Source organism: Pongo abelii, chromosome 3, assembly GCF_028885655.2.
Source record: "Pongo abelii isolate AG06213 chromosome 3, NHGRI_mPonAbe1-v2.0_pri, whole genome shotgun sequence".
In the NCBI taxonomy this organism is placed as follows: Eukaryota; Metazoa; Chordata; class Mammalia; order Primates; family Hominidae; genus Pongo; species Pongo abelii.
The window spans coordinates 64,288,652-64,432,830 of NC_071988.2; the positions used below are offsets into that span (position 1 = coordinate 64,288,652).

The 144,179-nt window shown below is 41.0% G+C and overlaps 1 protein-coding gene across 8 annotated transcripts; it reads right to left on the minus strand.

Moving 5' to 3' along the window:
- Window positions 1-24,170: 24,170 nt before the first annotated feature.
- KIT (KIT proto-oncogene, receptor tyrosine kinase) lies at window positions 24,171-106,625 on the minus strand. Of its 8 annotated transcripts, none has more exons than XM_054554009.2 (21): window positions 106,446-106,625; window positions 69,036-69,305; window positions 66,243-66,524; window positions 65,042-65,178; window positions 60,894-61,065; window positions 57,497-57,686; window positions 55,231-55,346; window positions 41,153-41,267; window positions 38,809-38,990; window positions 37,555-37,661; window positions 37,337-37,463; window positions 36,952-37,056; window positions 36,758-36,868; window positions 35,396-35,546; window positions 33,457-33,545; window positions 32,879-33,006; window positions 31,691-31,813; window positions 28,281-28,392; window positions 28,070-28,169; window positions 27,610-27,715; window positions 24,171-26,450 (listed from the first exon to the last, which is right to left on the minus strand). In XM_054554009.2, exons 1-21 carry the CDS (start codon window positions 106,510-106,512, stop codon window positions 26,322-26,324), a joined length of 2,919 nt encoding a protein of 972 aa, XP_054409984.1. In that variant the 5' UTR covers window positions 106,513-106,625; the 3' UTR covers window positions 24,171-26,321. The 8 variants fall into 8 exon arrangements, with proteins under 8 accessions (XP_054409984.1, XP_054409982.1, XP_024102193.1 ...); XM_054554007.2 differs by having other exon boundaries at window positions 38,797-38,990; XM_024246425.3 differs by having other exon boundaries at window positions 33,457-33,548; window positions 38,797-38,990.
- Window positions 106,626-144,179: the final 37,554 nt, after the last annotated feature.

Below are 144,179 nucleotides of genomic sequence, written 5' to 3' on the forward strand. Positions count from 1 at the left end.
AGAAAAGGCCTTTGACAAAATTCAACAACCCTTCATGCTAAAAACTCTCAATAAATTAGGAATTGATGGGACGTATCTCAAAATAATAAGAGCTATTTATGACAAACCCACAGCCAATATCGTACTGAATGGGCAAAAACTGGAAGCATTCCCTTTGAAAACTGGCACAAGACAGGGATGCCCTCTCTCGCCACTCCTATTCAACATAGTGTTGGAAGTTCTGGCCAGGGCAATTAGGCAGGAGAAGGAAATCAAGGGTATTCAATTAGGAAAAGAGGAAGTCAAATTGTCCTTGTTTGCAGATGACATGATAGTATATCTAGAAAACCCCATTGTCTCAGCCCCAAATCTCCTTCAGCTGATAAGCAACTTCAGCAAAGTCTCAGGATACAAAATCAATGTGCAAAAATCACAAGCATTCTTATACATCAATAACAGACAAACAGAGAGCCAAATCATGAGTGAACTCCCATTCACAATTGCTTCAAAGAGAATAAAATACCTAGGAATCCAACTTACAAGGGATGTGAAAGACCTCTTCAAGGAGAACTACAAACCACTGCTCAAGGAAATAAAAGAGGATACAAACAAATGGAAGAACATTCCATGCTCATGGGTAGGAAGAATCAATATCATGAAAATGGCCATCCTTCCCAAGGTAATTTACAGATTCAATGCCATCCCCATCAAGCTACCAATGACTTTCTTCACAGAATTGGAAAAAACTACTTTAAAGTTCATATGGAACCAAAAAAGAGGCCGCATCGCCAAGTCAATCCTAAGCCAAAAGAACAAAGCTGGAGGCATCACACTACCTGACTTCAAACTATACTACAAGGCTACAGTAACCAAAACAGCATGGTACTGGTACCAAAACAGAGATATAGATCAATGGAACAGAACAGAGCCGTCAGAAATAATGCCACATATCTACAACTATCTGATCTTTGACAAACCTGACAAAAACAAGAAATGGGGAAAGGATTCCCTATTTAATAAATGGTGCTGGGAAAACTGGCTAGCCATATGTAGAAAGCTGAAACTGGATCCCTTCCTTACACCTTATACAAAAATCAATTCAAGATGGATTAAAGACTTAAATGTTAGACCTAAAACCATAAAAACCCTAGAAGAAAACCTAGGCATTACCATTCAGGACATAGGCATGGGCAAGGACTTCATGTCTAAAACACCAAAAGCAATGGCAACAAAAGCCAAAATTGACAAATGGGATCTAATTAAACTAAAGAGCTTCTGCACAGCAAAGGAAACTACCATCAGAGTGAACAGGCAACCTACAAAATGGGAGAACATTTTCGCAACCTACTCATCTGACAAAGGACTAATATCCGGAATCTACAATGAACTCCAACAAATTTACAAGAAAAAAACAAACAACCCCATCAAAAAGTGGGCGAAGGACATGAACAGACACGTCTCAAAAGAAGACATTTATGCAGCCAAAAAACACATAAAAAAATGCTCACCATCACTGGCCATCAGAGAAATGCAAATCAAAACCACAATGAGATACCATCTCACACCAGTTAGAATGGCAATCATTCAAAAGTCAGGAAACAACAGGTGCTGGAGAGGATGTGGAGAAATAGGAACACTTTTACACTGTTGGTGGGACTGTAAACTAGTTCAACCCTTGTGGAAGTCAGTGTGGCGATTCCTCAGGGATCTAGAACTAGAAATTCCATTCGACCCAGCCATCCCATTACTGGGTATATACCCAAAGGACTATAAATCATGCTGCTATAAAGACACACGCACACGTATGTTTATTGCCGCATTATTCACAATAGCAAAGACTTGGAACCAACCCAAATGTCCAACAATGATAGACTGGATTAAGAAAATGTGGCACATATACACCATGGAATACTATGCAGCCATAAAAAATGATGAGTTCACGTCCTTTGTAGGGACATGGATGAAACTGGAAATCATCATTCTCAGTAAACTATCGCAAGAACAAAAAACCAAACACCGCATATTCTCACTCATAGGTGGGAATTGAACAATGAGAACACACGGACACAGGAAGGGGAACATCACACTTCGGGGACTGTTGTGGGGCGGGGGGAGGGGGGAGGGATAGCATTGGGAGATATACCTAATGCTAGATGACAAGTTGGTGGGTGCAGCGCACCAGCATGGCACATGTATACATATGTAACTTACCTGCACATTGCGCACATGTACCATAAAACCTAAAGTATAATAATGATAATAATAATAATAATAAAAGAAAAAAAAAAAAGAAAAAAAAAAAATTAAAAAAAAAAAAAAAAAAACAACCAAAACTTCAGGAAACAATGGACACACTAATAGAAATGCAAAATGCTCTGGAAGATCTCAGCAATAGAATTGAATGGTAGAAGAAAGAAATGCACAGCTAGACGATAAAGTCTTCAAATTAACCCAATCTAACAAAGACAAAGAAAAAAAGAATAAGAAGATATGAACAAAGCCTCCAAGAAGTCTGGGGTTATGTTAAATGGCCAAACCTAAGAATAATTGGTATTCCTGAGGAAGAAGAGAAATCTAAAAGTTTAGAAAACGTATCTGGGGGAATAATTGAAGAAAACTTCTCCAGCCTTGCTAGAGACCTAGACATTCAAATACAAGAAGCACAAAGAACATTTGGGAAATTCATTGCCAAAAGATCATCCACTAGGCACATTGTCATCAGGTTATCTAAAGTTAAGACGAAAGAAAGAATCTTCAGAGCTGTGAGACAACAGCACCAGGTAGCCCATATAAAGGAAAACTTATCAGGTTAACAGCAGATTTCTCAGCAGAAACCCTACAAGCTAGAAGGGATTGGGGCCCTATCTTCAGCCTCCTCAAATCAAACAATTATCAGCCAAGAATTTTGTATCCAGCAAAACTAAGCTTCATATGTAAAGGAAAGATACAGTATTTTTCAGACAAACACATGCTGAAAGAAGCCACTACCAAGTAACCACTACAAGAACTGCTAGAAGGAGCTCTAAATCTTGAAACAAATCCTGGAAACACATCAAACATAATCTCATTAAAGCATAAATCTCACAAAACCTATAAAACAAAAATACAATTTAGAAAACAATAACAAAAAACAGAAAACCAAGGTATACAGGCAATAAGTATAATGATGAATGGAATGGTACCTCACATCTCTAACATTGAATGTGAATTGCTTAAATGCTCCACTTAGAAGATACAGAATTGCAGAATGGATAAGAACTCACCACCCAACCATCTGCTGCCTTCAAGAGACTCACCTAACACATAAGGACTCCCACAAACTTAAGGTAAAGGGGTGGAAAAAGACATTTCATGCAAATGGACACCAAAAGTGATCAGGAGTGGCTATTCTTATATCAGACAAAACATACTTTAAAGCAACAGCAGTTAAAAAATACAAAGAGGGACATTATATAATGATAAAAGGCCTTGTGCAACAGGAAAATATCGCAATCCTAAACATATATGCACCTAACACTGGAGCTCCTAAGTTTATAAAGCAATTACTAACAGACCTAAGAAACAGACTTCAATACTCCACTGACAGCACTCGACAGGTCATCAAGACAGAAAGTCAACAAAGAAACAATGGATTTAAACTATACCCTGGAACAAATGGACTTAACAGATATATACAGAACATTCCATCCAACAACTGCAGAATAGATATTCTATTCAATAGCACATGGAACATTCTCCAAGATAGACCATATGATAGGCCACAGAATGAGCCTCAATAAATTTAAGAAAATTGAAATTATAACAAGTACTCTTTCAGACCACAGTGGAATAAAACTGGAAATCAACTCCAAAAGGAACCTCCAAAATTATGCAAATACATGGAAATTAAATAACCTGCTCCTGAATGATCACTGGGTCAACAATGAAATCAAGATAGAAATTTTAGAATTCAACAGTAGTGACACAATGTATCAAAACCTGTGGGACACAGAAAAGGCATGCTAACAGAAAAGCCCACAGCCCTAAATGCCTACATCAAAAAGTCTGAAAGAGCACAAACAGACAATCTAAGGTCACACCTGAAGGAAATAGAGAAACAAGAACAAATCAAATGCAAACACAGCAGAAAAAAGGAAGTAACCAATGTCAGAGCAGAACTAAATGAAATTGAAACAAACAAAAAAATACAAAAGATAAATGAAACAAAAAGTTGATTCTTTGAAAAGATAAATAAAACTGACAGACCATTAGCAAGATTAACCAAGAAAAGAAGAGAGAAAATCCTAATAAGCTCCATAAGAAACAAAACAGGAGATATTACAACTGACACCACTGAAATACAAAAGATCATTCAAGGCTACTATGAACACCTTTACCCACATAAGCTAGAAAACCTAAAAGAAATGGATGGAAAGATATCTAATTCTTCTAATCAGGAAGAATTAGATACCCTGAACAGATCAATAACAAGCAGTGAGATTGAAATGGTAATTTAAAAATTACCAGCAAAAAAAAAGTCCAGGACCAGATGGATTCACAGCAGAATTCTACCAGACATTCAAAGAAGAAATGGTACCAATCCCATTGACACTATTCCACAAGATAGAGAAAGAGGGAAATCTCCCTAAATCATTCTATGAAGCCAGTATCACCCTAATACCCAAACCAGAAAAGGGTATAACCAAAAAAGAAAACTACAGACCAATATCCCTGATGAAAAGAGATGCTAAAATTCTTAACAAAATACTAGCTAACTGAATCCAACAACATATCAAAAAGATAATTCACCATGATGAAGAGGGTTTCATACCAGGGATGCAGGGATGATTTGATATATGCAAGTCAATAAATGTGATAGACCACATAAACAGAATTTAAAACAAAAATCACACAATCATCTCAATAGGTGCAGAAAAGCATTGGACAAAAATCCTGCATCACTTTATGATTAAAACTATCAGCAAAATTGGCATACAAGGGACATACCTCAATATAATAAAAACCATCTAGGACAATCCCAGAGCCAACATAATACTGAATGGGGAAAAGTTGAAAGCATTCTCTCTGAGAACTGAAACAAGACAAGGATGCCCACTCTCACCACTCCTCTTCAGTGTGGTACTGGAAGTCCTAGCCAGAGTAATCAGGAAAGAGAAAGAAATAAAGGGCATCCAAATCAGTAAAGAGGAAGTCAGACTGTTCTTGTTTGCTGATGATTTGATCATTTACCTAGAAAACCCTAAAGACTCCTCCAGAAAGCTCCTAGAGCCTATGATAAAAGAATTCAGCAAAATTTCTGGATACAAAATTAATGTACACAAATCAGTAGCTCTTCTATAGACCAATAGCAACCAAGTGGAGAATCAAATCAAGAACTTAACCCCTTTTACAGTAGCTGCAAAAAAACAAAAACAAAAACATAAAATACTTAGGAATATACCTAACCAAGTAGGTGAAAGACCTCTACAAGGAAAACTACAAAACACTGCTGAAAGAAATCATAGATGACACAAACAAATGGAAACACATACCATGCTCATGGATGGGTAGAATCAATATTGTGAAAATGATCATACTACCTAAAGCAGTCTACAAATTCAACACAATTTCCATCAAAATACCACCATCATTCTTCACACATTGGAAAAAACAGCTCTCAAATTCATATGGAACCAAAATAGAGCCCTTATAGCCAAAGCAACACTAAGAAAACAGAGCAAATCTGGAGGCATCACATTACCTGACTTCAAACTATACTATAAGGCCATAGTCACCAAAACAGCATGGTACTGGTATAAAAATAAGCACATAGACCAATGGAACAGAATAGATAACCCAGAAACAAGCCCAAATACTTACAGCCAACTAATCTTCAACAAAGCAAACAAAAACATAAAGTGGGGAAAGAACACCCTAGTCAACAAATGGTCCTGGGATAATTGGCTAGCCACATGTAGGAGAATGAAACTGGATCCTCATCTCTTGCCTTATACAAAAATAAACTCAAAATGGATTAAGGCCTTAAATCTAAGACCTGAAATTATAAAAATTCTAAAAGATAACATTGGAAAAATCCTTCTAGACATTGGCTTAGGTAAGGATTCATGACCAAGAACCCAAAAGCAAATGAAATAAAAACAAAGATAAATTGCTTGAACTTAATTAAACTTAACAGCTTTTGCATGGCAAAAGGAACAATCAGGAGAGTAAACAGACAACCCACAGAGTGGGAGAAAATCTTCACAATCTATACATCTGACAAAGAACTAATATCCAGAATCTACATGAAATAAAAAAAAAATCCACAAGAAAAAAAACAAACAATCCCATCAAAAAGTGGGCTAAGGGCATGAATAGACAATTCTTAAAAGAAGATATACAAATGGCCAACAAACATATGAAAAAATGCTCAACATCACTAATGATCAGGGAAATGCAAATCAAAACCACAAAGCGATACCACCTTACTCCTGCAAGAATGGCCATAATCAAAAAATAGTAGATGTTTGTGTGGATGTGGTGAAGAGGGAATACTTCTACACTGCTGGTGGGAATGTAAACTAGTACAACTGCTATGGAAAATAGTGTAGAGATTAGTTAAAGAACTAAAAGTAGAACTATCATTTGATCCAGCAATTCCACTACTGGTATCTACCCAGAGGGAAAGAAGTCATTATACGAAAGCAGCAAAATTTATAATTGTGAAAACATGGAACCAACCCAAATGCCCACAGTTATATATATATAACTTCCATCATATATATATATATATATATAACTTCCATCATATATATATATATAACTTCCATCATATATATATATATATATAAAACTTCCATCACATATATATATATTTATATATATATGTGATGGAATACCACTCAGCCATTAAAAGGAACGAATTAATGGCATTTGCAGCGACCTGGATGAGATTGCAGACTATTATTCTAAGTGAAGCAACTCAGAAAAGGAAAACCAAACATTGTATGTTCTCACTCATAAGTGGGAGCTAAGCTATGAGGATGCAAAGGCATAAGAATGGCTTTTGGGGACTCAGAAGAACAGGGTGGGAAGGGGGTGAGAGATAAAAGACTACAAATAGGGTGCAGTGCATACTGGTCTGCTGATGTCTGCTCTAAAATCTCACAAATCACCATGAAGGAACTTACTCATGTAACCAAATACTACCTGTTCCTCAATAACCTATGGAAACAAAAAAAAATTTTTAAAGAATAAGCACACGCATTTATTGAGTAATTACTCGGTAGCAGGCACTTAAAATAGATATCCCTTCTTGTGGGTTGAATTGTGTCCCACCAAAGATATGTTGAAGTCCTGAATGTGACCTTATTTGGAAAATAGGATCTTTGCAGATGTAATCAAGTTAAGGTGAGGTAGGTCATGCTGAATTGGGGTTGCCCCTAACCCAGTGACTAGTATATTTATAAAAGAAAGGAGACTGAACACAGACACACAAAAACAAACCGAAAAGGGAGAAGAGAATGTCCTTTGATGTCAGAGTCAGAGACTGGAGCATCAGGCCAAGAAATGCCAATGATTGCCAGGAAGGAGTTTTTCTCTAGAATCTTCAGAGGGAGGCTGGCCTTGCTGACAACTTGATTTTGGACTTCTAGCCCCCGGATCTGTGAGAACATACATTTCTATTGTTTTAAGCTACCTAATTTGTGGTACTTTGTTACAGTAGCCTGATAAAACTAATATGCTCCTGTTTTACAGTTGAGGACATTGTAACTCAAAGACATTATGCAACTTGCTCCAGTTTATGCAGCTAGTAATTTTCAGAAGCAAAAGTCAAAGAAAAGCTGTCTGTCTCTAAAGCCCATCCTGCCATTTTCTGTCTCTGACCTTGACTTCTCTCCCGAGTCAAGCCTATAACATCTAAATATCTACCTTATATCACTACTTCGATAACTAATAGGAACCTCATCCATGTTGAAATTAACATGTCAATAGTGAACTCTTGATTTTTCCCTTTCTCTTTTACCCCCAGTCTCCCCATCCCATCCCAGTAGCTTGCATCACCATCCAGCAAATCTTTTAACTAGAAAACTAGAGTCACTCTTGATTAGCCCCATTCCCTAATCCCTTGTATTTAAATCATCAGGAAGTCTTGTTCACTTTACCTCCAATAAACCTGAATCTAACCATTTCTTACCCCCTTCACTGCAGACATGCTGGTCAAGTCAACATCATCTCTCAACATTATCTCTTGCAGGAGAGTCCTGACTTCGCTCTTGCCCCCTTATAATTTACTCTCTACCTTGTAGCCAGGGTGATCTTTTAAAAATATAAGTTTGATTATATCACTTCTTGTTTAAAGTCCTCCAATGAATTCCCATTGCACTTAAATAAAAAGATAACTCTTGCTAAGTTAAAGTGGACATTTTTCATTTCCTTGGTTATCCAGAATCCTAATCCACTTTCTACCCTTGAGAAATTCCCCCCCTTTTGAGTTTTGGGTGGTAGACTTTGCTTTTCACTCAAGAATACTTTATATACTCACTTTCCCAGGCTTTCACATTCTGAAGGAATAGGCTCATGACCACTCAGCCAATCAGCTGCACTTTCTTATTGTGATGGTTAATTTCACATGTCAACTTGACAGAGCCATGGGTGCCCAGATATTTGGTTAATCATTATCCTGGTTGTGTCTGCAAAGGTATTTTTGAATGAGATTAACATTTGAATGTTAATCTTCCCACCACTCCATCCAGGTGTTGGGAAGAGGCAACAAGGCTGCTGTCTAGTGATGGCAAGGGTGGTAGTACAACACTGGCGTTGCAAGTGTCCAGCTACTGCCTGTGATCTGATCTCTTTTCCATATCTTTCCCTGGCAATCCTGTGGGACACCTAAGCTCCTTTCAACAAATTACTTTTCTGATATAATCAGCCAATCAGTCTCTGTCACTTACAAAATGGACTTACACACATGACTTAGAAGGGCTTGTATATCCTGGTCACTGCCTCCTTCCCCAGCTTCATCACATACCACCCTCCCCATTCAGTCCCTACTCTCCATCTGTTGGGGTCTCTTTCCTCTAAATTCTTCCCATCCCCAGTCTTTGGCACTTGCTGGTATTCCCTTCCCCAGGTCTTTCTGTGGCTTCTTACTATTATTGAAGAACCAGCTCAAACGGCTCCTCTTCAGGGAGGACTTCACTATGTGATTTGAAGCAAATTCTTTCCTCATAAAAATCCTTGTGTTAATAACTGTCTTAATTTCTTTATAGCACCAGTAATTTAAAAGTAACTATAGCGCTACTATCTAAATGTAACTCATTCATGTTTTGACTTGTTATGGTCTACCTGCCGCCTTAGAAGTCATCCCAGGAGGGCAAGGACCTTGTCTGTCTTGTCAACGTTGCATCCCCTTGAACGCAGTCGATGTGCGGGAATCATTTGTAGAATGAAAAAAAAAAAAGAATGAAAGCCCCTCTCAGGAGATGCCCAGGACAGACTTCTCAAAGGCCTTCTGCCCCAGCTCCAGGCTTACTCTTCATGCCTGAGCATTAATTTCTGAGTGTAGAAAACTCATGAATTTTTCCTTCTGAAGATTCAGGCTTTATCCCCTTCAGGGTGTCAGCAGGGGTGGTTCTGTTCATATCAATGACTGCCATTTAAACCCTGAAAACTGCTAGAATGTTTGACAGTGAGAAGTTAGAAGACCAAAAGCCACGATCACCCCAAGCTACACACGTCGTAAAGAGAGCCCTGGCTGGCTGTGTTGGAACAGAGGGGCAACCACTGGTATCATTCTCTGAGAAGCAACAATAACAAAAAAGATTTACTTATCTGTTCTGGTCTGTCCTAAGCCTATTACTATGCTTCTTGCCAGGGGCAGGGGGGCAGAGAGAAGAAGAAGGTCTGGTTTTGCAGGCCTTGGAGAAGTATCTGTAGAGCCAGCTTGGTTGAGTAGGCAGGGGGAGGAAGAACAGAGATACAGGGAAATTAAAAAGGGGAGGAGGTCGGGCGCGGTGGCTCACGCCTGTAATCCCAGCACTGTGTGAGGCCGAGGCGGACGGATCACCAGGTGAGGAGATCGAGACCATTTTGGCTAACACGGTGAAACCCCGTCTCTACTAAAAATACAAAAAAATTAGCCGGGCATGGTGGCGGGCGCCTGTAGTCCCAGCTACTCTGGAGGGTGAGGCAGGAGAATAGCGTGAACCCGGGAGGCGGAGCTTGCAGTGAGCCGAGATCGCACCACTGCACTCCAGCCTGGGCGACAGAGCAAGACTCCGTCTCAAAAAAAAAAAAAAAAGGAGGAAACAGAGGATGCAAAGAGCAGGTCTCAGGAGGCTGAAGAGAGATAGAGGGAAGGATAGGAGGAAGCAGAGAGTAGAAGAAAGACGGAGGAAGGAAAAGGGAATTGGGGTCAAAAAAAGGAGAAGGAAAGAAAGGAGAACAAAACGTTACAAAAAAATGAGAAATAGAGAAGGAAGACGACAGGAGGCCAGAGGCAGAGAAGAAGGGAGGACAAGTACAGGGAGCTGGGGCTCCCGCATTGCCCCCCAAGCCCCACTCCTTTTCTTTAATTCCACTCAGAGCAAGTTTCCTCACTGAGTTATTGAAAAATTCTGTTTTTAATCTGGATCCCAGGCACTATCTGTCCTTCTTTTCTCTACCCTGCAAACTCCAGTTCAATGCCCACAGTAAGCTGCAAGCCTGTGCAGTGCATTTACCATATGCGAGACACTGTTTTAGTACCTTATCTACATTAACTCTTAATCCTCACAACTGTTGACCCCAGTACAATTTACCCCATTTTTTCAGATAGGAAAACTGAGACACAGAAAACTTAAATATCTTGCCCAAAGTTACACAGCTGATAAAGTGATGAAGCTGGGATCCAATTCCATGCAGTCTAACTTCAAAGTCTATCACCTCAAACATCTTCTCATTGGTAAATATTTATTGAGTAGCTACTATATGACAGGCACCATAAAGTCTCTTCCGACCCCCCAGGCAAAAGTAATTGTTCCCTTCTCTAGGCTTTTAAGGCATTGTGTATACCTACCCCTGATCCCAATGCAATAAATTATATATTTATGATCTGTATCTCCCAGGAGCCCATATATTTCTTAAGGACGCTGTCTATGCCTTCTTTATCAATGTATGTCTGCCACCTACTCTTGTGCCTCACACAGAGCAGGTATGCAGAAAATGTTTTTTTGGATGGAAGACAGTGGTGGTTAAATAATTTATGTTATCTGCTGTGACTTTGGAGCTAGTGGCTTAGATTCTAGAATTGTGGGCTTCATTTGACTAGTATGGAAAATGACAGAGCAGCCATGAAGGCAGCCAAAAGAGAAGTATAAGACTGCCTGCCTGTGTCCTGATTCATTTACCTCAAACATGTGCACCCCAAGGCAAGATTACGGGAAAAAAATTAAAAAAGAAAACAAGGGTGAGGGATTGGCAAAGCCAGGGTAGGATGCATTGCACCATCAACTCCTACCTCCCAAGGAGCTATGCACATCCCAGGAGGGTTAGTCCTGTTAAACATTTTTGGGTTCTGAGCCCATGGCTGGGGCTGCAGCCATCATTTGCTGGCAACTAATAGAGAACCTCGATGGGACAGCATGCACCACCTCTTCTCAGAAGATTCACCTGCATTCACAGAGGCACAGACCCTAGAGATCAATCTGTCTAGTGGTTTTCTAAACCTTTTCTTGCTTTGAGTGCAGAACTCTTTCTTCTAACCCAATCTATAAACCAGATAAATGTCAGACAGCTCTAGTTAAAACAAGGTTAGAGACCTATCCACCCCCATCCTTATGCCCACTGAATATGTTGAAAACCATTGCTATGTCACGGCCATCTCATTTCAAAGATGGCAGATGCAGCTCCCACAAACCTTAAACGACCTGTGCAAAGCCCCCCAGCTGCTTGGCAGCATATTGGGATTAGACAGATCTGAAGAAGGTTTTCTTTCATTTTGACCCTCTGCTGCCTTTCTTTCTAATCTTCTAAAAGTAACAATTAAAATAATGCTGCATATTTTCTAATCTGTACAATTTTCAGGGCATTCCCTGAATCTTGCAGCCAAAATGCTGCTACTTGTTAGGACCGGCCTCGTACTAGATTAGACAAACAGCAAAGCCTTGAGTTATGTTCTATGCATTTATATAACACTTGACACATCTGAGAACTCTTTCAGATGTGGACATATAATTTGTTGGAGATTAATTTGTGTGGCAGGCAGAAGTTGCCAGAAGACAACACCCGTTCCTTTTTGTAGCCTTCATTCATTTTAAGACTGACAGTCTTAAAAGTGCTGTTAGTGAAAATAATACAATGGAAATTCTATGGGTCTAGTAACTCACTGGCTGATTGAAAACAAAAACAAAAGCCCCCCCCCAAAAAAAAACCACTCAGTAATACCTTAAACCTTTTATGTAAATTAATTCTATGAACATACATTCATTCCCCAATCTTTCAATGCCCTTTCTTTGATTAAAAGTCCTCTGATTTGAATTGTGGTGCCATTTTTCTTATATAAATCACATCCACAATACATCATCTATGATTTTGAATTTCAGTTTATTTAAATTGGAGTGTGAAATTACACAATTTCATTTTGATTATATATTTCTTCTAGACTTTTAAATAGTATTTTCCTCATTAAAATTTTTTTATTTGTATATATGCATGGAGTACAGGTGCAATTTGCTACATTGATGTGTTGCATTGCAGTGAAGTTAGGACCTTCAGTACTCTGGTGGGTACAATGCATATTGTACCCACCAGAGCAACCTCCTACTATCCACCCTCTCACACCCCAACCCCTCCAAGTCTTCATTGTCTATCATTTCACACTCTGCTTCCATGTGTATGCATTGTTTAGCTCCCACTTATAGGTGAGAACATGGTGGTATTTGTCTTTCTGTGTCTGAGCTGTTTCACTTAAGATAATGGCCTCCAGTTCCATCCATGTTGCTACAAAACATGTGATTTTATTTTTTTTTAATGGCAGAATAGTATTCCATTGTGTATATATACCACGTTTTCTTTATCCAGTCTTCTATTGATGGACACTTAGATTGATTACTTATCTTTGCTATTGTGAATAGTGATGAGATAAACATATGAGTACAGGTATCTTTTGATGTAATCTATTTTTCTTTTTCTTTTTTTGAAACAGGGTCTCATTCAGCCCAGGTTGAGGTACAGTGGCATGATCTCAGCTCACTGCAACCTCCGTCTCCTGGGCTCAAGTGATCGTCCCACCTCAGCCTCCCAAGTAGCTGGGACCACAGGTGAGAGCCACCATGCGGCTAATTTTTGAATGTTTTGTAGAGACGGGGTCTCACCATGTTGCCCAGGTTGGTCTTGAACTCCTGAACTCAAGCAATTCACATGCCTCAGCATCCCAAAATGCTGGAATTATAGGCATTAGCCACCACGCCTGGCCTGATTTCTTTTTCTTTGATTAGATACCCAGTAGTGGGATTGCTGGATAGAATGAAAGTTCTATTTTTAGTTATTTGAGAAATCTCCATACTGTTTTCCATAGAGGTTGTACTAATTCACATTCCCACCATTAGTGTATGAGTTCCCTTTTCTCCACATCCTCATTGACATCTGTTATTTTTTGTCATTTTTATAATAGTCATTCTGATTAGTGTAAGATGATGTTTCATTGTGGTTTTAATTTGCATTTCTCTGATAACTAGTGATATTGAACATTTTTTCATATTCTTGTCCATTTAATTTGTTTTCTTTTGAAAAATGTCCTTTGCCCATTTGTGAATGGGATTATTTGTTGTTGTTGTTGTTTTTGTTCCTTTTAAATTCTGTATATTAGAGAATTATATGACTCCCTTGAAGTCTTATGGCTAATAGATGGCAGAGGTGGAATGAAAACTCTAACTCTTCTGGACTCCAAACAATAAACATTAATCATAATAATGTTCTTTTTTAACAATTTCTTTAATCTGTGGTGGAAGCTGATGGATTAAACCCAAAGCATAATTTGGCAAAAGCATTTCTGGGGTTATAGTACAATATAACCCAATCCATACACACAGCTTTCTTAAGTTCATGAATAGAACTTGAATTTCAAAACAGAGGGCAGATGAACTGATTATTCTTTAGACAATTGTGCATAAGTATTGTTTCTATCAACCAGGCTTTTGATGGATTCTGAATGCCAGGGAGTTGGAGCTTATACTGCCTGACAAGTACCTGGAGTGCAGCTATTTTCACTGTGGTTAAGAGCAGGCTAATGCTTTACCAATCAGCCCAAACTGGAGTAAGGATTGATTGACATTCTTGGGAGGAGGGGGGTTGCATTCATTGGAGAGCAGTTCAAAATGAAAGTGATAACCTATTGTTATCTGAAGGGTGAATGTCTAATGCAACCCTGGTGTGGTTTGGCTCTATTTTAATCATAGGCAGCCAATCTGTAGAAGTATGTGTGTGATGGGAAAATAACTCCTTTTCTTCCAATTTCCTTTAGACATCTACAAAAAGCGAATAATCTTATTTTTAAAATACATTCAATAAAAATCTGTCCAGGCACACTAATATTCCTTTTACTTTCTCAGTTCATTCTTACTTACCAAAGCATATTATATTTTGAGATTTAACTAACCTTTAATGAGCACATGTGCCTCAACTGGCACTGCACTAGGCCCTCTTATATAAATTATCTTTATTTGCTAAACTGACCAAAATAGTATATCACATACTTCCCTCTGACTTAGCTTTTATTCCAAACAAACAAATATATGCCATCCTCTACATTTGGCAGAAGTGGACCAAAAATGATAAGATCTTAGACTGCCAATAGCCAACGTGACAAGTTCTTACCTGAAAATATCAGGTTTGTGGTAGACCCATACTGTGGAAAATTATAACTTTAATCTATATGTGATGATATGGAGTGATAATCATAATACATTGTAAGTTAAAAATGCTAGTTGCAGAATATATACATGTAATGCATATATATATGCAATGCAATGTTAGTTGCATATATATGTGTGTGCGTATATATATATTTTATATATATATTTTATATATATTATATATATATTTTATATATATTATATATATTTTTTATATATATTATATATATTATATATTATATATATTATATATATTTTATATATATTATATATATTATATATATATAATATATATTTATATATAATATATATAATATATATATAATATATATTTATATATAATATATATTATATATTTATATATATTATATATTATATATATTTATATATTATATATAATATATATATTTTATATATAATATATATATTTTATATATATTATATATATATTTTATATATATAATATATATATTTTATATATATTATATATATATTTTATATATATTCTATATATATATTTTATATATATATTTTATATATATTTTATATATATATATATAATGTTGACATAAAAGGAAGGGAAGGAACTGAGGCAAAATTAATATAAGCAGAGAGTTTATTTGGGCCAAGGTTGAGGACTGCAACTCGGAAGCATAGATTCAAGTTGCCATGAATGTATACTTCAATTAGTGGCAGTTACAAATGGATTTTTAAAGGAAAAAAAAAAAGGGACAGGGAGTTGATAGGACATTCATTGTTTGTCAGGAATTCTCATTGGTTTACAGAAGTAATATTGATTAGTGATTGGCTATACATTGTTAAACTCTAGAGTGTGGGTTATAGTGTTTGATGTGGCATTATTAGATTAATTTATAGGCAATAGCAAGCAGGTTCAATGGATGAATGCATAGCTCACAAAGCAGGGAAGTAGGATGTGATTGTTTTCTCATTTTAATGGCTTTTTAGGCCTAAAAGTTAGAAAGGGCTCACATTCCTCAGATAAAAATTCTTTGCCTTCCTTAATAGAATAATCCCATTTCTTTAAATAATAGATATAAATATATGCACAAGAATAGAAAGGTATGAAAGTTATTATATGAAAGTTAACATTGATTACCTAAAGGAAAATAAGAGCTGAGCAGATCTTTTGAAAATAATAGTATATTACATAAAAATTAAAAAGAAATTTAAAAACAAGAACCTTAGTGCTGGAGAAATCTCGGAAACTTGTAGACAGGGAATGTGTGCTTCCTTCCATATCTTCCTGTTTGAGTCAATAGAAGAGTCTGCATTTAAGAGACTGGGGAATGCCCCCAAGGTGCCCCAGGGACTGGAAGTCTTTCAGTAAGAGGAGACCTAAGCCACAGTCAACCACATCACGACAGGGTGGGATTTTAAGCTGCTGAACTGCAGGGAACTTTCAGTGATTTCCCAAATGTGGTCTGTGAAGGACTAGAGAGTCTGAGGGGTAGCTGTTGAGGAAGAGCTGGGCAGGCAAGTGGACTTCAGGGACCCCTATCGCTATTGTCTATTTTGCTTATTGGGACTTTTAACTTAATTTGGGGTTCAGCAGCAACAACAGTAGAAATTTTCTGTGGAATCCATTAAGAGGGAATTTGGAGTTAAACAAAATTTACTTAAACTCCTTGAGTCTTAGTTTCCTCATCTTTGCAATACAGATAACTCCCTATCTCCTAGGGCTGTTGTGAGGATAGGATGAAATAATGCAAGTTAAGTGTTTAAGGCTTAATAAATGGTTGCTTAAGAAAGGAGGTAAGGTAAGTGGTAAATAGTAGCACAACTAAGGCAACAGGATGGGCTTGGGACTCCTTACAACCTGGGTCCTCAACAGGGACCGGTACCGGTCCATGGCCTGTTAGAAACTAGGCTGCATTGCAAGGGCAAGGGAGCATTACTGCCTGAGCTCAGCTTCCTGTCAGATCAGAGGCAGCTTTAGATTCTCATAGGAGCATGAATCCTATTGTTAACCAGTACATGTGAGGGATCTAAGTTGCCCACTTCTTACAAGAATCTAATGCCTGATGATCTGAGATGGAACAGTTTCATCCCAAAACCATTCTCCCCACCCCTGTCCATGAAAATAGTGTCTTCCTCAAAATCAGTCCCTGGTGCTAAAATGGTTGGGGACTGCTGCCTTACACTGTACCATTGTCTTCAACTTTCCTTGTCATCTTTAGATATCATGCATTTCAAAGACAGTTCAATTGTCACCAACATGTGCTCTGGGTGCCTGTTTATCCTTGGGGCTTCATCACATTGTCTTCCTGAAAAAGCCATCTCATTTTGCAAGGTCAGGAATCTAAATCCTTGTCAGCCTAGGAGAAAAGAAGGACATTCGAGTCCCATGAAACTCATGTGTAGGAGGCATCCATGTGGAGAAGATCCCCTCTTGCATCCTAGGCCAGGGAAAAATATGAGGCCTGTATGGAACCCAGCTGACCTAGGTAGTCTGTCTTGATTAGAATGGCAAAATAAGCACATAGAGAGGCAGTTTGGCATAGTGGTTCAGAACCCAAACTCTGAAGCCAGGCTCCTTGGATTCCAGTCCTGCCTTGGCCACTTACTAGCTTTGTAACATTGGGCAGGCTGTTTGACCTCTCTGTGCCTTATTTTCCTCATCTGTAAAATAATAACTATTACATATGGTTTTTGAGAGGATTAGACTAATGAATGTATGCAAAGCACTGAGAACATATGAGCTATATATGGGTGCTATGTAAGAGTTAGCATACAAAATACAATTCCCCATGCCTATGTCCAAGCAGACAGAACTTAACCACAGCATACTTTCTCACTGAACCTATTGGAAACCTCTGTATCCTTCTCAAAAAAGTCACTTCATGTCTTTGCTAATGAACCAGATCACTCAATAAAAACTATTGTCACATCATGCTATCATGTCAACTGAAGTATCTGAATGTAGCAGTAGAGAAATTCAGTTCACACATACCCGCTTTCTGTACCAAACACTCCATAGGAGTAAAATGCACCGTGATTAGAAGCAAATTATGCCATATAAGAGGGTTTGGCACTCAGGCCACCCAGGTGGCCTGTTGTGTGAACACAAGTGTTTTCAGTTTCCCTAGGATGCCTGTTCATATCCTGAGACAAGCAGCCATGAAGAAAGTCCTTTTGCCTGTCCTCATTCTTCATTTGCTATAGAACAAGATTGGCTGCTAAGCCACAGACCACAAAGAAAAAGGTCAGCCTCATAAAATACACCACAGCCCTGCTGATGTGCTCAAAGAGGCACGCACACTTCAAAGTCAGCCATGGATGGAGACACACAGCTGAGCCACTCAAGAACATTTATTTCAACTAGGAGCGTTTACCCTGAGGACTTAGCCCTTGTGAAGTTAAATCCTTCATAGAAGAACCCACATCACAGAAGCTGCATTCGACCAATGAACATGGAGTCAACAGTGGAGGAGACATATGGGTAAGAGCTTGTTAATTTATAACCAACAATAACAACTGTTGGATCGAGAGAAAGGCAATATTTTCACCCACACTCTCATTGATCTGAAATTCCTGATTGGCTCTATCTAATGCTCCTCTCCACACTTCAGACCCCACACCCCTCTGTAAATCCAGCATTTTGTTTTTCTCACTAGGCTCAAATGAACCAGATTATTCTTTGAAACAGAGGGGGATAAATGTCCCTGAAGGACATGGGGAAGTTCTCATGGCACACCAAGAAGTGGGCAGATCACAAACCTGTGACATCAACAGATAATTCTGGAGCCTATATTAGCTCCATTAGCATTTACTTCAACCACATTCTCACCAGCATTTTAGAGGAATTAGTAATAAGTAGCAAAGTGGCTGATTTGATTTCCTTACCTTCTTGTATTTTTATTTATCTTATTTTTATTTGTTATAGAGATGGGGTCTCACTGTGTTGCCCAGGCTCATCTCAAACTCCTGGGCTGAAGCAGTCCTCCCCCTTGGCCTCCCAAAGTGTTGGGATTATAGGCATGAACCACCATGCTCAGCCTTCTCTTGTATTTTTAAAAGTGAAATGAAATGGCTCAAAGATCATCCAACACTGAGAAACAGACAAAAAAGACTTGCTCATCTTGGTGAAGTTGCTGCTTAAAATCCTATGATTCAGGGGTCAAACTAGAGCTTACCTCTCAATTCCATTGCCCATAGCCATGAAGTTTAGGGCAAGATAGCAAGCCTCTCAGAGGCCAAGTTTTCTCAACTTTAAATGGAGACAAATAATACCTATCTTCCAGGATTGTTGTGAGGTTTAAATAAGGTAATATGTATAACACACCCAATAAAGATACAGGGACATAATAGGCATTACATAAATGGTAGCTCTCATTATCATCAGTATTATCACCACTGATAATTCTCCAACCAAGGCAACCTGTTGATTATCACTGTTATTTATGTGACCAAAACATCTGGAAAGAGTCCAGAGACAATAAATGACTCAATGAGTGAGTAATATAAGAGAAAGTCAAATACGTGGTATTATCTCACCACAAAAATAACTGAAAATTAATCCATTAAAATTATTTGAATACCTTTTAACTGCAAACAGGCATAAGGGAAATTTTGGGGATAACAGCAATGTTCTAAAGCTGGATTGTGGGAATAGTTGCACAATTCTGTAATTTAATAAAATCATTGAATTATATACTTACAATGGCCAGTGGAGTCTATGGTATGTTAATTATGCCTCAGTAAAGGTACTAAAATGGTTCTCCATGGACAGGAGCTGAAGGGGGATTCAGATAACAGGAAGAACAGATATTACCTTGCATGTAGCATAGAAAGACAAAAAGAAGGAAAATATGAAAGCCAGATTAAGAGACATGGAGGATACAGTGAGACTTTCAGATGCATTGAATTGGAGTCCCAGAAGGAGAAGAGAAATAAGATGGAGAAGAAAGATTTTTAAAAGACTGAACAATTTTAAAAGGACTGAGATTTTTCCAGTATTGATGAAAGACACCAATCTATAGATTCAAGAAGTCCAAAGAATTTCAAATAAGATAAGTAAGGAGAAATTCAACCTTAGGCATATCATAGTGAAACTGTAAAGACCAAAGACAAAGAGAAAATGTTAGAGGCAATAATGAAAACAAAAAAATCTCTCTTCAGGAGAATGACAATCTGAGCAGACTTCTCAATAGCAAAAAATGGAAACTCGAAGAGGGTGGAAATGAATGTGCTGAAAAATATAACTGCCATCCTTGAGTTCTATATCTAGTGCAAATATTTTTTTAAGAATGAAGGTGAAATGACAATTTAGACATCAAAAAGTAAAGGGTTTGCCACCTGCAGACCTTCAATAAAATAAAGTTCCTCTTCTATATTTTAGTATCTTTGAAACTGCATTTCTTCCACGTGCTGGACCTAGATATCCAATAATTAATTAAGTGTCATCCTTAACTTCAAGAGTCTCACAATCTAGACAAGGGTTACCAGATTTAGTAAACAAAATACTGGTCATCAAGTTGACTTTGAACTTCAAGTGCACAATAATTTTTTAGGATCCATATGTTCTAAATACTTAAGGGTACATACTTATATTAAATGTTGAAATTCAAATTTAACTGGATGTCCTCTATTTTATCTGACAATTCTAGTCTATACAAAGGGAGAGATGTCAGAGCCAGAGACAGAGTTGGAAATTGTAGGGTGGTAGATGACAGCCACATCTCAGGGATTAGATGAGATTGACTAGAGATTGGAGAACATATCAGCTGAAATAAGACAAGAAAGGACAAAACGCTGGAACTCCCACTTTTAAAGGGGTGCTGGAGGAAGATAAAGAGGAGGACTGGCAAATGCAGGCAAGAAGGCAAGTTTCAAGGAGGAGTCCTTCAATGCATAAAGCTTCATTTATTTGACAATTGAGTGGTTGCTACCGACCAGGCGCTGTTCTAAACACTGCTCTAGGCAATGGAATGATTGAACAGAGTGCTCTGAAACTCGAACTTTGGAGATCACTCAAGAGTGTTTAGAGAGCCCATTTTAGTACTCTAGGGAGAACCAGGTCACCTGCAATCAAGAGGAGTTTGAGATTTTTCTGTTCTGGGTTGAACTGTGTCTCTCCCAAATTCCTATGTTGAAGTCATATCCATAACTCCCAGTACTTGAGAATATGGCCTTACTGGAAATAAGGTCTTGGGAGATGTAATTAGTTAAGATGAAGTTGTACTGGAGTAGGTTGAACCCCGAATCCAATATGACTAGTGTCTTCATCAAAAGGGGGAACTTGGACACAGACACACACACAGGGAGAGCACCATGTGAAGTTGAAGACAGAGATGTACAAAGAATGCCAAAGAATGCCAGCAAACCACCAGAAGCTGGGAGAGACATGGGACAAATTGTCACAGTGCTCAGAAAGAACTGACCCTGCCGACATCCTGATCTCAGACTTCTAGCCTCTAGGACTGAGACAATCGATTTCCATATGGAAGCCAGCCAGTTTCAAGTGCTTTGTTATGGCAGCCCTAGCAAACCAATACACTTTTCTTCATAAAGGTTCACTCAAAGGCTGCCCAGCTGGTGCTTCCTGAAGCCTTGCTCATCCCGAGACCTCTCCCATGGGGCATTTTCTCATGCAGACGCTGGTGCTACTGACCTTCTCCAAGACCAAGTGTGGGGTGGCACGGTCTTCCTGTCTTCAGCCTCTGCACCTTAAGCCCAGAAACTGCTTGTCAGCTGCAGCTCCTCTCCCTACTTCTGAATAAGGAAGAGCACTCCTGCCAACTTTCCCTTCCTCTCCACCCTTCCCTACCTACCAACGCCCTCCTTTTCTTCTCTTCTCCTTGTTCCCACAAAGCCTCTGTATAGGCCTCAGTAAGGCTGTCCGAAGGAATGTTCCTAGTTCCCCTTTCTCTTCTCCCCAAAGCGCCACCCCTTCATGTGAAATTAAGCTAACTTCACTAGCTTCCGTCTTCTTCTATTTCCTCTCTTTCTTGGGCCCATTTCCTCCCAAATGGCTCTCTCTCACTCCAAACACTGATGGGATGTTTAATTATTTGTTCAAAAAGAACCACTCTTGAAGTACTGTGCTAGCAGCTTCGGGGGTGTCTGAGATGAAGAACATCTGTCCCTCAGGAAGATGGAAACTTGGTCATCATTTAAGGGGGACAGGTAAGTCTCTCTGCAGGCTAACACCAGTTGACTCCTATCAGCTTGCTGGAAAAGACTGTGACTTCTAAGGCACCTGGGCTCAGTTGGAGGGTGTAGTGGCAGATGAGTGATGTCTGCATGGCCAGGGTGGTGGGAGACACCAGCATGGGAAGACCAGGTGTTTGCCATCACTGAGGTACAGATCTGGATTCCAAGTCTGGCTTCATGTACTGCTCCGTGAACTTGCGCAAAACGTTAACTCTTGCAACTTCTTGGGCAATTTAACCCCTGAGTGTCCGGACAATTCAATATTTAAACAAGTAAATGATACCACTGACACCAGTAACCCTGGCACATACGGGAATTTTATGTTAACCGATTTTAAGTCTGGATATAGTATGGGTGGGGACAAGAGCCAAAATAATACAAAAATCAATTGTAAGAGCCATAAGAAGTAAAGAGTGTGGTGGGAGTTCAGCGACAGCTTCCCATTGAGATGATTTTGCTGGTCTTGAAAGATGGGGTCTTGCTGGAGAGAAGAGACAGTGTGCAGTCTGAGAATGGAAGCAGAGAAGAGCATGCGGCATACTCATGGGATTTCGATAATAGGAGAGAAGTAGGAAGGAAGGCTGAAGCAAGAATAGAGAGCTTTGAATTCCTGGCCAAACACTGGGATTAAAAAAAAAACCACCACCACCACCCAGAAATCCTTATAGCAATGTCAAGTTTTGCAGCACACTTGTACAATACTGTTTGCACCTAAGAGAAAGAAAATTAGAATCAAGCTTTTGACTGCATAATTTTATATGGGTTATGTCAGTACAGGAACACCGCCCTCCCTGCTTAATAAGGTGAATTGGCCGTGGCAAAACTTATTAGGCATATGAACAAGCTGGTCTCGACAGCCTCACATTAATACATCAAGGTAGACACTACTCCCACGAGCTGAGATTTCAAGAGCTAATCTGCCTAATGTCACACAACGGTTAAGTGGTAGACACAGGGGTGGCACTGAGATTTGAACCAAGTTTGAGCCTGGGCACCAAGACCTGGTATTACTTTCCAATGAAAAGCTAGGCTGGTGAGGAAAATTAGCTAGACTCTTAACACAGGGGACTGCCAACTGCTTCTAACACAAATTTCTCACACATGACAAAGGCTAAATGACAGTGAAAACATTTGGAAAGACTTGTTTTGTGGTCAATTAGCATTCATTCCTGTAATAAAATAATGGGAATTGCCTGACTGAAATGTGGGTCTGTTTTTCACCGATTATTGATGCATTCCTTGCCACACAATTCCCTCTTGATTTTAAAAGGATTCCTTTTCATTACAGGTCACTTTTCACTCCTTCCCTTTCCTTTCAGGAGACATTTCTGCAGGTGTAGATGTCACGTCAATAAAGACAGTCATGACTGAGGGTGTGTGGGTGCCTCATTCTTAACAGGATTATGTGATTCAGGGTGCTTCCTTTGTTTCAAGCTGAAGAACTCTCAGCCTCTGTTTGGGTTCCAGTGGTCTGGATGGTACCACTTGGGCATGCAGAATGTTTCACCCACATGACAGCACCCAGCTCATACATACTAAGCACCTCCCTCCAAGTAGAAGTGGAACCTAACTCTGTTCCAGAAGCAAGTAAGAATAAGGACTTCAGGTGCAGCATGAATATCTCATTTTGAAATAACCTCTCTTCAAAACCCAAGCCAACAAGAATACAAGCCACTTTCTTGGGATTCCTCATGTCAGCTTGGTCTATTATTTTACTGTTCATGTTTTTAGACAGTCTCTTTTGGGAGGAAACATGCCAGTCATATTAGATTAAGCCACATGAAATTGCCGTTATTTGACCATTATTTTGCTGCCAAAAATGGCAGCAAATTCACATGAATACCAAAAATTCACATGAATCAATCTAATAATAATCATAGCTATGTGTAAAATTTTTAGAATGTTCTCTGTATCTATTTTTCAATTTAAATAGAGACCTCAGGTTGTAAGACTAAAATGAGAAAATATCGCATGTATGAAAATTCTTAATATCTGTTGAATTTCGATGCACATAAATCCTAGTGTGATCTGATAGCCCTGCACATATTTTATGAAAACTGAGTACAAAACTTTGTCAGGATGAATGCACTTTAATGCTTTAAAGTTTAATCTCATGCATCTCAACAATCAAATGACTCCACTTGATTTATATATGTACATTTTATTAGAATTCTTCAGAACTGTCAACGATTGGACAACATACAGGAATAAAACACGTGGAACACCAACATCCTTTAAACTTACGCTGCTTATGTATTTACACATAAAGTTACTGTATATATAAAAAATATTTTCAAGGACTCATGGGCTTGGGAATATTCAAAAGACATTATTGCTACATTTCAATATTTACAAAAAAAGCCACAAAATAATTTCAAACATTAAGCCACTGCAAAGAAACATCTGATGTAAGAAAAAATTATAAAAATATAAACTTTCAAGAATATCTAAGACAAAACTCTCAATGAAGTGCCCCTGAAGTACCTAGACATCTATAACTAACAACCACTTTTCTTACTATCATTGAAGTCAATAGAAACACAAAGGAATTTTTCAGACAAAGTATGGCAAACAACAATCTCTTGGGTGACAACACAACTCCAAAATCTGTTAACTTTGGAAAGGTGCGAGAGCATAGAACTCCAGTGCAAATGGTTACTTCCAGATAATGGCCACATTTCTCTAAATGTAGTCTAAGAAACGCAGAAGGGGGAACCATAAAGGCAACATACCTGAATCTTTCAAGACAACACACAAACTCTGCCATGTACACATTTGCCTTTTATATTGGGCAGTGAGGAACGGGAGTTTTTTGTTTTGTTTTGTTTTTAAAGAGGTAAACTACAAGAATAATATCCAGGCTACAGTCTAAAGGGTAAAATTTAAATGTTTCAGTGAGACAGTAGCATTATGGAAGCTCTAAGGAACAGGTACAGTAAGATGAGTCTAAATAACAGAGTGCCTTAAGTGCAGGTGGACTGCAAATACATAGGGACTGATGCCTTCCACTTCCTCTGCACCGCTATGGAAGCTTCTGGTAAGCTACTCTAGATAGCGATGTGAAAAGAAACAAGAGCAGTACTAATAATGAAAGCCAAGTTACTTGAGGGTACTAAAGGACCCTCTTGGACTCAGGGCAAAAATACCCCTCCCAAATATTTGTCTACATACATACAAACGTACACACACATATATAGATACTGGCCCGGCGTCCAGGACATGCCTGTGAAGGAGGCTAAACCTAAACTTTATTTCCTGCTACATAAGAATCCAAACTAAGACGGCAGTGTTTTCTCACTCCTGTGGGAGCCATGCAGTGAATCAGTAACTTTGTCAAACAGCATCAAATCCATTGAGTGCAATGCCATTCTGAAGCTGATAGGCTTGTTCCACAGAATCTATAGAGTAAGTTCATCAGCTAAAAGAGGAGATTTTGTTCAAACTGTGCTTTGTGGTTATATTGTTTCCTTAAAAAATGGTATTAACTGTTTCCTTCAAACTTATATGGCTCTTAATCTACTTCTATACACAGTGGACATAATGCCAGGGTTGTATACAGAAACGAAACCTTATGGTGTTTTCCCCTCAAATGTATGAACACGGACAATTTATAGATGCGTATATACAAGTGCTGGCTAGGGAGGCCTTCTCTCCAATTCAATGCTCTAATAGCAAACTCTATTTAAAAACCAGGTCAATAGTATAAAAGCTCATGCAGTGGTCCACAGAAGAGCATCTTTTGTTCACAGTTGGGGATCATTTTTTTCATGGCCTATGTCTCATTCCCAGCATAAAATACTAGATTTCTTAAGCCCAGGTGTTCATACTCTGTCCTTTGTTCTAATGATGTTCTGTTTTCCACATAAAGGACTTAGGTTTTCAGCTTCTAATCTTGTATCATCATACTACCATGGATGGTTCTGAAGGCCAAATGTGATTACTACCATTTATTCAGGTAAACTACCAACCATATTTTTGGGCAGAATTGGAGGAGCCTTGGAAAGGACTCTGGCCCCCAGCCCATACCTCCCTCTCTTTTTCCAAATCAGAATGTTTTCTGTTCATGGTAGAAGCTACGTTGCTATTGGGAATATATACAGTTCGAACATTTGAAATAGGATGGTGGCTGATGACAAAAATCATCGACCACTAAAGTGTGCTCAGAAAGACAGGATTGCAGTGGGGTGCCCACTATCCTGGAGTTGGATGCAAGTCGAAAGAAAAGAAAATAACCATCATGGAAGCCAAAAGAAGAGGAGATCATTCCTGGAGGGGTGACCCAAACACTCATTCTGCTCAGACGTCATCGTGCACAAGCAGAGGCTGGGAGGAGGAAGCGGTGCTGCCGACAGAATTGATCCGCACAGAATGGTCCACCACGGGCTTCTGTCGGTTGGGGCTGCAGTTTGCTAAGTTGGAGTAAATCTGGGGAAAACAAGCCCATAGTCAATACACCAGTCCCTACAATGAACACAGCAACAAAAGGCATACTTACAGTGTCAAGATCACAACTAACTGATGGAAACTCTTAAGAGAAAAGTAGTTTACAAGAACTTTGAGGCCAAAACCCAAGTCATACTGACAAAACAAATACAAGCTTTGTTTTCCCCTTCATTTTCCCCTTCATTTCAAGGAAATAACTTTATACAAGAAGTGGGGACAAAACATGCACAAGCTTAGCGCTTCTAATAGGGCACACCAGGCAGCAAGCACTATCTAACCTATTTAAAAGGCTTGTAAATCTCTACAGCCAACTACAACCCAACGACCAATGTAATTTGCTGAGAAACCCATGGCCCTTCTAGGGGTCTCTTGTCAACAATCAAAGCAACTGGGTGGAAAATGATGTTTAATTTGAAACGTGCTTTGACACCCAGAAGAACAAGCTTTAACCCAAAAATTATCAGTGGTGTACTATTAGGAAAGAAAAGATAGCTCCAAGCACACAGCCCAGTAAAGAAAGCAGCTTAAAAATATCTGAGTCAAAGTATCACTAATTCTTGCTTAAAAGCAAGGGAGGAAATAATGGATTTGAGTTTTCATTCCCCCACGCTTCCCAAATCACTGGGAGGGATCTCCCAACTTCAAACAGCTCTTCATTCTATATGGCTTGTGGGCATGACAGCTATCTGCCATTTTCTGGCTATGCTTGTTTGATCAGAAGGCTTATTTCACTGCAGTAACAAGCTGTCTTTTCTATGCTTTTATTCTAGTTCACATCACCCCAACCCTCCAAAGGATGCATGGTCCTGACATGTGAGAGGGAGAAATACTGACCCCATGACCAGCATTTGAGATGGGGGAGGAAACATGGCAAATCCTCATGGAAACTTCTACTTCCAGTGAGTACAAAACTCTCCACCCTTCCCCCTCAATCTCACATCCTTCTTTGGCTCAGAACAGGAGGGCTGGGCAGAAAGAACTGGTTTCCATTGCTTTACTTTCCCTACCTGAAGCCCAATTTGCAACCTAAGATGAGGAGAGAAGGGGTTGGGAGGTTAGTCCTCACCCTGAAAGCCTGAGGAGGAGGACACACCTGGAACTGGGAGAAGGGGGATTCTATGCCTGGCCAGGGTATACTCACGTGATTAGTGCTCTCTGAAATCTGCTTCTCAATTAGCTGAACAATTTGCTTGAATGTTGGTCTTTTTAGGGGATCCACATCCCAGCAAGTCTTCATTATGTCATACCTGCAAGACAAGGGCCATTTACTATCCCTCCTCAATGCCCTCAGCTTGTTTTCAAATGTATGGGCATCCAGCAACTTCAGTAATAATTCCAGGGCTATGCAACTGGACATATGGACTGACACACCGATAACATAAAACACTGCATGTATGAAATATTGCTGAAACTTTCTGTATTTTTGGTGACAAGAGATTATGAAAATAAACTACAGAAATGACATTTGACCAGTGTGTCATAAAGAATCCAAGTGACATTTCAAACTGTGTTATGAAAACCCTTAACATCTGGGTTTCTGTCTTTAAAAAGAAAAATAAAAGGGAAAACGTGATCTAAAGAAAAAATTTTTTGGCTCTTACATTTCAGCAGGTGCATGTTCAGGGCTGAGCATCCGGAAGCCTTCCTTGATCATCTTGTAGAACTTAGAATCGACCGGCATTCCAGGATAGGGGCTGCTTCCTGAGACACAGTTTGCAAAGCAGTGTTAATCACAAGGAAGCAGGACACCAATGAAACCTCAAGAAGATGCTCTGAGTCTAATGAAGGTGTCTTTGCCAAGGATCATTTTACCTAAAGAGAACAGCTCCCAAAGAAAAATACCATAGGACCAGACGTCACTTTCAAACGTGTATACACAGTTGAAAATGCTTTCAGGTGCCATCCACTTCACAGGTAGTCGAGCCTGTAATAGAAGCACAACAGAGTCAACAGTGTTAATTCAGAAGCTCAACAAAACTGAACAGAAGACATTCTTATAGATGCTGCTGTTGCTGAAATGTGGGGTGATAACTTGAGTACCATCTCACAAAAACCTTTTACCTATATGATCTCAGATGATCCCAATCACCTCTGAAATACATGGCTCACAAGTACATTATCCCCATGTTAAGATAGGAACACTATGTCAGTACGGCATGGAGATTAAGAGCACAAATGTCAGAGACAGCCAGACATTTTAGCCCTGGCTCCACCATGGGCCTTAGGTAATGCAGAGATTTTGTTAGTTTCCACTGAATATGTCCCTCTCCTTCCTTAAAAACAGAAACATGGCCTCTCACAATTAGGACTACATTTCCCAGCCTCCTTTGCAGCTAGCTAGCTGTAGTCAGGTGACTCGGTTTTGGCCACTAAGTTGTTAAGTGCTGTATGGCAGCTTCAGGAAAACCTCCTTACAATATAGCTGGCACTTGCCCTCTGCCCTCTCTTCTCTAGTGCAAGGGCCCCCTGCCTTCTGGATGTGATGGCTGGCTATCTACCTGGTGGTCATCTTGGACCACGGACATGGGGGTTACACCCAGGAATGGCTAAGCATGGAAAGGAAAGACTTGGCCCGGGTACTCCATTGAACGTTTATACCAATCCTGGCCTGCTACCCCTAGACTTCTTTTATTTTGGGTTTTCTGTCAAAACCCAAAACTTTCTCTAATACACTGGGAAAGTCACTAAAATATTTGTAATTAAGCCTCAGTATCTTCTTCTGTAAAACAAAATGAATACTTTTAATTTTATGAATTGTCCTGTGGGTTAAATAAGATAATGTGGGTAAAAATGCATAGCACTGCCTGACTCAGTGCTATCTGAAAAATTGCCTAGAAGAAAGGCAAGTACTTGATAAACAGTAGTGGCTTGTCATCATGACTCTTTGGAGAACTCTCTCCATTAAAGCTGAGCTGAACTTTCTGTAACTATTCCTTTTAGATGCATTCTGGATTCCCAATCTTAATCTGCCATAAAAAGCTAAATCAATCCTTCTCTTAGTCCACTTAGGATTGAAAACTGGGAAAGCTTTTTTTTTTTTTTTTTGGTGTTAAAGTTATTTTAGTCAGTTTACAAAAACAAAACAAAAAACTTCCAATATCCCTTCCCTTCCCTTCCTAGACGTTGAACTAAAGTTCCTGTTAGGGCTCCTAATCTGAGATCTATGGGTGTCAAATTCAGGGGCCTGTGAACTTGGAAAGGAAAAATGACATCCTTATTTTTGCTAATTTCTAGATGAAATTTAGCATTTCTTTCAATTACTAACAAAAGTGATAAACCACAGTAGTATCAGCTGTACCTGTGACTTTGTCATGAACAGTAATCATAAATATCTTCATATCCTATTAAGTCTTTACAGGTATCTCAAAATCATATTTACATTAATCACTACTCTAAAATTACAGTGGTTTTTAGAAAAAATACAAAACCCACAATTACTTTTATACCAACCTAACAGAGCCTGTTACTCTCCGTAGTAAACACATGTACTGACATATCACAAATTTACTTAGTATCTTGATAGCTATTTCAACTTAACTGTTTTCCTTGGTATTCCTATGTATTTCATCATAGGCATTGAAAAGAGTGTTCTGATAAGGGTTCCATAGGCTTTACCAGACTCTAAATGGGACCATGACGTGAAAAACAATGAAGAACTCATGTGAAAGGAAAGAACTTCAGAGAACCTGACACAACAAGGAGATCTCAAATGATGATGACAAAAATGCGGGGCAGTAACATATGTGAGTTTCCTTGTTCTTATCTTGTTCCAGAAATTCTCCTTACCCACTAGCCTGATGAAAGCGACATCTGTGATTGGTTAGTTCAACTGACTTGAACTGGAGTCTACAATCTGGAAGCCTGATAGAGCCAACCACTCTTTGTCAATTCAAACTAAGGTCACTAACCAATAACAAGACAGTATGTAACCATCGTCATGATTATTTAGATCGTAAATAAGACATCTATAAAGAATAGTAACAATATGTCTGACACTGTCATAAGCACTTTACATACATTAACTCATAACTTTCTGAGTCAGGAATCACTACTATTCCCAAGGGGAGAAAAACAAAGATTCAGAGGTATCGGAAACTCTTGACAAAATTACACAGCCATGAAATAATGGAGACAGATTGCAGAATTCATCAAGACTGGGCCTGGAGGCTGCCACCTTCTTCCTCCTCCCTTTGGTCAATATTCAGAGGACTGGATAATTAACAACTTATCATTCTTCCTTCCAAAATTGCACCAGGATGAAGAGAAGTTGTTTTTATTATCACTCCTGACGATAATATCTAGCTTCAGGGCAGCCTTTTCAGAAATTCATGCTTTGGCCAGGAGATAAACACAGCAACACTCTTACAAAACCAAATCGAGTACAGGCTACCAATAGCGACGCCATAGTGATGGGGGGAAAACATTACATTATCATAAGGGGCACAAAAATCCACCTCCAGGAATAAATCTGGACTGCAGAAATGGGCCCAGGAAGACAGGCAGAGAAGAATATAAAGGGCAATATGGTTTTCCATGGCGATGGGATGCCACTCTGGAAATCACAGGCTCTGGTTTCAGCCTCTACTGCCCTGTGTCACCTCAGATAAAAAGCACTAAAATATGCTATGCCTTAGTTTCTCCAATTTTTAAAACAGGAAGGTGCTGCAATTATAGGACAAGGGTTTGTTCTGAGGATTCGATAAAAATTGGCAAGGAAATACAGCACTTTGAAAAACATTTGCTATGTTCTACAAACCCATTATTACTTATGAACCTATTTAATAGCTCTCCGTGTATTCTAGGATCCAACATTCTATATGGCTAACTCTGAACATGATCTTAGATTTTAATATTTTTCACACGGCATGTCAATCCCCCCAAAATTTTTCCTGCTGTGACCTTCAATGACCTACATTTGTTACATTTGAGCAAAATCAAGTTCATTGCTATTCTCAGGCTATAATGAAAATTAAGGCTATTTCTGTTTCCTTCACATGCCCCATAATTACACAATTAGAATTAGGACTTCTATTATTGAATGTTAGTTGTAGTAATGTTCAGCATACCATGCAAATTTTGCTGAAGTACACTTAATTTGACTGCTAAAATGTGTGATATCCCTAGACAGGATTTACATTATGAAAATCATAGGAAACAATTTTTATTGAAAGTTGAAACTAAAAATCCTTTGCAGGACTGTCAAGCAGAGAATGGGTACTCACGTTTCCTTTAACCACATAATTAGAATCATTCTTGATGTCTCTGGCTAGACCAAAATCACAAATCTTTGTGATCCGACCATGAGTAAGGAGGATATTTCTGGCTGCCAAGTCTCTGTGAATACACTATTAGGTTGGAGGAGAAAAGAAAACCATTTAAATTCATTTTAACTTGTAAAGAGTGAAAACTAACTTTTTAATATTAGAGTGTTGCTTATATTATAAAAAATCTGATACTTTTGTTTTAAAGTATTCAGTACACCAAAAATAAAAATCAAAAGTACGCCTTGAATGATGTTCACATAATCAAGAGTCTAATTACTATAATCTCTTTCAAAAGCAATTCTAATAAATGCTGTTTTCTTCTCAGGACTGCTTTCATTCGTAGGGAAATACATAAGAAATAGTCATATCATATTGTTTAAACTGAAAATTTATTTTGCATGCATCTATCTCTTTGAATGTCCTTTCACAGAGTTCCTAACATGCCTTTGCAACTTCAATCTGACATCTCCCAAGGACATACGAAGGTGGTCTTTATTTCAGCCATCCTATATCCTTTCTTAGTTTGGTAATTGTTGGGAAATGTCACCCATGACATTTAAGGGTAGGACTGGTAACTCATTCTGTTCGGTTAATCTTACTTCCTAAGGAATTCCTCTCACCCTTCCACAGACCATGCTCCTTGTTTTGGTTCCATCATTCTTTCCATTCCTATCCTTCTCCCAAGTGTTTATTACTCTCTCTGACCCCTTATTTCCTGACACTTCATAAGCCACACATATAATATTTGGATCTAACTTCAGTAAAATTCAAGTCTATGCTTCACCCCAAGCCTTGTAACTATGAGGTGCCCTCTGCTTTTACTGATAAAATGATTCTTTCTCTAGGAACATATCCTATATCCTAAAAGCCAAAAGTTTTAAAAGAATTTCACTGTATATAAAAGAATATTCATAGAAAAACTCATTTAGACAGGCTTGTACTTTACAGCTTATAAATTAGAACAGGAATTCCAAAGAGACAGCAGTTGGAACATGAAGAAACTAAATTTCCTCTGCTTTTGGTTACCACATTTCAAAATGACACTCTGCATTCTAACTATGGCTCTAAAATGCTCTGTTCTCAAAAAAAAAAAAAAAAATCAAAAAAACAAAACACAAAACTCTTTTGAGAATCACTCCCACTTACATTCTTGGAGGCGAGGAAGGCCATGCCCTTTGCCACCTGGTAAGAAAAGCTCAGCAAGTCTTCTAAGTCTAGGGCCAACTCATCATCCTCCATGATGGCAGGAGTCACATCTCTTTCTATGTATGAGCCTGTGAGGAAGAGAGGATTTTTCTTAGCAATTAAAACCATAAAGGTTAGTAAAGGAAAAGACAGTGGCAATGACATACCAAAGGCTGGTAATGAATGAACTAATGTGAACTTGCAGGCAGATCACTTCCCTGGTGTCCAGGAAAGGTAGATGCTGAATCACAAAGTTAATATTTAACAATCCTAAGCTGGGTTACAAAATCCGTAGAGGAGAGGGATGGTGAATTAATGCAAAGATCCCATATCTATAGTAAGATGCTCAGGCACAAAAACATATGCTCTGACCCCAAACACCCACTTGCAACCCTAACTGCCATTGACCATTGGCACTGCTACCATAAAGCAGAACTGGTCTGCATCATTGCTACTGGGAATGATGTTATATTCCACATTAGCATGATATATATACTCTCTGTAAAGTTACTCTTGTTGCTTGATAGGTAGGTACTCACCTATTCTCGCAGATCTCCTTTTGTCGGCCTTGGTTGGGACAACATAAGAGACTCCAGGTTTCATGTCCATGTACTCATTGGTACTATCGCTGCTGGGAGAGATGAAACAAGTCATGACTGAATCAAGTGGGACGTGTAGAAGGGCACTCATGGGTCAGGGTCTACCTCCTCATCCCCTTCACTACATAATAGACTGGACCAATTTGAGGAAAGTCATGTAAAGTTTGAATAAAGAGTTTGAAAATCTTGTTCTGTAAGATATGGGTTTTTAATATTCAATATTGGGGTCCATGCCCAGAAACTAGGTGTCCTTTTGTGTTTAATCATATAGAGGACTCAGGTTAGAAATTTCCCATCTCTTGACACAATGAATTTAATGGGAGACAGAGAGCCAAATATGGTATCCCGTATTACCTCAAACTCTCTAAATGAGCCCCAGGAGACAAGATGAAAGAAAGACAAAGAAGAGCTTCCAAGACGTGTTACGCAGGAGGCAGAGATCGTTAACATATAGTGACTGATGGAAGAAGGTTTAAAAAAAAATCAAGTTGGTTCAGATAAACACCAATAATTTGGATGATTTTCTGAACCATCTGGACCTCTTCAATCTGCAACATTTGGCTGGAGACTCTTCAAGATTTCTAGTACTTCCTGCTTCTGATTAGCATAGAAACACCATGACAACAATCTCCTTCAGAGTGTGCTGGTGGTTCCAATCCCATATGGGATCCCAAAGCACAAAGAACATCACACAGGATTGAACAATTTAGGCCATTATATCAGAAAGTTAAAGGATATATATAGGGCCAAGGTTTCAGAAAGAAGCAAAATGGCTCATTTCTTCATATAATGAGCACATGCCCAGGAGAAACTAACAAAAAGTGGTTTTGTACAGTTTTTACTACCACTTTAAACTACTCGAGTTTATAGGATTAAAAAAAATAAAAAGTTTCACCTGGGCTTTTAAACTTTAGCCAGAGGTACAGAAAATGGCTTTAAGAGGTAATTGCCCATCAGTAATATTTACTGAGGTCTCCTTGAGGGCCTGGTGTTAAGAGTTCAGGAGGCAATGTCTTGCCATTGCAAGATGCAGTGGATATAAAGTGCATGAAAAGGATAGGAGAAATCTACCACACAACTGCAGCAATATACAGTATAGGGGATTGGGCAAAATAACCATGACTTCTGTTGGACTGGGTACATCTAGGAAGTCTTCTCAAATGATGGCCCTTAACAGCATTTCCAAAGAAAGAATAGGCAAGATATGAGAAGAATTCTTTTCTGGTTGTAAATCAAACTTGAAGCTCTTTATACATGATTCAAATTCAGAATGGCATCAATGATGAAAGAGATGAGAATAATGTCCAGAATTTTAAGAAATGTGCTGGAGTAGTTGCGTCTTTTAATAGCATGATGAAATAAAAAGGGCAAGAGGCAAGGTATATAGGAATAATCCAGAGATCGATGGCAAAAAGCCTACGTGTAGAGATATGTTCAGAGCTCTTTGTCATTCTGCTAAAGGTTTTAAAGGGACTTTACTGTGGCAACTTGAGAGGCTTTAGCACTTTCCCTATAAACAGTATCTCACTGGAAACAGGCATATAGTACCAAGCTCAATGGTATAAATGGAAATACATGCAGGACAGAACTGTAAGAGAAACAGAAATAGAATTCATTCAGTTGCATGGAACTAAAGTGTAGAAGAAAACTAAAAATGCATTTTTAAAAATCAGCAAAAATCTAGGTTTAACAGTTTGAATCTTTAAAAACACAATTTGAACTTTCTAAACTGTTAATCACATTTAAATGATTTAATAATTTTGATTTCATACCTCAGAGTACCTCAGTTCATTTTTTAAAGAATCAGCCTTGATTGCAAACCCTTATGACCCCATGAACTGCCTGTCAACAGCTAACTATTTATGTAAATCAGTCTTACCAGGAAGACTCCTTTGAATGCAGAAGATTCTTATAAAGTGCAGCTTCTGCATGATCTTCCTGCTTTGAACAAATAAATGAATCACGTTTTCTTCTCAAAAAATTCAAAAGATCACCATAGCAACAATATTCTGTAATGACCAAGGTGGGCCCTAAAAGCACATAAGAAAAGGTTAGAAAGAGGGTGAGATATATAGATTAATTCTGCCTCCCATAAAAATACCCAAGGGTGGTCATGGCCATTAATATTCAGCTTCAGTGGATAAGCCTACTTAGTCCCAATACAATCCTGTATATTAACACTGCTTATCAAAAAAGCAGCATTATGTGGAGTAACATAAAACAAGCAAGCCTCTTTTAACCTGAATTTCTAAGTGACATTAGTATTTGGGGCCAAGCATGACTGCTGGTTTTACAGACAGAAGTTACTGCTTTCAAAGGTTCTACTATTATCAAGCTTCCTACGTGAATCCTTTGATTCACTTCTGTTTACAGCAGGGCTTCACACACTCTCTGTAACGTTATTATGGAAATAATGAAGGCACAAACTGCGGCATAGTGGGAAAATCAGTCACAAGGAGCAGCCAGCTGGGACGAGACTGGAAAGTGAGTGAAAACCTAAAATGACCTGTGTTCTGAGCGCTACTAGTTGAAAAATTTTTTGGTGTTATGAATGTTTAAACTGTACTTTAGAAGTAACAGGCAACTTTAACTTGGTTAAGAAATTTTCTCATGAACAATTCATGATGTGGTGAAGCAACATTTATGGGGATTATTTGAAGACATTATATAAGGCTGTCAACTTTACCGTGGATCTCCAGAAACAGCTCATTTTACACATCTTTGTTTCTTTCAACTGAAATACTTTCTGCAAACATCACAGACATCCTTGATGGGAACCTCAACTAAGGCTTCAAATTGGAAACTTATTTTTAGAGAAGTGAAATGTTTGCCTCATTTGGTGTATATTTGAGAACCAGTAGGCTTAGGGGCCTATTTTAAATTGTAGTATGCAAATTAATATTAACCCTTTCTGTGGCTAAATATGTTCAAGAAATGTATAAAGCTTACAAGATAAGAGAAGCCTTCTGGTCAGGATGAGATATTCAAGAGGCTGATGTTGTTGATGTTACAAACACGACAACAACTAGTGTATGTCCTGGGCTGTTCTACCCCATAATGATAAAATTAAAATCTGCATTTTTAAGAACAATAAGGAAAACAAAATCTAGCAAGAGAGAACAATAGTCTGGGTAAAAAAATCTTCCAAACAGTTTATAATCTAGCATTGTCAAAATCATATTAAAATGTCATGTTTTGATAACCTGACAGACAATAAAAGGCAGTTTGGACATGGCTTTACCTCCAATGGTGCAGGCTCCAAGAAGATTCACAATATTCATATGATTACCAAGGTAACTCAAGACTTTGAGTTCAGACATGAGGGCTTCCCGTTCTGTTAAATGGGCACTTGCTAAAATTGGAAACATGCATTTTAGCAAAAAGCACAATTGGCAAACTGATGTCAAGTGCATGCTGTACCATACAGGAACTTACGTTTGAGCATCTTTACAGCTACAGTCATAGCCGCATCTGACTTAATTAAGCCATAAGCAGTTGCCTCAACAACTTTCCCGAAAGCACCAGCACCCAGGGTTTTCCCTGTAGGAAGGAAGACAACAAGGTAAGTGGTGGTGGTGCTGGTGGTGGAACTGAAGGACCATTTGTGCAGTTTCAAAATCAATAAAGGAATTAAAAACAATTTTGTCTAGAGACATTTTCCTACAATGTTCTCTATGCCAAACCTATCAAAAGGGGTGCAATTTCACAGAAAACTCGTTGTTTCAGGTGGAACAAAACAAAGGAAGCCACTGGAGTTCCTTCAAGTCATTGTTATGTGTACCCAAAAAGGTGACATGGAAAGCCCCTGTTTCATACTGACCAAAACTCAGCCTGTTTCTGGGAAACTCCCATTTGTGATCATAAGGAAGTTGTGTTGGGTCTATGTAAACATAATTGTTTCCATTTATCTCCTCAACAACCTTCCACTGTACTTCATACATGGGTTTCTGTGGGGAGAAAGGGAAAAATAGATCACCTTTTAATAATTATTGTCTCAGTCATTAGAGCACTCTGGAGAGAGAACAAATAAATGGTTACCTGTAAATATTTGTAGGTCAGAATCATCACAATAATGCACATCATGCCAGCTACGATTACGAAACCAATCAGCAAAGGAGTGAACAGGGTGTGGGGATGGATTTGCTCTACAATGAAACAGAAATGTGGAATCACAAACTTAGGCAGGATGGGATCTCTACCACAACCACTCAGTCCCAAACTGACCCACCTCCCAACTCACAGCCCATGGCAGGATGCAAAGCACTCTTGTTATTCAAATGAATCTTTAAAAATATAACTTGAAACCACAATACTGCAGAATAGAAGTTGAGATTTCTGTAGAAAAGGAATAATTTATGCTGTTTTTCAATGAAAAGCAACATCTGAATGCACTTTGTACTTCAATCAAATTCCTGCCTTGTACAACTTTAAAAAAAGAAGCTTCCTTTATGGACGGTTTATATTTTCTTCTTTAAGCTTTCCTGTATTTTCCAAATTTCCTACACTGGCATGAATGCCTTTCACAACCAAAAAAAAAAAAAAAACATTTTTAAGGTATTCTTTTCGTTGCCCTGTCTGAAAAACATGGAAGATTCTTCACTTCACTACTCAAAACCTGAGAAAATACGCCACTTTTTGGCACTAGTCTTTGCTGACTCAAAAAACGAAAACAACAAACAAACAAAACCCCAAGAAGGCCTAAAAAGTAAGTGCCCAGTTTCTTTGTCTTCCCACTTTGTACCAATTCATCAGTTTGCCCAAAAGATCTTTTAACTTGTTAAGAGATTTAGTCACACATGAATCAAATTTTAAATATTTTAAAGAAATAACTTGCTAACATGACTTCATAAAGGTAGTGTTAACTTTTGGATACAGTCTCTGGCAAAATGTTAAAATAATTCATTTTAAATAACTGAAATTTTTCATTGAATTTAAATTTTAGATTGTTCTAATTCTGTTTGGGTGTAAGGTAAATATATTCCCCCCATTTGCTTTCTTAGCCCCTTTTTACTGGAGACAATTGTAAATATACAACTAATTACATAATAAAGACACACATAAATATAAAATACATAAAGTAGCATGGTTAAAATTGCTCTGGTAAAAGCATATACTTAACAAGCTAGTACAAAATGAAACTTAGTGAGTTTGATGACAGTATGGTGTGATGCACATATTACCAGAAATGACATGGTCAACGTTGGAATGAACTTAAAATCATGACTGATATGGTAGACAGAGCCTAAACATCCCCTTAAATTGGATTAAAAAGAAATATACCTTTGTTGTTACCTTTAAATGCAAAGTTAAAATAGGCAGAAGTCTTGCCCACATCGTTGTAAGCCTTACATTCAACCGTGCCATTGTGCTTGAATGCACTAGAATCTACAGAACTCTGAACCACTAGCTTTCCAAACGGTGGCCCAGATGAGTTTAGTGTCTGCACATCCACTGGCAGTACAGAAGCAGAGCATCTAAAGGGAAGAAAACAAAAGCCCCGGCTTACTCCAGGAAAATAAATAAATACATAAAACACTTGGGATGTGGCATACTTTTAAAACAAAGTTAGAGGTTCATAATCAACAGAAAATGTCCTTTTACAAGTGTCTAAGAAGAAGCACTTTGGTGACCTAGTGAGTGAAAAAAGCACTGTGGAAGAGAAGAAAGGGCAGAGGAGGCTTTGGAGTCAGATGGCAGGTTTGAATCCTGATGAGTTACTTTAACCCCCACCAAGACTGAGTTTCTACGACTGTAAAACAGGGATAGTAATACCTATGGCAGAGGGTTACTGAAAGGATTGGAAAGGAATTCAATAAAATGGCAGGCATATATGCTGGTACACAGTAGATCCCTAAAATAAACAAGCTTCAAAAGGGTACATGAATGGTTGAAAAGAAATAGCATAGAGGAGGAAAGCATAAAAAATCTTCAAGGAGCCAGGCGCAGTAGCTCACACCTGTAATCTCAGCACTTTAGGAGGCCGAGGTGGGCAGATCACCTGAGGTCAGTTCAAGACCAGACTGGCCAACATGGTGAAACTTCATCTCTACTAAAAATACAAAAATTAGCTGGGCATGGTGGCAGGCGCCTGTAATCCCAGCTACTCGGGAGGCTGAGGCAGGAGAATCACTTGAACCCAGGAGGCAGAGGTTGCAGTGAGCCAAGATCATTCCATTGTACTCCAGCCTGGGCAACAGAGTGAGACTCTGTCTCAACAACAACAACAAAATCACGGATGTAGACCAGAAAATAGTCAAAGTGAGGACCGAAGTTTGAGTTCTAAGCAGGAAGGCCTAGTTACACTGCAGGTGGCTGAGACCACCACTGCAAGGGATCCTTTTCATGAGCCAGACCCCGACTTCCCTATTCTAAACACCTAGCTATTCCGTTTCCCTTCCTAACACCTATACACATTCATTGTTTATTCCATCTATTATGTGTTTCTACCCACTAGAACAAGCTTGTCCAACCTGCAGCCCACATGTGGCCCAGGATGGCTTTGAATGCGACCCAACACAAATTCATGAAGCTTAAAACATTATGAGATTTTTTTGCAATTTTTTTTTTTTTTTTAGCTCATCAGCTATCGTTAGTGTTACTGTGTTTTATGTAACAACTAAGACAGTTGTCTTCTTCCAATGTGGCCCTGGGAAGCTAAAAGATTGAACACCCCTGCACTAGAACATAAACTCATAAAGGCAAAAAGACTTGGGTGTCTTCTGTCCATTAGAATAGTGTCTGGTACACACTTGCCACTCCCTGTGTATCTACTGAATGAATGCCTGTAACTACGGGGCTCGCTTCTGCTGTGGCCATTCCTCCCAGGGGCCTTGAACTCTACTTAGTATTCTCCAAAAGAAAACAGTCTCCTAAAACCCAGCTGAAAACAGCAATCTGCTGTAACCCTTTCCAACTTGTTGTGATAAAGAGGCTTATTCCATGAAAAATAAAATTTCCGCGATCCTACTAACTATTCAGTTGTGATGTTAACCTGGGCTTTTAAAGCCTGAGCATAAAATAGCAATTGATGGATAAAAACAGCTGTGGTGACTCCATTTTCGTCTTCAGGTAATGCAAAAGGGCAATAATTTAAGGCTTAAGTGTGGATGGTGAGGGGCAAGTAGCACAGTGCCAGATGTTCTCTGTTCAGGGGCTGGGCACCTAATCAAGAAGAAACCCTTTTTAAAAGCAGTCGCTTGCAAATGCCATATGTATGTTGTAATTGTGCGATCATTACTTTTTGGTAACTTGGCAATTAACTACTGAGGTAATTTTTTCATGATAACTACAGTCACATTTCCCACACACATTACCTCCTGTGTATAGAATGGAAATCTAATTACTCTGTCCTGCAAAATTGCTTTATCTACCTGCAGGCTAGAAATTGCATGATAAATCCAGAAAGATAACCACCAAAATAGAGAAGTCATTCAGTAATCATTTTTCAGCAAACAAAATTAATGTCTACCAACAAAAATATAGCAATTATCCCTTCTAAAAAGCCACATGGCTAGAAAAAAACCAATAATCAAAACAAAGGTTTTTTTTAAAAAAAACAGAAAACATATTTGAAATTCAAGTGAATTGCAGTCCTTCCCCTCTGCATTATAAGCGGTGCCAAAAATAATCATCTCACCTCTGCTCAGTTCCTGGACAAAAATACCAATCTATTGTGGGCTCTGGGAATCCTGCTGCCACACATTGGAGCATGCCATTCACGAGCCTGTCGTAAGTCAGGATTTCTGGTTTTGCTGCAGGAAAACAGAAATGGCCATATGTCAGAGTGCTGAAAAACCTCAGCAACATTCACTTCACTCCCTCTCTAATCCCTACAACCTTGCTGAGGCTGCTGAGGAGCCTGAGGGAGCAAGTTCAAAGGGCAGAATCTGAACCAGGGAGTGGAAGGTACAAGGAGGCAGCTGTCAGGGTCCAACCCAGAAAGGCTTTCCCAGCAACAGTGGCCCAGCCCCAGAGGGGATGGCTGAGGCAGAGGTCGCAGGGCCAACTGCAGGGCTTCTGCTTTCAGGGAGTAGGGATCTGAAGACTGCTAATCAAGACTCTAGGACTCCAAAGTGTTCCATAGGTAAAAATCCACTTTAAAGGATTCCTGCCAATGGGATTCCAAGCAACTGTACCTGCCCTAGGAATTTCAAGTTATTGTGGGAACTGGAATGGATGAAATTAGGAGTTGTTAGAGGAAAAGATAAGCCCCACTCTTTTGCTCTTACATGAATTTTCTCCTTTTCGGGGGTGGAACGGTGGTGCTGATTAAAAGCCAAATCACTCTATTTACAGGGAAGCTAGAACATAAAGAGTAAAATACAATATGGGCTTTACTTCAAATCTTTGTTTCAAATGCAAAATATGAACAGAAAACTAGAAGAGAAAACCAGCCCAAGATTTATATATTTACGTATATATGAACGTGAATATATAAATAAATATATATATATATAAAAATCTGAATATATTCACTGTAACAGCAGAAATGCTCTAATTTGGTATTTCTGTGTAACTACAATAACCAGCTAACACTCAAGAATTTCTAATTTTTGAAGTTATTTACAAAGTGAAAGGAAGATGCACTTATACTCTGTGGTTCTGATGGCAATACATCTGAAGGATTCCAACCCTCTAAGAATAAATAAGCTCAACAGAAGCATCAGGATGGCAGGGATGCTGATAGGCTCACCCTGTACTCGGAAGAATAGCATTGATTGTGCCAAGTCTAAGCACAGAATTATGGGAGCCCCATGCATAGTGGACACATTCGAATACCAGCTCTTACATTTCTCAGTTCTTTGAACTTGAGTAAGTTTCTACATCTCTCTAAATTTTTGTTTCCTCATGTGTAAAATGGGAATAATAACTGTGCCCATCTCATAGGGATATTGAGACAATTAAATGAGATGACACATACAGAGAGCTAAGAATGACTTATAGAAATGAAACAATTATTTATTATTATTATTGCTGGGCACGGTGGCTCAAGCCTATAATCCCAGCACTTTGGGAGGCTGAGGCTGAGGCAGTGGATCACCTGAGGTCAGGAGTTTGAGACTAGCCGGGGCAACACGGTGAAACCGCATCTCTACTAAAAACACAAGAATTAGCTGGGCATGGTGGCATGCGCCTGTAGTTCCAGCTACTCGGTAGGCTGAGGCAGGAGGATGGCTTGAACCCAGGAGGCAGAGGTTGCAGTGAGCACCACTGCACTCCAGCCTGGGTGACAGAGTGGGACTCCATCTCAATAAAATATATATTATTACTATTATTACTGAGTTATTATTTTATAATCAGAATATCTACCTTTCTTGGATAACCAATTTCACTACAAATGAAGTGAACTGTATTTGCCACTCTAAATATTCTCCTCAATAATCTAAAAATTCCTTCTTTAAAATAGTCTGATAAGGTGTATATTTCAACCCAATGCGCAGGGAATTCAACATCAATTATGTTGCAACTGATAGGGAAAATATACGCAGTGAGAAGGAAAGACTGACAGATCAGAAACTTAGGAAGTTTATTTCCCCAAAGGAAGGTAACACTGATAAATGACATCTCTGTAGAACAACCTCTCAGCACCTCACCTCCCTGGAGGCACCTCCCTGGAGTTGGCGCAGATCAGAGTATCCACATGCATGACACACCCACCTGTCACTCAACCTGGCCCTGCTGATGAGCAGGCCATTTGGCTAATATACACAAAAGAGAAACTCTCCAAAACAATCTCAAGGTAGGGGCATCCTTGAGAGTTTGGATCCAATGCCAGCTTTCACAAATAGAGCAAGAAGACAAGCCATCGTCTTGCGAAAGCATCCATCTGGCAAGTTTCGTTTAATTATCATGGGCAACTGTGTGATCAGGCTGAAAAGTAGGACACAACACAAGAAATCAGCAGACTCTTAGGAGAATGCTATTTGCTAGGGACTCTAGGTGCCATACTGTGGGTCTCTCTGGATTCAGTTTAAGTGTCACCTCCTTTTCTAAGCAAGCCTAAACTCTCTGATGCCAAGCTGGTCTCTCTCCTTAAATGCTTTGGGAATAAGGAAAGAACACCTGACACTGCTATGCAAGATCTTGGTCTGCCTCCTCCATCAGACTCGATGTTCTCGAGGGCAGAAACGACATCTTACTGATTGAGTATACTTGTAACTCCTAGCTCAGTGCGACCCACAGCCGGCACACAGTAAGCACTGTTGAATGATGAAGATCCCACCCAAAGGAACAAGTCTCTAAGATTCCAAAGGCATTCAATTATAGAGTCACAAGAAGAGATCTGTGAGAACAGCCTAATGGTGACTTTCGTAAATACGGCACTTTTCTATTATTTTTGCAATGGAGGGCCATGAGATAAGAAATCCAAGTGCCTGACAACATGGATTTTTCATAACACTGAGATGAATGATGAGTGGGACCAGTCTACACAAAGATGGTAGAGATAACTGAATAGGACTCAAATAGGAGCTAAGTTCACAACATAGATGTACTCATACCTATATTCCCTTAATACTCATACTTCCTAATGCTCATAACACTACATGGTAAATTCTCAGTGGAATTAAATATTAACTCAATAGGCGGAGGAAAGGCTGAAAGAACACTTTAAGATGATGTTAACAATGGTTATCTCTGGGTAGTATGGCTATGAAAAGTTTCTATTTTATTCTTTTATTTCTAATTTTATTTTGCAATGAATGGGTAGCTGAAAGTGAACCTATAAAACATTGTTTAATTAAAAAATTGGAACAGCTCAAAATTACATAATCAATTCCATTTAGCTTTGGTTACAAGTGTGCTCTAACATCCAAGCCTTCTAGCGTGACACCTGGTAGCAGTTATACAACAGCCATGGCTGGCAACGGTGTGGTCTGGCCGGCCTACTTGTTACCATGTGCCGGTTAATTAAGCAGTTTTGTTAAGTTTCTATCCCAGGTGGGTCATAACCTGAGGCTAATTGAGCAGCTTTTGTCCTGCTGGCCTTAGGTTGGCCAACCAAGCTGACAGGGTCCTAAATCTTCAATATGCCTTAGACTCTCTAAGGGAAGAGAATAAATGCACATTCCTGGGCCGCACCTCCAGAGATCTAGTAAGCTGAGGGTATGACCCAGCAATGTACCTTTTTAAAGGGCCTTTAAGGAATGCTTATAAAAGCCAGGACAAGAGTGAGGCAAGAGAAGCACCCAGGGCATAAAAATAAGAAGGCACTAACCCTAAAGGGCCTATGAGTGGGTATCTGTGAGAGCACCTCCTTACATTTCACACTCTAGGTGCCTTTTTTGCCTCACCACAGTCCAGCCCTTTCCCTAACATTGGTGCTAAGAGACCTCCTTCTGAAAAGGATGAGACACACTAGTACAGCATGAGCTGTACCTGGCAAGTTGCATTATGAAAATGTTTAATGCATAAAGAATGAGCCAGGTAGAAATCTAATTCCTAAAAATGAAAATCTGGGCTCATCTGCATTTTGTAAGTGCCTCAATGCACCGTGTTTGGCATTAAATATACATTTTGCTTTTAAAGATACATAACTGCAGTTCTCCAGGTTAAATCTGAGCTCTGGCTTCTTAGATATTCTGCAATAAGCAGTATAGCAAATGACATATTCTCTAATTCCTCCCAAGTTGGAGGTTTAGATAAGCCTAAGAGGTGTATAAGTTATGCATTTCCTGTGGAGATAAAAAAAATAGCCTTTTTGCCTTTAAAAACATCGTGGACCTGAGTCATTCTGATATCGCCAACAACACTGATCAGCTTGTAGGCAGATTTCAGATGCTTGTAACTCTGCTGAGAATTTATTGCTCATGCAATTAAAAATACTACACACCAGTGATTTACCCCACAGATTTGTGATCTTGGAAAATATTCTTTTCATCACCATCCAGTCCATGTGGAAAGCAAGAACAAAATGAATTTTAAGAACACAGTACAGACAACAAAGCTGAGGGCTGGTGGCTGAAAGGCAATACACAAGCCAGTGGTAGAAGGGGTCTTCCTTTCTTCATCTAAATGCGGGGAGGCATTTTTTGAGTAGAGTTCTCTCACCCAGCCACTTTAACCAACTTCCGCTATAAATGCACATTTGCCCACATTTTATAATCAGCAGGACAAAAAATGCAAACACTTAAGTCTCCAAATAATAAAAGACTAAATGAAGAGGGATCATAAGAATGAATTTCTGTTTTTAAAATTCGAGGTTTGCTGGTGTTTAAAGGCAAATGAAGCAATGCTTTTCCGGAATTTTTCACTATCCCAGTTTTGGTCTGTGTAAAACCTACAGTTGTGCCATAATACCATTATAATAAAGAAATTTAAGTCAGCTAAAATTGGAGTAGAAAAATAACCTTACTTACAAAAGGAATATTATACTTTTCAAAAAATTCCCAGAATAGATATTTTGGACATACACTGTGTCTTATACATTCTTAAAGATATCCAGAAATTGGCATATGGACACTAACAGAAGTTTATTTAACAAACAAAATAAAACTTCAACTACAATCTCCTGTACCTATTTATTTTAACAGTGACTGTCATTTTAAAAAGAAAAAAAATCATTCTCTTAATGAAGTGATGTTCTCAACTTGGGCTCAGCAAATTTTTACTATAAAGGGCGAGATAAATATTTCAGGTAAATATTTTAGATTTGTGGGCCATAAGGTCTTTCCTGCAACTCAACTCTGCAGCTGTAGTACAAATGTGCCCATAGACATTATATAATCAAATAGGCATGGCTGTTTTCAATAAAACTTTCCTTGTGGACACTAACATTTGAGTTGTATTCTCATGTCTCATGAAATCTCCTGATTTTTTAAAACTAATCAGAAATAAATTCAATAACGTTCTTAGTTTGTGAGCCATTCAAAAACAGGTTATAGGCTGGGTGCAGCAGCTCATGCTTGTAATCCCAGCACTTTGGGAGGCCAAGGCAGGAGATCACTTGAGGTCAGGAGTTCAAGACCAGCCTGGCCAACATGGTGAAACCCCATCTCTACTAAAAATACAAAAATAAGCCAGGCATGGTGGCAGGTGCCTGTAATACCAGCTACTCGGGAGGCTGAGGCAGAACTGCTTGAACCTGGGAAGTGGAGGTTGCAGTGAGCCAAGATTGTGCCACTGCACTACAGCTTAGGCGACAGAGCAAGACTCTGTCTCAAAAGCAAAAAAAAAAAACAAAACAAAAACAGGCTACAGGCCAATTTTGGCCAGCAGGCTATAATTCTACCAACCCCTGGTCTAAACAGCAATCAAAAAGATATCCCAATCACGAGATTACGTTGAAAAATGATGAAACTACTTGGAGAGAGACTTCTTCAGCCAGAATCACTGCTCAACTTACAGGAGCACCGTTGCTGTATCACCCAGCCGTGGGGAGGAAGACCTGTACACACATCACAATGCCACTCTGCTAGCTGCCAAGGAGTGCAGGCATGGGACAAAAGCCTCTTTTTTCCTGCTCTGGAAAAGTAGCTAATTCATTTTGCCACATAATTCAGAAGTGGAGGAGAAGGGTATTGACAGAATGCCCATGGAAACATTATGTCCCTATTCTTGGATTAATTTAAATTTCACTACATTACAGGTGACCTTGCATACATCTGTAAATGAAGGAAGCTAATTTGATATAAAAACAAGTGGCTCAACTGAAAAGAAAATCTCCACAGAGTGGAAGTTCCACAATATAAAAGGGACCACTCACTGCTTTTAGCAAAGTCTATGTATCCAAGTTTAGAGTCAATTCCAGCAGAAGTTTACATGGCTACATTCCTAAACCTGTTTCTACTGCTTTTCCACCATCAATATAAAAAAATGGCCAAACCGCTGAAATGGGGACAACCAAGGGCTATGGATCCAGACAGTTTACCTGGTTCTCTTACAGGTTCAGTGTTTACATCAAGGCCCCTAAATTAGCAACACACCCACCAGACCAACTTTCTTATGAGATAGGGAGGAACAGTAATGACGCCAACCTTTGAGGAGGGAAAGATGTTTAGCTTAGTTCAGAGCTACATCTGCTAAATTTTTTCAGAACAGAAGAGAATCAAGTTCTACTTTAAAAGTAGGTTGCCATTATATCTTTTTTTTTCCAATTTAAACATCTATAGCAATTCTTGCCTCCACAGACATTCTCTTTATAAGGAGAAAAAGATATTAGAGTGTCACATCAAAAACAACATTCATAATTCCCAAGCAATTTGAGAACAAAAACTCATTTCAAGCTCAGGAAGAGAAAATACAAACAGAGTTCAAACACTGTCAGATATCTCAAATGAACACATATTATCTATAAAAAGATTAAGTGAAAAGACAAGCTATGTTTTTACATAGATTAGCTACCACACTAAGATCTGAAAATTATTCCTTAATTTAGAACTGTCCTGAAAGCCAGCACAGTATATCTGCCATATCGTATGTTGAAGACACAGAGCATGAAAGATAACAACAGATGATAACCTTATTAACTTCCAGCCACTTAAGCACGGTCACTCATTAGAGATTAAACAAGATAATTATAAACTTTAAATAATCATCTGACAGGTTTCTTTTAAAATTCAGTCACATCATTTCAGAGTCCCGCCTCACTCCTGGATGTCTCAAAATTGCATTAGGCATGGGCTAGAGAAATTATAAAAGATCCATACACTGAGATGCCAAAATGATGTTATAGAAAGATATTCACAATGCTTTTGTTGTGCAGCACCAAAAATCCAGGTTATAAAGCAATATGACCTCATTTTTATTTTAAAAAAATTAATGGTCTGGAGGAATATATAATAAAGAATATTAGTAATGGTAATCTATAAAAAGTAAATAAACTTAAAACTTGATTTTTATTTTTGCTTATTTACATTTTCTAATTGTTCTACCCTTCACATAATGCTTTTGTAATAAGAAAAAATTGTTTTAATTTAAAAACATATGCAGCATACAAATGTTCACACAAACGAAGCTATGTTCCAGTTACTGTTGCAGCCTTAGAGCAAACTCTCAAAAGCAAGTAAATAAATCAAAAAGGAGTTCTATTCAGCACTTTATTTAACGTTTAACATTTCCAATTATTTAATATAAGAGGAAGTCACTCTAATAGTATCCACCTAATGGGGAAAATACTGAAAAGCAAAGACTTCCAAGCAAAAATCAACAGCAAGTCTTCAAATTTGTGGCCTCTAACACAAGTACAGTTTGGACATGCATGTGTTTGAAAGGTCCTACTATTTTTTTAAAAAATGGAAAGAAAAAGCTAATAGGTAAGTGGTGGGAAGACATTTCCATCTTCCAAAAAAGTTGAAGTTCTAGTAACTTTGCTCTGTTTTGTGAGGATCTTCCTGAAGGGCACAGTGGCCTTAAGGACCAAATCTGAGCAGTCCTTGCAGGCAAGACTGCCATTATTATTTTACTCTGGGTAAGGGCAGTTGGAGATTCCAGCCAGGTGGGTGACCCAGAGAGCTGGCAAACAGGTGAAGCCATCTATATGGCTGGCTTCACGGGTCTATGATACAGTTTGAATATTTGTCCCCTTCAAATCTCATGTTTAAAAACTGATCCTGAATACTGGAGGTGGGGCCTGATGGGAGGTGTCTGGGTCATGGGGACAGATCTTTCATGATTAGCTTGGTGCTGTACTAGAGGTAATGAGTGACTCCTCACACTATTAGCTCCCTTGAGATCCAATTTTTAAAAACAACCTGGCACCCTTCTTCTCCTCTCTCTCTCTCCTCCTCTCTTGCCATGTGATGCCTGTTCCCCTTCCGCTTCCACCATGAGTGGAAGCTTCCTGAAGCCCTCACCAGAAGCAGATGTTTCTTACAGCCTGCAAAACTGTGAGCCAAATAAACCTCTTTTCTTTATAATCACCCAGCCCCGGGCATTTTTTTTTTTTTTTTTTTTTTTTAACAGCAACACAAATGCACTGATAGTCTACCTGTGATCATTTCTGGTTGGCTGGCCAAAAGCTAGTTGGCTATGTGCTTTATCTGAAGGAGCTTCTCCCTAGAATTGGTTCCACCATCCATAACTGGATTTAACTGTGACCAAAAATACTAAAAGGTAGCCCAGACTTTGCATACATGGTCAAAGGGGATCTTTCTCATCGAGAAGCCTTATTCTGGGTGATTTATTACTTTGGCTGATTTTGGTATACTGTATGACCTATAAATAATTGCTAACAATAGGTAGGATGTTAATTATATGATGCAGTGATTTGGAAATAATACATTATTTAACATTTCCTTAAATTGTTTCTCAACCCCCTGTTAATACCCTTCCATAAATGGAGTGAAATTGGTGACTTCTGAATTAATTTGGTGCACTTCAGCAGTCACTTGGGCTTCCAATCTAGCTCAACATTAAATGCATCCTATGTAAGGCTAATGATCAAAGGGAGCCCTTCAGTTCTCAATGGCTGCCTCCCCGTCACCACCATGAGGATCACAGTACTCCCACTGCACTGGCTGAAGCTTGTCATTAAAGGATAAGCCTTTAAAATGGGAGAGGGATCTCTTTATGATCCCTAAATACCATTTGCCATGTATTTTAAATGCATAATACCGCCCTGGAAATGCTACCAGATCATGTTTTGAACTATCCACTTTAAGGTTACAGGATCTTCTTAAAATCATTCCAAAGGTTTGAAAAACAACTGGTTTATCAGATCAACCATAATTTATTTCTATAATGATGTAAATTATTTCAGGATTCACATGGGTATTTAAAATTGAAGCCAAAATAAACCTACAAAATATTTACTTTACTGATTATCCTTTAAGTCCACTATAAAGTTTGTTATTTATTCAAGGAATACTAGATGGAGTGGGGAAAAAAGCCAAATGGATATATTAGGATTAAAGTGCATATTTGGCCTTTTATTTGTCCTGGATCTGGCAAAAAAATTCATTGTGTGACATTTAATATAACCAAAGAGGCCATCAGTTCCTAAATAAGTAGCATAAGCTACCCATAGCATCTTGGCAATGTCATTTTTTTCTAATATTTCCAAGAATTTTGGAAAGGGTAATGCCTATTGAGAAAACACTTTGAGGTAAGGTTTCAAAACTCTACTTTTTTCCTGATTTTCATTTCCAAGAAAAACAAATCACCATTTTCACTGAAGGATATCAAACATTTCAGATCTAAGAATTTGATGTCTATACACATCTTAGATAAGCAATTCCAAAAGTAATTAGAGTAATGCAAATTCAATGCAGACATAATCACTAATTTTTGGTTTTGCTTTGTTTTTTAATGAAAATTCCTATCAGTTTCCACTAGAAGTTCTACTCAAAGACGGCAACCATGTTATAATGGCTCTTGGCCACTATAAACCACCTTAAATGTCACTGAGTCAGTTTAACAGGCCCATGTAAATCATGGCTTGATTAGAGAGGTTAGAAACAGTATTAGAACATTTTCAAGCTTAACATGTTATATACGTGTTTTCTTAACACAAATTGTCAGAGCACAATATTTTTTTAAAGTCTACCATATAAGCAATTAAAACATGCTCCTTCCCCACATTCAATATACTGAAATTTACATGTGGAATTTTCAAAACAAATAGATTTTTCAACCGCCAAACATTTAACCATGCCAAATCAAGGATTTTCAATAGCATTTCTTGCAGATGAATCTATTAAGCAATTATGCATTAGTGTCACAGAGTAAAAGTAGGCTGAATTTCTGCACTAACAAACACTATGCATTCATTATTCTGATTTTTAACAATTCTGATTTTTGCAGAACACAATCCCTTTTGTCCTTGAGGCTGAGCTTATTTACAAAATAAACCATACAGTACACCTACATATGTAACTGGCTCAGCTAAAATGATGTCAAAAAGGCCACAACTATTCTAAATTTAAAACTGTAGAATTATTTTAGCTTTTGATTTTAAAATTTAACATAAAAAAATCCTACCTCATGAGCTAAGCAATGAGGATGCAAAATCATGAGAATGACAGAATGAACTTTGGGGACCTGGGAAGAAGGGTGGGAGGGGGGTGAGGGATAAAGACTATACATGGGTACAGTGTACACTGCTTGGGTGACAGGTGCACCAAAATCTCAGAAATCACCATGAAAGAACTTACCTATGTAACTAAAACCCACCTGTTCCCCAAAAACTATTTAAATAAAATTTTAAAAAATACTACTACATAATAATGTTAACTAGAATTTTTTTCAATTAAAAAAATCAACAAACAAATCAGCTAACTATATCTGTAAAGAGCAACTGGGACGTACCTCATAGACAGTTTAAAGCTCAAACATAAATGCTACTACCTCTGTCCAAACGTTTGCAAATCAAGAAATCCAACGTGTTAGGTAAGTGAAATAAACGCCTTTGTCAGTTTGCTATTTGTAACAAACTAACATCAAGGAAAAGACTTTCTGAAGAGCTTAACTTGAGGTCAGGACCAACATGATCCTCATCTGTATATCCAGTGAAATACAGCGGGACCTCAGGAAGTGCTGGGTGGGTATTAGAGACCCACACCCCAGAATGCAGAAAAGGCCTCCTACCTACAGGGAATCCAAGAAGATATCCTTTTGGAAGGTTAACAACATATCCTATCTAGTTTCAAATAAGCATGGATTCCAGCAGCACTGATTAAAACTGAGCCTGCTGGAATGGCAAATTAGCCTGGTAGCAATTTTGCCCCGACCAGAGAAAAGTCAGAAACAACCTCCTGAGGTCAATATCTCATGACCAACTGGCCGACCACACACTGGCAAATGGAAGCATGAAAAAAGAGGAAAAGAGACACATTTAAATGCCCCTTTGGACTTAAAGCCAGGGAAACAGTGATAACACAAAGTACCTCACTTCATAAAATTCCCAACCACTGAGCTCTCAAAGTGAGGTCTGTGGAGTGGGCCCCACCCACGATCTGCTGTTGCTGGTGCACAGGAGATAAATACAGAAACTGAGAAGAAGCACTGAGGAGGAGCAATTTGACAAAGAGTAATTGTTATATCTATTGAATCTAAAAAATAAAAAAACCCGAACTTGTATTTTGTATATTGCTGTTCTTTTTCATTTCACTTTTCCAGTAATTGGTTTTTACTATATTTTACAAGAAGTATTGATCCACAATGAATCAGGAATCTTAGAAAAGAAAGTCTTTTAACATAGAAAGGTTGAGAAGCATCACACAAGAGCAGCCACAATAAAATTCTGTATGAACAATATGCATATAATGCTTGCAAGGATACCGATTTGCCTACGGTCATCTCTCAAATGAGATGAACATTAAGACTTTTCAGAAGCAGGTAATTTTGTCCATGGGTAATATACTAAGCGATATATACTATTACTTTTTTTTTTTTTTTTGAGATGGACTCTCGTTCTGTCGCCCAGGCTGGAGTGCAACGGTGCGATCTCAGCTCACTGCAACCTCTGTCTCCCGGGTTGGAGTTCAAGTGATTCCCCTGCCTCAGCCTCCCAAGTAGCTGGGATTACACGCACTCATCACCGCACCCAGCTGAATTTTTCTATTTTTAGTAGAGAATGGGTTTCACCATGTTGGCCAGGCTGGTCTCGAACTCCCAACCTCAGGTTATCCACCTGCTTCGGCCTCCCAAAGTGCTGGGATTACAGGCGTGAGCCACCACGTCCAGCCTCTATATACTATTACTTTCTGATTCACATTGAAATTAATCTAGAGATACTTGAATTGAGGACCAGTGAAATGCTATGTAATCAAAACTGTTTGCTGGAACTCAGATAATAATGTTTCCCTTGAAAAGGGAGAACTGTGTGATCAAATAAGTTTGGGATATATACATCCTATCCCATGGGCCCCTCTGAAAAAGTCACATCAGCATATTAGGATTCTGGGAAGGCCAGTAATAAAGATATGTGTTTAATTACATGAATGTGACCTTCTTCATCTAAACTCGTATGAATGTCTTATTCAGAAAACACAATTTTTGAAATGCTCATAGTCAAAAGACTCTGGATTAGCAATAAAAAATCTGTCCAGCTATTTCTTTTCATTGGCTTACACCACCCACCCTACCATCTTTCCTGAGCTGTAGCATCAAATAAGACAATTATGTAAAATCACTTCACACAGGTTGAGCGTTGTGGCTCACTCCTGTAATCCCAGTGCTTTAGCAGGACAAGGCAGAAGGATTGCTTTAGTCCAGGAGTTCAAGACCAGTCTAGGCAACAAAGCAAGACCCCCAGCTCTAAAAAACATTTAAAAATTAGCTGTGTATGGTGGTGCATGCCTGTACTCCCAGCTACTTGGTAAGCTGAAGCAGAAGGATCTCTTGAGCCCAGGAGTACAAGGATATAGTGAGCTATGATCACTCCAGCCTGGGTGACAGAGACAGATGCTGGCTCAACATGTTTGTCAACATGTTTTGTCTCAAAATCAAACAAACAAAACATCTAGCTGGGAGCGGTGGCTCATGCCTATAAACCCAGCACTTTGGGAGGCTGAGGTGGGTGATCACTTGTGGTCGGGAGTTCAAGACCATCCTGGCCAACGTGGTGAAACCCCATCTCTACTAAAAATACAGAAATCAGCTGGGTGTAGTGGCATACCTATAGTCTCAGATACTCAAGAGGCTGTGGCAGGAGAATCACTTGAACCTGGGAGATGGAGGTTGCAGTGAATCGAGATCATGTCACTGCACTCCAGCCGGGGAGAGAGAGCGAGAGACTCTGTCTCAAAAACAAACAAAAAAACCCACAACACTTCGTACAGAAAGTAAGCTCCTTCAAGACAAGGAATTGGCCCCAGTCCTTTGTTCCCACAACTCCCTATAGCCCAGCACACATAAAGTGCCCAGCATAACTCCTAAGCTCTTCTCTATGAAATATTCCAGGTGTCTCCACATCCTCCACACGCCCAGGAAAGCCAATTCCAGTAGTCATTTGTTGGGCCACTCCCTTGGAATTCCTAGTCTTTGGGGGCCTCCCTTGCCCTAGCAGGTACGGTGTGGGAGGCACCTTCCTTGGAAATGCACACGGGGCCCAGAGTGGAGCCAGGAAGAAGCCCTGCACTTGGCAAAAGCTCCAGCTCATGATCGGGCACCCTTGGCCTCAACTTCAGAGCAGACGTTTCTCTAAGACATGGTGGGCTGTAGGAGTGGGGTCGGTAGGACCCCAGCAGTGCAGGACTCGGGTGCTCAGGTGCCCATGGTCATGGCCATCTCCCATCCTAAACCATCTGCTACCTTCTCCCACATACCACATGGTATTCAGTAGTGAGCCATGGGCCTGTCAGTATTGCATCTGTCTCAGTGGAAGAACAATCTAAACACAAATAACATCACAGCCTCAAAAGAGACAGCACTGAACAAAGAAATCACGTCAGGGCTCGATAGCATCTCTTTCCTACCTAACGCAGTAATTCAGCTCCTATTCAACCACTAGCCCCCCATTCCAACAATCAATAATAATACATTTTCCCTCAAACAACTGTATGTTCAACTTCTATGGCTCCTCTGTTTACTTCAAAGGCAACATGAAGAATTTGAGCAACTTCTACAAGGTCATGTGATCAGTGAAATGTAGGACAAGGAACTGGTTTTTTGACACACTCTAACCACCAAACCACGAAGTCTCTGTGAAGGTCAAGATTATCATGAAACGTTATTTACATAGTACACAAGTTGAGTCCTTGCAGCTGTTACAAACACGAGCCACAACTTTAAAAGAATAAAAAATTAAAAGATAAGGAGCCCCTTCATGTTACTTACTATTCACATAAACATTAAATGCTATGGAAGCATTGACGTCAGAATTGGACACTAGGAATGTGTAAGTGCCTCCTTCGGTGCCTTTTAATCTGGTTAGATGAAGTTCACTTACGTATCTACAAAGAAAAGACAATTAGTCAATCACCTGTGGATAGCCTGCCTTGGAAGGCATGTCTTTTTCAGTTTCTACCTGGAAATCTATGCCTGTTTGAGGAAAAATAGAACTCATTTAATTCAGTAAGTATCAGCAAAATCCACCTTAACAAATACACACACATGCACACACATATTCCATCTGGGACCAACGCCTGTTGTGAGAGACCACAGAGTGGGGAAAGGTTAAGCACAAAGGCAACCTGACAGAGGCTGCAGCCTCTCCACTGGCCCACCGCCTCCCCTCTCCCCACTTCCCCCACCACCCTGGGCTGTCCCCATACCACTTCCTCCCCTGCCCATGGTGCTGCAGGAGCCTGCTCTCCACAGTGTCCTGAACTCGCCTGCCCTGCACGCACATGCTCACTGCCCTCACACAGACACTCGGCCCTCAGCGAGGTCCACCCTGCTCACCTTCCTTCTTGCAACACCCCCATCTCCTGGTTTTCCTCCACCCTGGAGACTTCTCAGTGCTCCTGGCAGTATTTGCCACTCAAGCTTCTGACTTCTTGCAGGACCGCCATATAGGGCTGTGTACACTGAGCACCCTACAACCCTGTCGGGGTTACTGGCAGGGTCTCCGATGTACATGTGTCATCACCCTGGGCAGCCCACGACCCACACGACCCACATGATCCACATGGGCCACAACACCAACTTGCCATAGGCGGTGTTCCGACTCTCACACTATGCAAGCTCCCTGGGCAGCCCACTCTCTCACACTGAGCTGCTGGCTGCTGGCTCACAACCTTCACGTCTTTACTTCCAGGGCAGGGTTCTCTGTACCATGTCTCCTCTACAGAGCTACTTTCATGCCCCCAAACACTTGCCTGCAGACTTCTCCCAAGGATTGCCCTTGCGTGATCCTTGGAAGAAGTTGACCGTGCAGCCAGGTCTGCAGCCAGTAAGTGACTGATAGCTGGAGAGGTGCAAAAGCCCCGCTCAGCTCCTGCATAAGACTGAGGCTTGGAGTCATCTGAGGCACATCCTTACTTGCCTCCTTTCCCTCCCATACCTCTTCCCCTACTCCCTGGTCAGTCTCTCCCTGCATAAGTCACTTGCCTCAGAATCCCTGTCTCAGGCTCTGCTTCTAGGGTGTTTGACAAAAGATACTTCCTACCTGAACAATCCCACTCAAGATCCCACTATCAATCTCAAATCCAACAAACCCCAAACCAAGGTCACTGTCTTTCCTCAGAAACTTGCCCCTCCCCCTCCTCCTCCTCCTCTCCCTGAATGGTATGGTCTCTCACCACCCAACCTAAAGGCATCTTCAACTCCTCCCTGCCTCTCCTGGCCTCTCAATCACCTGGAGACCTCCCAAATCTATCCTCTTCCTTCCAATCTTTAGTCCTTGGCCCGGGACGCTATCATCTCTCACCCGTATTTTTCCAACAGTCAACAGTCCTGAATGGAAAAATAAAGCAAAACCCTATCCAGGCACTTAGCCCTTATTAGCCATTCGGTCTTGGTCAAATTACTTCACCCCTCTGTACCTCTGTCTCCTCTTCTATAAAAACGGTGGGAAATAAGAATGTCTACTCACAAAGTCTGTGAGGCTTCAGGTCAGTGGGTGAATACATGTAAAGTACTTAGACCCATGCTTCAGAAAAAAGCACTTATGTCTTACCTGAAGTATTACTATTGCTACTATTTTTACTATAATGTTTTGAGGATCAAATGAGAGGTCTAGTGTAAAAGAACATGGGTTCACTGCCTGAAGCGAAGCTATTTGGCTCTTAGGTTTCTTACAGCTTTAAGAAACAATTATAGGTACTAACTTCCCTTTTTCTCTGAAGAGACTTGCTGTATCCCGAGTACATGCCAGTTACTGCTTTGAGCTAAGCTCAGATCTCTAGAAAACTGTCCTCCATTTTACAAGTGAGAAAACTGAGGCACACAGGTGTGTGTGTGTGCATGCGTGTGCAAGAGTGTGCATGCTCTAAACACACAACAAAATGGAATACTAGGATGAGGACATAGGAGGCAGCCCCAGACTTTCTTCTTTACCAGGTATCTTCTCGTGGATTTACGGGTTACAGAAATAAGATCTGATAAGCCCAGTGGAAAAGGGGGTAATGTGTAATCCCCCAGGACAAGGGTCGTTTCTTACCTGATATTACTTTCATTCTCAGACTTGGGATAATCTTCCCATTTATCAGTGAAGGTTCTGTTCATATAGATCCAGTGCTGGTGTTCAGGTCTGGGGAATGCCTCATATTCAACAATCAAATCTACATTTTCTCCATCGTTTACAAATACTGTAGTGTTTATCATGGGGAAGATATTAATGAATCCTTTATCTAATTAGAATGAAATAAGACAGAAAGAAACCATTATCTACAACTACTGGACAAAAAAACAGAACCTCATCTTGGAATTACAAAGATAATTGGTTGATTTCCAGTATTAATTGGCAATAAGAGAATTTTAACTAGCCATTTTTCATTTTATTTTGCTCTTGTAGAATCACTGTCACAAGTGAGAAAGGATACACATTTGAAATACTGATTCTCCCATCTCTGTCTCTTAAGCAATTCTCTTAAAGATCTATCACCATCTTAAAAGTCTTCTAAATCTACTAGTCTTGATGTTTATTAGGTTAAAAGTATTTGGAATAAATAGTGAGTTCATACACAGACCCAATATAATTATATATGTGATAAGGTGTCATAAATTAAGGGAAAAAAAGAGAGCCCTAATGTTTAATAAAAATGTTCAAAGAATGTTCTTTAGTATTTGAAGAAAAATAACCTTAGGTCTTCTTATATATCACAGATAAATCAAAGAGCATTTTAACAATAAAATGTTATTTTTAACTAAATAACAATTGACTCCTATGAAACTTCTACAGAGGGGAAGTTCCTAGGCTTTTTAGAAGTAACAGAAGAAAAACATCATAGAAGACAAATTTAAATCCGTTAATATTTTTAAATGTCTATATAGTAAAATAATTAATGTAACAGGAAAAAGAGGAGAATAAAATGTAGAAAAAATGTTTAGCTAAACTAGTAATTAAAATAAGACATCAATTTTCACTTATTAAAAATAGCAAAACTAATTTTAACTAAACTCAATAATTTTGCAAGTGTGGTAAAAGTAGCATGCTGAATTACACACTGTAAATTGGCACAATTCTTTTAGGAAGCATTTAGCAATATAGACTTTTTTTAAATTATCTATTCCTTGATTAAATCTTGTAATTTCCATTTGAGAACTCTTCTTAAAATGAGATAGATAGCTACAGGCCAAAAACAAAAGTGCTATTTACACTATTATAAGCTATTATAATATAAAATGGCAAGATAGAAAACTGGTTAAATAAATAATGGAGTCCTTAGAAGAGGTTATATAATAATATAAAAAAGATCTTGAAAAAGAGAGCAATAAAGTAATTGCTAACATTATTTTTATGGCCACCATTTATGTGCTTACTATGTGCTAAGAACTGCTTTAAGTACTTTAGCATACCTTTTACTTAATAATTGTGACACTTAATCTTTTGTTTTGTTTTGTTTGAAACAGGGTATCCCTCTGTTGCCCAGGCTGGAGCACAGTGGCACAATCACAGCTCACTAAAGCCTCGACTTCCTGGGCTCAAGTAATCCTCCTGCCTCAGCCTCCCAAGTAGCTGCAACTCAGGCCTGTGGCACCACGCCCGGCTAATTTTTGTATTTTTTGTAAAAATGGGGTTTCGCCATGTTGCTCAGGCTGGTTTCAAACTCCTGGGCTTAAGAGATCTGCCCGCCTCAGCCTCCCAAAGTGCTGGGATTACATTACAGGCAGAGCCTCCAATTCAAAACCAGGTAAAATGTTAACAGCTCTTATCACAAAACCGAAAACAAAGAAAGGGTAACTTTGTGAGATGATGAATACATTAATTTGCTTCACTATAGTAATCTTTTTACTATCTATATGTACCCCATAACATCATGTTGTGTATGTTAAAAATATACAATAAAAAAATTATTTCTTAAAAAAAGAGTGATACCAAAGCCTTGTTCTCTTCATCACTCTATCATGGATCCAAATCCTCCTCCCAGCCACTAAAAAATTACTTTTCTGTTTGTCTCCTCCTGTTCCTGTTCCACCTCAACCCATTCTCAAAACAACACAAAACCAGATTCAGGTTTCACAGCCACAAGTCCTTCCAGTCATACAGTGATAATTCTTGGAAACCGATGAATAGATTTTAAAAATCCGATTACATACAACAATGTTCTCAAAACATCCTTACTAATTGCTTTCTGGAGCTGAAGCTGATATATCAACATGCTCCCTAATCAACTTAGCAAATTAGTGCTTATGGAGTTTAATATTTTAAAAGCATAGCCTTCCATTCAAATTAATAAATGGTTCACGATCATGTTTAGGAACAAAGTAGTACACTTTCTGTGTGCTGACTATAATTGCAAGTAAAGTATCTTTTCCATGTTCAGTCTGGGGAGAAACTTTCCATTATAACATGGGCAGAAACGCCAAAATTTTATGAGATTATTGTGGGGTAATCACAAAGCTTTAATACTGCTACATAAATTATTGAAGAAATTTGGTGAGGCGGGGAAAGAGATGAAAACAAATACCGCATCACTTTATTATTGTTCTTGATAAAGAATTTTGCCACCCTAGAAGTATTTAATGAAAGTCAAGCACTAGGAATATGGTTGTACTAAAAAGACAGAAAAATGTATTAAATTCAAACAATACTCAAAAGAAATTGTAAACAAAGTAATTTTAAAATAATTATTATTCTCAGTAAATCAAAAGCATGAAGAAACTCACTATGCTCTGCTCTCTTTAAATAAAGATGCTTGGAAAATAAATATTTAGTGAAATTTCTAGAGTAGAGAAGGTAAGGCTAAACCAATTGTGCATACCAGATATGATGGGGTCTGGGGACAGATTACCATGTTGTAGTTTATGCTCTGTAGAACCAATGACCTGTGTCCCAATGGCACTCCTTCCTGAAGGTTTATGCTATAATCTTTATGCTTAGAGAACAGGTGAGATAAGGAGGTAGGGCATACTAGGGAGGAAAAGTCCAGTTCAGTCCTTACTACAAGGAACTAGATCTGATGAGTGGCAAAACAATAAACCAAGGGGCAGAGCCCCTACCAAAAGTTTCAGAGAAATACTTCAGGCTCTAAGCATTTGTGCTCTTTGATAAATTCTACATCCATTTCCAAACTCAAGTCATTCAGCGAGCACTAGCATTTTTGAAAAATCTCAACTTATGTTTTGTTTGGTGGGGAAAGGAGGGTGGGGTGCACAGAGAATAACAGGTTTGAACAATTTTAGTAACAGCTTTCCACTTTCCTCCACTAAACTGGTAGAATTTGGTTTTGTGCTTTCATTGCAAGAGGCTACAATGATAATTTTCATTCATTCATTCAGTGATAACAAAATTCTAAGAATCTGTTCAACATTCCATTTACATAAAAAGGAAACTATCTAATAATTTCTTCTTTCACTACTGCCAGTAATTTAAACATTCCCATAGAGGTATTTACCTACTACTTCCAAGGTTGTTGTGACATTTGCTGATCCAAAAGTATTATTGGCATAACACATGAACACTCCAGAATCATTAACTCTCGCTGAACTGATAGTCAACGTTGCCTGACGTTCATAATTGAAGTCACCGTGATGCCAGCTATTATATTTCTCCTGTAGTTTAGTCTGCTGGTTTCAGAAAAGGGGAAAAAAAAATGAAGATTACCATGTAATTTATATTCAGAATCTTTCCTAGATAAATTAAAAATAGCAGCAATTAACTTCTCCATATTAGCTTTCATTATACACTACTTAAGTAAGAATAATAAAGCATCATGACAAGTCTGTCATTGGAACACTTCATATTACAGGATTATGTTGAAAGACAGTCATTATTAACGATTGGGAAAAAAATGAAAATTCATTTCTTAACCCTAGGATGTATAATTCCAAATTCTATGCAATGCTAAATTTTAAAAGTTGCTATCTATGAAATATTATGGGATACTGATATTTTGTAATATGAGTCAGCATATTTTCATCATGTCCTGTTATATCTTTTTCTATTCTATGTCCCAACGACTAAGAGCGAACACATTGCTAATAACAATAATATTCTATTTCATTAAAATTTATTATTTGTAAGAATGAAAACAGAATCACAACGTCAACAACTAGCTTGGAAACTCATCCTGCAGTTCTCACCCAGAAGAATCTTGTGAACTACTGAAGGGAGTTCCAAGGTATAAGAAACATCTAAGAACAAGGCCCAAATTATTTAAGCATGAGCTGAAAAGAAAAGGTTGTGAATTTACCCTTGTGATATCACCATCTCACTCATTTTTTGTCTGCAGACAAGACATGGAGAGATTTCTTGTATTTAAAAAGTCATGGGGAAACCATAACATAAGCTACAGCAGCTTTCTGAAAAGATTAAAGAAAGTCGAATATAGCTTTCTGCATCTTCCAAATCTTCTGTAATGTACACACACTCCTATTACAATGGGGAAAAAAAACAACCAATTAAAGTAAAAGGAGCTAATATTGACATGGAATGAGATCAAGGGTGATTCCTTGGCGAGGCTTTGGTAAACCTAATAGAGTTAAAGTATCTGACAGTATTATAAATCAGAAAAATCCTTCTGGAAAGGAGCTTACCAGGATGTTCATACCCTCTGATCAACTGCAGCAAATTTAACTCAAGGAAATTGCTCAACAGAAAATAAAAGCTCCAACATGTTGGTTGTGGTAAAAACTCAGAAACAACCTAAATGTATATCAAGTATAGCATTATGACTATAAGAGAGGTGTTTACCTACTTAAAAAGCACAAATTGAATGTACCTTAAAATTGCAATCATGTGATAATACATATGTATAGGGGAAAAGAGAAAAAAATATGAAAAAATGCAGACTATATAGCATTTATAAGGACTAGACACTTGGGACTACTAAGCATTTGAAATCTGGTAGTCCAAAGTAAGTTGTGTTGTAAATATAAAATATGTCCTGGATTTTGAAGACTTAGTTTTTAAAAAAATGTAAAACACCTAATTAGTAATTTTTATGTTCATTACCTTATGAAATAACATTTTAGACGCACTGAGTCAAATAAAATACATTATTAAAATCAATTTTACCTTTTTTATTTTTTGTAATGTGCCTACTAGAAAATTTAAAATTATATATAAGGTTCATATATTTCTATTACACAGCATTGCTATCTATGATGGTGGGATTATACCTATTTTTTAATGTTATTATGGTTTTACAAATATTTTTACATTAAAGTAACCACACATAAAAGTTGACTGCTGAAGCTGAATGTTTCAAACTAAAAAGATCAGAAACCTGCTTTGCTGTTAACTAATCGTGAGATCTCAGGTAAGTCAAGAGCGTCACTAGTCTTAACTTTTGTTTCTAAAAGGGTATGTGGGAACAAAACTATCTTTAAAGGCTTTTCTAGTTTGTAACACTATGCAGATTTCCTACTACCTCCTTCTAAGAGAGTCTTCTAATAATTGGCAGAAATCTACCATTTACACAGCATAAGATCAATTGTCAAGAAGATGTAAGAGCAAGGTGAAGCAACACTTTCAAACTGGCTTTTCCCAGTTCATAGTTTCACAGACTTCTCCACAAAGGCAGAGTGACAATGGACAGATAACATATCAAAGTCTCAATTTAAGGTATCTTCCTTCTAGTTCTTTCAAGAGCCCAAGAGTCCACAACAGAACTCAAACAGGAACTCTGAACTTGTCAGCGCCGAAAGGAATAGTGCAGTCATAAGAGATGCAGCATGAACATCCAAACCCAAAGCCCATAATTTAGGATACTATCAAAGATTCTGATTACAAGCAAGTAAAAATGTGAGGGTTTAGAGGAATTAAGAAAGCTAACCAACCAAGATTAACAGTATTGAACAAACTCCAAGACTCCCTTGCGCTTAAACAATGGCAACAATGCTAAAAAGTCATTTTACCCTAAATTACATCGTGAGTTAAACTTATTCCAAAGGGTCAGAATAAAATACTATGGATTTTTAAATAATTTGATAGTGCTAATAGTATTCCAAATTAGGCCAAAAGATATCAATAAAAGATTCATGGGTGAACCTTGGCAGACAGCCATGAGCCCCATCTGCAAGTCACACATTACATATTGTTTGCACGTGATTTGGTTTTCCTTAACCCTTGGAGGTGCACACTGGGATTTCCCCAAAGAGCTTCTAACACTGAAGCCTTATCTACCAGCACCAGTGGATTAATTGGGAATGGCATGCAGGGCTCCTGGGAAAAATGGTTCAGAACAAAACTGCCTGGGGCAATTTAATTTCTCATCTCAAAAAAGGGTAATGTTCAAGTTATACAGAGGCTCAAATGCACACCCAGTCTAAATTGTTCTCTCATCTGAAATCAAGGATTATAGAAAGCCAATTAATATGAGATTGTATTCTGTAAGGTTAGACAAAAATCCATACATAAGCTATTGTTTTTATTACATTATGTGATACAAAAACTAAAATGTTTCTCTGAGTCATTGGTTTGAAAGAATAAGTCTATGGTACAATGCATTCTACCAGTCAATGGCAGGCTTCATTTAGCAAGATATCATCCATCACAGGTCTACATGAATATCATCACAATGTCTCTGCATTACGGCAATCACCATGGTTATTTGTTTAGCAAAGAGTTTTTTAAACAGGCATAAAATTGCCAATGTTGAACATGGGGCAGGAGGAGGAAGAGGAGGAGAAAGAAAATATAGTATTTCTTTTTTCCAATGTAATGCATGCATGTGTAATGAATAAAAACCACTGTGATAGCTAATTAACTAGATGGTCAAGACTACTCAAACAAAAATTACTGAAAACTTGGTCAATGAGAAGTTTAAAGCAAAGTATTTGGAAATTAAGACAGTGTAAAAACTCTGCTCTTTGAGTAGGGAGAAAATTTCAATAACTAGCTAAAATTTATTTAAGATATGCCTAACCCAATATCTGAGGTATAATGGCATTGAATATGCGTTTGTTAAATGAATGGGAACGTAAGCATGCCCAGATGTTTCAGACTAAAGGTAACAATTTTATTAATAGTGACTAAAACAAATAGAAAACCATTAGCAACTTAATCTCAGGTAACCAGCCTCAAAGGAGGAAATCAGATCCTTACAAAAAGAAACCCATCTTCAAATGGATAGGCCAATTTGTGGGCGAGGGAAGGGTTTTCTGGTGAATATCTGAGACTGTCTATTCTTTTTAAGTATGGAAGTGGCAACTCTTTTCAATATTTTAAATAGTCTGGCCTAAACAGTATCAACAATAGCTTTAAATCAAAGTATTCATGCAGTTAACCATGTTTTTTAAGTCCCTAACAGAGTTTTTCAAAGAAACAGCATGAAGTAATAACATGAATCTGAAGTTCTCTCAAGTTTCTCAAAATAAATGTATAAAATGAAATTTATTTGTTACTAATAATAAATGTATATATCTCCATGTGGAGGTATGAAAGGGGGAAATATGCAATCCTAACACTCTCCCAGACAATCCACCTCTGACAGACACACTAGCCGAGGCAGTTTCAGGACAGACTCTTCTGAAAGAGAAAACTTATCATCTCCCACAGAGACAGAACAATATGTTGAGAAGAATGAAGCAATTCACTCACCTGACTGTTTTCTCTTTTCCACGTTGAGTACACAGAACTAGACACATCTTTTATTGTGCACGTCACTGTGAATTCTTCCCCTTCCCTAAGAAGATAGCTTGCTTTGGACACAGACACAACAGGCACAGCTTTGAAGGCTAGAATGAAAAGAAATGTGGCCCCTCAAATAATTTGTATTATAGCATGAAATTCTGATTTACCATTTCTCCTCAAATGTGTACAGCTTACTGTGTCATCTTTTAAATAAAATACAAAGCATGGTGCTAACCTATCTGTACTACTTGCATATCTGAAGGTATCAGCAATTAAATCACGCATCCTTCAAGTAAATTGAGTGAAAAAGGCAGAAATGCCCACTGTGAGATTATAATGCTTCTGGAAAATGCTTTTTCCAAACCAAGTAGAAGCCCTAGCATAGGGAAGCCGCTTTAATCTTTACTTCAGACAACCTTGATGGTGTCATGAGGATGTGACCAACAACTACTTATATTCTTTTAAGCAAACAGGCGTCTTTCTCATGCAAATCCTACCCTGCTCACCTCTGGAAATCCCAGGTTTTAAATAATCAAATTTTCCCTAATTTCAATAAGTATCCTTTTTCAAAAGCCTTAATAAAAACTGTACTCAATAGCTGAATGCCAACTGGTGTTGAATTAGATGATCTCTGAGATTTAAAACCTAGATTATCTTCCAGCTAACGAACTATTCTACATAATGGCACAACCATAACAAGTTCCACAGTCAACTGGAATTTTCCTTCTCAGATCTCAAACAGTTTGAGGATGTATTGCAATTGATCAGCTGAAGGGAAAGCCAATTCATATGTCAATAGTAAATCAAAGAATGAATCATCTGCATGCTAATCTTTTCAACCAACATAATTCAAGCTACCCAATGGGTTTCCCTTGGAAGGAGTACTTGATGCAATTATGAAACTTTGGGCTGACTTAAGTCAGTCCAGTCTAAATGCCAATCTATGGCAGATACATTCACCTCTATGAGAGGCAGTCATGGAACTGCCACACAGGGTCAGGACCATGAAATAAACAAACTCAAAAGCAGATGACATTTTTTGAAGCTAGGGGAACTATGAACAGCCAGCTCCCTGATTGACTACACTAAGGTGGACCAACAAGAAGAGAAGTCTTCTTTAGATAAGTGAGTTCTCAACTCCCAGAGGCAGATAAGAAAGAGCCAGTACCTGGCCTCACTTTCAGGATGAATTTTTCCGACAGCACTGACTTGCCCTCCTGGTCCGCGGAACAATGCAGACAGAGCCGATGGTAGGCGCGTTTCACACTTTTGATCATGATGCCCGCCTTGGGGTCAGGAACAAACCTCAAGTCCTTGGGAAGAGGCTTCCCCTGGCACCCCTTGAGGGAATAATTGGTCACTTCTGGGTCTGTGAGAGGACAGCGGACCAGCGTGTCGTTGTCTTCTTTCCCATACAAGGAGCGGTCAACAAGGAAAAGCTTGGCAGGATCTATAGAAGCAATCCAAAATTAGTAGTTGGAATGGCCGGTCACAGACACTGAAAACACTTTTTAAAAGATCTAATATGTTGCCTTTCATGACTAGTGGCCCAAATGGCTGCTTTTTTCTGTGTAAACAAAAGCAAAATTTATCCATCTAGTACAATTGAGAATTAACATTTATTAAACGCTTTCCATGTATCACGCACTAAGCTTGGACCATTACACTTAATCTCATGTAATCTTCAAATTGCCCCTCCCATGATCAGTCTATCATTATTGCCATTTCATAGATGAAACTGAGGTGTCATAAAAGCAACCCTCCTAAAGTGACATGACCTGGAAATGGCTGATTGGAACTCAAACCCAGGTCCAACAGAGACCAACATTTGAGCTCTTAAAACTTTGGGAAAACTTTATTACAACTCCAGAGATCATCTGCCAATAAGCCAGTGTGATGATTCCTAGTGAGAGCAGGAAAGGCTTCCTCCTTCTAACCACTCGGTGCAGGACCCTTTCCAGGGTCCAGAGTCTTTCGGCTTCTAAAGAGAATCCAGAAAACTCTCACCAGGCCACCCAGTACCCATGATAGTTGAGTCTCACTTGATTCATATTCCTCTGAAGAAACATGTAAATGTAGCTTCTGGAAATCAAATAATTTCAAATGCACAAGGGGAGCTTGTGAGTTTCAGGAATGCTGTGGCAAATACGGTAGCCCACCAGGACACTTGTGAGTGAAAGTGAACACTATTAGTGTTTATGACAGGACACCAGGCACAGACTCGGAGGGGCTCAGGCTGACTGGGGCCTTATAGAAGCCAGACAAACCTAATTCCATATACACAATATGCTGCCACCCTCTGCAGTGTAATAATACAGATACATGGTTAGGCCCACAGATTACATTTAAAATCTGTTTTTAAACTGTCCTTTCCATCTGAAACTCAGGTGTTTCACAAGCATGAACTTGACATCATTGAAATAGGTTTGTGTTTTATCCTTAACCTTGACCAATTTTGAAAAAAAGTTTTCCAAGATAAATTATGCATCTCCAAGCCTTACTAATTTATTCTGCAAATAAATGATCTCATGATGGTTGAACTATGGATGGTCCCAGGCCATAGCTAGTTACTGTTTTATCTACTCTTTGTAGGTCACTTGAGTCTAGCTCCTACAATGATGCCCCACCTTCCTTCATTGCTGTAACAGAGATTACTTAAGTATTCAAACATCTTACATTTGTTATAATTAAGGATAGTTCCAAGATACAGAAGATGAATTTCCCTAAAAAGAATGTTTGTGAGCCCTGTTAGAGTGATTTAACCAATTCAACAGTTTTCCTCATTTATTCAATTGTCATGATACTTCATTGCCACCTGGAAATTGCAGAACACCTTCCTGAATGTAAAGAACAGCACATGGATTAGCTCAGCAATTACAGACGCATGCCCTGAGGCGAAGTGGTGACTTACCAGGGTATATCTCTTTGCAGCTACCTACTTCAGAAAGGACAACCGATAAAGTGGAGAGGCACAGTCAAGCTTTAGAGTCAGCTTTATTCGCTCCTGATGGAGCATGTTAGAATTTGTACCATCCTGGCTCCCTAACAATTACGTAAGGAAGACAGAACAGATCATCTTATCCAAATACTGTAGTGAGGAACTGAACTCAGGAGGTACCTAAGATCTCCAATCTAGAATAAAAGTATCCATTATTCATTCACAATACCATGGATAAGGCCTCTCACTCAGGCCTGTTTCAAAGACAGCCCCAGTCCAGGGACACCCAGAACTAGAAAATAGGACTCTATTTCTCCTCCCGTCACTTGGATATGTCCCTTAAGCTGCCAGTGGATCGGTTTTTACATGAACTACAAGATACACCCCTGCCCAGCATGCTTACTCTTGACAAGGCTATCAAAATCACAGACAAATCACTGAACTTGTCACAGGAAATAAAGCATAGAACTCCAACTACCATATTTATTTTTCTTTTGTTTATAAGAGGTCACATTTTTTTCTATGGACAACTCTACAAAGAACCCATGACAGACATAGGATGTTTAGCTGACCAAATTATTTTTCTGAAATTTACTCCTAAAGAGTGGGCCACATCTTTCGAAGTGTCGGTCTGGTTAGGCCTTGAGAGGCCTTCGGTTCCCTGAAGTGTTTTTACTAAGTGGGAGTATCTAGTATCTCAAGGTATTAAAATGCAGCTTTCCCAAAGGGCCTAATTGATTCTCAAGGTTTACTCAAAGCACCAGCACAAATGGGCTAAACCTACTGTAATCTCATTAGGAAGAGTATCACAGTCCTGCAGTCCTCCAGCTGGGGCCATACCCAAAGCCACTATGTATCATATCAAAAGATGGGAGAGAACAGTAAAGAAACATGTGTTTTAGGCCTTCTAGACCCAGCCAGAAATATTTTATCTATGGCTCAGTCATCCATATGTCATCCAAAATTAAGAGCAGGATATTAAATTCTCGAAGGCACAGCACTGCAGAAAGCCAAAGCATTTACCTCTAACAAACACATAAATGGAACTGCTTAAGCCGTGTTTGTTGGTGCAGGTGTATTTGCCGGTGTTGGTGGCTTCTGCCTTTTCTGTGATCCATTCATTCTGCTTATTCTCATTCATTTCATCGAGGATCTCAAAAGTCCATTTGACAAAGCCCGTATCAGTGCATAACAGCCTAATCTCATCGCCCACGCGGACTATTAACTCTGATTTTGCTGGATGGATGGATGGTGGAGACGGTTCCCCTGGACTCGCAGATGGTTGAGAAGAGCCTGCCAAGAAAAACAGAATCATGTTGAGTATGATCTTCTTCCTTGGCGAAATAAAGCACGTCTTCCAATACTGAGTTCCATCTTCTGTGTACTCTACAATAAAAATAGGGCAAAGCTGCCCTGCTATTTATGGCTGAAAAGAGAGTTCTGTCTAAAATTTCTTAAGTTCATCTAGAAAATTATTTTCTCCAACCCTCAATTAATCCTGAGGGTCACATTTGGTCCCCAAGCCAGGATGTGCTGAATGCCCCAGCCTTCTCTGTGCTAAACATACAACTGGGTCAAGTTTTCATTCTGAATATGGGCCATCTTCGCAGTGTGGACATGCAGACACCCAGCTTAGAAACAACAGAAACAAAATCTCACACTATGGGTGGGGGGAAAAAAAAACTACTGGCCTGTCATTCTCTTTGGCAGAATATACATGACCATGACATAGAATAGCTTTTCCTTAAAACTGTGTGAATTCAGTTATTTCTATATAACTCTCTTTACATGGCAATGTTCATCAAAAGAAGAACTATTCACAAATCTCTAAACACTAGGGCAGAAAATGATACACCTGTTTTAACACCCTAATGCCTAAATAGGTTTCCTAGATAGGAAACTATTTAGTTTATAAAGATGCAAACTTTAGGCTCTGAATATGAAACCTGAACCCTAGAAATTTTACAACAGCCAATTCATGCAGCCATGCATGCCTCCATGTATTCAAATACCTATTCATTAATTATCATCTACAAAAGCACCATGCTAGATGCTGGGGAAAAGTCCATGCTAGTGTGACACATGGTCCTAACATACATTTCAGGGTTTAAAGAACAAACTGCTGGCCAGGTGCCATGACTCACGCCTGTAATCCCAGCACTTTGGGAGGCTGCGGTGGGAAGACTGCTTGAGCCTAGGAGTTCGAGACCAGCTTGGGCAACATAGTGAGACCCCCCGCCCAACGCATCTACAAAAACTAGAAAAAACATTAGCTGGGCATGGTAGTGGGCACCTGTATTCCCAGCTACATGGGAGGCTGAGGCAGGAGGATGAGGTGGGAGATCACTTAAGCCCAGGAGGTCGAGGCTGCAGCAAACTGTGATTGCGACACTGCGCTCCAGCCTGAGTGACAGAGTGAGACTGTGTCTCTCTAAAAACAGTAGAACAAACTACTGAAGTAAAACATAGCTATGAGGTTTACTGACAATCTGAAGAAAAAGCAAGAGGTGGGCTGGAATGTAATCACATCATAAGGGCAAAGGAGGAGGAGGAGGAGAAGATGACAGCATGAAGAAAGGGCTGGCAGTGAAGTGAGCACAGAGCCTCTAGAGTTATTCAGAAACCAGCCTGGCTAAAAAACAGGGCACGTGACAGGTGAAACTATGTGGAGTGAAACCAGATCCATCAAGGGTCCTGAACTTCTGGGTGTAAATTCTGGAAAAGTACCTCAGGGACCCTATAGATTCAATCGAGGTTTTTCAGCAGAGAAGTGACATGCACAGTGAGATCCCAGAGAATCAACTAGATTCAAGGAAATGAGTGAAACATGCTGGTCGCAGGCAGAAGTAATGAGAACCTACAGTGAGGAATTCAGAATAAAGAGGAAAAGACACCATAGATTGTCAGAGGAAGGCCGTATCAGCGGGATGAAAAAGCAAAAGGTTGACTCAGGGAAGACCTCAGTGAGGAGGCAGAAGGCAAGGTCCCCAGGTGAGGTGGGCTGGGGCAGTGTGATAACAAGATTCCCTGGGGCCCTCAGTCACCTCTTGCAGAATGGTGAAGGGAATGGTTCATGCACATCAGATTTATGTCCCCTGCCACCATATGCAAGGTTGCAGATGAGGACTGATGTGAGTGAGCCACACAAGTTCAGGATGGCTGAGGATAAGGGATGGGGGCATATTCTGAGGGGAGGGGACATGAGAGGTGTAATTTGCTCACAGGTACAACCTGGCCAGTAATGGGACTTCTCAGCAGTAGGTTGCTTATGACCTGGAATTCAGATGATGGTGGTCCAGTGACACCTTGTGAAGTTAAAAAACAAGATCAGATCATTAAAGAAAAGGGTTTGAGGAACCAACTAAACACTGATCTTAAAGGGCTCTTCCAGCCAAGAGGGTGTAGGAAAGGGTCATGAGAGATTTAAGAAAAAGAACCACCAGGAAGAAAAGGGAGAGAGGCTAAGTGGCAAAGAAGGCAATGCAGTACAAAGTTTCAGACAGGGTGGTGGCTCTAAGGGCAGATGCCACAGTAAGATGTCAGGGAATGAACAAAAGACCCCTCTGGTTACAAAGAGACTGCTGGAAATTCTAAAGTACAATTTCAGTTGAGTGGCAAGTGTCGTTTGCTCCAGGACTACAGGCTGCAAATGCAGACCTCTCCCTTGGGCAGTACAAGACAGAAATAGAGATCTGTAGCCAAACCAGGCTTAAAGGTAAAGAAAACAGGAGACCCCCTCACGTGTGAGATAGAAAGAAGAGCACTTGTGGGTAGGGACAGACCGAAGGTGCTTTATAGGAGGGTGGAAATTGTTTCCTGCAGGTGTGTGTACAGATGACCAATCTCAATTCCTGTTTATTAGCCAAATATTGCCTGTGGTGACATCAACTGTAGCCCCATTATGTCAAGCAAAGTACACCCCAGATCAAAAGACAATAAGTCCAATTATAAGCATTAAATATTATTAGGCAGCAACAACGTCATAAAGGCTATAGAGTGAGACGTTGAGTCCACTAGGTGCAGCATCTAAATGTGGCAGCAAGAGTATGGACATGCAGTGGCCAGGATTATTTTCAGAGTTGTACAGAGCACTAAATAATAAAAACAGAGGCAGCAATAAATAGAGATGCTATTATTTATATTATTTATTCCTTTTAAAAAAGAACAGTTTCCAATGAATGTGCATGATATTGATAGCAAATTTGACCCAATAATTCTTAAAGAATTTATACTGCAATCTATTTCAATCAATTCCATTTTCTCATGGGTTGATCTGATGGATATAGATAATTACAATCCAGTCAAATAAACATCCTTGACTTCCTGAGACACACCAGGCCAATGCAGCTAAGTCTAGCTGTGTGACATGGGCATATCACCCTAACTCTGTGTCCAAGTTTCCACACCTGGAAAATAAGGATAAAAATACCCTCATCTCATAGAGCTTTTCTGAGAATCAAGTGAAGTAACACATGCAAGGAGATTAAAACAGGACTGGATAGTTTTTAATACATGCTATCATAGAAAAGCAGGAAAGCCTTTTAGCATACCAAGCGAGAGCTTGGCTCTTGAGTTAGGACTGTCTAGACTTGCATCTTGGCTCTGCCACTAAGTGCGTAACCCTGAGGCAAGTTCCTACTCAACTCTGCCCTCAGTTTCTCATCTGTAAAGTGGGGATAGTAACAGTACTTATTTTATAAGGCTGTTATGTTAAGCTCTTAGAACTATGCTTGGGTACATGGAAAACACATAATAAACATTAGGCACACTTATTCCAGAAATGGAACTTATTGGCCCTCCAAATCAGTCCGGACTCACCCACTTCCTATGTATGGAAGAGTTTCCATCATCTGCCAAACATGTTCTTACCTGACTTCCCCCTCTCGGGCAGCACATCCTAGCATTCTTTCCTTCAGAGCCCCCTCCACACACCCTGTATCCTTTCCATTCCTGCTGTCCCACCCGAGACCAGCCAACTACTTCACAGAAGTAACATCCTCTCCTAAAAGACTCCCTGCCAGCTGCCACCCACCCCACCCCAACTCATCCTCCCTCAAAACTCTGAGGTCCATCAGCCTAGAACAATATCCTTTTAACAATTCCATCCCCAGCCTCAAAACCACAACAGAGGCAGCAGCAGCTAACAGTAGCAGCTCCTACAACTTTAAAGGAACTGCCATGGGGTTAACTTCTAGCTGTTTTCCCCGGACCCAACCTGCCTCTCCTTAGGCTGACTGGCTAAGGATCCTGAGAACATGCTTCATCCGTTGTCATGCCCATCATCCTTTCTGCCTGTGTCCCTCGGACATGTCTTGTCTTGTGTAAAGCCCCGCTGAAGACAGCCTCTTCATGGATGTTGTTCCCTAGCCACTCCATGTTGCGATAACCTGTCCTCACTAAATCCCACCAACAGAGGCAGCCTATCACTCATTTGCTTTGTACTGATGTTCAACTGTGTCCGTATCTCCTACATCCACTCCAAGGTCTTAGATCCTGCAGGTAAGGACCCTAAATCGTACTTTTCCCTCTAGCACAGTAATAAAAACATTTTCTTCAATCCTGAACATATGAAAGAATAAAGATAGGACAGGCTCCTAAACACCCAGTCCCTTTAACAGATGTCAACAGTCTACAGATCTATCTCCAAAAGATGACCCATGTCAATTCTGCTGCTCCACCAAGAAAAGCTTGGCTTCATCAAGTCAAACAGCAATGCATCCCTCCAAATAAGGGCCCTCTAAATTCAAGATCATGAGTTCATGCTTCACTTCTAGAGTTTTAAAAAATAATTAAAATAATTGCCACCAGAAGTATTCAGGGTTTTATTTTCAAAATAAATGATTTATAAACTCACATTATAAAATGAAAATAGGGCTTTTATTAGGGTGGGACTGTAATGTTTATTCTCTTTTTTAAATTGTCTTTAATATTGTTATAGCAGTCTCACAATTTTTAAAAAACAAAGTTTTTTTAAAAGAGTAGAAGTTCGTATTAAGAGAATGCCTTTCAAAAAGGTATTCCAACTTAGCTTTGAAATTGCTCTGAAATTCCAAATTTTGAAATGTGCGTGGTAGATAGCAAGTTCTTAACAAATTTTTGTTGAATTGTGTTTTATTTACAACAGAACTTTTTGCATTAGCAAACGTACTTCCCAAATTATGTTTGGCTAAGGCTAATATTAAGAGTTGTTTTCTGTTCCCTGAACACGTTAATTAATTAACCCAAAAAAAGGATAGGTGGCAAAACCCAACACTCTGGAGACCAACTAGTACTATAAGGAATGATGGCTTTAAGCTAGGAACTCCAGGAACTATTCAGTAAATACTTATCCCAGCTACTTGATAAGTGCTGAACCTAGAAAATGGCCTTTGCTCTCAAAGAGCATAAAGGAGGAAAGGGACACTTATGAACAGTCAAAAATGCAAGATTTCAGTGATAGTTCAAAATGAAAGAAATGCCAACACACCCTCTGGCTTACAACCTCTTCAGGTACTTGCTATGTCTCCCTCATCACTAGTAGTATAAAATTCACCCTAAATAATTGAAAGCGGAAACTCAAACCCATACTTGTACACCAATGTTCCCAGCAGTATTATTCACCATAGCCAAAAGGTGGAAACAACCCAAATGTGGTCCAATAACTTATGAATGGATAAAATGTGGCATATACATACAATGGAACATTACTCAGCCAAAAAAAAACAGTAACATTCTATGCATGCTACACATGAATGAACCTTGCAAACAGTATGCTAGGTCAAATGTGCCAGACACAAAGGCATATTGTATGATACCAGTTATATGAAGTACCTAGGATAGGCTAATTCACAGAGACGGAAAGTAGAACAGGTTATCAAGGTGTGGGGAGGGAGTACAGAGGGGGATGGACAGCTATTATTTAATAAGTAGAGTTTCTGTTTGGGATATGAAGAAGTTCTGGAAATGGTTAGTGGTGATGGTTACACAACATTGTGAAGATACTTGGTGCCACAGAGAATTGGGACACTTAAAAATAGTACATCCTAAGTTACATGTATTTTACCTCAATTAATTTTTTAAAAACTCAACAATTCTTTAAGGCCCGGCTAAACCTAAAACCTGCCTCAGCTATCTTGACGCTTTTTTATCTGATCACACTGGCCTCATTATTAGCCTCTGTGAGCCCCTCAATGTTGTTTTAAATCGTGTCATTAAAAAATTAATTGCTTCACTATTTTTATTTAGTTTTTCTATACAGTTGAGCTTACACTAAATAAGCATTGGCAGGAGAAGGTCTTTTAACTCTCTGAGCGGTAAGACCTGGAAGCTCTTATTTTAAACCACACTGACCCTGCCCAACCAAGGCATTTTTAATGTCCAATACTATTAAGTTCTTCTCTAGTGTATCTTTGCTCTTCTGCTCACACCATGAGTCATCTGGTTTTATCCCCAAACCTGCTTATGGGAGTTGTATTTGATATTTTATTATGTATAAATTACATGTATAAAGTGCACATTATGGAAATTGGTGGAAAATGAGTGTGTGCTTACGGGGGGAAAGCTGCTAATTCTTCCATAACTAAGAAAGGCTTTATATGGGTCGCTCAACTAAAGAAAGCCTACTATTGAATTAAATGTGGGCAAACATTAGCAGATCGGAGGACGGCCTCCAATTTACAAAAACTTAGCGGGGTTTCTGCATTTGGATTGTTTCACAAGTACTCCATTTAAGGACACAGAAATAAGGAATCACAGACCCTGCATTGTGGGTGTGGTGTATGGAAAGAATGGCAGCTCAGAACTTTACTGAGAAAGCCCATCATTCAACCAAAACTCAAAGAAGAGGCTTTGGCCCTCCATCAAAAGATAGGCAACTGTCCATCTTCTGTTTTTAAGTAAAAGTAAAATATTCAAAGCATACCTGTAGTATTTTTTTAACATGTCAATTCACAGACTAGTTGAGACTGCAATTCTGGGTGCAGCGATCTGTGGAAGTAGGAGCAACCTGTTGATGGAGCCCGGGGTGCTCCCCGGCAACTTCAGCAGTGGCTGGCCCAGGTCAACCATGACTGCAAGGTCTTTCTATCCTTCACAAAAGGCTAAAGCTCCAACAACTGGATTGATAGCTGCGGTTAAAAGTAAGGAAGTCCTTTCTAAACCTGTCCTCCTTTGGACACAAATATAAGGAACTAGACAAAATAATGGCGGGGAAGAAAACCCACCACATTAGAGAGGCCTATTCTAGTTTTGGGGAAGTAGAGCAGGAAGAACTGTGACTAGGGCAGAGCCTGTGCATTGCAGTTCAACTACTCTTTGGTTTACATCGTGTTTAACCACAATTCGTAATAAAAAAGCTAATTATTTGTATATCATACTGTTTCTGACATACTTTTATATCCCCATAGGAATAAACTGGATGAAAACCATGATGGAAGCATCCCAGTAATCGCCCACAACACCCATGAGGCTTTACAAACAAATAGATGATACTGGAAATAGCGTGCAGATGGGGGAGGGGGAGTATGAGCTCAGTGAAAACCACACAAGTCCTCAAAACACTCTTGCCCAGCAGTGGGGAGACTAAATCAACTCTGGATCACCCACATGAACCAAAGGAAGCCATGCAACAGAGAATCCCAAAAATGTCTCTGTTCTACTGTGGGGAGCCCACTGCACCATCGTCATTAAAGTCTGACCTTTCAACATGCATTTACTGTGTAACCAGAACTAGATGCTCATGGGGGAGCTCACAGCCTCGTGCAGACAGACATAATGCTAATGAAATAAAAACATCAAGAGGTGACGCACGTGCTACAGGCCTGTGCTGCCCAGAAGGACCATGAAAGGGTGTAGGAGAGAGCTGAGCCAGGAAGACTTTGTATATGTGTTTGCATGTGTATGTGTTTCTATGTGTATTCAAGGAAAAGGAAAGCAAAGACAAAGTTCTCAAAGCATGAAGGGGTGTGGTGCTTCAGGAAAAGCTAGTCCTATGGGGACCCCAACCCAACCAAACTGTGAGCTCTCACAATTCAAAGTAAGGTCTCTATCCAGTGCCAGGAATATAGCACATGCTAAGTGCAGGGAGAAGGAATGTCTACAGTACAGAAGATGCAAAGGGGCAGAAGGGAAAGAATGGTTAAATAATTTGTGGCATCACCCTACAGAGCAATGCTTTTTCATTGAGGATGTTTGATTATGAGTCTTTTTTTTTTGGAGATGGGGTCTTGCTCTGTCATCGCCCAGGCTGGAGTGCAGTGGTGCGATCTCAGCTCACTATAGCCTCTGCCTCCTGGGTTCAAGCAGTTCTCCCACCTCAGCCTCTCAAGTAGCTGGGATTACAGGGGCACACAATCACACCCGGCTAATTTTTGCATTTTTAGTAGCGATGCAGTGTCACTATGTTTGCCAGTCTGGTCTCGAACTTTTGACCTCAGGTAATCCACCCACCTCGGCCTCCCAAAGTTGATTATGAGTCTTCTTGAAGGTTGATTTCACTCAGTGGTAAATAATTTTAAACAGTCTTTCATATTGTAATATAGAAGGTAAAATCAAATGTATTTTTTTCAGGAGGAAATACATGAGCTTTCGAAGAAACTAAATTACTTTACAACTACATATTCCCAAATGTCCCACTCAAACCCCTGGTACCTCCAATCTTGAAAAGTAGTTCCATGGAAAAGTTTGAGAACATGCCTGGATGGATCACACTTTCTATTTCCAAAGATTTTTCTGGGTAAGAGAAAGTTCAGATCTATCTTTAATCCAGTAATACAGAGATTAAAGCACTTATTTAGGCAGAACTCATGATTAAAATCTGCTCAGGGCCAGGAGTGGTGGCTGACACCTGTAATCTTAGCACTTTGGGAGGCCGAGGCAGGCAGATCACTTGAGTCCAGGAGTTATAGACCAGCCTAGGCAGTATGGTGAGACCTCATTTCTACAAAAAATACAAAAATTAGCCGGGTGTGGTGGCACGCTCCTGTAGTCCCAGGTACTCAGGAGGCTGACGTGGGAGGATCACCTAAGCCCAAGAGGTTGAGGCTGCAGTGAGCTGAGATTGTGCCACTGCACTCCAGCCTGAGGCGCAGAGTAAGGCCCCATTTGAAGAAAAACAAAAAACCTACTCAGGTTTAGTCATGAGGTGAATGATAGGTAACTGTTTGACATCATCTCCTCCTTACCTTTCATTGTAATACTCCCATGTGCAAGCCTGAGAAACCAGTTCCTTTGGACAATGCAAATTTCTGTTTAGCTTTTAAAAATTAAAGATATGTTCTATCTGCATGCCAGGTCTCAGTACTGTATTATGTACATGATATTTAGTGATTTTACAGAATTTGGACAGTTTAAGGTTTCAAGCAATAGCACTATACCATTTAAAAATGATTAGCTATTTAAAATGCACAAAATAACAGGCTTCATTACAGCATATTTAGTTTTTTAAGTAGCTCCTTAAGTATATTTCAAGGTTGGTCTAAAGATGATGAACTAATTGACACAGGGGAATCACAGAACAGAGAAATAAAGCTAAAGCTAGAGTGTCAGTAATTAATGGCAAACAAGGCTGGATCAGTAACAAAGCAAGCACTTGTGTAACGTGTCCTCATTGATGAAATGGGAATCGAGCTCCTATCATTTGGCCTGGGAGTACAAAGAAGGGGCTTACAGCCCGGTGGGGAAGACAGACTCACATAATTACCACACAGTGAAGCAAGTACAGGCTAAAACACAGGGTAGAGTATTATGTAGAACTGAGCTGGGAAACTAAGGCAGTGGGCAAGTGGAGAGGGCTCAGAAAAAGATTCCTAGGGCTCAAAACAAGTGATGTGTGTGGCCAGGCTGAGGGGTAGAAGAGGAGAAAGGTCTATCACTTGGGTCAGGGGAGAAGGGAGAGACATTCAAGACCAAATATCACAGAACTAGTAGAGTCAGTGCCTAGGAGTCACAAAATCATTCAGAATTGCTGCAGGTATGAGGCCAGAGAGGGACGGAGGGCAGGACCCCCAGAGGCCTCCTCCGTCATGGTAAGGGGGTGAGCTGCAGATGTATGTTTTAGGAGGACTCCTCTGGGAGCAGTGAAGGACAGTGCAAGGGGAACAGAACTGGAGAAAGGTCAGTCAGGAGACAACCAGTCAGTGACCCAGAAGAGAGCTGATGAAGGCATCGACCAGAGGTGGTGGGATGAAGGGGAGGGGTGGCTATATGCCAGGTGAGCCTGGGACCTTGGGTGGGCTGGCCCTGGACAGTGAAGAAGCAAGGAGAAAAATATCCCTGGTTTTGTCTTACATGATGGGGAGATGGGGTGCCAACAGATTGGAGGGGCAAAACAGATTTTGAGGCATTTGGCCCAGCAGGCAGCAGCAAAAAGGTTCTGGAAACTGGAGGCAGGAGGTGGGGACAGGTCGAGACCACAGATATACTCTGGAGTCTTACTGGCACACAGAGGGTGGTAGTGGTGTCCTTGAAATCCCCCAGGGAGGGAGTGGAGACTACAAAGAACAGAGGGGCCAGAGAGAAATGACAAGGCCCAGGGTGGCTGAAGTAGGACAGAGATGACAATGACTCTACTGCTAAAGGAGAACCAGGAAATTCCAGATCAGACAGTGCACAGGGCCTTCTATTAGGTTGGTGCAAAAGTAATTGTGGTTTTTGCCATTACTTTTAATAGCAAAATAGATGGACACTAGAATCTCAGGACAAGGCAGTAGGTTGGGGAGCAAAGAAGGATGGGTAACCCACGCCCAAGTCTCCAGGGCACAGGACTGGCCACTGACAGTAGTGAGGAGAAACAATAATAGAACTCATACACTCATTAGCAACCCCAGCTGCATGTCAGAACCACCAGAGCTTTGCCCACAGTAGTCAAACCAGGATCTCTAGATGCAGGGCCTGGTGACTGGTACAGCAGAAGCAGGCCTGGCCACTGGTATGGCAGAAGTGGGACATGGAAGAAGGGAGCTTTGTCGTGCTGCTGGGGGAGCAGCAACTGTGGGGGCTGGCTGGTGTCAGGGAGGAGTTTGGGGGAGGAGGTGGAGGGAGGACCCTCAGAGTCAGTGAGTGTGGGGGACAGTGCCTGATGGTGGCATGAAGACACAGGGTGCTTCCAGAGGGCTCAGAATGAAGAGCTGGGGAGATGAACATCCACAGAGGAAGATGGCAATAAAGAAAGAAGGAACTGAGGGGAGGGATAGCCAGAGGGGTGACTAGAAGGGCTCCTAGGTTGACCTGCCCAGGAGCTGATGCATAAGGTGCAGAAGCCCATTTTGGGCTCAAGTCCCCCTTTTTTTGGACCTACTCTTTTCAGAAGACTCTCAGTGGTACAAAGGAGCCCATGGTACATGTGGGTCCCACATTTCCAAGGACATGTGAGACGAAGTGGTTCCCAGGCTTGCCAAGGCTAGAGAGGGATGTCACACTGCACACAAAGGCACATCCTTTGCAGCGGAGGCAGTCAGGCTGCACCACCCCACCCCACCCACCTTCCACCCGCACACCTCTGTGTAGGCGTTCAACCTGGGTGGATTCACCTGTGGTTTGGGCCCTTCCTGCCTCTGCTACTGAGTAGTTTCCTCCTCAGAGCCAAGTCAGCCCTTCAATTTTCTGCCTTAAACCACACGGACATAGTGCCAAGGTATCATTTGTGCCGATCCCACCTTTCCTGTAGCATTTTCACGTTCTGCTTTTCTGTCTTTTATTTTTGTGATCTCTGGGCAAATCAGACAGACTTCATTCTCTGCGATGAAGAATTTCCCCACTTAGATTCCTCAACATTGCCCAGCTGGGAGATTCATTTGAGTGCAACCCTCACCTTGACTCATTCCTTCCACCAGTTCCCAATTCACAAGGGCAAAAGAAGATGCCCTCAGGCTGTTTCTGCTTTTTGAACAGCACTCCCAAGATAGAGAACATGTTAAATGTTCTGTGTGCTTCTAAGGAAACTTACTAAGAGGACCCAGCCGCAACAACTCAAGCTTCCAGTGAGTGTGTTTTAGAGATAGAACATCTGTGAAAGCTTTTCTCAGTGGAGAAGACAAGCAAAATTATTAAATGTTTGGTGTCTGTTAAGTATTTAATATTTGTATATATTAGATGAAATGTATAACTGCATACTTTTGCGGGTAGTTACACTTGGGTTTTGGGGGTTTTGTCTTCCCCACCCCCCTGCCTTTTTGTGGAGAACGAGGTCTCACTATGTTGCCCAGGCAGATCTCGAACTCCTGGGCTCATGCTATTCTCCTGCCTCTGCCTTCCTAAGTGCTGGAATTACAGGAGTGAGCCACCGCGCCCGGCCATAACTGCATACTTTTGCTCTTAAGCAATTAGTGAAGGATGTGAAGGGGAAAATATATACTGGTAGAGACATAGCAGTTCTGGATTCTAAATCATTAGGCAAGTTACTTAGGTTCTCTAGGCCTTGTTTTTCTCATTTGACAAAGTAAAGAGTTAGTCTAAAGCCACTAACAATCCTAAGATCTGTAATTAAATGCTTAGAAGAAATAAATGCTGAGGTGATGGGATAACCTCAATTATCCTGATTTAATCATTCTACATTGTATGTTTGGAATTAAACACGTAAGCCATCGGAAGGTTAAGATAGGCCGGGCATAGTAGCTCACACCTGTTATCCCAGCACTGTGGGAAGCTGAGGCGGGAGGATCACTTGAGGCCAGGAGTTTGAGACCAGCATGGCCAACATGGCAAAACCCCGTCTCTACTAAAAATACAAAAATTAGCCAGGTGTGGTGTAGCATGCCTGTAATCCCAGCTACTCAGGAGGCTGAGGCACAAGAATCGTTTGAACCAGGGAGGCAGAGGGTGCAGTGAGCCGAGATTGCGCCACTGCACTCCAGCTCCGGTGACGGGGCGAGACTCTGTCTTTAAAAAAAAAAAAAACACGGTCAAGACGAAGAAATATCGGCCGGGTGCAGTGGCTCACACCTGTAATCCCAGCACTTTGGGAGGCCGAGGCAGATGGATCATTTGAGGTTAGGCGTTCAAAACCAGTCTTGGCCAACATGCTGAAACCCCGTCTCTACTAAAAATACCAAAAAATTAGCCGGAGATGGTGACATGTGCCTGTAATCTCAGCTTAGGAGGCTGAGGAAAGAGGATCACTTGAACCTGGGAGGCGGAGGTTACAGTGAGCCAAGACTGTGCCACGTCACTCTAGCCTGGGCAACAGAGCGAGACTCCATCTCAAAAAAAAGAAAAAAAAGATAAAGAAATCTCTTACCTGAATAAAAATTCAGTGCTTGGGCCAGGCATGGTGGCCCATGCCTTTAATCCCAGAATTTTGGGAGGTCAAGGCGGGAGGATTGCTCACCCAGGAGCTCGAGACCAGCTTATGCAATGTGGCTAAACATCATCTCTGCAAAAAATACAAAAATTGGACGGGCATGGTGGCATGTGCCTGTACTCCCAGCTCCTTGGGAGGCTGAGGTGGGAGGATCACTTGAGCCCAGGAAGTTGAGGCTGCAGTGAGCTGTGATCGTGCCACTACACTCCAGCCTGGGAGACAAAGAGAGATCCAGTCTCCAAAAAAAAAAAAAAAGAAAGAAAATTCAGTTCTTGTACATAGAAAGCACTCAAATGTTTGTGGCAAGAATGAATAGCAGTGATTCTCTTATAATATAAATATATAACTAAACATCTACTTTTTGTTTGTTTTTGAGATGGAGTCTCGCCCTCCCAGGCTGGAATGAAGTGGCACGATCTCGGCTCACTGCAAGCTCTGCCACCATGCCCAGCCAATTTTTGTGTTTTTAGTAGAGTTGGGTTTTCGCCACGTTGGCCAGGCTGATCTCGAACTCCTGGCTTCAGGTGATCCACCCGACTTGGCCTCTCAAAGTGCTAGGATTACAGGTGTGAGCCACCATCCCAGGCCTACTTTGTTTTTATACTACTCTTTGGACACAGAATTAGAATAAGGACCTAAACATGAAATTTGACTTACGGCTCTGACATCTTATAATTAACTATGAAGATGCAAGTATCACTCAACACTCAAAGACGGACCTTTCTCAGTTAAGTATGTGGTCAGACTTCTCCTAGATACACATACATTACCAGCAGCAAAGACCTTCATAGGACTACTTAATATATTCTCTTCTCACTCACTCATCCTAACAAAAATACAGCCTAATGCTTGAGGAAAGACCTCCCCTTTTGATCTCAGAGACAGTCTGACTAAGAGGAAACATTTCTCTGCCATTATGAAGTCAGTCTTTGGGGAGTTGGATAAGGTCTGGATGTGACAAGCAAAATATACTGGGATCCATCCCTGAGCAGAAAGGAGGAACTTTCTCATTTCCAGTGGGTTCTTCCCAACAGCCCAGCATAGTCCCCTGTTTCCCCGCATCCCCCACCCCCATCCCCGCCGCCATAAATACGTAGATTTCTGTGTTTTGATTTCTGGAAAGCACATATTGAAACGTGAACCAGAAAAGCACTAAGGACTGGAATCCAATAAACATCAGAACAAGGCCCTCACCATCTGTGAAGTTTGGGGTCGGGGTAGAGAGCTCATCCCTTCTTTGAACATTTGCTTCCTTCACTTAAAGAACAATTCAGAACAAAGTAAAAAGAAACAGGTCAAAAGAGCATGGCAGAGGTCAGCCACACTAGTCAAAGGCTTCACCCCCCCCAAGACCTAGGACATACAAAAGGGAGCTCTGGTGCAGTCTCACCTCCGAGCAGATCCTCCTGGCTGCACGCTCCACAAACAGATGGGCATCGCCAGATCCTAGCAACAAGATCCTGCAGGAGGACTTGTCAAGTGCAAACTGCCTTCATGTTAGCATTGTCCTGGACACGCGCAGTTGTGGGCGAGTGTGAGCTAGGCGCTCCGATATTCACTAATCACCAAAATTTCCTCCTATCAGGAAACTCAAACTTCTGCAAAATGTCAATTCCCTGCAGGCTCAGGAGAGGAAATGGGGTTTTGAGGAAGACAAACAAGGCCAGCGTGGTGGCTCATACCTGTAATCCCAGCACTTTGAGAGGCCGGGAGAGGTGAATCGCCTGAGGCCAGGAGTTCGAGACCAGCCTGCCCAACATGGTGAAACCTCATCTCCACCAAAAATTCAAAAAATTAGCCAGGCATGGTGGCGGGCGCCTGTAGTCCCAGCTACTCGGCAGGCTGAGGCAGGAGAATCGCTTGAACTGGGGAGGCGGAGGTTGCAGTGAGCCGAGATCATGCCACTGCATTCTAGCCTGGGCAACAAGAGCAAAACTCCTTCTCAAAAAAAAAAAAAAAAAAAAGGACGAATGAAAACTTCAAGACATAAAAAAGTGTGACAACCCTAAACTCTAGTTCTAACTTATGGCATCTAATTTGAATGATATCAAATGAAACAGATAAGTGAGAGGCTGATTAACATTTATACTTACACATATGCGTATCTGTGTGCATGTGTATGTATACACATATATCTGGCAACTGGGGCATTTAAGAAATGTGTTACTATGGTAAAATATACTTGACATAAGATTTACCATTTTAACCTTGCAAGTATACAGTTCAGTGGATTAAGTACATTCACATTGTTGTATGCCCATCACCATTATCCATTTCCAGAACATTTTCATCATCCCAAACAGAAACATTGCATAATGACTCACCATTCTCTCCTCCCCTCAACCCCTGATCAACATGATTCTACTTTCTATCTGGATGAATTTCATTATTCTAGGTACCTCATATAAGTGGAATCATACACTATTTGTCCTTTTGTCTCTTGCTTATTTAACTCAATATAACGTCTGCAAGGTTCATCTATGTTGTATCATTTGTAAAACTTGACTGCCCTTTTAAGGCTGAATAATATTCCATTGTGTATATGCTATATTTTTGTTTATCCATTCGTCTCGACATTTTATTAATATTATTTCCCTAAGGCATTTTTGAAACCCATCTTCAAATATGATCTACATTTTGTAAAGGCCTGATTTTCTAGCTCTTAAAAATGCTAGAAATTATACTTGACTCAGATACTTAAGCTAATTTTCATTACAATTGGTAAATCAGTACATTTTGCTAGTGAATATACTCTGAAATCCTGCTTTTAATGGGCCTGTCAAATAGGGAAAATTGCACCTTCCCCTCCATCCCACACTGAACAGACAGGACATTTTTCCATCTATTTCCACTTTCAAAAATGTCACTTTATAGCCACAAGGATGGTTTATATCAAAGGAAGTAAAAACAAAATTATTAATAAGAAAAACAAGTTTTATCTGAGGCCGTTGCTACAAAAAAGGTTATTGCCCTTGATAACTGTTCTGCAGACAGACTTCAATTATCAGCAGCAGAACAGTTCACCTACAGCTCTGGATAAGAAGCAGAGGCAAATCTCCTTTCTCCCCTCTTTCTGGAGTTGGTAGAAACATTCAGGGAGCCCCTTTTCACTTGCCTTTGTGTTACCTTGCCATAGAGGAGAATCTGTTTTTTAAGTGCTAGAGACAGCCAATTTCCAGGAAGGCAGTGCATGTGTTTTAGAATATGAATTTAATTTAAAGGGCTCATAAGTGAGCAGCTCACAGTGTCACTCCTTGGAGCAGGGCCCTCAGCTCTAGAGGGACAGGGTAAAGGCTGCACTTGGGTGGAGGCAGAGGAACGCACCCTGGGTGGCCTCTCATAGAATACCAGGCTGTCTCCTTCGGTAAGTCTTCAAGGGGGCACAGCAAAGGTGGGGGAGGGGGTCATGTTAGCAACTTACTCTCAAATGGTTCGGAAAAAAAATATGTATATAAAACAAAATAAATGTGGCAAAATGTTAACAACTGGTGTACTGGAGTTCTCTGTATTAATCTTGCAATTTTCCTATAAGTTTGAAATTATTTCCAAAAAAGGAGTTTTAAAACAAAAAGTGGGTCCAGCTTTGTAACTTTACTCAGCAATATTGTAAAGTCTAGAAGGAGGATCAGACACCGGAAATTATGGTGCTTCTCTGAGCTTGGGTGAGCAGGTGAAAACAAGAGGAATATTATGAAAACAGGTGTGGGTTTTGGAGTCAGACACGCATGGATTCCAATTTAAGCAATGTGAGACTTTGAGAAAACTCATTTGACCTCTACAAACTTCAGTTTTGACATCTATGGGGGTAAAACAGGTCAGAATCTCCACCTTCAAATCCTTTAAATGCTTTATACTCAAATAAAATGGTCCTGTTGTTACTACTACTATAATTACTGCACTTGACAGCAAGAAGAAAAGAGAAGGGGGTAAGGCAACGTGAAGGAGCAGGGAAACAGCCTCACAGGGATGGGGGGGAGGGAGGGAAGGAAGGAAGGAAGGAGCGAGCCAGCCATGGAATGCATTGAAGCTATGAAGAAAAATGGCAGCTGATGAAGATAAAGGAAACAGACAACATAGGTTATCAAAGCACAAAATTATAGTTCTTCCTGCTATCAACACTCCTGGCAGATGGTAGCTACAGTATTCTGACAGTGAGTAAGGAACTGCGTTTATAATTTTTCCCAAATTTACTGTGTTTTATTACATTCAGTTAATCTAGCAGACGTTTACAATAGGTATGAGAGAATATGTTGAGCCTCCAATGTAAAAAACAAAAACCACACAACAATCAATCAATGTGCAAATAAAATAGTGAACAGATTACCAGTTCCTCTATCAAAAGCAAGATTCCCATAAGCACGTCAGCCTCTTTACCCTCTAGGTCTTGAAACCCCAATCTTTCACAAAACATGAGCCCTCATTCTCAATATGTATTTTTATAAGCTATTGTCAAGCTTTCTATTAAATCAGCAAGGCTGAGTTTCTTATTTTAGACAAATGTCCCAATGTTGCATAGCTGTTGCTTCTGAAGGGCAACTTCCATGCCTTTACCTTCTAGAATAGGAATAAAAAACACTGGCTTTAACCAGGCCAAAGTAAATTGACTAAAATAGGCAAAGGAGTGCATATCTTCTATCAAATAGATTTGGAAGTGGGTGGGAAGAAACACAACCCACATCCCCCTGCCTGCCATCAACTTCAGTGAGAGAAGGAGGCAGCGCTTCTTGGAAGCCCTGAGGAAAGAGGAGGCAACAGTCATTTTCCCTGAAAACCTTCCAGGGCCACCTTTACTCTTCAGGCTGCTGGCTTCTGACCCATGTATTATGAATGTCTGCAAAAGCAAAGGAGTTCGTTCTTCCTTCCCCATATCCCTGAAATACTGATACTCAAGAACTTCTCTCTAGTGTCCCACAGGGCAGACCTCAAGTTAGAACCAAGTTATGAAATTTCACTGCCACAGTGCCAGGGACCTGCTTTTCCCATAGTAGAATGAGATGGTGGGGGCAAATGCTCCTGGGACGAGGGTGGGGATGGGGGGTGGGAGGGATGGAGGGGTCTAAAACTCAGGTGACACCTCAATCAAAATGTAATATATTAACCAGCCCATGTGTCCTAACAACAAAAATGAGGAATGCTCCATCATTCATTCATCCAATAATAAAGCTTGCTATGTGCTGGGCCCTTGGGACAGTCAAGAGGGCAAGAATTCCCCACCCCTCACCCATAGAGTTTATATTTAACTCCACATCAGCAATAAACCAATAATTATACAATTAGATACTTACAATGTGGTAAGTTCGAACAAGCACACTGTACAATGACAGCTGATCTGACCTACCCTGGGAGGTCAGAGAAGATTGCAGAGGACAGGTGGGAGCTCGGCTGTGAACTGCACTAGGAGGCCAGGGAGAAGCACGGGGCCCCTGGCAGTGGACGGAAGGGCAGCTCCTGCAGAGGCCACAGAGGGGTGGATAGGGGCTGGACACCTTTTGGGGTGCAGCCTGCACTCACAGCCAACAATGAAGCAGGTGTTGCGTGCAAAATGGAGATCAAAAGGAGATACTGGAGGCTTGAAAGGGATCTACGGAGACAGACTTTATTCCAAGAGCACTGGGCAGTCTCTGAAAGGTTTTAATCAGAGTGGGACACAATTGTATTTGTCCTCTGAAAATACCACTCTTCCCCTGCTCCCTCCACCCACGCAGGTTTCTCGAAGCCTCTACTGCAGCGCTGTCCCATGGTACTCCAATTGTCTGTTTTTCTGTCTGGACTAACCAAAACTCATATCTATCTTTCTCAGTCTGACAGAAGGAGAACTGAGAATTGCACCCTGGTCTGACGTTCTGACATTAAGAGAATTGAAGAATCCATGAGGGCTTTAACTTTTTAACTAGCACAGCCTGACAGCTGTGACAAAGCCCAGTAATTTTTACACTCAAGGCCAGTGGTTCTCAAACTTTCGCCTGAAACAGAATCACCTGGAGAGCTTGTTAAAACAGATTGCTGAGCCCTGCTCTCAGAGTTTCCAACTGAGCGGGTTCTTGGGTGGGGGCGGAGAGTTTGTATTTCTAACAAGTCCCAGGTGATCCTGATGCTGCTGGTCCAGACCACACTTGGAAACCCAGCTACCAGAAGAAACCCAGGGCATTAGCGCAGCAAACAATTTTACCAGGATCTGTATCTTGGAACTCAAAGCAAACCTGCAAAAACAGATTTTCTTGAGTGAGCAAATCTGCCTGGCTTTTACACCTAGAAATCGGCCTAGCACTGGGTCCCCCTGACAAGCTTTGGCAGCCAGTCGGGCACAGATTTCTCGAATCCCCAAGCTTTAGAAGTGGGAAATGTTGCAGAATTCTCCAGTCACAGCTACGGGACTCCAGAATAGTGACACCGGGTGGCAAATACAACTTCTGCAGCACATCAGACCTCAATCTGGTGCACTACATCCGAGAGCCCGGAGCCCACATCCACAGCCCATACTAATTCAGTGAGATCCTCTGAGCTGCCATTTGTAGTGAGTGAAAAACAGCAAATATCCTCCTTGGACAGTCTGTGTTCTTCCACACAGCCCTATGAAATACCAGATATTTCTTGGTGAGTAGTCAGATACCATTCACCAATTTTCTAAATTGCTAATCAGATAATTGCTGCAATAGTTAATTCTGCAGCCATTCTACATCTGAATAAGCAAAACAGAAAATAATTAGGCCAAAACAATCACATTGGTTTAAAAGCACACTAATGGACAAAATTGGTTTATTCAAATTTGTTTCAACATTCATCAGAACGCTTGCTGGTCAATTTGCTTAATGAGTATTCACTTTTCCCTTAATTTTTCTTGGGTGACATTCACTTAGAGCAATACATTAAGCCTATTTCCCTTTGCAAAGAATTCTTAACAACCAGCCCTGTGGTTGAAATGACTTCTTCTCAATCTTTTTGTGGAAAACAAGAGGAAATGTCTAAAAACAATCTTGCTCTATTTTCCAGAATTTAAATAACAAAAGTTTCCAATATGTCTATTGAGAAATCTGTCCTTATTCTTTATATAGCTTTAGGATAATGGCCATCCCCAAAAGCAAAGGGGTAAAGAGGTCAATTCTAAAATTGTAATCTTTTAGTAGGCAATTTAAATCAATGGCCAATTGGAGGAAAACTCAGGTTGGAGGAAGGAAATTGAGTATTTTTGGAAATCTAAATTAATATTATGTCAATCCCTAGCAGCATTTTTTCCAGAAATGATTGTAATTAGATATATGCAAATTTTTCAGTGGGGAAAAAAAAATCAGAGAAAAATACACCTAATTAAGAAACGCTGTTATCTTTATTAGATGATATTAAGTATAAATGTGATTTAATACTTTTAAAACTGTAAAATAGCACTCTCTCCTTCAGAACTCAAGGAATCTCACACCAAACAAATAATGACAAAAGCATGTCAGTTCTTATAAATTTTTCTCAGAAATAATAGCTCAGCAGTGAGTTTCCTGGCACTCGGATGATTTCAGCCACTATATTTTGTCATAAACAATAAGCTTAGAAAGCTAATGTTAGGTAGGCCATACAGTGTTCATTTCCATAGTAATCAGTTTTCAGACAGTTACAAATTTTTAATAACTTATTTTGGAAGCAAACCATTTTGAAAAAACTACCTGTGAGTTGAGATTTCAAGACAGGACTTTAGATTTGGTTGACCCAAAGGTTGCCAAAATTTATGTTAAAATGTCAATATAGATTCTGGGAAGATGGTGGTGGCAGCATAATTATTGACTCTCCTCAACCATAAAAACTGACAGAGAGCAGACTCAAAAACCATGGACAACATCCACAACAACTCTAGATGACAAACTACCATCAGCTACAGGAACCACCATCAGGCACTCACTGGAAAGCTCAGAGGGTCATCCTGAGAGTAGACAGAGAAAAAAGTTCCAGTTAATTAGTGAGTGCGGAGAGGGCTGTGCCACCTGTATGTCCAATGTGCTAGAATGTTCTGGAGTGGGAGAGGTCTGATTCCTATGAATTAGCAAGCCAAGGCAAAGCCCCACACTGGGAAGAAGCTGCTGGGCATGAGATCTAAGATGAGGAAATAGGGGCAAAGGTAAAGGAAAGTCTGGGCAGGTGAGCAGTGTGGGTAGGGACAAAAAAAAGTCTTAGGATATAGGAAAGTAGAGTTCATATTTTTATTACCATTTTATGAAAACAACTATGAGGCCGGGCGCGGTGGCTCACGCCTGTAATCCTAGCACTTTGGGAGGCCGAGGCGGCCGAATTGCCTGAGCTCAGGGGTTCAAGACCAGACTGGCCAACATGGTGAAACCCCGTCTCTACTAAAAATACAAAAAATTAGCTGGGCGTGGTGGCAGATGCCTATAATCCCAGCTACTCGGGAAGCTGAGGCATGAGAATCGCTTGAACCAGGGAGGCAGAATAAGACTCTGTCTCAAAATAAAATAAAAACAACTAAGAGAGTCTCCTAGATCTCTGATGCTAGGAAATCTACACTGGCCCTCCTAAATGTATAGGAAAACTCAGTTAACAACAGAAAAGAATCCAGTTGAATTCCACATAGTTATTTTTAAAGAAAAACTAAGGAGCAGAATGACATCCATCATGTAAACAATAAAATCATGCCAGAAGGGCACAAAGGAAAGCTATGACCTAATATTTCAGAAGGAGCCAAGAGAAATTAACTAAATGAAAGAAGCTATGAAGAACAGCATAAATCAGAATTTTTAAAATTCAGAAATGAGTTGATTGAAGAAAATGAAGATTTAAGAATGGAGGCAAAAGAACTAAGAATTAAAAATAAAGAAAATAATCATTTCAGAAATGACAGGTAAAGACAACATGAGAGCAAATAAAAATGAACAGTGTCTTAAATGAACCAGAAGACGGAAAGGAGGAAAATTTTCAATTCAAATGAATTATGACGAGGTTAAAAGGATTTATGAGAAAGTGGCAGATACAGAATACAGGCTAAGAAGGTCTAACATGAATAATGGGAGTTCCTAAAGCCAACAAACATCAGAACAAATAGTAAATGAAATCTTTATTGGAGAGGAAATAAAAAAGAACTCTTAAAATTACACATTAAAGCAGCACATTGTGTCTATGGAAAAAAAATAATCAACCTACAGCAGCCAATACTATAAAACTAACTAGTGGACTTTAAAGAATAAAGGTGGAAAAACATTCCTTTGGTTATCTAGGCAAACATACCAAGTTAAATTTGAGGGATAGAAAATAAGATTATCATCAGATTTTGACACCACTTTATGGCAAAAGGCAATACAGTAAAATAATAAAGGTATCCGAGCAAAGATAAGATGGGCCAGCAATTTTATACTAGCCAACCTGACCTTTAAATATACAGACTACACACTCGCCGTTGTGGACATATAATTCAGGAACTACTTCCCATAAGGCATCTATTAGAGGGTGCGTTTCAGAAAACCAAAATGCCAGGGAAGCCACGATATAAGGACTGGCTGCCAGCATTAAACAGATATTTACCTGTACAGCTAAGACTAAATGATGGTAACAAGGGAGATAGCAGAGTATATTATTGCTGTATGCTCTGAAAAATGAGTATAGCCATCAGAAAAATGGGGAATAGGTGAAGTTCCGAAAAGTAGAATATGCTTGCTGATTGCCTTTTAGATATTAACTGGAAGTAAAAGAATATTACTTCCAATCCCCAGCTCAGGAGAGTAAAGAGAAAGCAAAGAACAAACACTGGCTAAAATATTATGGTAGCAACAATGGAAAATAGCCCCCTCAAAAACAGCAGACAAGGGTATTATAGAAAGGTATCAGTCTGAAGGCAACCATTAAAACCAAAAATACAAATCTAACGAAAAATATGAATCTTCACAAATACCCAAAGGTACAGCAAAAAGAGAAAGCAGAACAAGAGAACACACCACTTACACAGTACCCTCATTAAAAAAAAAATCAAACTGAATATGATCAAACATCTAAGTCACCAATTTACAGGAAATATTCAAAATGGTACAGGTGAGGACCAAGGAATGCAATCAGAATGAAAAGCTGCACAAGACAACTGCAGTTTCCTTAACAAAAATGGGGCTAACACCTACAGAGAGGAAATGACTTAAAGGACACATCAACCAATTACAATGTGTAGATCTTGTTTGCTTTCTTTTAAATGTGCATACATTTGCTTATATTTTTATTTATCTTCAATAGGATAATGTGAATGACATTATGTAATTATATTTATTTGGAAGGGTTTGATATTGGCATCATCATTATGTTCAGAAAAGAAGGTCTTTGTAGTTTAGGACTACATACTGAAAATATTTATAGATGAAATTCTATGAAGCTTGAGACATGCTTCCCAATAATGGGAAGATAAAGTGGGTAGAGGCCGTATTGGTAAGTGTTGAAGCTAGATGGTTATATGAGGGTTCATTACACTGTCATATTTGCAATGTTGCCATAAATAAAAATATACATTTTTTTAAAGTTCAGTTCTTTCATATTGAAATAAAATGGCTGCTAACACATTTTCAAACAAGCCAGGGAATACTCTAGAAGTCATATACTCCCTACTGCTTTTTTAACCCTTCCCTAGTCAACTAATAAATTTAAATAGGGTTTACTTAAATGTAGACCCTGAAATTCTCACCCAAAACAATAGGTGCTAACCAGTGATAATTACTGTAGATAAAAGGAATTGTGAAACCTGGAGCAAATATATTTAAGCAGCTAAGTTCATAATTAGTTAAGCAGCCACCTATAGACCTAATGCTGCTAATTTCATTGAAATTGTCAACTGACACCCTGCCAAGCACCTCAAGATTCCTCCTTAATACCTTCAACCAAGGCTATGGTCACTGGGGATGCCTTCCTGCCCATATTCCAAGAGGGTACCACTTTCTATCCCCAGACAGCCTATATCTTGGATTCCTTCTCAAGAACCAGAACAATACCATCTGCAGCAAGAGTCCTACTCCAGTGCCCAAAATTGACAGAGAAGGAACTTTCCCATCCTGAGGAATGCAATGGTGTCAGTTCTCAATTTGAGGCATCCTTCATTTGAAACTGCAGAGCTTATCATTTCATGGAACTGTGAAAGGCCACCCTAAAGCGAAAACGCAAAAAGCCGGATGAAGTCACCCTGTCACCTCTCTGCTGGCACCTCACCCAGGCCAGCTACAGTAACAGAAGCATTGAAACTTGACATGCAGTAGGGCTGATGGTGGCTAAATGGTACCGTGTCAAACGGACCAACAGTTATTACAACAGTTATTATTAAAACCGAAGTCTGTCATATTTTTCCCTCACGGAAAACCTTTATTTTTATATTTAGGTTTGATGAATGAACAGCCATGCAGAAATGTGATTGGACACAAAGGATCTGGCCTAACAGTGATGGACGGAGTGGAGAAACCCAGCAAGGCCGCTCTGAACAATTCCCCTTCCCCCCGGGGATGGGGCAGGACCCCTCGGGAATGAGGGTCTTCCAGGAAGAAGGGAGAAAGTGAACTTGCTAGGTTTTATGACTGGCTTTGGGAGAGAGGAGTTCTAGTTTCTATGACCTGCCTTGGGGAAAAAGAATTCTGGTTTCTGTGACTCACTTTGCGGGAGAAAAGGCAGCAGGAACCAGGAGGGAAGGACAGAGACCTGGCTTCTGAGGCCTTCCAGTCTTCTCTCGGTCAGAGTAGTCTGCATGCCAAGGTGCCATACTTTGGGGTTTAATGAGCCCTGACAGCAGGTCCTTGCAGTTTTCACAGGCAACTTGTGATCCAAGTAATTGGCTTTCAGTCCCCCAATTTCACAGGACTTTATAGCAAAGCCTGGTTGAAATGGCCAAGTGTTAGAAGAACCTCTTTAAAGCTGAAATTCATCAAGTTCTTCAGCTGAGGGCCTAAGAATCCCAGGTGTAAGGTTAGCAAGAGTTAGGAGTTCAGTCATATTTTAAGAAAAACATGAATGAATTTTAAAAAGAGGGGCAGAATCTCCAGTCCTTGGAGAGATACCAAAGAGCATTTAGCCTGGACCCTGAAACATCTCTCTCAGCTGTGAAAGAGCATTCCAAAACATTCCAGAACAAACAGTTCCAAACCTGCAGACTAAAGCACATTAAAGGCTCCAAAGGTCCTGAAAGTGAAGACACCTATCACTAGTCAATCCTCTTTGGTAAATCCTCCATCAAAAACACCTGTTGAATCAAGAGGCCTGCTGCTCTGAAGTTACAGAAACTGGGGCAGGGACATGGTGGGATGGAGCTGGTGCTCAGCCCTCCGGAGGGCAGGACTGGTGGCAGGTAGTGAAAAGCGCCTCACAAAGCTTCCCTGACTCCACTCCTGCCCATCTTCCCCAGCCCCTGAATCTCCTTTTCCTGTTGTTCTAGTTGCCTTCTTTGGCTTTCCTCTTTTTTGAACTGGTACCCTCTGACCCTCTGCATCACCTTTCCTTTCTCTTTCCTCCTTAACTAACCATAATATGGAACTGAAATAAGTCTAAATTAAACTGCTTTCTATGAGAGCCCCTCAAATTACATCTTTCTTTTTTTTTTTTCTTTCTGGACTCCTGGACTTTTCTCTCTCCTGGAGAGAAAAATAATCCACTAAAACATAAGCCCCAAGAGAGGACAAAGACTTTTGCCTGGTATGTTCACTGGTACACCTCCGATGCTTCAATAATTATTTGTGAATAAATCTATGGATTTCTGGTATAAGGGCAGATTAAAGATACAGAAGGGACCAAAAGAATGAAGAATAAAGCTGTAATGTTAAATACCCCCGCTGTACTGCCAGAGCTGGTGTTCCCAGTGGCCAGTATGGCACAAAGCCACTAGACCCCGTGGGGGACCCACCTCACTTGCAGGCACACACAATGCTCTGGGCCAGAGTCTGAAAGGCAGTGGTTCTGAAACCAAGATGATCATGTTAAATAATATCCCTTGAAAATGCTGGAATGTAAATTGGGCAACACATTCAGATCTACTAAAAAAACTCACAAACCCTTCTACATATGCTGGTTTATTTTAAAAAAGCAAGGGGAGGGGGGTCCTCTTTTATCAAAGCGATGCTTTTTGGTTCGGCTAAAAATGTATATACTATTTCCCAGCAGCATATATACAGACTATACTAAAATAAGTAAAGAAACATTTAAACATTCCAATTAAGTATTTTCATTAGCTATCCTAACATATTTTAGGTTAAGAATCCTGGCTTGATTTAACAATGACAAAAAATTCTAAAAACCAGTCCTTGTGGTGTTTTATCAGCCAAATAAATATCACCCATTTCTTAAATGTAAAATCTTTCTAAGGTACCTTCTTTCAACATCAGCCATTAAAAAGAAAGTCTGCATTGTGAAAGTTGGGATGGAATTGCATTTAAAATACTTTATAAGCCAAAATTTATATCCTTTGAAAAGTACCTGTACTATCTTTACTTCAGTCTTTCCTAGTAGAATTCTCAAGATCTTTTTAACATAGTCTTGTTTTATTTTTAAGTATGCACTAGCCAAGTAGAATAACAGACAGCCAACGTCTCCTGCCACCTTTCACACTTCTAAAATCTCCAGTAAATATTTTCCCCAGAAGCCAATTGAATCCTGTTCTAGAAATACTTCTTTTCCAATAAAAAGAGACACATTAACTTCCAGAGCTCTTTGTGATAATGCTCTCCTTTGTTCTAACTCTGTCAACTAATTCCTCTGCTTAAGAACCTACATAGGCCATTATATTTAAATTACTGGGAGTGCCGGCCATTGTTTGGAATTTTCTAACACCCTCTGAAATGTTCTAACACCCTCTGAAATGAGTTACGTGGGGTAAACCCAAATGAAGTTGGATATTTTGTCTCACTAAGCAATTTAAAATACAAGGTAAAGGAGAACCATTTCACCTTTTTCATTTTCCCTCTTATCTTTTTTCTACTTGGTCAAGAATGAGGCATTCACTACTGGCAAGTGCTATCAGACACGCCTCTTCCTTAAGTGACAGAGTTCTGCCCACCACAAACAGCCACCTCCTCCTCCCTCTGAAGACTCCCTGGGTTGGGGAGGGCAGCCACCAGTGTGCCCCTAATAGCCTTCTAAAACAGGACTGTGGGGGATCCAGGGAAGAATCTCAAGATGTTCCAAACCACACAGGCCCCTTATCGAGGTTTGCAGGCTTGTTTGTTGCTATCTTTGCTTCAATGAATAAACTGACATAAACAAGGTGTATTATTTTGCTAAATATTTAAAATATGTTAATAAGCATAACTGCCACAATCAGAAGTTGAGCCCACAAAATCTCTAATCTTGGCTAGGAGTGGGGAAGGTCGGTAGGGAGAAGGGAGCAGAATTAGCCTTGGACTTAAAAACAACTCAAAATACATATCCATACTGGATGTGCATTGAACATACAACACAGGTAATACATGCAAAAGTGATATCCATACTTTTCCATTTTTAAAAGTTATTTCTCTGAATAGGCAACTACTTAGCCAGATTACATTTACAAAAATCTCATCACATATAGCACTGCAGGAAAGACTTCAATTATTGAAGAATAAAAATCCAGGTGCCCTAAAAATTATCCCATCTCATCTTCCGCTAGTCTCTACAGACGTTCTGTTGGTGGGAGCAGAGCCTTCCGGCTAACTCTAACATCTTGACCAAAATTCCACCTTGACCACTGACCAAATTCCACCCCACTCTTTTAAGATTTAATTCAGGCCCCTATCTTCCTTTCAATTGGCCATTCAAGAAGTGATGCCTATGTCCTCCAAACCAATGGTAATGAATAGGACTGGAATTGTTAATTTAAATCTTATTACAAATCCTGCAACATTGGTGCCTACCCAGGACCATCTTCCCATAGGTCTTAGGCTCCTTAAAGGCAGGGATCCCATCTTAGACATCATCAATTTCAAAGTGATAGGTATTAATAAAATGTTATCAACCAGTAGCTGCTGAATTGCAATGTCATTTCTACCACCTTCCCCACTGGACCATGGGCTGATCTCAAACATGCCACTGAGCCATGACCACAAAATGACCAGAGGGAAAGGACAGATGGAAAGGGTAGTCAGAGTGCTGGGTAACCAATCCACCCCTGAGTAATCAAGAGAAAAGGACTTTGGGAGCCGTCCTTCATCCTTACAGACTTTCTGCCTACGTGCTGCGTTATAGCACAGCGATTCTTAGGGTAGGGCTAAATGATTGATTATGGACTTCTCTAGACCTTGAGCTTCCTTTTATTTGTCTTATTTTGACACTCAGTTTAAGCTACCACACAGTACAATTTCTTCTGTGTTTAGATACCGCCACACCTAACAGATCAATAACCCATTTTTAGGCTGTGGGTTCTTTACTCGCTGTTATCAATATAGCCGAAATTGTGACTATAGTAGTGGATTATGTTAGAGTCTATTCAGCATTTATGAGAAATTCTGCCCCACAGCCAAGGCAGTGAGGAAAGAAAAACGGTTGGTTATTTTCCCATTTCTGAATTATTCCCAAACGATTTCAGGCAGGCCCTTAAAGGGCCATCAAACCAACTGAGTTGGGGAGGACCTAAGAACCATTTCAAAATGATTACTTGGTTTTCTTCACAGCTCCAGCAAAGGCCCTATAACTGAATAAAGTCTCTGCCAACCCTTCTAATGAAAGAATTTTCCCTTAAAAAAAAAAAAAAATTGCCAGGTGCAGTGGCTCATGCCTGTAATCCTAGCACTTTGGGAGGCCAAGGCAGGTGGATCACGAGGTCAAGAGATCAAGACCATCCTGGCCAACACGGTGAAACCCCGTCTCCACTAAAAATACAAAAATTAGCTGGGCATGGTGGCGTGCGCCTGTAGTCCCAGCTACTCGGGAGGCTGAGGCAGGAGAATCTCTTGAACCCGGGAGGTGGAGGCTACAGTGAGCCGAGATCACACCACTGCACTCCAGCCTGGCGACAGGGCGAGACTCTGTCTCAAAACAAAACAAAAAACAAAAACAAAAAAATTTTCAATTTCCTTCTGGGGCAATTTAAATGACTCTCATTTTGTTCTACTCTTCACTCACACACTAAAAATATTTGAAGACTGTCATTCACTAAACCTTCCCTCACCTTATCTTCTCCAGGCTTACTAAATCCAATTTCTTTAAGTTGCTTTCAAAGGACCTATTTCCCAAAGCTTTCATCAATTCTATGTCCTCCTCTATACCCAATATGGACATTTTATTCTGAAAAAAACAAAAAACATACCTTAAACGTGGCCTAATGCAGAGAAGAATACAGGATTCTCTTCCTAGTATACACTTCTTTTCATGAAAACTTACTTTTCACCATATGACTGGTTCACAGTTAACACACCATTCTTTATAATCCTCAGTGCTACCATAATATTATAGAGCCATGTTTTGTGACTTTGGGGTTTAGTTTTATTTCTTACAGGGACCTGACCCTAAGAAGAATTTCACTGACGTCTTCCCTCCATGTCTGTGAAACTGAGTTTCAAGAAAATGCAGCTCACAAATAATCAATGAACAAACACAGCAGAGTCCAACATCATATTCTCTCCCTCAAATAGGCCACCCCTCCTCTTGGCTTTATTTCCACTAATTCCATAGTATCAACAATACTCCCAGTTACCTACACCCATGATAATTCCAGTTCTCCTTCCCCTCAATCTCATCAGTGCCTGACACACAGAAGGTGCCCATAAATACGCCGAATGAGAGAAGACCTGCACCTTTATCCTCCTCGTGTCTCTTAAGGGCGCTTTCTTTCCAAAGCATGCACCCTAATACCCAGGTCCACTACCCCTTCACTCAGAGATAATCTAAAGAGCCCATCTTCTGCCCAGCTGCCCAACACGTAGCTCGCAGCCATGAGTTTAACCCTCCTAAATAGTCTCCACAAAAAATCTCCCTTAGATACTTATATGCAAATGTTCATTACAGCATTGTTTGCAACCCAAATGTCCATCAAAGGAGGAACAGGTAAACAGAATGTGGTCTATACATACAATGGAATATTTTTCAGTCTTAAAAAGGAAGAAAATTCTGACTTATACTACAATAGGGGCAAACCTTGAGGATGTTATGGTATGTGAAACAAACCAGTCAAAAAACAGACAAATTCAGTATGGTTCTGCATTTGCGAGGTACCTGGAATAGTCAAATTCAGAGACAAAGTAGAATGGTGGTTGCCAGAAGCTGGGGGAAGGAGAGGGGAGCTGCTCTTCAATGGGTATAGAATTTCAGTTTTGCAAGATTAAAGTGTTCAACAGTGTGAATGTACTTAACACTATTGAAATATACATTTAAAGACGATTAAGGTAGTAAATTTCATTTTATGTATGTTTTACTATTTAAAAAAAAACAGGCCAGGTGTGGTGGCTTACACCTGTAACCCCAGCATTTTGGGAGGCTGAGGCTGGGGGATCGCTTGAGCTCATAAGTTCAAGACTACTCTCTACAAAAAATAAAAATAAAAAAATTAGCCGGTGTGGTGGCACATGCCTGGGGGCCCAGCTACTCAGGAGGCTGAGATGAGAGGATCACTTGAGTTCAGGAGGTGGAGGCTGCGGTGAACTATGATCATGCTACTGCACTCCAGCCTGGCAACAGAGCAAGACCCTGTCTCATAAATAAATAAATAAATAAATAAATAATAAAAACAGACTCTCCCTTAGTCTTGGTTGCCTACAGCAAGGGAGTGTCCAAGTTTTAAGGCAGGGCTTGTCCTCTCGCTTCGTCAGACTATTGGAACAGGTTGGGGAGTATGTCTAATTGGACAGAATGGTGGAACAGGCAGCCCTGGACTAGTAAGCAAAGCCTGGGGGGCCACTCCTGGGTCAAGTCCACCTTAGCCTTGACTTCAAAGCATTCTTCATAACCTAGACCAAACTCAGCACTAAATACACATTCCCTCCATGCTCCTTGAGGCTAGTAAGAGGAGTCTTACCTTCCCAGCCAATTCCCTACCCCCAGCCATCATACCAATAGAAAGGTTTGATAATCCTGAAGTAAGATCCTAATGCCTTGTTCCATGTACTATAGTTTTTTCCAGCTGAAGCCACAACTACACTGCCCTCTTCCTTTAAGGTTCAGAAATTAATCTCAAATATTATCTCCTATGTGGATGCTTTTACTGATTTCTGATCTCCATTACCTGCCCATCAAGATTTAAGCTCACCTCCTTGAAAATCCTGCCCAGAGCACTTTGCACTTAAGACAATCAAATTCTACTTCGAATCAGGGGCTGTGCTCTTGCCCTGGCCCTCCTCCACCCCCAGCCTGTAATGGAGGACCAAGCCATGGGGATTGATAAGCCTTTGTTAAACTGAATCCAAAATGTTTACTGACCATTTATTATGTTCAAAGCTTAGTGTAAGTGCTGGAGAATAGAAAAGATGTTAAACTAATATTTACTGAAAACTAACCACTGTCTCTAGCCTGGGGAAATGGACAAGTTCAGCTTGGTCCTTGAACTCCTAGGGAAAGCAGTCATGGAAAAGCTCCTTGACTGCTTTCATGGACCCTAGGTGAACTACATGTACTTACTCACCTAGAGAAAATGGCCATTTGCAGACATTCCCCCAACCTAAACTTTTATCAAGAAATTTGTGTCTCTTTTGGTGCAAAGTAACCCAAGAATACAGCTAAACAAAGAGCCAAGCAGATAAACATGAATTACCACTAATTGTGGTATATTAATTAAATGTAACAACTTCATCTTAATACGTTAAAAAAAACCACTCTACATATTCTTTTTACACATTTTCAATTTTTTTCTAAGAGGCAAAGCTGAAAGGGGAACAAAAGAAAATCAGCCTGATGGTGGAGTCCACACACTTCCTCTATGCGGGGCACTATGCTAAACATATTACATGCAGAATCTCATTTAATCCTCGCAGGGGCCCTATGTCATCATCTCCATTTTACAGATGAGGAAATGAAGCTTAAGGAGAGGTTAAGTGTCTTGTTGTCCCAGAGCACACAGCAGGGAAGAGGCAGAACTGGAATAAAAATCCAGGGTGTCAATTTCAGAGCCCAAGCTCGTAATTAACTGATGCCACATGTCCTGAATAATAATTTGGCTTAAACCTTAAATTTTGCAAAAATGTTGAAAACCTGTCAGAAAGGTATGCATGGGAAGATGTCTAACAAAAGTGTGTCATAACCAAAATGTAAGCACGAAAGCTAAAACATAAGATGAATGGGAAAAGTACCAGACACAAATGTTTCTGTTGGAGAATCTTACAAGATATGGTTTTTTTTTTCCCCCTGGAGAAAAAAAGAAGTTCAAGATCTATTCAATCTCTAGGACTAGTGATTTCCTAACTCTTATCAAAAGCTAAATAAAACAAGACCAAAAAAATTAAAGTTTATTTTAAAAACTGTCCGCCAGGCATGGTGGCTCATGCCTGTAATCCTAGCACTTTGGGAGGCTGAGGCAGGTGGATCACCTGAGGTCAGAGGTTCGAGACCAGCCTGGCCAACATGGTGAAACCCCATCTCTACTAAAAGTACAAAAATTAGCTGAGCATGGTGGCGGGTGCCTGTAATCCCAGCTACTCAGGAGGCTGAGGCAGGAGAATCGCTTGAACCCAGGAGGTGGAGGTTGCAGTGAGCCGAGATTGCGCCATTGCACTCCAGCCTGGGCAACAGGGCAAGACACTGTCTTTAAAACAAACAAAAAAAATCCCTTTCTAATCTTTAGGGCAATCATCTTAAAAGAGTAGGCATTATTCCCATTTTAGGGACAATAATAGTTCCTGTTTTACAGATGATAATTATGGCTAACACGTATTGAGCCTGTACTATGAGGCACCATTCTAAAAGTTTTACATGTAACAACACATTTACTGGCACAGAGAGGTTAAGTAATCTGCCCAAAGTCACAGAGCTAATAAGTGGCAAAACTAGGATGGACAATGAAAGCTCAAAAAGGTTAAACAATTTGCTCTAAGGCCACCGAGCTGTCAGTCATGAAGCCATCAGACCAACACAAGGTAGGCCGGACTGTGCTCCTCCCACTTGTCATCTGCCTGGTCCCAGGGGCATATTTGGATTCCTGCACTCTCCAGGGCCCAGTGGGAAATGCCTAAGGGATGGCAGGATAAAGCCCTAGAGCCTAATGCAACCTGAAGAGCACAGGCCTCACCTACAGGGGCCATGACCTTCAATTCTTAAAGAGGAGACAGAAATAGAGATCTTGATTTAAAAAAATCTCTAGATTGTTTAATATCACCTCAATGTTTTCTAAAAAGCATCATGTAGGCCAAAGAAAACATGTCTCCACAGGCTATCAGATTATAACTGCTCTTTACTGATTAAGAGTCTTAGGTTAAAAGATGAGCTGTATGATCATGTCCAAAAAATGTCAGAAACCAGAGCTGCTGGGCCAAGCCGACTCAACTCAATTCCTCTCTAAGACTCAGCTCAATTCCTGTCTATGTACAACAAAGATTGACACTGCATTTGCCCTCCAGTCAAACTTTTACCTCCTCTAACTCCTCCCCAGGCCTTCCTCATTCCGGACTTATAGCTGTGGCAATATCTATTCAAGTTACCAAAACTGCACATGAAATTCACATATTTGGATTCCTGCAAATGTCATTTAATCTCAACTTTTAAAAGTTACCGCACATTAATGCAGCAAAAGAAAGCACTTCCCACATCCTAGCCTGCCAACTCTTAAACTAAATTCATTCTGAAGAAAAAGCTGCCACAGCCTTGACCACTACCTTGAAGGGGTCCCCACACTGCAGGCCAGCTCTGAGAATTCCGCTAGAGACACCGAGGTTCATTTCCTCGTGTCCTTCTTTAATCAGCTGGAAGAGACTTGAGGAAATGAGTCAAAACCCTAAGGGTAACTTCGAAGGGCTGTCAACAACAGCAGCAAAATTCATCACCACAACAACATCTGTACATAAATGTGCTCCAAGGGAAGCCCGCAGAATACTTGGCACATTTCTGATGAGAATTTCTTTTGGGAGAAAAAATGGCTTTGGATGGTAGATTGTCGTTATTTCTCACCCTGCTATCCAGGGTAAATAGCCAATGGCATCAGCCATTATTGGGGGTGTTCTCTTTCACACCTATGCACAAGACCACTTTTATGTTTTGGAGTGGGAGATGGATTTTTAACTGGCTTGCATCATCCTTTTAGAAACAGCTTACCTTCATTTCTGAGGGGCACTAACTGGAATGAGACAGCTAACAACTAAGCCAGCATACCACAGGGTCAAATGCCTACAGCCCTTCCTCCAAGCTAAAATTTAATTAATCCTCCCTCCACAAATACTCCGCTTTCATAAGACACGCAATTCTAAATATTTTTCACCAAAATTGGGAAGGTAGTGACATTGGCCATCCTGCATTCCCAGAACTTCCAACAATCCCTCGCACATAGTAAAAACTCATTAAATATTTTTGAATGAGTCTTACAACAGATTCTGGTGAATCATGTGAATGGATATAGACCTGGGCACATGCAGCCAATCTCATCAGGCTTCACCACTGATGATTTAGGGCTTATCCTTAGCCAGTTTCTCCAGCTGTAAAATGTTAGGGGTAATAATAGTACTACTTCCTAGGCTCATTGAGACTACTAGAAATAGCAGGTAAAGCCCCAAGCAACAGGCCTGGCACACAGTTTCCAACTGAAGAGCAACAACTATGTACACCACACGTCATACGAAATTTAAGGCCCATTAGAAAGCATGCTATAAATGCACAGCATTACATGATTTACAGAGTCATGAGAAAAAAAATTGGGATGAGTGGGGGAAAAAACAGAATAGGGATAAATGAATTATCTGGGATCTCTTATTTCCAGCAGGATAATAATTTAGAGTGCCTTGTGTCCAGCTGCTGAGAATGACTCTAGCCTCACACCTGCAGGAACGAAGCGGGGAAGGTATGATTCACTATTCCTTGCAGGTTCATCCTGTTAGGCACAGGAGCTGTAATACTGGGGGGGGGGCGGGGGGCCCTCAAAGGGCAATGCAGAGGAATATATGGGAATTGAAGGGCAGAAAGCATAAGCCACAGCTCCTTGCTTCAGCCAGGGGCAGACCGGTCAGATGCACCCATACTCTATGAGTTCCCTGTGAGCAGGAGAGGCAGAGGAATTTCAAAGAGGCAGACAGGGGCCAGGGGAATAGTTAAAAAGAGTGCTGAGTCTACACTCAGAACATTGGAGGAGAATTCTGGACCCAAAGGATCCTTCATGATGCAGATGCCTCCTTGTACTCTGGAGGACACTGGGTTTCCCAGAATTTAAGCAACCTGCCCTAAGCAACCTGGCCAAGGGCACGCAGCCAAGAAATGGCAGAGAAAAGGAGAACCCAGGGGACAGAGCAAGACTTTGTCGTTACACCACACTGCCCCTCCAGGAGACAGACCTTAAAATTCCCTTTGCCAAAAATCTATTGGGGAGAAGAAAACCATTGATTCTTTTAATTTTTTAAAAGGGAGAAATTCGATGTGGTCTTTCTAGTCTCCTACTAGGGTCTAGTTCACATACCTTAACTGATATTAAAAAGGTCAAGGCACAAAAACATAAAGACCAGATGTGTTGTTTTAAGCTAGGTGATCAAATCCTCCAGGGAATTCGAACACTCCCTTGTGACCGCTGCTGACCCCTCCTGCTGTACAGGGGTCCAGATGCAAGGCCTCTCTGCCCCCCACAGGAAAGCCCTCACAATAGTTACAAGTCCAGGACGCGGCAGACTGCGCCTGGAGACTTTATAGAGAAACTGACCGGTAGTCGACAGTCTCACAACCGTTCATTGCGCCGCTTCCTTTCAAGCGCTTGATTTCAGCTAAGACTCACTTTCTGTCCTTACATCATCAGGGTAACCTTAAAGGTTTGTTTTAAAAAATGACCTGGGAGAGAGCAGGGCTTCAGGGGTGAGCTGGGCGACCTGCACTCGCGCGCACCAGCGACACCTGGAAAAAAGGGAACGGGAGGCAGGAATCTGACCAAGGGGCTCCAGCAGCCTGCAAATCCTTCACTTAAGACCCAGTTCCCGCGCGGATATACCTGGATTTCTGTTATAGCTTTAAGAACTGAGTAGGATTTGCAGAAAGTTCCACTCCATCTCCCACCCCACCCCCAGGCAGCCCTGAAGTATAGATGTCCCGGGGGCGGGGAGGCGGGCGGTCTCGAATCTCAAAAATTTCCGAAGAAAACAGGACCTGCGAATACAGGTCGCAGACACCGGGAACTAGGGGCTTCCAGAACCCGCCAGGCAGGCTGGGCACTCTGGCCGGCGTGCTAGGCGGTCGGAGTCAGGGAACGCAGAGTCCCAGCACGCTGTCCCTTGCCTTCTCAGAGTAGGCGGCAAACGCAGCCTCCAGCCGCCCCGGGGCGCGTGGCAGGAATGAAACGGCGCCGCGGCAGAAAGGGGCGAGCACGGGATGTACGAAAGCAAAAAGTCTGCAACCTAGCGGCTGCTTTCCACACGCCCTGCCCAAGTTGTCCCTGTCGCCACCACCTCCAGGCTCGCGGGAGTCCGGCCCCACAACAGCCCCACGCCGCGCACTCCCAGCGCAAAAGCCTAACACGGAGGCGGGGAAACGCCGCAGCCTTCGATTCGTCTCCACGGGTGGCGCCGCGAGCAGAGGCGGCAGCAGGTCGGTCCCCAGCTCTGGGCACAAAGAGCGCCTGCGGTTGGAAAGCAGCAGCCGCAGAGGAGAGAAAGGGCTCTCTAACTTTGCCCTTCGCGCGGCGGAGAACCTGCAGGCAGGTCCTCCTGGGCGCCGGTCACACACACGCAACTTTTAACAAAAGGAAGCTGCGGCCGCGCCTCGCACGGGGAGAGAAGGCGCTCGGTGCAAACCCCTGAGCCCCCAGCCTCCGCCCCCGCGCAACGTCGGCACAAAAGCCACCCCAAACTCGCATGCAGCCTGCAGCCTCGCTCACGCCTAACCCCCTCTTGCTGTCCCCATTCCCGAAGAACCCCGGATTCGCGTCCCCCACCACCAGCAGATGGGGTCTCCTCGCGCAGGTGAGCGAGGCAGGGCGCCGGAGAGTCTGAGGGCCACCTGGAGTCTCCTTGGAGGCTGGAACGCACGGGCACTGAGGGCCCGCAGTCCCCTCTCCGGATGCACCCTGGCGTGTACCACCCTCCCGGGCACAGGCTTCGCCGAGTAGTCGCACGGTCTGGGTGCCAGCCGCGGTGTCCCACCTGTCTGGACGCGAAGCAGTAGGAGCAGAACGCAGAGAAAATCCCAGGCGCCGCGAGCGCCTCTCATCGCGGTGGCTGCGCTGGGATCCGAGCTCTGGTCCACGTTCCAGCTCTCGCCCAAGTGCAGCGAGCGCGGCAAAGCCGAGCCCCCAGAGCCGCGAGCGCCGAGCAGCAGCCCCTCCTCCCAGCGCCCTCCCTCTGCGCGCCGGCCACGCCCCTCCTCGCCTCCCCTCCCTCGCGCCCGCCCGGGTCTCGCTTTTTCCCGGCGGCGTCTGGCCCCTGCTCTTTCGACGTGTTAATGCCGGGGGGCTGTGCCCGCCGGGAGGAGGAGGGCGCGCGCGCCCTCGCTCCCCGCTCTTGACTCCGGAGCCCCTTTCTCTCTCCACCTGTCCACGCCTGGGATGTGGACGGCCCGGCCGAGGCCGTTCCCGGACCAAGGAGGTGCTGCCCGCTCGCTTTGTGAAGCTGGGCACCACGCGCACGTTAGGGCACGGGCCCGCCACCTGCCAGGTGCTCCCCAGACAATAAAGGTCGGCTGCCCGCCCCTCGAGCACGTTCGGGCTGGAGGAGGCTGGACGCCGCTGCTGGTGGAGGTGGCACGGGGACGGGGGGGGGAGTGTTAGGAAATTGAGCCTCGACATTCCTCTCCAGGCCTGTTAGGGGCTCCTGGCACCGCGGTAAAGGCTGAGCCCGGTTTAGCTAATTGTTTCTGCTCAATTTCTCCACCTGCTTCGTAACCTGTACGAACACAGTGGGTTCCTATTGGTCGGCGTGGCCTCCGCCCAAGAAGCCGCTGCCGGGACTTGTGTGGAGACTGGGGCGATGGAGTGGAGAAGGGCGCGTTGCGAAGTTTGCTCTGGGAGCCCAGGTTTTCATACACATTTTCCCCCCTCCCCCCAACGCTGCCAACCCCAGTAATGATTTCTCTGCCTCTGTATCAGACGACAGTTTTAGGGCTAGGGATCCCTGTGTTGCTCTTAGCTGCCCTTGCTGGTCCCAGGAGCAAAATAAAAGTACAATGATTCTCTTAAGCCCGATTTCACTGCCCAGAAACTGCTTTACCCACAGTCTCATGGTGGATCCTTGAACGGAAAGCAACAACAGTATCTGTATAGGGGTTAATAGTTCTTCCCCACAGCGACTCTTCTTTTCATTCTCACGATAACAGCTTTGTGAGGAGGGTAGAGCAGGTATGTTTATTATTGTAGTGAGGGAAGACCCAGGGCTTGAACCCTTATTGGAAGAGCGACTCCAAGAAAGATGAGCTTTCCCTATGCATTCTGATAAATTAATAAGACATCCCTCCTGACAGCTTAAGAATGGAAAAATAAATGGCAGATGCCCATCAGAAAAAGGGATAGAACAGATACACCTAGACTCTTCTCTGAAGTATCATCCAAAATTTATAGTTGCCCAGCTGCCCCACTTCATTTAATATTGAAAGCTCTCCTGTTGTTTAATAGTGTGAGGACCCAGGTTGATGTAAGAAAAATGATTTTTAAAGCTGATTAATCACTTAAAAATTATCAGTACTAGAGGGTGATCAAATGATCAATGTGTATAATTACTTCTCTTTAAATGTAAGTATTTATTCACTCAGCAAGCATTTATTTAGTGTCTGCTGTGAAGCAAGGAGGAGCTAGGTACCAGGAGTACTATTATTAATAGACAGATATGCAGATGTGGCCCCTGCCCTCACAGTCCTTATAATCAAGTATGGGGACCTACATCCCAATCTCCCAGCAAAAGGTTCGAGTCATGCGGCTGTAGGAGAACTGAAATACAGAAGGTCTCTGTGCTCTGGGCCATCAGATCTCATGTTTTTCTTAGGATGACAGATAAAAGATACCACTCAAAGCAATCATAAGTTTCTGGGATCTTGATTTATTTCTAAAATTCATTTTGTATTGAGAAAAAATCACTATGAGTTAAAATATCAACATTATGCCTGAGAGAGAAAATTTACAATTTTCTTCTTCAATCAGCTGATATTGGAGAGGATAACATCTTCAAAAGAGTGGGTGAAAAGAGACCATATTGCAATTTAATTCTAGGCGAGGAACTTCTATCAGGAAAAAAAAACTGAATAAGGAGTTATACCATGTTGGACTGTCATTCCTGTTTTTCATTCAGCAAATATCTTTTGAGCACCTAGGTAGGCATAAGACCTACATGAATGAGTAAGACAAAGTCTCTGTCTAGGGGAATTCACAGTCCAGCAGGGAAAATAGGTACTCAAATAAGAAACTATAATATCTGCTAACAGAGCTTATGTTCAGCCAGTACACACCAATTTGGCCTTATTGGTTGACACAATATTGAAATCCTTCTGTACTGATTACAAAAAAAACCATACCCTAAAATATCTCCCAGCCCAACCTTGAGACACGCTAAATCTCCTTAGATCCAGGAATTAAAATTTTAATGCTGGCCACAACAGAGAGCCTCCAGTACTTGTACCTTTAGAGTTGTTAGCTGTTTTTAATAATACCCACTGCCTGTTACATAAAGAAAGGAAGCATATATATAAGGCACTATGAGTGGACATATGTGCTGTAATATATAAGGAACTATATTATAGATCAGCAGTGTCCAATGGAACATTGGCAATGATGGAAATGTTTTATATCTCAGGTAGGATGTATGGATTAATTCTATACTGTATTTTGTGATAGTCCTGGGCATGTTCAGGGATTGTGCTTTATGTATTTCATTGTTTTCATAATTCTTTTAGCAAGGACTCTCGATTGCAACTTATAGAAGCAGCTTAAATTAAGCAAGCAAACAAAGAAGCCTAAATGTATTGGCTCTTATAACCAGAAAGTCCAGGGATGATAGTGTTTCAGACTTTCCTAGATCCAAGGACTCAAAGTTATCAGGACTTGAAGGGCGAGTGTGTGTGGATGCATGTGTGCACAAGTGCACGTACACTTTCCTCCACCTTTATCCTCAACAATACTTTCCTGTGTTGTTTTGCCATCCTTGTATACACTCAGGGCAACTCTAGGCTTACAGCTCACTAGTACCAACGGAAGTAGAGTTTTCCTGCCCCCATAAACTTCTCCTATAAAAGTTTATGGGAGAAACTGAGTCTCACTGACCTGGCTTAAGTCATGTGCCCATTGGGAAGGAGCCAGAGGGATGGAGTATGCTGATTGGCCATGTCTGAGTCATGTGCCCACCCCTGAAGCCGGGGTCAGGGATCCACTTCACACCAGTGGCCTGAGATGGGGAAGGGTGCATCCCCAAAGAAAAATTGATGCACCATCAACAGAAGAAAGAGTAATAATGCCACAAAAATACAACTAACACAGCTAAAATCTCGAACTTGAAAATATTTTATTATATTTCTGACTGTAAAAGTAAAGATGCTTATTGTAGAAAATTTGGAAAATACCAAAAATTATAAAAAACAAAAAAGGCACTCAAGATACAATCACTGAAGAGTTTGTTTTAATATGTTCCTTTCTTTTTTCTCTATTTATGTGTGAGGTTTTTTCCCTTTACATAATTTAAGATCTTAGTATATTTTCAGTTTTCTATCCAGCTTTTTCACAAATAACATGAGCATTATTACAGATCATTAAAAATCCTTTAGAAACATACTGTTTAATGGCAGTATAATGTTCAATTTTATGGATGTACCATAATTCTGGGTGTTTAATCATTTCTCTCTCTTTTTTTTCCAATTTTTTTACTATCATAAATTACTTGATGATTAATGTCTTGGTGAATAAAACTTGCCTGCTTCTGATTAGTTATTAAGTATGCATTCCTACCCAGGGGTGGAATTACTACAACAGGAGTAGTAATTTCAAGTCCTTTTCAAGTTTGCTTTTTAATAGCTTTTCTTGGTTTTCAGCAATCATCTGAAAGTCTTTTGTCCATGAAGTTGAAGAAATGAATAGATTAATGCAATCCCCTGGTTAGATTCTATACTAACAATAACCACTTCACAGTTCGTGAGTCTGAAAGGAGATAATGTATGGTCTTCGTTCCAGCTTTCATTCAGTATTAATTGAACATCTCTGTGTCAGATGTAGTATATTAGGTGCCAGGGATACCAAGTTAGACAAGACACAGATGCTGCCCTCACAGGATTTCCAGCGAATGAGGGGAGAGACGAATAAAGGGGCAAAAATTACATGGCATGAAGTACTCTAACAGAGCCGTGCACAGTAATGTTTGCACACAGAGGAGCACCTGTCCGGTGAGCTCATGTGGCCTCCCAGAAAGGTGGGTATTAGACTCTGAAGGATCAGGAGGGGGGAAAGGGAAAGGAGAGAGGAATGTTCCAGCAGTGGGAAGTACAAACACACAGGGCTAGAGGCAGGAAACAGCGTAAGGAATAGGAAGAACAAGGAGTGCTGCCCAGTCAAGGAAATGGGGCTCGGAGGGGAGTGGGGGGAGTCGAGGCCACAGAGATAGACAAGAACTGTAAATACTCGGAAATGAGAACCTCATCCTCTGAGCTACGGGGAGTCACTAAAGGACTTTAAGCTGCGGCCTGTTGTGGTAAGATTTACATTTTTGGAAAGACAGTGAAGAAACTCAGTGAAGGGTGACTTGAAAGGGGGCAAAAGTTAAGGCAGGAAGAAAATGGTAAGGAGCCTAATGCGGTGATCCACAGGAGAAACAGGGAACTAAATTAAGTCCACAGAGGTGAGAATAGTGAGAGGGGATGAATAAGGAAGTTAAGACTCAATAGGCCTGTGTGACCAAAAGTATTGCGGAGCTACCTGTGCTCCCATCCAGCAAGACATGGAGGTACTTGTTAGTGGACAATGAAGGATTTGGAGTTGAGCCTATTTGTTTTGAGATGCTCGTGGCATTTTTTTTTTTTTTTTTTTTTTTGAGACAGAGTCTCGCTCTATCGCCAAGGCTGGAGTGCAGTGGGCAATCTCAGCTCACTGCAAGCTCCGCCTCCCGGGTTCACGCCATTCCCCTGCCTCAGCCTCCCGAGTAGCTGGGACTACAGGCGCCCGCCACCATGCCTGGCTAATTTTGTTTTTGTATTTTTAGTAGAGATGGGGTTTCACCATGTTAGCCAGGATGGTCTCAGTCTCCTGACTTCGGCTTCCCAAAGTGCTGGGATTACAGGCATGAGCCACTGTGCCCGGCTGACTTTTTTTTTTTTTAACTATTTTTTTCGGAGACAAGGTCTCCTTCTGTTGTCCAGGCTGGAGTGCAGTGGTGCCCTCATAGCTCCCTGCAGCCTCAAACTCCTGGGATCAAGCCATCCTCCTGCCTCAGCCTCCTGAGTAGCTGGGAGTACAGAAACATGCCATCACACTCGGCTAATTTTTTTAAAGAGATGAGGTCTCACTGTGTTGCCCAGGCTGATCTCAAACTCCTGAGCTAAAGTGATCCTCCCACCTCAGCCTCCCAAAGTGCTGAGATTACAGACATGAGCCACTGCACCAGGCCAGACTTCTTAACACTAGATATGGAAGCCTGGGGCTCAGCACAGGACCAGGCTGCAGAGATGGGACTGCAGCCTCAGATTTACATGAGGTCACTCCAGATAAAATGTACATTACAAAGAAAACAGAGGAAAGACGTCCTCTCCTTGGGGAATACCCGTAAGGGACAGGCAGAGAGTACCCCATAAAGGGACTGGGCATGGTGCCTCACACCTGTAATCCCAGCATTTTGGGAGGCCAAGGTGGCAGATCATTTGAGATCAGGACTTTGAGACCAGCCTGGCCAACATGGCAGAAACCTGTCTCTACTAAAAATACAAAAATTAGCTGGGTGTGGTGGCAGGCCTCTGTAGTCCCAGCTACTCGGGAGGCTGAGGCAGGAGAATCACTGGAGTCTGAGAGGCGGAGGTTGCAGTGAACCAAGATCGTGCCACTGCACTCCAGCGTGGGTGACAAAGCAATACTTTGTCTCAAAAAAAAAAAAAAAAAAAAAAACCCCTTAAAGGATCCCAATAAGCAGAGGTCAGAAAGGCAAAAAAGGGCTGTGGCAAAAGGAGATTTTCAGGAAAGCTGGAGTGTTCAACTGTATCATATCTCTTAGGGAGGTCAAATAAGATAAGGGCAGAAAAGCATCAGCGGGAGTTTGTAATCATAATAAGAACTGACAACATCTACCAAAGTTCTGAATTCTTTATGTACACTAACTCATTTAACGTTCCCAAGAACTCTGCCAGGATACTCTTGTTCTGCCCATTTTGCAAATGAGGAAACTGAGGCACAAGGAAGGCACAAAATTTGAGTCCTATGCCAGGATTGGAACCCTTGACATAGTCCCTGTGCTTAATTACTGTAATATCTCACGTCCCTAAACCTACAAGTCTTTGGTAACTTTAAACACATATTGTCACACCTACACACCCATTGCACACATACACAGTGTGTGGGGCCGGAATTCAGAATGTAGTGCGTTGAGCAATACGTTAGAAGTGAAGAGGTAGGCCCAAGGATTTATTCCTTGGAAAGTGTTCAGGTTTGGTGGTATGAGGAAAGAGGGGAAGAGGCAAGAGATTAAGGGAAGATTGGTGAGCCCTGTGTGTTTGTAGGCTCCGCTGAAAGCACCAGAGAAAAGAGATCTTGGGCTGGCACAGTGGCTCTTTCCTATAACCCCAGCACTTTGAGAGGCTGAGGTGGGAGGATGGTTTGAGCCTGGAAGTTGAGACCAGCTTAGGTAACATGGCGAAATCCCGTCTCTACAAAAAATACAAAAATTGGCTGAGTTTGGTGGCGTGTGCTGATATTCTCAGCTACTCAGGAGGCTGAGGTGGGAGAATCGCTTGAGCCTGGGGCAACAGAGTGACACCCTGTCTCAAAAAAGAAAAAAAAGAAAAAGAAAAAAAACAGATATGCAAGATCCAGGTGAGAGGGGAGGGTGATTTGAAAAGGGAAGTGGAAACACAATCTAAAGCCAAGATGGAAGAATGAACATTAGAAACCAGAAGGAACAAGTCCAGTGAGAAATGGAAGTGTGTAGGGTGAATTTAAAAACCCTAGAGTCCCATTGTATATATGAGTATTTAAAATATGATACTAATAGGTAACTTTTTCATAATTATCAACAATCATTCCTGAGAACTTCCTACAACAAAGGCACTGCACAGAAATACATGCATACATACATACATAAAGTAATAGGGCATCTTATCTACATCTGTGTTGCTTCCCAAATTTAGGAGTATTTCTAAACTTTAGAGTTCCGTAAATCTCCTTAGCACATGGTTCAGGCATCTTTTAAGTCATACATCTTTTTCTGGCTTATATAACAATTATTTGTAACCTTGTCACAGCCTCTTTACTAAATAATAAATTATTTGAGGAAATTGTACTATAAGTCAACTGTGAGTCTCAAACAAAGGGCTTGCCCAAAACAAAGCCAGGCAGCCAGGCACCCAATAGGCACTGTGTTTACAAAACCATAATTGCTGACAAATTATGCATCTGGAGGCTTTTCCCTATGTTTTTTACTTCATCAGGATTTGTATTGGCCCCAGGAAATCCAATATATTATTATTATTGTCATAAATTTGTATAATCCAAATCTATGTTAATCTCATAGTGAACACCATGACTCTTTTTACTTTTATTATTTTCCTTCTGATCTGATAAAGAAGTTACATTACATTGCTGCAGGAGAAAAACCTGGTTTTCTTCTTCTTTTTATTTTTATTTTATTTTATTTTATTTTATTTTATTTTGAGATGGAGTTTGGCTCTTGTTGCCCAGGCTGGAGTGCAATGGCATAATCTTGGCTCACTGCAACCTCCACCTCCCAGGTTCAAGCGATTCTCCTGCCTCAGTCTCCAGCCTCTCAAGTAGCTGGGATTACAGGCATGCGCCACCACACCCGGCTAATTTTTTGTATTTTTAGTAGAGACAGGGTTTCTGCATGTCCGTCAGGCTGGTCTCGAACTCCCAACCTCACGTGATCTGCCCGACTCAGCCTCCCAAAGTGCTGGGATTACAGACGTGAGCACCTCGCCCGGCCCTTCTTTTTATTCTTAAGAATAAAAGTCTTAAATGGTTGAGTAAATACAAGGAGTAAATATGTGTTTAACACAAGAAAGAGTAAAGATAAATCAAGTTTCCTGATTGGTGGGGGACTGGGGAGACAGAACAGTTTATAATCTGTATGCAATTCTTAACATTTGTAACTAAATGATCTCAGATTAGGGACTGCCCCTCATTCTTTTTTTTTTTTTTTTTTTTTTTTTTTTTTTTGAGATGGAGTCTTGCTCCATCACCCAGGCTACAGTGCAGTGGTATGATCTCAGCTCACTGCACTGAACACCTCCCGGGTTCAAGCAATTCTCCTGCCTCAGCCTCCTGAGTAGCTGGGACTACAGGCGCCCACCACAATACCCAGCTAATTTCTGTATTTTTAGTAGAGATGGAGTTTCACCATGTTGGACAGGCTAGTCTCAAACTCCTGACCTCATGATCCGCCTGCCTCAACCTCCCAAAGTGCTGGGATTACAGGCATGAGCCACCTATCCCTCATTGTTGATTGACAGAAACAACTAACACAATGGAAAAATAGCAACATGAACATGGCCTTTATTATACAGGTGCTGTAGCATAAACCATTCCCAGCGACAGGAGCCTCTGATCATCACCAGACCACAGGCCTCCAGTGGTTAAAGTGACTCTGGAGATGGGGATATTTACTTGGCAGGGCCCCGAGGCAAGAGGAAGGAGATAAATGAGGAAAGGTTGACTCTACAAGGTGTGTTTTTTAAAACACACCTGATATTTTGAGTTGCATATAAGTAGGGTGATCATATAATTTATCATCCATACTAGGACACTTCTAGTAGTGAAAAAGAACAAAAGGCATAAACTAGGCACTCCAGGATAAATGGTTATCCTGAGGATAGGGGGTTGTGGAAACTTCTCTGCTGCCACCCTTTTCAGTTAGGAATCAGGTCTCTTCTATCCTTAAGGCCCTTTAGGACAGAAATGCCCTGGAAATGTGGCTGCAAGTACTGAATGCTTTTGACCTCAGCTTTGGAGGAAGGTGTGAAGATTGTGGGGTGTCAGGGAGAGAGAGAGAGCTTAAGCCAGTTGAAAAACACCAATAGGGGGCCGGGCACAGTGGCTCACGCCTGTAATCCCAGCACTTTGGGAGGCAGAGGCAGGTGGATCATGAGGTCAGGAGTTCGAGACCAGCCTGGCCAATATGGTGAAACCCCGTTTCTACTACAAATACAAAAATTAGCCAGGTGTGGTGGCATGTGCCTGTAGTCTCAGCTACTTGGGAGGCTGAAGCAGGAGCATCGCTTGAACCTGGGAGGTGGAGGTTGCGGTGAGCCGAGATCACGCCACTGCACTCCAGCCTGGGCGACAGAGCAAGATTCTCTCCAGAAAGAGAGAGAGAGAGAGAAAGGAAAGAAAGAAAAACACCAATAGTATTGACTTGCATATTAAAAAAAAAATTTCTGGCCAAAATCATCATCATTCTCATTATCATTATAATAATACATAATTGTATATTCATGGCATAATGATCAGAATACCCATCTTTTTACTACACAAGCGACTTTAAGACTTATTTATGGGCCATAACCATATCAAGATATAATACTAGCTAATGTTTATTAATTAATCCTGATGGTTCATGTGCTGATGGAAGTGTTTGCTTGTATTATCGCATTTCTCCTTCAAACAACCCTTTGAGGTAGGTCTATCATTAGCACCATTTTACAGATAAGGAAAGGAAGGCACTGAAAGATCAAGTGACTTACTTGAGGTCACCTGGTTAGGAAGTGGTGGAGGTAGGCTTGGAACCCAGGTAGCCAGCTGGGCCCATGCTTGTAGTCTCAGCTACTCAGAAGGCTGAGGCAGGAGAATCACTTGAGCCCAGGAGTTCTAGATCAGCCTGGACAACATAGCAAGATTCTATCTCAAAAATAAAATAAAATAAAATAAAATAAAACAGGCCGGACGTGGTAGCTCACATCTGTAATCCCAGTACTTTGGGAGGCCGAGGCCAGCAGATCACTTGAGGTCAGGAGTTCGAGACCAGCCTAGCCAACATGGTGAAACTCCATCTCTACTAAAAATACAAAAATTATCTGGGTATTGTGGTAGGCGCCTGTAATCCCAGCTACTCGGGAGGCTGAGGCAGGAGAATTGTTTGAACCCGGGAGATGGAGGTTGCAGTGAGCAGAGATCACACCACTGCACTCCAGCCTGGGCAACAAAGCGAGACTTCGTCCCAGAAAAAAAAAGAAGAATAGAATAGAATAGAATAGAATAGAATAAAAAGAACCCAGGCAAACCTCCACACTGCTGCCTCCCTCTGCACCACGGGACTATAGTGCACTATTGTTCCATTTTAATAGTAGGTTTTCAACTTCACACTTTACTGTTTAGAACCAAAGGGATTTTTTTTAGCCATCTCTGTGTCCTCTACAGTGTCTTATACTGAATAAAAGCTCAAAACTTGCCTCCTGCAGACCAACTATAAAAATAAATATGTGTGGCAAATGGGATAATTTGAACACTGACAGGATATTTGATGATTTTAAGCAAGATAATTTTTAAGGTGTGATAATAGCATTGTACTAACATTAAAAATAGAATCTTTATAGTTTAGTGATATATTCAGTACTTATGATGAAATCCTATGATGCCTGAGAGTCACTTCAAAATTTTCCGGTGGAGCAGGGGTGAGGGGCGGTAGGGAGTGGGTGGGAAGATAGATGAAGCAGGATTGGCCAAATGGTTGCTGAAGCCTGGGAGGCAAGATGCAGAGGTTCATTATACTTTTGTAGATGTTTAACTTTTTCCACAATAAACAGTGGTTTTAAATTGTTGATGGTATTTAACCAAATGGAGAAAACCAAGGAAATGACAGGACCATAGTCAGCAAAATCTTTGCCTTGCACTCTTATCAGCAAGTTTGAGCCTTGTCCAAATCCCTTCAATGCTCTGGACATACTGTTGTCCCTCTTAAAATGAGAGGTTTGCCCCAGATGATCTCTTATCTCTGAGGTTCCATCCAGCTCTAAAATTTTAATTATCTGATATGAGGGCAATAGTTAAAGGAAAAGGCAGGGTGCGGTGGCTCACGCCTGGAATCCCAGCACTTTGGGAGGCCAAGGCAGGCGAATCACCTGAGGTCAGGAGTTCAAGAACAGTCTGGCCAACATGGTGAAACCTCATCTCTACTAAAGATACAAAAATTAGCCAGGCATGGTGGCATGTTCCTGTAGTCCCAGCTACTCAGGAGGCTGAGGCATGAAAATGGCTTGAGGCTGAGGCAGGAAAATGGCTTGAACACAGGAATCAGAGGTTGCAGTGAGCTGAGCTCACCCATTGCACTCCAGCCTGGGCGACAGAGTGAGAATCTGTCTCAAAAAAAAAAAAAAAAAAGAAAAGAAAAGAGAAGAAAAAAACAGTTAAAGGAAAAAAGAAAGTTCCCTAACTCTTTGTCCTGGCTAGCTCTGGTGGCCAAGTGGAGCTACTGAAACCACTCCAACTTCTCTCTTCATTCCTCTTCAAACACTGTACCTTTTGCTTTCACTCCCTAGCTGTGTGACCTTGGGCAAGTTATTTAACCTCCCTGCACCTCAATTTTTTCATCTGTAAAATAGGGTGAGAATAGGGTCATAACCACCTCCTAGGGCTATGATGACTATTACAAGAGTTAATATATGTAAAGTGCTAAAAGCAGTGCCTGGCATATAGGAAGCACCCAATAAATGACAGATACACATTTTTTTACTATTCCAGTTGTATAGCTATTATAACTAATTGTGGCTCAGTGAGGATATGCAATTTAGCCAGTCTATCCATTTTAATAAACAGTGGAGAGAGTGGACGTTTAAACGCAATGTTTAAACCATAAATCCAATGTTGCTTCTACTCAAATTGCCCTCTTAGGGCATTATTATGAAAAAAAGCAAATCATGAAAAATTATACTAGACAACAATCTAGGAGGATCAGGTAGTATCCCAAGACTCCAGCAGTCATCAGAAAATAAGTTAACATTTGTTGTTAACCACAAAAACTTCATCTGAGTCTCAGACTGTGGCCTCTGGGTCTTGGAGCCAGCCAGCCTCTCTTCCAGACAGCTTGGAGCCTGGCACAGTGAGGTTGGAGAGCGCTGGGTGGCTGGAAGGTAAATTACACCAGCCAGCAAAAGCCAGCCCAGCAGGGAGAAGGGGACAGGGGCATTCTTTTGTTTGCATACTGAAAAGCTTCTTAACCATGTACACTGGGCCTTTTGGAAAGAACTGGGCCTCTGGGCTGACCTCAGGTGACCAGGAATTATTTTTCAAATTGTCCCTTATTATTAGTAATTTTTCCAGCAACTCTTCCATCATTGGCATCTCTGCTGTAGCATTAATCTATCTTCTCAAGAGTATTTTTTAATAATGCTTTTAGAGATGTCATGTGCCAAAGAAATAAGATTAATCTCTATTTGTTCACACAAAGTTTAAAGATGTGTTGTTAAAGAAAAAGAGAAAGTCGGCCAGGCGAGGTGGCTCACGCCTGTAATCCCAGCACTTTGGGAGGCTGAGGCCGGTGGATCACCTGAGGTCAGGAGTTTGACACCGGCCTGACCAACATGGTGAAACCCCGTCTCTACTAAAAATACAAAAATTAGCCAGGCGTGGTGGCACACACCTGTAATCCCAGCTACTTGGGAGGCAGCAGCAGGAGAATTGCTTGAACCTGGGAGGCGGAGGTTGCAGTGAGCCGAGATTGCGCCATTGCACTCCAGCCTGGGCGACAAAAACAAAACTCCGTCTCAAAAAGAAAGAAAAGAGAAAGTCACAGAATAATATGTGTAGGATAATTTGAATTAGGTTAAATATTAGGTTAAATCATACCAAGATGCTGATAATGTGACTTTATATAAATATATCTCTGAAAAGACATGAACCAAACTGTTAATTGCTCATCTTTGGCTAGGAGGGTAAAATTAAAGAATGAGGGGGAGGGGGCTAGGTGGAGGAGTTCACTTCTTCATCTGTTTGTTTCTGTAATGTTTGAACTTTTATTCAAACATGTTCATGTATTACTTTTACATTTTAAGAAATAATAAAATAAGTTGCTATTTGCCCAATTTAGCAATGGCAAATATTTTCTGGAATGAACTTAGGAATTAATAAATATTTATGTCAAATTAAACATCCCTATTCTGAAATGCTCTTGCATTTTGCATATATGAGGACTACACACTTCAGAGGTCACAGACTTTCAGGTTCCCACCTGATTGAATCCCGTATTTTTCTTAGTGTGACTATTTATTTATTTAGGAGGGGAAGGAGGATACTTCTATTTTCATTTGTTTTTAAATGGGGAAAACATTTCTAACCCCTGAGACTGGTTAGGGGCCCTTGGATGGATTTCACTTGTCCCCTGTGTGCCTACAGACACACACCTTCTATGTCTTTGTACTTCTCACACTGTGTTGTAATCTCCCTCTTACGTGCTCCTGTCTCCCAGCCTTCCACCTCCCCTACTACAAGCAACTGGAAAATAAACACCATGTCTGTTCCTTGTGACCTCTCCAGCCTAGAATGTCTAGCATAATAGGAACTCATCAACATTCGTTAAATGAATGAAAGCTTGCATGCATGGAGGAGGGAGGAAATTCTTTTTCATAAATTGTTCATTTTTATCTTAAAGAAAATATGCATACCACGGTTATAGCAATGACAGAGCAGGACTTTAAAGAATTACTCATGTAATGGTTCAAGGGCAATGAGCTAAAAGCAAATCAGAAACTTCTTCATGTTTTGTTCAAAGCCCACTAACACTTCAACATGTATTAAATGTTAATAAGCAGCTATCTGGGTCAGTGGGTTAAGTAATAGCAATGGTAGAAGGTGAGAGGTGAAGAAATACACGGAAATTACATTCGGGGATGGTTTGGCTCACCAGAGCGCAACTTGTATTAATAGCATGCAAGTGATTTAACCATGTTATCTTTTTCTCTTTTCCTCATACAGCAGGCTTGGTATGGTGACAACATTCCCTTGACTCAGGCATCTGCAGGGCATGGTAAAATTTGGAACACATCAGAAAGTATCCAAGGGTTAGGTATGGGGTCACCTTCTTCTCCTTAGAGAACGAGAAAGAAAGATAATCACCACATTTAACAAAACTATTCAGAAGCTGGTTCTACAGTTTGTGGCTCATCTTTTCCCTATGCCTTGCATTTTACCATTTTTCTACACATTTTCATGAAGGCCAAGAAAAGAAACAAAGATTTTGTAAGTACAAAATTACTACTCCTTAATAGGAATACAAAAGAATAATAACAGTGAGAGCTAATTTTTTGTGTGTGTTTACTGTGTGCCAGGTAGATTCCTAAAATCACCGGTTACCGTGGAGGAGTGGTTTTGCACACCAGAGGACAATTGGCAGTGCCTGGAGACATTTTCAGTTGTCACAACTAGGGGAGGAGGAGAGTGGGGAGGTGAAACTGGCATTTAGTGGATGGAGGCCAGGGTGCTGCTAAACATCTTACAATGCACAGGACAACCTCCCACAACAAAGAATTATCCAGCCCACATCGCAATAGTGCTGAAGTTGATAAATCCTGCTTTCAATAAATTATCTCATTTAAAACCCAAAACAACCCTAGAATAGTGTCATTTCCATTTTACAGATGAGAAAAGTGAGTTACAGAAAGGCTAGCTAGGTCTGTTGCTTCAGACCACACACAGTTAGTAAGCAGCACAGCAGCTTTCCAGAGCAATCCTGTCTGACTCTGGAGGTCTTAACCTTGACTGCCGTGTATTGGCAGGAAAGCAGCAAATAATCTTGTGTTACACTGTGGCTTTTATGATTACATGACAGAGAATTGCTGCCATAAATTCCTAGGGTCCATCACTGTCACCGTATAGGAACTTGGAGGAAGGTGTCTTCAACTCCATCTGTTCTCTTAGCTCAAAGTGTGATTTCTATGAGTGTATTAAATTGCTCTTTGCCATCTTTCCAACCAAAACATTCTGAAATTGTATTATTTTTACTAAGATAATATTAATCTATAATTAATAACAGTCCTACTTAATAAAGGCATGTATAAAGTTTATAATTCTCCAAAATAATAAGAAGTATTAGCAAAGTAATAAAATATCAAATTCAGTCTTTTCTCATTCCATGGAATTCTTCTTCCCATGCATATCGGTGGGCAGAATGTGTCTGAAGTTATGTGAAATTCATGAAACAGCCTTATGTTCTTTATCAGCCATAATTTCCCACAGTTTATAGGAATAGAACATTTAAGTATGTTTCTACCAGAGCAGTACAATAATGCCAGACCCAGCAATAAGCCATTTCGCATGGTTATAATTGCATTTTATACATAAGGGCTCCCTTTCCCTCCAGTGTCCCCAAAGGCCTGCCATTGGTAGATTTTGCTGAAAATTATCCATTTTCTATGAGGCTGAAACAGGTCCCATATATAATGGACCAATGTAAAACATGCTAGAAATAGTAATATGCATGTTTCGTCCCCTTCTCAATGGGTTATGCATCTTTTTCATTGTTACTTCTTGTCATAATAAGATTTCTTGCTTATTGGTTTATTACCACATTTGACTCAATAATTTCCATTCTATATGTCTTACAACACTTTCAGCTTTGACAGCAAACGAAAGCAGAGATATCCAGAATCATTCAGTTCCCCAGCCTGAACCTCAAACTCCCATTACTGATTTAGTGGCCAAACTTTGTTATATTGCTCATAAAGTACCAAAAAATTGCTTAGACTACAGTGAAAGACATAAAGAGGAAATTCATAAAGGGGGTGAGAGGAATCCTTAAATAATTAAGCTGTGATTTTTTTATGTATGCTTTTAATGAAAGTATATTAGAATAGAATAATATATATTATTTATTTTAACAGAATAATTCAATTTACTGGAAGGACTGTTATTCAAATCTAACCTTAAATTAACAGTTAACAAATGTTAATGAATGAAATATGAATGGATAGTTTTTTTGTTTTTTTTTTTATTTTTTTAGATTTAAGGCAGAAGATAATGACAAACCCAAGTTAGAAACCTCAATAGAACTTTGCTTCTTCCTCGCCCCACCCATCCTCCATCATTCCCGCCTCTCCAATCCATGCTGCACACTGCAGGGAGAGTTATTTTTCTAAAATAAAAATATGATATTTCTGCCTGGGCATGGTGACTCACACCTGTAATCCCAGCAATTTGTGGGGACAAAGTGAGAAGATTGCTTGAGCCCAGGAATTCAAGACCAGCCTGGGGAACATAGCGAGGCCTTGTCTCTACAGAAGAAAATGTAAAATTAGCCAGGTGTGGTGGCACACACCTGTGGTCCCAGCTACTCAGAAGGCTAAGGTGGGAGCAACACTTCAGCCTGGAAGGTTAAGACTGCAGTTAGCCATGATCGCAACATTGCACTCCAGCCTGGGCAACAGACTGAAACCCCACCTCAAAAAAAAAAAAAAAAAAAAAAAGAAGGTATTTCTGATGCCTGTCTCAAAAAACATTCAATGACACCCACTATTACCTAAAAATAATGTTCCAATGCCATAGCATGGCATTCAAGACTGTACTCAATTTGGCTATAACTTAGCTTTCTAGCCTTGTTTCTTCCCAATTCTCATTCGTTTTTATTTCTTTCATCATCCAAGAAGCTTCAACTCCAGTCACAGCAGATCACTTGGGGTCCCCAAAACACATGTTGCTATTGACAGATTCTTTGCCTAAATGCTCCTTGTCATTTCACCATCCAACTCAACTCATCCTTCCAGGCCCAATCTAAATGATATCCTTCTCTCATTTACATAGCATGTTGTTTATTTCTCAAAAATGGGCTCCTTTAAAACATTCAACAGTTGGCCAGGCGTGGTGGCTCACGCCTGTAATCTCAGCACTGTGGGAGGCCAAGGCGGGCGGATCACGAGGTCAAGAGATCGAGACCATCCTGGCCAACACGGTGACACCCCATCTTTACTAAAAAAAATACAAAAAATTAGCCGGGCGTGGTGACAGGCGCCTGTAATCCCAGCTACACAGGAGGCTGAGGCAGGAGAATGCTTTAAACCCAGGAGGTGGAGCTTGCAGTGAGCCGAGTTCGCACCACTGCACTGCAGCCTGGGCGACAGAGTGAGACTCTGTCTCAAAAAAAAAAAAAAAAAAATTGTCACATGCATAGATATCTGTAACATACACTAGCTCTGGGTTCAAATTGTATCCATCTTTTGTAATGTAGATTCATGCCCATTACTGGGGACCAGGGATGCTTGATTTGAATTGAGGTAAGAGATCACAGGAAGTGTACTTTTGACACTACTTTGCCTTGAGGAAGCTAAGAATATCTGCTCTACCCACTCTGCATTTGGCATATTTTGAGTTTAAGTGGAAGTGGTGTGAAGGGCACATCCTGATAAGTCAGTCCCTTTGATAACTGTGAGATCTGATTAATTCACAAGCAGGTCTATATCAGTTCAATAGCATCTCAAACACATATCCCTCAACCCTAACTGCCCCACCTTTAGGCTTAAGATGCTTCTGAAAAAGCTAAAAAAAATTTCCCACTTTTTGTTTTCCTAGAAAAGCCACTTCCTTTCAGTAATTCTAGTCATCCAGCAATTATTATATTGGTACAAAGATTTTAGACTCAGTGCCGTACAATTGTCATTAAAAACCTGGCAATTAAGTAATCTCTTTGCTCTTGCTAGAACTTCACATAACCCATGGTACAAACATTTGGCCTAAATAAGATCCACTTGGGTATATTGTACTTAGGAATTTGTAAACGTAGAAATTTTCTAGTTTCTTTGGATCATTCTGAAAAAGCAGCAAGCACATTCCTTCAGTCCTCTACTCTCTTGCCCACCACCCCCACCTTTTTTTTTTTTTTTTGAGATGGAGTCTCACTCTGTCACCAGGCTGGAGTGCCATGGCACGATCTCGGCTCACTGCAACCTCCACCTCCAGGGTTCAAGCAATTCTCCTGCCTCAGCCTCCTGAGTAGCTGGGACTACAGGCGGGTGGCACCACACCTAGCTAATTTTTATATTTTCAGTAGAGACAGGGTTCCACCATGTTGGCCAGGATGGTGTCAATCTCTTGACCTCATGATCCGCCCACCCCGGCCTCCCAGAGTGCTGGGATTATAGGTGTGAGCAACCACGCAGGGCCACCTCTTCTTTAAAGATTCACTGTATACTGAAAAAGAAACAGCAAAAATTGCTTTTCAGACTCAAAAATTAAGGAGGGTGTCAATCAGGACAGGCCTGGTTAAAGGACCCAGCTCTTAGATGTAAGCTGGAGAATCCAGAAACCTTAACCCTGAAAATGACCTAGGGGCAAGTCAACAGCTCCAGCAGCTCCAGGAGCTCCAGGCGCTAAGCAGGAAACATAAATGGATGAGCAGGCTGCTGGGGAAGAGCGGAAGCTACTGTTGGAATATAAGAACACATGGCCTATTTCAAAGGAACAAACACTACTCTACCCAGCAGAGTTACAAGAACAGGAGGCCCAGTATTGCCCAGAATTTTCGATTTTCCAAGAGAATCTGAAAATCCAGATTTTTAGAGGGTGAGATATCCCTATTTGGAACATAACTGAAATTCATTTTCAAAGACCATGTAGGCCCAAGTAGAATTAGTCTGCAGGTTGGATATGCCCTGGGGCTGCTGCTTTGTAATCCTTTTCATAGGGACCATTTATCCCACCTTCTTTATTTTACAGATTGAAACTGCCCTCGCAGGGTTAATGAGAATTACAATCCAGGCTTTAGGTAGATTTAGTTAGGTATTGATCAGGCTGTGCTGGTGCACTTCAACCCACTTTCTTGCAGCTGCTAACTAATCAAGAGTCAGGTAGCTCGCTGACCACCTGGTCCTTCATTGTTCCTATAGATGGAATCTCGGACTGGACGTTTTTCCCCAAAATTACTTTTCAGATTATGAATTCCAGCAAACACCAACCCATCTGAAGACCCTGCCAAGGGACTCAGCATAAGAGTGCAGATTCTCTATCTCTCTGTCCCACAGTGTCACCTCTTACTTTGTGACCAATCAGCAATCCTCACACTTTAGCCCATTGCACATCCAGATCCCTTAAAAACTTCATACCCCAATCTCTCAAGGAGGTGGATTTGAGGTTTCCTCCCATCTCCTCATTGTGCTGCCCTACAATGATTAAACTCTTTCTCTGCTGCAATCCCTGATGTCTTGGTATGTTGAATCACTGCGCATTGGGCAACAAAACTGTAACAGTTACAAGATGGTAAGGCCAAAAAAAGATTGACTTCATATCACCAGTTAGAAGCAAAAAGATGCCTAGAACCAAGTCTTCTGATTGCCAATCCCTGAAATCATTCAACTCAGATTAAGCATTTGAATCTGAGATTAATGGAATGTAAGGACCAAATCAGACTGGGGGGCTCTTGTCTGGTTCAGATCATGGGTTCCAACTCACTTGAGTTTGAAGAACAAGATGACAAATCCATTTCAGGTCCCTCTAGTGTCTCTAAATCCTCTGGAACTAGCCTAGTACTTGCCTGATATGGGTGACCCTCAGATACACCTGACAAAAATACAGATTTTCAGGTTTCAGCCTAGAACGAAGGAATCAGAAGCTCCAGGGACATTTATGCTTTTAATGAACTCCATCAGTGATTCTGAAGCTCAGCTGCTCTATCCTAAGGGCCCAAGTGGACCAGAAATTGCAGATTAATCCCAATCCAAGGTAGTGGTCCGTTAACATGGAGCAGTGCTACTATTCCAGTGAGTGACTACATGTTAATGTTTTTCACATTTAAAAATAATTCTTTTCTAATTTCCTAAATTCTTGTTTTCTTACATTTTTAAGGAAAAAAAAAGAGCAAATCTTGTTGTAGAAAAAATTCTGATTTTCAGTAGTACTGCTGGAGCAAGATATTTTTACCCAGGAATGAATGTGAACAGCTGCAAAAAACTGCTTAATTAAATCATGAATGATAAATTCCTCAAAGTTATACTTAAACATTTTATAATTTTGATAGTTCTTAGTTTTTACTATAATCTGTAAACATTTAAGTGGAAGCAATGAATTAGATTTCAAAATAGATGAGTAATTTTAGACTGTGACATTCCAGTTTATTTTAAGGGACAATTAGTAGCACTTATAAAAATGTATCTAATTGCTAGGCCAAATCAAATTCAGCAATACTGGATGTTTTTACCCTCATCAGGCCTATTTTTTCCACGATGACCAAAACAAGTAAATGGAAGCAAAAAATCAAATTCTAAAAGCAAAATTATCATAAACGTAATTATCATTTTGATGTCAGTCTAAATTTACTTGAGCCAATAACTCATTGCCAGTTCTCATACATCATTTCTTATTTTGACCCTATTGTCCACATGGGCAAAGTATTTTCTGATCAAATGTAACTTCACCCCCTTTACAGCAACTTGTTTCCAAAGGTCCATATTAAAACTCAGATTTCCAAAATGATGATAATGATGGTGATGGTGATGAACGTGATGCTGTGCTCCTGCTAACTCATCCTCAATTGATGGAATGTGCACTTTGACTCGTCAAGGCACTAGTTGTTTGCCAACTTTCAAAGCATGTGACCCAGGAGTAGATTTGAATATTGCCTTTATATTCTTTCCTCCTTTCTTTGGAAATTGGGAGTGTGGTATCCTTGAATAACTATGAGCCAAGTTAGTTTGGTCCTGAGAGGAAGAAAATGATTTAACTTCTTACTCCATGCCCAGAATTTAACAAGAGAGAAGATCTCAAGGGTAAATAATTTTGATTCCAGCCACTACCTACTGCAACACTTGCAGACAGCTTTGAACAAATCTCTGAAGAACTGATCAGGCCTGACGCCATCTCAGTCTTGCACAAATATTCCCTGAGTTAGTTCTTCATGTCTGATGAATTTTCTGTTGGAATTCTATATTTACCTAGTTTTAAAATCCCCCACTATTATTTTCAGGATGATCGTAATGGGGTATGATTCTTTCATCAACACAAATGAATAGAAAATGCAAATGGAGAGGAGACACACCTCCAAAAGGGGCAGCTTGAGCCCATTGTGGCACATGGCAAAGAGGGCCCCATATGGCCAGATTTCTGGCTTTTTAAGAAAAGTTACATCAGGATTTTTATATGAAGTCTCCCAATTCTAATATATTGGCAACTGATTGAATACAAGTTAAAATATTAACCAGGTCAAATAATAACAATTTTCTGGGACACTGCTGGCCAATAGGCTACCAGTTTGCAAACTGTCTCAGAATCACTGCTCTGTGAGTTTGTGGTCCTAGTGCTAAATCAATTCAGAAATTTCATCCTGGATAGCTTTTGTGTAGCATCAGTACATATATAGTACCTACTATATGCCAAGCACTGTTATAGATACTGGAAATACGGCAGACAAAATGAAGCTTACATTCATATTCATAGAATTCACAATAGACAAGACCACAAAACATAAGGCATTGAATGGGAAAAATCTCAAAAAAAGTTATAACTAGACTATTTTGACACTTCAGAATGTCATATAGAGTTTAATAAAATTAAAGCTTTAAAGGCAGGCAAGGCTTGATGGTTCATACCCGTAATCCCATCACTTAGGGAGGTCAAGGCAGGAGGATTATTTGAGGTGAGAAGTTCAAGACCAGCTAGGGTAACATAGCAAGACCCTGTCTGTACAAAATAATTTTTAAAAATAGGTGGGCATGGTGGCACGCACCTGCAGTCCTAGCTTCTTGGGAGGCTGAGACAGGAGGATTGCTTGAGCCCAGGAGTTTGAGGCTGCAATGAGCTATGATTGCACCATTGCACTCCAGCCTGGGCAACAGAGCACGACCTTATCTCTAAAAACAACAACAACAAAACCAAGAATAAAAATTAAATAAATAAATAAAAAGAAGGCTACTTCTTGGAAAATGCAGTCGTTTTCTCTATCAGAATAAAGTGTTTCTTTATTCAACAATTATTTGGTGAGTCCCTAAATTTGTGCCAAGTGGCTTCCTAGACAAATAGGATACAAATGAAAAAGACAAAATCATGATCTTGGCTCTCTACATTCAACCACAAGAATCAGAAAAAAATAAAAATAAAAATGATGACAATCATGATAAATGCTCTGAAAAAGTCTAAAATAGACTAATGACAAGAGTGACAAGTCTAGTTGAAATAGGATAGACAGGGAAGTTCTCCCTGGGAAAATGTTATTTAAGCTGAAGTCTCAAGAATAAGGAGGAAGTCACTTGGAAGAAAGGGATGGGGTGGAGAGAAAGTTTCTAAATAGAGCAGCATGCGTGAAGGTCCTGAGGCCTGAAAGAGCTACTCAAGAACCTGAAATCCAGTGGGGCTAGAAGATAGTGGGCTGAGCCTGGAGAAACAAGCAGGAGCCAGACCACACACAGCCACATGTCCACAGTAAGAACTTCAGGTTTACCCTAAGCACAAGGGAAGTTCCTATAGAATTTTAGTTAGGGAGTGACTTGATCTAATTCACACTTTTTGAAAAATCCTCCTGGCTGTTGTGTGTGCAGAAGGCACACAGGAATCAGGCAATCATTGACACAGGGAGATCAATGAGGAGGCCATCGTAAGTAGTGACCTCAGGAAGAGGTATGGCTGACTGCCCTAGGATGGTGACATTGCAGATAGTGAGAAGGGCATAGATGTCAGATGTAGTTTGTTTAGGGGCTTTTTCCTCAAGTCCCATGACTCTCTGTTACACTGTTCTTGACTTTTTCTAGGAAATAAAAATCACAAGATTTAAAGTTAACTATGTCTTCTGATATGAAAAGTCAGTGCAGGAAATGATCTGTCCACCGCAGCCTAATAAAAACATCTCTGTGAACTGACTTTCACTGGTATTAAGTCCACAAAGATGAAAGTCAGGGGTGTGATCCTGTCTGCTAAATATCTCCCTTAATGCCCAAACCATGCGTCACAAGGAGTTATTTAGATCATAAAAGATAGAAACAGCATAGTTGCCCCTCTTATGAAAATACTTAGTGCATGCGCTTTACTGCTTCCTTGCTAAAAAAATAATAATAATAAAAAATAATCTGACACCATAGTTGCAGAAGAAACTTTACAGCAATATTTAACCAAATAAAACTAATGAGAAGTTAATCTTGAACAAATTTAAATGAGCTTAAATGAGTTTAAATGAGTCCCAAAAAACTGACTTGCTATGTGACTTGGGATTCCTGTGACTTGTTTATTTTTTCACTCTGTGGAGTAGCACGTCCACAAAGCCAGCCTGGGCCTAGTGCAGCAGTATCCCAAAGAAGCTGGGCTTGAAAATCAAGAGCATGTGAAAAGGAAAATCAGAGTAAACATCTGATTTTTTTGCAACTTGTTGCAGAATGAGGGGCAAGATGAGGAGAGAGGCTAGGGCAAGTGCTCTCATCTTGGAGCCTAGGTCATCTGTGAGGAGAGTGTTCTCTTAAATCCATTTTCTGTGTCTCTCAATTCCAGTAGTATAGGTCCAGCTCTTTTCTGATAATTCATATCTTCTGCAGCCCTATCCAGCATGGGTATGCCAGGAAGGGATGGATTGAGGAAAAAGAAATTGGAGACAGCAAATATGAGGGCAAATGGCAGAATTGTAAGGGTGTTTGAAGTTCCTCAAGTTTTAATTTTTATTTTATTTTTTGAGGTGGAGTCTCGCTCTGTTGTCCAGGCTGGAGTGCAGTGGCACAATCTCAGCTCACTTCAACCTCCGCCTCCCGGGTTCAAGCAGTTCTCCTACCTCAGCCTCCCAAGTAGCGGGGACTATAGGCGTGCGCCACCACATCTAGCTAATTTTTGTATTTTTAGTAGAGACGGGGTTTCTCCATGTTGGGCAGGCTGGTCTTAAACTCCTGACCTCAGGTGATCCACCCGCCTTGGCCTCCCAAAGTGCTGGGATTACAGGCGTTAGCCAGTGCACCCAGGCTTTAAGTTTTAATTTCTCATGTAGGAAAAAACAATTATGAAAAGATCATATAATGCATGGAGACTTCAGCCTACCTTACCACACTCTTTTACCTTTTTTTTTACCTTTACTCTATTTTACCTTTATGGGGGGTGCGGGCAGGCAGGATTCTCAAGAAATACAAATTTCTTTAGCTGATCCCTGGAATCATTTTTCCTGAACCTCTTTTCTCCACTTAATGCCCCCTGAAACTATAGAAAACATCATCCTCTTTGACCGTTCTGTTGTAATTGTAAATGATTAAATACATAATCCAAAGAATTGGCGCTAGCAAAGGATTAACCTGGTAACAGATGAAACACAGGGTCTGTAGCCAACTTTAGGAATCCGTTTTGTGTGTCTGGAGTGTTTTAAACTTCTTGGAGAATCTTTGAGGTTGGAATCTTCCCTCAATGTTGCCTTTGTGGATTATACTGCAGTTCAAGAATACTATTACAACACATATGGCACCTAGTATGTGTCGGGCAGTGTCTTACGAGATTTACTTGCTTTCTCTCATTTGGTTCTCACAATGACCTGCGAGGTCATCCCGCTAGTTACGGGCACATCTGGGAATCTCACCTAGACAGCTTGGCTCCAGATTGTGTGCTCTTAATGTGTACGGAATTGGCGGGTTCTTGGTCTCACTGACTTCAAGAATGAAGCCGCAGACCCTCCCACTTAATGTTACAGTTCTTAAACGCCACGTGTCCGGAGTTTGTTCCTTCTGATGTTCGGATGTGTTCGGAGTTTCTTCCTTCTGGTGGGTTCGCGGTCTCACTAGTTCAGGAGTGACAATGTAGACCTACGTGGTGAGTGTTACAGCTCTTAAGGCACTGCATCTGGAGTTGTTCGTTCCTCCCTGTGGGTTCGTGGTCTCACTGGCTTCAGGAGTGAAGCTGCAGACCTTCGCGGTGAGTGTTACAGCTCACAAAAGCAGTGTGGACCCAAAGAGTGAGCAGCAGCAAGATTTAGTGCAAAGAGTGAAAGAATAAAGCTTCCTCATTCTGGAAGAGGACCCAGCAGGTTGCCACTGCTGACTGGGGCAGCCTGCTTTTATTCTCTTATCTGGCCCCACCCACATCCTGCTGATTGGTCCATTTTACAGAGAGCCGATTGGTCCATTTTACAGAGAGCTGATTGGTCCGTTTTGACAGGGTGCTGATTGGTGCGTTTACAATCCCTGAGCTAGACACAAAAGTTCTCCACGTCCCCACCCGACTCAGGAGCCCAGCTAGCTTCACCCAGTGGATCCCGGTAGAGCTGCCTGTCAGTCCCGCGCTGTGTGCCTGCACTCCTCAGCCCTTGGGTGGTCGATGGGACTGGGAGCTGTGGAGCAGGGGGCAGCGCTCTCGGGGAGGCTTGAGCCCCACAGGAGCCCATGGGGCGGGGGGAGGCTCGGGCATGGCAGGCTGCGGGTCCGGAGCCCTGCCCCACAGCGAAGCAGCTAAGGCCCCGCGAGAAATCGAGTGCAGCGCAGGTGGGCCGGCATTGCTGGCGGACCCGGCACACCCTCCGCAGCCACTGGCCCGGGTGCTAAGCCTCTCATTACCGGGGGCCGGCAGGGCCAGCCGGCGGCTCCTAGTGCGGGGCCTGCCAAGCCCATGCCCACCCGGAACTCCAGCTGGCTCGCAAGTGCCGGGGGCAGCCCAGTTCCCGCTAGCGCATCTCCCTCCACACCTCCCTGCAAGCTGAGGGAGCCGGCTTCCACCTTGGCCAGCCCAGAAACGGGCTCCCACAGTGCAGCAGTGGGCTGAAGGGCTCAAGTGCCGCCAAAGTGGGAGCCCAGGCAGAGGAGGTGCGGAGAGTGAGGGAGGGCTTCGAGGGCTGCCAGCACGCTGTCACCTCTCATTAACACACCCTCTTCCCACCTTCCAACCCCGATCCCTGTCTTTACTGATACATGTCTTAAATCATGATGAGTGTTCTTGTAGGCGTCTTCTTTTTTCTTTCCAGCCCATATTTTAAACATCTAGATTTGAGCCAATAAGAACAAGTAGGCAAGGGGTTCTGAGAATACTATTAACCACAAAATCTAACATGTATGGACCAACTGTCCATGGTTGCAGAGACATTGACTATCCTTTTAATCCTTACAATAATTATGGGAGATAAATCCTCTAAATTAGAGATGAGGAAGCTGAGACACAAAGATGTTAAAGGGCATGCCCCAAATCATACAATGGGAAGAAGGGATTTGAATTCAGGCTTACCTGCTTGGGAGCAAAAGCTCTGAACCTCTGAGGTATATAGCCTTGCTAGGACACTTACCTTCTGTTTTCTCTCTGGTCTTCACTTAATGAGCCAAGAGGGTTAGCTGCTGTAGTGGATGCCATGGGACATTCTCCAGGTCTTTGCTGCATGACTGGGGCATGCATTCCCCCAGCTGCTGGAAATGTGGGTCACGGATGAGTCCCTCCCCCACAGGATTGTCTCCATGGGAGAGAGCCACCTTGGCCAATGTCATGGCCCTCTCTGGGCAACTCACATATAATGACTAGTTCATGGAGGGATATAAAATCCTGGCCCCTTGTCCTAATTTGAGTCAACTCTGAGTTCCCCATGGGCCTCTGTTGCCTTTTCATGGCAGCCCAACTTCTCCCTCTGCCAAGTCCTGCTTCTTTCACACCCCGTACAGGTGTCCACCTTAAGACCATGCCTTAATATACTTTCTGCATGCATATCTCCATTGCAAAGTCAGTTTTCTCAGGAATTCAGACTGCAACAGCTGGCAAGAGTCCCAGTGCCCTTTCCCAACCATCATCTCCACAATGTTTACTCATGTGATAGAGAAGGGAGAGGGGAACTAGCACTTACACCATGCAAGGCTCAGTGGTAGACATTTTATGTGGATTACCCCACAAACCCTCAAAGTAAAGAAATCAAGTAAAATACTGCTACTGATATAGATGGCAAGGTTAGAGAGAAGTGACTTCTTTGAGGTCACAAAGTTAATAGGGAGATGAACCAAATTTTTGGATACCAAAATTTAGGTAGTGTGGTAGCCTGAATAATGGTACTCTGAAGATGTCTGTGTCCTAATCCCCAGAATCTGTGAACGTGTTAACTTCACATGGCAAAAGTGAGTTTGCAGATGTGATTTAATTCAGTATCTTGAGATAGGGAGACATCTTGGATTACCCAGATGGGCCCAAGGGAATCACAAGGGTTCTTGCAAGAGGGAAACAGAAGAGTCAGAGTCAGAGATGTGAAGAGGAAGTAGAGGTAGGAATGGTTTAAAACCATAGTCAAGGAACACAGGCAGCCTCTAATAGCTGGAAAAGGCAAAGGAACGAGTTACCCAATAGATCCTCTAGAAGGAGTGGTGTCCTGCTAACCCATTTTAGCTTTCTGACCTCAAAGGCCATGAGATAATAAATTTGTGTTGTCTCAAGCCACTGTCTGTGGTAATTTGTTGTAGCAACCATAGGAAGCTAATGTAGGTCGGCTTTTTCCACTCTCTCCCTCTTGTCGTCGTGCATCTGTGTATGTGACACTCTTATCTCCCCACTTTTGCCCTGGAGTGACGTTAAGCCCTGATGTTTCTTCCATTTGGGGGACCCTGAGAAGCCGTATAAGCAAATATCATTCTCTGAACAGCCCTTTGAAGTGGGTCAGCCATTGGCCGGCATCTGCCTAGCTGACTCTACCTGGGGTGGCGGTGAGGAAACAGGACTGAGGAAGGGAAACACCTGTTCCGATGTTGTTAGAACATTCCTGTACTTACCGTAGGGAGCAAGTTCATCTCTTTTAATTTTGGGTTGCTTGTTTTGCTGCCTATCACTGTATTCCCATCCCTGCCTCTCTGAGATCAGGGCTAAGCTCTCTGAGAAATCTACAGCAACTTGAGAGGAACAACAGGAGTAAACATGACATCTTCATTCCTCTTCAAGATCAAAGATTTTCCTCACTGCTAGGAGTTAGTTGCATTTTGATTTTCTTAGGTTTGTGGTGGGGTTGGGTAGAAGCCATCCTGGCCTGTTGGGATGGAAAATAGCATTTACTGAGTCCCTCTTTGGTGTTTGTATGATCCTTATTTTACCAAGGAGAATATTAAGGTACTTTCTCAGGACCCCAAGCTAAAAAGTGGTGGAGGAGGGAACAAATCATGTCTCTCCCACTGCAAAGCCCTTAGGGGTGCTCTTTATATGCTGCCTTGACCATAAAACTTGAATTTTAGGCCGGGCTTGGTGGCTCATGCCTGTAATCCCAGCACTTTGGGAGGCCAAGGCAGGTGGATCACCTGAGGTCAGGAGTTCGAGACTAGTCTGGCCAAAATAGTGAAACCTGTCTCTACTAAAAATACAAAAATTAGCCAGGCGTGGTGGTGTGCACCTGTAATCCCAGCTACTCGGGAGGCTGAGGCAGGAGAATTGCTTGAACCTGGAGTGGGATTAGGGTTAGCACCACTGCATGCCAGCCTGGGCAACAGAGTAAGACTGTGTCTCTAAAATAAAATAAAATAAAATAAAATAAAATAAAATAAAATAAAAACCTTGAATTTTAAGAATAATAGATTTGTGACTACTCTTTCCCCAATATCAGGTCCCAATTCACAAAGCACAATGCCAGTGTTGTCTACTACACTGTACTTTTTCCCCCTCTTCCTCTCCATTGGCACCTCTGCTCCAGATGAATCCTGTGGGGCCCCTCTGTTCATATCTCCATAAGCCACATCAGCTGTCTCTCCTGCTGGAATCAAGATGCTGTTCTCTTGCCAAGTGGCTTCATCTCCTTGAAGTCTCCCTAGCATTTCTGGATTCCGGCATCCCAGGGCTCCTGAATGAAACTCAAAACCTGTGTATCCTTCCTGCCTCTTTTCAAATTCCTAAAACTGATCTTTTCTACCCATTTGTTTCTGAAACTGCAGTGGTTGTCTCCAGACTCTTATTACTAAATGCAGACATGGCTGGGTGTGGTGGCTCACGCCAGTAATCCCAACACTTTGGGAGACCAAGGAGGGTGGATTGCTTGAGTTCAGAAATTCAGGAACAGCCTGGGCAACATGGCAAAACCCCATCTCTACAAAAAATAGAAAAATTAGCTGGATGTGGTAATGCATACTCCTAATCCCACTAATCCCAGCTACACAGGAGGCTGAGGCAGGAGGATTGCTTGACCCTGGGAGGCAGAGGTTGCAGTGAGCCAAAATTGTGCCACTGCAATGCAGCCTAGGCAATTAGAGTAAGACCCTGTAAAAAAAAAGAAGGAAAGAAAGAAAGAGAAACAAAGAAAAAGAAAGAAAGAAAGAAAGAAGAAAAGATAAAGAAATGCACACATGTTAAATTACAGAATTATAAAGCTGGCAGGGTCAGGGAGAACATCTATTTTTCAGATGAAGAAACTCAAGCCTAAGGTCACACAGTTAGTTTAGTGGCCAAGTCTACTCCTTGAGTCCATAACAGCATTCTACATGCTGCCCTACACTTTCAGTCATTTATTGGGCATATTTCTTGATAAAGAGCATGAACTCAGAACCCAGACAGTCTGGGGTTCAAAGCCGGCCTCTGCCACTTGCTAGCTGTGGGAACTTGGACAAGTTTAACATCTCTGTGCCTCATCTTTAAACTGGGAATAATATCGGTGCCAACTTCATAGGGTTAATGTCAAAATTAAATGGTTTAATATGTGCAGTTGTACATAGTAATTGTACAATAAGTGTTAGTTATTCATTATTTCATCCATGGGACTGAATGTTTTAAAAAAAGAGTTGTCAAAACTTTCCTGCAATGGTTTGAGAGACTTCCAGACATATGTGAGCATTATGGCAGAATGAGTAAAAGCATCAACTCTAAAAATGAACTATGACAGTCCACATCCTCGTTCTGGCTCCTTTTGGCTGCAAGACTTTTGGAAGTTATTTAACTTCTTTGTGCCTCAGTATCCTCATCTCTAAAATGGGAAAAACAAAAGTATTGACAACTTAGGGTTGTTGGGAAAAATGAAACGAGATCATCTAAGCTAAACACCTGGTATATAATAGACATTTAATTTGTTAGCTTTCATTATATAGCGAAAAAAAAATGTGAACTTCACTCCATTGCTTTTAGTTCAGTCATTTAGTAAGTCATGCAGAATTACTTAGTGAAAGCTCTGCATATACAAAACGATTTGTAATCACTGCATTGTTTAACCAATTAATTAATATGTATTGTTCAAAATAGCCCTAGGAAGTTATCTGAGGTTTTCTATATTCATGATAAGTCTTAAAAACTCAAGGTCACACAGGGAGTTGATGGTAGAGTTAAGAAAGGAATTTGCAGTCACCTGTTTCTGTTGCTTAACTCCCTAAGATGTGCTGCTTTTCTTTTCTTTATTATTTATCTGCATCAAAAACAATGCTTGTCTAGTTAGGTATCAATGGATGACCTGACTGCTCATGGTCTTTGGAGGGCTCAGTCCAGAAGATCCCCAACCTGCTTGCATTCTTGCTAAGAGGAAATGTGATTCAAATAGAAATTGAGGGTACAAGGCGGGTGGAACATTCTGATCTGGAACTGGTGGGTAGGATGGATGGGATATTATGATTATATTGATAAATATCATTTTTTGTCTATGGTTGCTAGCTCCTAACTCTCATAGCCATTGTTACAGTCTTTTGTTATAATGTTGGGGGGCACTTCAGGGCTCAGGAAACAAAATATCTCTCTCTGACCTTCTCCTATCCTCCTTTCACCTGCCCAAAGCAGGACTCTAACCTAATTGTGGGTCCTATGACCCTTATTCTAAAGAGGGTCCTGCCCCATATTCTGCAGGAAGAAATTCTGGACAGAGAGGCTAAGAAGAATCTGAACAGACAGGTCTTGCTGGGTTTAGATCACACTCTTTTTGCCCAATCCCATTTCCTCACAGTTGTCCATGTTTCCATCACAGACAACTGATGAAGTCTCTGTAAAAGGCCCAAAGGACAGGGTTTGGGGAGCTTCCGGAGAGCTGAATACATGGAGGCTGACAGGAAGGCATAGCAGAACTCACACACCCAGGAGGGTGGCACGCCCCAAATTCATGAGGACAGGAGCTCCTGTGCCTGGCACCCTTCCATTCCTCCCCCGATGTATCTCTTTGTCTGGCTGTTTATTTGTACTTTTAAAAATATCCTTCTAGGGCTGGGTGCAGTGGCTCATGCTTGTAATCCCAGCACTGTGGGAGGCTGAGATGGAGGGGATCGCTTGAGGCCAGGAGTTCAAGACCAGCCTGGGCAACATCGTGAGACCTCCATCTCTTAAAAAAATAAAATAAAATAAAATATTCTTCTTACGAAACTGGTAAACATAAGTAAGTGTTTCCCTGAGCTCTGTGAGCTGCTCTAGCAAATTAATCAAACCTGAAGAGGGGGTTGTGGGAACCCCAACTTGAAGCCACTGAGTCAGAAGTGCTGGAGGCTTGGACTTGAGACTGGGGATTGGGGGAGCAGGTCTTGTGGGACTGAGCCCTCAACCTGTGGGATCTGACATTATCTCTGGGTAGATAGTGTCGGAACTGAATTGGAGGCCACCGAGCCGTGTCTGTTGCTTGGTGCGTGGGGAAAAACCCCCACATCTTTGGTCACAGAAGTCTTCTGTTGTGGTGGTTTGAGAGCAGAGGAAAAATGCAGTTTGAGAGTGTTCTTCCCTGAAACAATGGGGAACAGTGTAAAACTTGGAAAGTTAGGATAAAGAACACAGGATTTTGAAAATACTTTAAAGAGAGAAAAAGACAGTCACTCCTAGTAGAAAGAGGTCAAAAGGAAAGAATGATTCTGAAGAAAGGCTGGGCATATCGGGAGAAACACAGGATTTTGAAAATACTTTAAAGAGAGAAAAAGACAGTCACTCCTGGTAGAAAGAGGTCAAAAGGAAAGAATGATTCTGAAGAAAGGCTGGGCATATCGGGAGAAACACAGTGTTAGTTAAAAATTACAAACCATGTGTCCTACCTGGGCTGTCCCTGTGTTTACAGCCCATTCCTTCCCAAGGACGAGTCACTTGGCAGGGGAACTGGCCATGTGCAAGGTTCTGAAGGCTTGAGCCAGCTTCCCAGAGGAAAACAAAAGACTCCAGTTTAACCCAGGAGCTGTGTGGGGAACCCATCCAATGCTCACCTCACCCACCTCACCCGCAGGTCCCTGAGCAGCTCCAGGGAGATCTCCCAACAATCTGGCCACCGGCAATAACTCTACCTCATTACAGCTGAATGGGTCATTTCACGGGCAAATGTATCTGATAGGAATCAGGTCCCAGTCAGTTCTATATCCTGAAATCCCCGATCACCCTTCCAGGCAGATGAGCCCATTTCCCCTACTAATGTCCCACAGGGAAATCAATGGCTATAGCTTCCTTTTACACAATACCTTTAAACCAGAGGAAAAAAAAACAAACAAAAAGCCGGGTATAAATCAAATTGTGTGAGAGAGTGTGTGTATGTAAACCCATATGTGCAAACTGAACACTCAAGTACAACAGGGGAACTTGCTTTTTCAGATTTCCTCCTTGAGTTAAAAGAGTTAGGCTCTGAGGGTTTTTAAAAAAAAATTTTCTAAAGAACAAACTTTTGCCTCTTGTTTTCTTGAAGGAAACATCTTTAACCTGCAAATGCTCAGCTTTTTAAAATGATGCTAACAAAAACAGTGAATAAATGTTGCAAAATATTATTGTTAATTGTCCTCCTTGCTTGACCTCTGACTTATCCTGGAAAAGGCTCCCATGGCACTTTCTTATAAAACTGGTTTGTTTACATAACACAGTGAGAAGAGTTTCAAGAAACTCATTCCAAGGACACCTTTTCATTCCAACCAAAGCAAGAAGTCTGGAAGAATGTGCAAGGAGCCGGGGACTTTGTAGAGAAATTGCAAAGTCCTGACAACAAAACAGCCCTCCTATATGACTTGGGAGCTTTGTTTCCAGTTTGGGAGCTTTGTTTCCTATTTGGCCTCATTTCTTTCGCCACATTTTAAAATTGCTCCATTTGGCCGGGCATGGTGACTTGTGCCTGTAATCCCAGCACTTTGGGAGGGCAAGGTGGGTGGATCATTTGAGGTCAGGAATTCGAGACCAGCCTGACCAACATGGTGAAACCCCATCTCTACTAAAAATACAAAAAAATTAGCCGGACGTGGTGGCGCATGCCTGTAATCCCAGCTAGTCGGGAGGCTAAGGGAGGAGAATTGCTTGAACCCGGGAGGCGGAGGTTTCAGTGAGCCGAGATCATGTCACCATGCTCCAGCGTGGGCAACAGAGTGAGACTCCTTCTTAAAAAAAAATAAATAAAATAAAAATAAAATAAAATAGTTCTATACCAGCTGAATAGAATTCAAGTTCCAGTGCTGGTGCGGTAGCTCACGCCTGTAATCCCAGCACTTTGGGAGGCTAAGGTGGGTAGATCACTTGAAGCCAGGAGTTTGAGACCAGCCTGGGCAACATGGCAAAACCGTGTCTCTACTAAAAATACAAAAAAATTAGCCAAGTATCGTGGGAGGCACCTGTAGTCCCAGCTAGTAGAGAGGCTGAGGCACGAGAATTGCTTGAACCTGGGAGGTGGAGCTTGCAGTGAGTGGAGATTGCATCACTGCACTCCAGCCTGTGTGACAGAGTAAGACTCCATCTCAAAAAAAAAAAAAAAGGAAAAGAAAAAAAAGAATTCAATTTTCATATAAAATATCACTCCTCTTTTATCATGCTACCATAAATTGCTTCCAAGGATGTGGGTTCCTCCTGCTTTGATGACTTAGGCAAATGTGCTCATTGTCTGTGAACTCAACCCACCAAACCAAACACCAGCCCCAAGGAAGGATGGCTGGCCTGTGCTGGACCCTGAATGTCAAAAACCAGGCATTTCTCTCAGGCTGAGAAAGAAGGGTCAGGTATTTTAAATGTCAAGGCCTCTATATTGAATACCCAGTGTTCCCATTTTAAATTTGAGAGGCATCAGCAAAGAGCATCCTGGCATGTCTTAACAGTTGCCAAGGGACGAAGGGTGATTAGGTAGATGCTGGTACCCAGCTGTTCCCCAGCTCCACTGAGGTCAGAACCAGAAACAACGCTTTAGATCACTAGGAGGGGGAGAATTGAGTGGTAATTTAGACACAAGAATAGAAAGTGTTTAGGAACTAGAAACTTCACAGAGAAGGTACTTAATACATATGCGATCAATAACTGTTGAATGGATGAATGAATGGAAGAATGAGGTTTTGGAATCATCTTTCTTTGACGTATTACATTCACTCCTAAACATATTTTAGGGATGGGCAACATGTGAATCTAATGAGCAGTTATGTCCATTAATTCTTTAGCTCTCTAAGGTGGCACAGTCCCACAAACATTTTATTGAGGGTAGCCTCTGAGGCAGGCACTGAGAATTCCTCTGAAAAGCTTCATTCTAGTGGAGAGAAAGATACTTAAACACGGAGTCCTACTGACTAAGGATGCATTTATGAGGAGAAGCTACATGGAATTTAATGCAGAATATGAAACTCTGCTTCTAAATTCAACTTGTAGATTGAATACATGCATTTATTGACACTTCTTATTAATTCATTTACTCATCAAATATTTGTTGAGTGCTTACTGTATTCCAGGCACATTCTAGACACTAGAGATATGATAGCACACACAACAGACAACATCCCTGCCTTCCACGGGAAGAAAGCAGACAATAAATAAATAAGTAATGTGTCAGGGGGTGATAGATATCATGGGGAGAAATAAAGCAGGATAAGAGGCATAGAGAGAGTCATAGTAGGGTGTTGATTTATACAAGCTAATCAGGGACAACCACTCCAATGAAGTGACATTTGAGCCAGTAGGACTTTTGAGAAGAAAGGGAGCAAGTCATGCTGCTATTTGGGAGCAAAGCATTCCAGGAGGCAGGAATGGCAAGGGGAAAGGCCCTGAGCTTGGAATAAACTTAGAAAGTTCCAACTATGTCGAGGAAGCCTGTGCTGCTGGAACAGAGTGAGGAGGGGGAGAGTGGAAGGAGATGAGGTCAAAGACAGCAGAGCCAGATCTTACACCACGTTTTATCTGAGTGGCATAGGAAATCATTGGGGAGATTTGGCTATAGGGGTGATGTGAAAATGACTGGTGTCTAAAACTGCAGGGGGCCAGCAAGGCAGGAGGGAGACCCATCAGGAGGTTATTGCAGTAACAACCGTGAGGGATGATGCTGCTGTTCTGGCTTTGGGAAGGTACTAGTAGAGGTGGTGAGAAGTGGTTGGATTTTGGATATATTTTGATAATAGAGTTAACAGAATTTTCTGTGGATTGGATATAGGGTATGAAAGGAAAAACAAGAAAGGGATCTTTTCAAGGCTTGGGGATCAATCAACTGGAAAAATAGCAGTGCCATTTGCTGAGATGGTGAAGGTTGTGGCTCACCAGGAGGGGAAATGGGTCTGTTTTGGACAAATTAAGTACGTGGTACCTGTTAGACATCCAAGAGCAAATGTCAAGTCAGCTTTGGACAAAACCACTCAAGACCGGAATTCAGGCCTGGCGCAGTGACTCATGCCTGTAATCCCAGCACTTTGGGAAGCCAAGGCGGGCAGATCACCTGAGGTCACGAGTTTGAGACCAGCCTGGCCAACATGGTGAAACACCCTCTCTACTAAAAATACAAAAATTAGCCGGGCGTGGTGGCAGGCGCCTATAATCCAGGCTACTTGGGAGGCTGAGGCAGGTGAATCGCTTCAACCCGGGAGGCGGAGGTTGCAGTGAGCCAAGGCCTCGCCATTGCACTCCAGCCTGGGCAACAAGAGAGAAACTCTATTTCAAAAAAAGAAAGAAAGGAAGGAAGGAAGGAAGAAAGAAAGAAAAAGGAAGGAAGGAAGGAAGGAAGGAAGGAAAGAGAGACTGGAATTCAGGTGAAGACCAGGCTGGCAGTATGAATTTAGGAGTCATAAGCACATGATTACTATTTAAGCCATGAGGATGGCTAGGGAGGGAGTGTAGACAGAGGAAAGCAGCAGCCAAAGTCCTGGGCCCTGTGGCATTTCCCCATGTGAGATCAGGAAGAGAGGTGATTCTCCCAGTTCAGAAAAGCAAAAGTAACAGGGATATAATTCTTGGCTCAGCAGTGACTATTCTTTGACATGCACAGTAATCTAACTGCTAAATAGTAATTCAACTGAAAATTGTCCAGGTAACTCTATTAAGAGAAAGGAAGAAGAAAGAATAACTATGTGAAGAGGTATAAAAATGATGCATGATCATCTTCCAAAGTAAGAATATAATAAATTATAAATAAATAGGAGTATAAAGATGATATATAGAAACGCAGGTAAATACCAGGAAAAATAACCAAAAGACTAGAAAGTGGCTTCCTTTGGGGAGTAGGAAAAGTAGGAAAGAATGGAGCAAGCGACTACTTTTTTTTTTTTTTGAGACAGAGTTTTTGCTCTTGTCACCCAGGCTGGAGTGCAGTGGCGCAATCTTGGCTCACTGCAACCTCCCCCTCCCAAGTTCAAGCGATCCTCCTGCCTCAGCCTCCTGAATAGCTGGGATTACAGGCACCTGCCTCCACATCTGGCTAATATATATTTTTTTTTTTTTTGTATTTTTAGTAGAGACAGGGTTTCGCCATGTTGGCCAGGCTGGTCATGAACTCTTGACCTCAGGTGATCCACCTGCCTCGGCCTCCCAAGGTGCTGGGATTATGGACATGAGCCACCGCACCTGACTGACTACTCTTATTTCATTAAAACTTAATGGACTGCAGGCCAGGCGCGGTGGCTCATGCCTATAATCCTAACACCTTGGGAGTCTGAAGTGGGGTAGGGGTGGGGGAGATAACTTGAGCCAGGTTTGAGACCAACCTGGGCAACTTAGCAGGATTCTGTCTCTACAAAAAATTTTTTAAAAATTAGCTAAGCCCGATGGCGTGTGACTTTAGTCCCCACTACTCTGAAGGCTGAAGCAGGAGAATGGCCTGACCTGGGGAGTGGAGGCTACAGTGAACCATGATTGCACTACTGCTCTCCAACCAGGGTAACAGAATGAGACGTTGTCTCAAAAAACAAACAAACAAAACCCACAAAAATCACAAAACACAAAACTTTGTATACGTCAGTGGATGAATGGATAAACAAAATGTGGCATATCTATACAATGGAATATTAACCATAAAAAGGAATGATGTATTGATACCTGTTAGAACAAGAATGAATCTTGAAAACATTGTGCTAAGTGAAAGAAGCCAGACACAAAAGATCTCATATCGTATGATTCCATTTGTATAAAATATTCAGAATAAACAAATCCACAGAGACAGAAAATAGATTAGTAATTGACAGGGGCTTGGGAGAGGGGAAATGGGGTGTGACTGCCAATAAGGTACACGGTTTCTTTTTTGGGATGATGAAAATATTTGTAATTAGAATGGTGGTGATGGTTGCCTCACTTTGTGAGTATACTAAAAACTACTAAATTGTATACTTTGAAAAGCTGAATTTTAGGGTTTGCGAATTGTATCTAAATTTAAAAAATCATATGCTATTTGAAATGTTAAATTATACAAAAGTATTACCTCAATAAAAATTAAAATTAATTTAAAAATGATATTATTCTGAAAACCCTGAATTAGCTTTGGGATAAGTAAAAGAACCCCAAAACTGATTTAAACATTACTTTGGGATTCACATTGTTTTCATCTTGTGATGAAAGTGTCTTAAATCATGAAACACGGCTGGCCTCAGGCAGTGGCAATGACCTTGATGCAGGTAGTGGGTCGGAAGGAAGGTCGTGTCCACACTATTGTTGCCTTCCAGATCTCACACGTGGGAAGCAAACTTGTGAACAGGGTTTGTTTGCTACATAATATGTGGGGCATCTTTCTCACAAAGGAGGAAAAAAGTGCCACTAAACG

Coding starts and splice junctions, on each gene's coding strand:
- KIT (XM_024246425.3), bottom strand. CDS start 106,512: ATGAGAGGCGCTCGCGGCGCCTGGGATTTTCTCTGCGTTCTGCTCCTA. Junction 28,170..28,280: donor TTGGGAGCTGTTCTCTTTAG/GTAAAATGATCC, acceptor ACTGTGTCTCAG/GAAGCAGCCCCTATCCTGGA. Junction 26,451..27,609: donor TTTCAGAGAGCACTAATCAC/GTGAGTATACCC, acceptor TGTTTTCCCCAG/ATTTACTCCAACTTAGCAAA.